Below are 121,463 nucleotides of genomic sequence, written 5' to 3'. Positions count from 1 at the left end.
ACTGCGATATTTCATCGGACACTTACTCACACTTTTTGGGGACCAGTGACACTAATACAGTGATCAGAGCTAAAAATATGCGTTGTACTCATGACACTGGCTGGGAAGGGGTTAACATCAGGGGCGAACTGTGTGCCTAGACAATTTGTGTACTGTTTTGGAGGTGCTTTTACTAGGGAAAGGCATTGACCCATGTTCCTGCTTTCCTTACTGACAGAACAGCAGTAAACAAGCCTATATAAACAAGGCAGATTGCCGTTCTGCCTCTGTGCTAAATGATCAGGGGGTGCCGGTGGACATTGAGCCCATGGTAACCGAAGATCAGCAGCGCACTTGCACACCCCAGATACAGAAGTGTAGGATCACATACTGGGTATGTGACCCTGCACAGGAGAGCCACAAAGCCACTGTAAACGTAAGTTATGTGGTTGGCAAACGGTTAATGATATATGTTGCACTACATTATTTTACTATTGAGTTATCTGAACTAGTGGGGTGAAATCACTGTTTGAGTGTTTTAGCAGGCAACACATTGGTATACTTATTTTAAGAATTATTTTGTGTAAGTTTGTTATTGGTTAATTATTATTTGCACTGATTGTTTTTATCCCTACTGTTAACTCCTTCCTGCCTCCACCTCCAGGCTCCTGAAATGGATCTAACTGCCATGATGTGGAGGCGGGTATTTTGATCATGTAAAAAATGTGATTGGCCATCACAGCTTTCACATGACTGGAAAGCACATGATTGAAAGTTAGCATTAGTAGCTTTTAGGCACCTACTGTATTCATTACTGTGCTGGGAGTGTTTGCGGGGAGGGCACTCTCAGCACAGTAACATGTTTACCTGTTTCTGCATATATATGGCCACTTGGCATTAAAGTCCACCTCCCAAGTTGCTGCACATATGCACCATGTCAGTGGGAAGTGGTTAATCTCGCTAATATTGGGTACTAAGTGTTACTTTCAGTGACTTTCTGTGATATTGTACATTTGTACACTTAACCTGGTATTTCAGAGGGGCTGAGAAGGTTGTGGTAAAGAAAAGAGAACCCATACTATCCAGCAGTTCCTACATGGATAGCACTACACAGGCATAGCTGGGCAAGTGATCTGAAACCAGGTGAGAGCCCCTTCACTGTCAAAACCATTGTGCAGTCACCTGAGCAGGAGTGTAAAAGCATGAAACTTCTCCAAAGGATCCACATACTTTAGAAGGCTCCTCCCCAGTGCTGCCAGAGTGCTGCAAATCCAGTGAGGTAGCACTATCCCTTGGACCTGGATCCCTCCTTTCTTGTTAAAGAGTATCTTATGGAGACTATGTTATACAGTTACGTTGATTATAAGAGAAGTATGGCTTTAAAAAAAAAAAAAAAACATCATACTTACCTAGATGGTTGCAACACTCATCCCAGTTACAGCTGTTCCCTGTCGCCTCTAAGAACTGAGCAATAATAGACCACTGATTGTTTTGTTCCCAGTCTCCTTCTGCAGAGAGCTAGTGACTGTCAGTCACTGTCTCTCTACCCTGCCCCTCCAGCGCTCACTGGAGCGCTGGGCTGCGCAGGGGGCTCAGGTTGACAGTGGCTTGCTAAGAAACTGAGCCATGTTCCAGTCCAGGCATCTGGGTGGATCCCGACCATATGCTTAGGATCTTTTCAGAGCCTGGACTGGCTCTGTGATGTTAGCTACATCCCGCTGCTGGCTGACAATGAGTGAAAAGCGAGAAGCATAGCCACAGCTATTTTGGCTGTGGCTATGCTTGGCTATACTTCCACTGTGGCTATACTTCTCCTTTAAGCCGTCAAGACACTGTTGTGAAGAGTCCATGATTGAGCAGCTGTCATATGTGCACTTGCTTTGTGCACTGGTGCAAAGTCAAGTTGGAACGGGAGGGGGCTATCCCCAAACTCTTCTCACAAAGTTAGGATCATGAAATTGTCCAAAATGTCTTGGTATGCTGACGTCTTAAGTGTTCCCTTCACTGTAAATAAGGGGCCAAGTCCATGAAAAACAACCCCAAACCATAATCCCCCTAGACCAAATTATTTGGACCAATGCACAAGGCAAAGTCCATAAAGACATGGATGAGCTAGTCTGGGGTGGAGGAACTTGACTGGCCTGCACAGAGTCCTGACCTCAACCTGATAGAACACCTTTGGGATGAATTAGAGCGGAGACTGTGAGCCAGGCCTTATCCAACATCAGTGCCTGACCTCACAAATGTGCTTCTGGAAGAATGGTCAAACATTTCCATAGACACACTAAAACTTGTGGACAGCCTTTCCAGAAGAGTTGAAGCTGTTATAGCTGCAAAAGGTGGGCCAACTCAATCTTGAACTCTACGGACTAAGACTGGGATGCCATTAAAGTTCATGTGTGTGTAAAGGCAGGTGTCACAATACTTTTGGTAATATAGTGAATGTATATATATACAGTATATAGATCGAATGATTGATTGATTCTGAATGTTTACAGTCAGAAAAAAGTACATGCATTTTGCATTACTCTTGGATGTTTCCGATGTTCTCACTATATGACAAAGTTTAAAGGGAGAAAAAAAAAGTATTCTCCATAATTTCATATTATATTGTATAAAAAATAATACAACAATCAATCTTTTACATTATTAAAAAGCTTGGCTCGTTCATTATAACTAAACTAAACTTACATGGACTGTGTTTTTTAATTCTTTAGAATACAAAAAAGTTTACCAAAGTAGAATTAATAGGGATTGAAGGATCAGTCTGCCCAGAACTGGAGTGACATCTGCATTATTCACATACTCTTGTCACTGCGAGAGGTCTTGCTCTTCATTCAGATTTTTGATTTACAGTAAACACAATGCAGTAGTAGAAGTGAGACTTCAATGTATCAGAACTAGGAAATCCAGTGTGAAGACCTTTCCATTGTGGTCCCCAAAAGGTACAAATATATATAATAAACACAGCACTGCTCTTAGCAATAAGCACTAATAAGCACTAAAACTTCATCCAAGAATATATTATATATAAAATATGTCTTAATTATTACAAGTTCATTAAGCCTTCCGAAGCATTTCTTCTTGGGACATTAATTATCTTTTGTGATTTACAGCCTCTGAAAAACAACATGTCAATAAAAAAATACATTTAATATATAATATTAATGTGAACAGTATCTTTCTTTTTCCATTTGTATATTTAAAATTATAAACATTATTACTTACTACTAGCACATAACACCAGCAAAAAGTAACACACATTCAGTATGCAGTATAACACATATGTAACATAAATATTATATATAAAATCGATGCATCATTTTCTGTCTAACAATTGTTACTAGGACAAATAGAGGGATGAATTCCCCCGTGTAGACACAAACATTAAGATTTTGACAAAGGCTTTGCCCTTTCCCACTCATTCCAAAACTATTGTTTTTGTATTGTATTGTATTGGAGATTGTTTTTAATGAATATAATTAACAGAACACTGCTTCTATGATTAAGCGCCCTTTCAGACGTGCGGACCGTATGTCCGCATTTTCATCCATCCATTGCAGATGAAAACGGGACATACATTGGTCCCTATGTGATTGCGGGTGTCAGCGGATGACCATCCGCTGACACCCGTAATCGTCTGCCTCCGCAAAGATCTGATTTTAGGAAAAAAAATTATGCCAGTGTGTCCAGGAGCAGCAGAGTATGGGCAGAAAAAATGCATGATGCTACTAAAAGCTGCTAGAAACTGCTAAACGCACACAAATGCACCTACAAACCAGTGCTTGAGCACTAATTCATTTCAATATGTAGAATAAAATATTTATTCTGGTCAATAAAATTAATTAACTCCCAAGAGCTTGATGCCTGTAAAAGCTCCTAAAAGCTTTTACAAGCGTCAGGCATTTTTTATGCAAAAAGGATGCTGACATCTAGGAGGGTTAAAACGAAAACGTCCCGTGTGCATGAGGTCTTAGTTGGAGTTTGGCTTTAATTTGTTTAGTGTGGCTAAATGTACTAGTACATCTAACACTCCCCTGCCCCCAGACAGTCAATACTGCTGTCCAAAAGTTTCTCTGTTGCTTCTTCATCCAGAGGAGGGCAGTCTAATACAATAGGTGTGTTACTGGCCAGATTACCAGGTGAAAACAAAGGTAAAACATCCTAAAAAAAAGTAAAACTAATGCAAACATTACGTCTAATGATTCTCACTTTTTATGCCATATTTAGCTTGAGTATGCCCTATCTTGTATTTTTACCTTGTCTGTAGTAAAGTCAAAAGAATAATTCCAAAAATTAAAACGATTCCAGTAGTGTAGGCAATAATATATATTGTCGGGTCTGGAAGAAACAACAAATATTGATTAAGTGTAAGTATAACTGAACCGTAAATTAATAATATTTAGGCTGGCAATACATGATTAGGGGGCTGATATAAATAAACTGAAAGGATATCCCCATCCACACAAGCGAGGTGGATGAAGAAATCCTCCCCGCTGCAGTATTGTATTCGGACTGTGGGGACTCCTTCACTGTTGGAATACAATACTGCAGCAGTATTGTACTCTGGTACACTGATACATTGATTATAGCAATGTATTCATACAAGCTGGTTTGAGAGTAATCAATCATAAGGCCCCTAGGTGAATCAAAATCCATCTGGTTCCTGCTGAACTAGACACATTTTGATATATCTATGGCCAGCTTTAGTTTGCCAAAGCAGTGTACATTAACAACTGCCATGGATTTTGTTTATATAAAATGCAATTTTTTTTTTTACCTAAAGCCAAAGTGTTTTTTTTTTCTTTTTGGGTAGAATAGGGAATGGTATGGAGTGGCTACGAGTGGACTGAACCTGTGCAATATCTGTGTTAGCATGTCCTATTATAGTTTCAAACAAGGGTGCATTTGACATGGTGACCAAACAGGAGAGAGTATTGTCAGCTTATAACAGGAAGTGACTTCACAAGAACTTTCATGGCAGGATCCCCAGGTATTATTGTAATGAAAGCTTCCATATTGAAGACCACATTTGAAATATCATTTACAAGTGAGATGTATGTGATTGGGTTTAGATCAAATTTAGTAAAACAATATTTGGAAAATAAAATTTAAAGCTGTAGTAAAACATACACAAAAAAAATAAAAGAATTAGGCCCCTGCAAGATAGTGTCATAGGGTCAGATTCACTGTTTTCGAACGGCGCATGCGCCGTCCATGGACGTATCCCAGTGCGCATGCTCGAAATCACGTCGCAAATAGTCAATGCTTTCAACGTGAACGTAACTTACGTACAGCCCCATTCACGGACGACTTACGCAAACAACGTAAAATACGACGTTGTTCGTACGTTTCCGACGTCCATACCTAACATGACTTACCCCTGCTTTATGAAGGGTAACTTTACACCGGGAAAAGTAAACAACGTAAAAAAAATGCGCCGGGCGTACGTACGTTTGTGAATCGGCGTATCTACCTAATTTGCATATTCCTTGCGTAAATCTACAGAAGCGCCACGTAGCGGCCAGCGTAAATATGCAACTAAGATACGACGACGTAAGAGGCTTACGTCAGTCGGATCTTAGCAAAATACTGGCGTATATTGTTTTCTGAATACAGAAAAAAGATACGCCGGCACATCCTAGAAGTTACGCGGCGTATCAATAGATACGCCAGCGTAACTTCTTTCTGAATCTGGGCCATAATGTCCAAGTATGTATTGCATTATGACAGACTTAACTTAAAACAAAGCCCTCCAGCAGCACACTGTCACTGCTGACCGGGCTTTCATTTTCGCCTGTTCTTATGTCTAGATTTGTGGGCTTTGACCATTTGAGCGGCTAAGCCACAGTGGCGGCACTCCCACACATGCACACAGAAGTCCTGGCTATGGCACAGATCACATGTGCCAGTGACATCAACGGCTGCTACCAAAGTAAATATCTCCTAAGCGGTGCACGTTTAGGAGATATTTACTGTACCTATAGGTAAGCCTTTTTATAGACTCACGTGTATGTATAAATTAGTAAGCAGAATTTACTGCCGCCTTAAGTTAAAGTCTTTTCAGAAGGAAATAAATGTATAACTAGTAACATTTTGACACGTGTTAGGTATTTGTAATCAAAGTCCACAAACAGTATCTCACAAAATGTGAGTACACCCCTCACATTTTTGTAAATATTTTATTATATCTTTTCATGTGACAACACTAAAGAAATTACACTTTGCTACAATGTAAAGTAGTGAGTGTACAGCTTGTATAACAGTGTAAATTTGTTGTCCCCTCAAAATCACTCAACACACAGCCATTAATGTCTAAACCGCTGGTAACAAAAGCGAGTACACCCCTAAGTGAAAATGTCCAAATTGGGGAAAAAGTGTCAATAATGTGTGTGGCCACCATTATTTTCCAGCACTGCCTTAACCCTCTTGGGCATGGAGTTCACCAGAGCTTCACAGGTTGCCACTGGAGTCCATTTCCACTCCTCCATGACGACAACTGGAGCTGGTGGATGTTAGAGACCTTGCGCTCCTCCACCTTCCATTTGAGGACTCCCTAGAGATGCTCAATAGGGTTTAGGTCTGGAGACATGCTTGGCCAGTCCATCACCTTTACCCTCAACTTCTTTAGCAAGGCAAGTGGTCATCTTGTAGGTGTGTTTGTGGCCCAGCCTCCAAAGGGAGGGGATCATGCTCTGCTTCAGTATGCCACAGTACATGTTGGCGTTCATGGTTCTCTCAATGAACTGTTTCTCCCCAGTGCCGGCAGCACTCATACCGCCCCAAACCATGACACTCCCTCCACCATGCTTGACTATAGGCAAGACACACTTGTCTTTGTACACCTCACCTGGTTGCCGCCACACACGCTTGACATCATCTGAACCAAATAAGTTTATCTTGGTCTCACAATAATCCATGTCCTTAGTTTGCAGGATTTCTTGTGCATCATCTTTAGAAGAGTTTTCCTTCTGGGGGGACAGCCATGCACACAATTTGATGCAGTGTGCGGCATATGGTCTGAGCGCTGACAGGCTGACTCCCCACCCCTTTAACCTCTGAAGCAATGCTGGCAGCACTCACATGTCTATTTCCCAAAAACAACCTCTGCATATGACGCTGAGCATGTGCACTCAACTTCTTTGGTCGACCATGGTGAGGCATTTTCTGAGTGGGCCTGTCCTTTCAAACCGCTGTATGGTCTTTGCCACCCTGCTGCAGCTCAGTTTCAGGGTCTAGGCCATCTTTATGTGGAGCAACAATTCTCTTTTTCAGATCTTCAGAGAGCTAGACTTGATGGGTAAATGTAATTTACAGTTTGGTAAATATAGTTTAAAATAGAATCAAATTAAACCAAAAAGTATTCTCGTTAAGTATGTATTTTTAGTATGACACCACTGTCAATGTAGTTGCAAACCCAATCACTAAAATCCCATATAATCTTTTAAGTGTTAATTATTATTTTTTTTCAATCATTTAAATTACCAGCTTTCATTAAAATAATACATGTTAACCTTCCAATGAAAGTCCTTAGAGTGACAATTGTCTATCCCTATCTCCTGAGTGCTCATCCTCTACTGTGTTATCACCCTGTTATATGTGCTTTCAGTGGCGATTATAAGCAGCCATGCTGATTCTCATTGCACAGGCATGTCTTCCATTGTCATCATCAGAAAACAAATGACATGCAGTTGATACTGGAGTGCATGCATATAGACGGGGGCTTCTAAGAGTAAATCAACATCATGGAGAGGCAAACAGGGGAGAAAAAAAAGATGAAAACAGTATTTTCTGATGGAAATAGTGTGGTAATAATTTTTGTTACACAGTGCTTTAGCAAACAAATAGTCTGTCATAGTACTGGAGGCTTCCTCCCGCAGCTAATCTCCAGGAACCCTCGCTGGGGTTCTCGCATGTAATCAGTGTCGGGTGCATTCGCTGGTGTGAATGCACACTTAGACAAGAAGGAACTGACATGCATCCAACTTTCTCTCTGATCCTATTCTGCTAGAAGGGAATGTTGTTATGTCATTTAATAGAGAGACAGACATAAAAGGGAGCAAATGGGCACTTTACCACTGAATACAAGATAGTGGCTGCACACCAAGCACAAAGCAGAACATTTTGTTTATCACATTAGCTTCTTAGACATGTGCAGAATTAAAAAAAATTGTTTAGTTTAGTTTAGTTTAAATTCATTATTTAAATAAATTAGTTTGGTTAAATTTACTTAACCCGTGTAATTTGTTTTCGGAATTTGTTTTGAATTTGTTTTGTTTACACAATTCAAATCAATTTTAATTTTTGGAATTCAAATTCAAATCAATTTGAATAGTTTTTGAATTATTTTCGAATAGTATTTGAATTCGAAAAGTTATAGAATAGTTTTCAAATTTGAAAAGTTTTTAAATTCAAATAGTTTTTTAATTTCAAAAGTTTTCAAATTCAAAACGTTTTCAAATCGTTTTTGAATAGTTTTTCAGTTTCCAAAGAAAATAAAATAGAATAGAAAATAAAATAAAGGAATGGAATAGATTTTTTTTTAATAAAATAGAAAATAATATAACAGAAAATAAAATAATATAATAGAGTAAAACAGAACAAAATAGAATAGTAATTAAAATAACAGAATGGAATGGAATAGAATAGAAACAAATATAATATAATAGAATTATATATATATATATATATATATATATATATATATATATATATATATATATATATATATATATATATATATATATATATATATATAAAATAAAAAAGAAAGAATAAAACCATCTTCTGAAATTTGAATAGAAAAGAATAGAATAGAAAATAATATAATTAAAAAAACAATAGAATAGAATAGAAATTCTAATTTGACTAGAATAATAAATAATAGATTAAAATAGAAAAAAGAATAGTATAGAAAAAACAACTGTCAGGTCACCTGTGGCCAGGTGACAAGTGCACCCCGTTGGGGTCAGGGATGCACCACAGGGTAGTGAACCCTATGGCCGACTGCTGCGATCAGAGAGGAAGCGTGAACCTAAGATCGCCCAGGGCGCGGAGTCTAAGACCCAGCTTTGTGTTCACCAGAGCCTCTAGTGGTGAGGATGGCCTTCCCTGCAGCTGGATCCAGGTCGCGACCCCTGGGATCCCTTAGGTCACGGTCCGCAGGGAGAGAGGGGAAGCAGCAAGCAGGACAAGCAATAGTGATGGGTAAGCCAAGGTCAGGGCAACAGGCAGACAAGGGTAACCGAGGGACAGGCAAAAGGTCAGGATCACAGGCAAACAGGAGAAGTCAGGGACGAGCCAAAAACGGTACACAGGAAGATAATCGTAGCACACTGCAGACAGGAACTAAAGCAAACAACACGGTTGAACAGCAAAGCAGACTAGCAGTGCAGTGGTTAATATAGGCTTCCTGGGATGGCCTGGGGTGGAGCCATACAGGGAGGAAGGTGATAAAAGTCAGTCAGAAGGAGGGTCAGGCCTCTAATGAACACATGGAGATCAGGTAAGCTGCCAGACTTTATTGCATATCCATGACAACAACATAATAGAATAGAAAGAATATAACCATCTTCCTATTCTAATCTATTATTTTCCATTCTATTCAAAACAAATTGATTATATTTGAATTTTGGGAAATAAGGATATTCTTTCTATTCTATTCTATTGTTTTTTTAATTCTATTATTTTTCTATTTGTTTATTCTTTTCTATTCTTTTCTATTCTATTTTTTTATTTTCTATTATATTATATCCTTTTCTATTCTATTCAAATTCAAATTTTTATTATATTAGAAATTCGAATTTCGGAAGATGGTTATACGCTATTATATTATATTATATTCTTTCATTTTCTGTCATATTATTTTCTACTCTATTCTATTTTTTCTATTCTATTCCTTTATTTTCTATTCTATTTTATTCTCTTTAAAAATTGGAAAACTATTCTAATTTGAAACGTATCCAAATTCAAATTGGAAAACTATTCAAATTCAAAATCTATTCAATTCTATTTGAATTCGAATTCAGATTTGTTGAAGTTCAGTACTATTGTAATTCAGAAATTTGAATACATTCGAATTTCTGAAAAACAAAAATGTGTCCAAATTTTAATTCGGAACAAAATGAACTGCACATGTTTCGCCAAATCACGTACATGTACATGATTGACTGATTGACAGAGTGATGCTCTGTAAAGTAAAAGTAATCCTAGAGGCTAATTAGCTACTGGATTGCTTTTACAGGCAGAAGAAGGGGCATCCCACCTCACCGCCCTAATAAATGCATTTTTTTTCCCCTGCAAAAATATGTATTATTTTTTCCAAAATGTGAACTTATCATTTAAAGGCTTTGGGCTAATCAAGCAATCAATATACACACTAAACAGATATAATAGTTTCTTAGACCTTCGCCCCTTTAAAAAGAAACCCTTAGTCAATGCCCCTGTAATAAACTGAAAGGACACAATTTTAAATCAAGAAACTTATAGTACATCTACTGTATCTTTAAAGAGGAAGTAAATCTTTGTTATTTTACTAGCTCATTATGATCGACTTACCTGAGAACAAAGCCCCCGAAGTTCTCCTCCGTGCCCTCCGCGGCCGACATGTCTCCGGCGATCTTCTTCCTGTAATCGCCGCTCCGGCGCTGTGATTGGCCGGAGCGGCGATGACATCATGACGTAATGCGCGTGGGAGCTGTCAAACATGGCATTGCCGTGCTAAGGACGGCTATTGTTAGTGCGCCTGCGCGCCATTGTCTACGGCGCATACGCCGTATACAGCGGTCCTGTCAATCGGCGAATATCTCCTAAACTGTGCAGGTTTAGGAGATATTGCTAACACCTACAGGTAAGCCTTAATCTAGGCTAACCTGTAGGTGTAACTTGTAAAAGTGGGTTCACATCCACTTTAAGCATGCATGATTCACTCACCACTTTGATAGGTGTGCGGTTTTGGTAACTGTTCATCTTGTGTGTCACTGTATGATGCATGAATGTTTCTTGCAGTAATTCTTTCTACAAAAGAGACCATAAAAAAAATCATATTCTGAATAAAATGAACTCTGAATAATATACATTCAAATAACTGCTAACATTACAATTGTAAATTTGGGGGAAACAGAGTACAGTAGCTTATTTCTTCCAAATACCTATAAGAAAAAAAAAATATTTTGCCTTATCACCTTTAATACTGGACATTTGGAGCAAAATAATACCCCCCATGTGAATGAGTGTGAATGAGTATTGGGTACATTGCACCCCTACCCTTTTACCAAAAGAGTGTCAAAAAGTAATAAACACAAGCTTTTGACAATTCCTTAAAAAAAAAAAATAGGGTTCCTCGATGTAAATCTATTGTCAATCACACCGCCCGCAGACCTAAAAAAAATATGCTCCTACCTTCTGGGAGGCCTCCCGCCAAATGGCTCCTCTGCACTTTGACATTTCTTATATAGATAAGGGACGGGGCCACCTGCCCACGTCACCCAGTGGCACCGCCCCCTTCTGACATCATGGACTGGTGCATGTTGGGCACGTGACTTCAGAAGAGGGAGATGCCACCGGGTGGCATTGCCAGGAGGCCCCTCCACTTACCTAAATAAGCATATGTGAAAGCACAGAGTGGACATTCGGCGGGAGGCCTCCCAAGAGGCAGGAACATATTTTTTTATTTTTCGGGGTCGGTTGGCAGCATGATTGACGATGGATTTTCATCGAGGGGCACTATTTTTTTTTTTTTTTTTTTTTAATAAAGGAATTGTCAAAAACTTCTCTCTTGTGTTTATTACTTTTTGACACTTTTTTGATGAATAGGTAGGGTTACTACATATCTGATACTCATTTACATGGGGGGGATCTGGGGCCCCCAGATTCCCCCCTTGTTAAAGGGGCTTCCATATTCCGATCAGCTTCCCACCCGTAGACCCTGACAACCATAGCTCAGGGTTGTCTGAAAGAAGCTCTTGTCCCCATCAACATGGGACAAGGGGCTTTGGGGTGGGGGGCACTTTTGTTATAATTATTCAGATTTCAACAGGTAAACACATTGACAGCTGATGACTGGTTGTTAAGAATGCCGTTGCCGGCTTACCTGCACCACTAGTTAACAACCAACTTACACAATGTATATTGATGTGATGTGACAGTTATGCCATTCCCTAAATACCATCAGTAAAGTGCAGCAACTCTATTCATGTGTGGACATTCCTTCTTTGACATATAAAGGTCAATGGATGGGAATGTCACGTGGAGGCCTCTGGCATGGAGTGGGCACAATATGGAAGAGAGTTTGACCTCAGCAGAAGGGATAGTGTTCTGGAAAATCAGGAGTGGGCAGGGACTTGTGCTCTTGGCATCAATTCTAGCCAATCACAAATCCCCTCTTACAGGTGGAAGGCAGTGAATTTGAGCTAAAGAAAATGGTCGGTACCATCAACAGAATACAATGCTTCAGAGATCCATAAGTTCTCTCTTAACCTTTGAATCTGTGGACATATCTGGCATGTTCCTCCCATGCTTATCTCCAGAGCCTCTTCTATCTTCTGGAACACTCTACTTCAATCTGTCCAGCTATCTCCTACTCTGGCTGCCTTTAAACGATCCCAGAAAACTCTTCTCCTCAGGAAAGCCTATCAAGCCTCCAATTAATCTTGTATTACTTCCATCAGCTCACCCCCCACAGTTATAACCTCTTGTACCACTTGCCCCACCCTCTTAGATTGTAAGCTCTTATGAGCAGGGCCCTCCTATTTTATTGTATTGTAACTGTACTGTGTCCCTTTTATATTGTAAAGCACTGCATAAACTGTTGACACTGTATAAATCCTGTATAATAATATTAACAATGTCGAGAGTGTTGTAGAGTTTAAACAAGTTCTTGTTTGACTTTTGCTCAGCTGGCACTTGGCTTTTATGTAAAAATGATATGGATTTCTGTACTGCCGCCCGATCACTTTCACATGATTTGCAGGGTACCATCCTCCATGCAATATATGAATTGTCACATTTGGTATCTATTCAATCAACATAACCCCATTTTTAATTTGAACACAAAAAATGGTGTTTCAATTGAGTTTGTGTGCACTAACATTGATTGTAGTATATTTTTTCTGAAACTATGGATGTGATAAACAGTAGTGCAAATATTGGGGGTTATTTACTTGGAAATGCAGTCGCTGTAAATCCGAGGGGGTAGATCTGAAATGAGGGGAAGTTCTGATGCCTTTATTATCCAATCATGTGCGAGCTAAAATGCTGTTTTTTTATTTTTCTTGCATGTTCCCCTCATATCTACAGTGACTGCACTTCCAAGTACACTTTCAAGTGCATTTGCAGTGCACTTGTAGTGCAAAGTGGATTTTCCTTTAGTAAATCACCCCAATGTGTCATAAAAATTTAAACTACCATCGTTTTTTTTTCTACATTGTCTCTGCTTTTAGAGAATATATAATGTTGCTTGGGTTTCAGTAATTTTCCAGACAAAAAATGCAGATTTTAACACATGTTTGACATTTTTTTAATTAAATAAATCAAATTAAATAAAGGTCCAAAGAAGAAAGTGTTAAGCTATTATTATCAGTTTTTTATTCAAACATGGGTTCTGTCAGCGTTAAAGAAAGATTAAAGATCAACGTAGAGTATTCATGGATAAAAATATTTTGAAATATCAAATGGTGTGAAGGTTACTAAACAAGCGTGCCATTGTTGTCTATTAAAACTTAGATGAGGATTAGGTAACTTTTTAGAAGTCATTATGTGGAAATTCAGAACATTTCTAATAGTTCAAAAATACTTATTCATAAATGTAATAAAGTAACTTACTCACGCACGATCTGCCATTCAGTATGTGGTAATACAAGTCACACAAATGCTTTTCCTCATAACCATATTCAGCGTCACAAGTGCATGGAGTTTGCAGCTTTGTTCCAAAAGTTCCAATGTATGCAGCTCGACATTCTTCACTAGCAGAACAAGTCAGATCCTCTCTGGTTATGCCTAGCAAACAGTTCCTTTCATTCTGACATCTGCTAGTGTGTTCCCAACATTTTGACTGATAGACTTCATATCTTTCTCTGCAGAAATTTTATTGTGTAAATTAAGGCATTCCAATTTTACAAACAAAATATTTAAGGCAATGTGTGTTTTAATATATATAACACCTAAGATCTTAGATATGATACTACTGTATGCCCAATGTCAAGAATACATTAGTCTAACCTAAGCCTAGTCTGTTTGCTGTTTCTCTACGACTAAGCCCCACTGTGGGTAAAACTCCTTAGAGGGCATCTCCAAGTGGAAGGCTGCAGTGCGTGTTGTCTGTTCAATACAGGCTTACCCCTCTTTTAAGTACACAATTGGGTTTATTTACTGAAGCTGGAAAGCGCAAAATCTGTCTCACTTCTGCATAGAATCTAATGAGCTTCTAACCCCAGCTTGTTAATTAAGCTTTCGGAATAAAACCTGGAAGCTCATTGGTTTCTATGCAGAAGTGAGCCTAATTTTGCACTTTCCAGCTTTAGAAAATAAACCCCATTATGTACTTAAAAGTGGGGTATGCCTGTAAATTCAATTCGATCATAAAGATGTTATTGGTGTGGCGCCCATTGTGTTTGTGTTTAAAGATAGGCAACTTGCAGGTTTTCTTGTAAATTTAGCATCAATCATGTCTGCCAGCAATATATATAGATCTAATGTCAATCCAGATGACCTGGTACAATGATTTACCAGCTAATAATTTTGCTACACAGCCACACAGTCACAAAAAAACAGCAGGCCAGGATCCCAGGTGACTTCATGATTCCCGGTTAGTTTTCAAACAGCAGCCAGCCAGGATCAGTCATGGCAGCTTCCCATTGTCACTGGTTCCTAAAGACGTCATGAGTGCTTGCACCCGGTACATCGTTAGGAACCACTCTTAACGTCATCAGGAATCCTGACCACTTAAGCAAAGGCATAGCAGTGACACCACTGCCCAAATATGGCCACTGGTTATATTTGAGCAAAGACGTTATTACCATCTATGCCTCTTCCATCATATAGCTAATGACTGATTGGGGAGCTGTCATTTACCTATGAATACCACTGGGATTGGTCATGTGTGCCACATCGTCATTTTTTTTTTTTTTTTGGTGAGTCTGTGAATGGCAGTATTGTTATTATCTATGGATTTACAAGGGATTTGTATTTGTTTAATAAGGGACAAATGTTTGGGTGTTTTTTTTATTCTGGAATACATTTTTTTTTTGAGTAGAGCTACTATGGGGTACTCAGTGGTCATCACAGTGATCACACAGTGTTATTTACAGTGGTTATCCCTCCTCTTCCCCCTACTACAGGGGAAGGAGAGAGACCAGCTCTTCTCAATAGGGACAGGATGAATGGATTGGCGGCTGCAGCTGCTGATTCATTAATTTTGTAAAATTAACCCCTCACCTCCCTTATCCTGCCCGTGTGAACATTAACCCCTTCATCTCCATCCTCCTATTGTATGCTACCAGTACATTAAAGTGATTGTAAAGTCTCATTTTGTTCTACATAACAAACATTTTATACTTACCTCCTCTGTGCTATTGGTTTTGCACAGGGCAGCCCAGATACTCTTCTTCTCAGGTCCCTCTTCGCTGTTCCTGGCCCCTCCCTCCTGTTGAAGTGCCCTCACAGCAAGCAGCTTGCTTTGGGGCACCTGAGTCTATTCAGAAATGGGGATGCCATTTGGCCCCGCCCCTCTCTCTCCTGACTGTGATTGACAGCCGTTGGAGCGAAAGGAGCCGCTGCTGTTTTTCAGCCAATCAGGAGGGAGAGTCCTGGATGACGGAGGGACTGGTGGACATCGTTGGACAAAGATGGTGCTCAGGTAAGTATTAGGGTGTGCTGGGGAGGCTGCTACACACAGGAGTCTTTTTATCTTAATGCATAGATTTCTCTAAATTAGATTACCTTGAGCTAACTACTTTCAAAAAAAGTGTTATTTGGGGATTTTCATACATTTCTGGCATTTTTATTTTAACAAAAAAGTGAAACGATTTTTTCTTTAATTTGGGCCTTTTTATAGTAAAGAGAAAAGAACAAAAAAACAACAGTTATTAAATACCACCAAAATAAATCTCTTTTTAATACATTGTTAAATCACAGAGTAATTGTCAGTCAAACTATTATACCACTGAGAACTGGAAAACTATCTGGTAATTAAGGGGTATTACAGGATGATACAGAAGTGGGTAATTTAGAGGTTCTGATTTGACTAACCTGCACAGGTCATTCTCAAGACAGCTATTGACCACACGGACACAAGAAACGAGTATATCTGTGGTGGCTGTGCAGGATCTGCTGTGGAGCACCTCTCCAGCACTTTGACAGTCCTCATTAGATTGGTCACAATAACAAAATGCCAGCATTTGGGAAACATTAAAAGGCATAGTTTCGTAGAATGAGCGCATTGTCTTATCACAGTCCTTTACAATACATGTATTTCCATTAACAGGGCAAGATTTCATAAGTACGGCCAAGTGCTTATTGCATACAGAGTCCCCAATGCAAAGTGCTGCAACTTTAAAGCAAGACATTGGACCTTCATATTCTGAAAACGGAAATTTAAAATATTAGAATTATTTGTAAAAACATAAAAATTCACTGACACATAGGTGGCGTTTTTCATATTTGTTATAAGAATCAGCACTTCAGGTCACATTGCTGCAGTGCACACTTTAGCAAATCAAATCTAAAATGTTGTCAATTGTTAACTTTACATAACACATAGTTAATTATGAGCAACTATCTACACCTCACCTTTACACCTCAATTAATAGTAAACATTTTACATTTTAAGTTATAATATAAAAGTGAAATTGTCAACTAAGAAATGCAGAAGCACCATTGCTGACTATTCTTAAAAGCTGTATACTCTGTCCTTGTTATAGTGAACCAAGGATGTGTGTGAGATGCTCAGGCTGTAGGGGAATAAAGGCATCTGCCTGTCACTGTGAGTGCTGTCCAGGAAGGGAGCTTCCAGTCAGGATAGGTATTGATTAAGCATAATCCAGTAAACTCTTTCAAGCTCAGATCAGGAAGAAAGCAACTGTAATCTAGTACATAGTCCAAAGGTAAAGGCAGGTAACAAGCAAGTGTAATCCAGTAAACAGCTCCAAGGTCAAGTTGACAGCAATCCAAAAAGTAGTCAGGGTATTAGGCAGAGGTAAAAAATAAGGAGTGCATCTACAGGTAACACCACAGGTAGGGCAGGTAGGAAATGGGCTAGGTAGCAGACACAATCACAAGCCCATTACCATGGGCTTCTCATATTTGAATAGGGCACTGCAGCCAATCAGGCTACATGGACAGGAACAGATAATGTGATAGCGGTGCCTGTAACTGGGATGGCCTGGGTGAGTGGCACTGCTGGTAAATGGGGAGGGCACTAGCTGGGGAGCAGATTGTGGCTGCCTCTAGCAAATATAAAGAAAGGAGTCATTGGAGAGTAAGGACCGACCCCCCCTCCCATTCAGTTCGCACCAGAACCTTAGAGAATTGCAAAAGTTCGGAACCGAATAACAAGCCCCATTGAATTCTATGGGACCCGAACTGGAAAAATCGAAAGTGCCCATTTTGAAGGCTTATATGCAAGTAATTGGGCACAAAAAGGTTATGGGGGTCTGGATACTGCCCTGGGGGACATGTATCAATGAGAACAAGTTTGTATAAATAAGTCAATTTTAAATAAGCAGTGATTTAAATTAAAAATTAAAAATTCCCAGTGCCTGGGGGATCCCTTTAGTCTACCTGTCAAGTGGCACATCTGTACTGTGTATAGTAGCTGCTGCAGCAATAATTGCATTTACAAAGCCAACATTTTTAATTTTCCCTGCAAGCTTTCTTTATTTTGTAAGCAACAGCTGTATGATCAGGCCACAATATAGTGCACTGGGAACAAGATTAGAGATTTTTGGGATATATTCTCTACCACAGACTTTGGATAGAAGTAACAAGTGAACAAAAAAAAAAGAAATTGGCCTTGCTGTCAAAAATTGCATTTATATGCAGCTGTCAAACAGGTGTGGAAAAATTGGTCTTTGGGTGTTGGTGGCACCTTCACACAGTAACTCTATTGAGGTATTCTTGATGAAAGCAAGAATTGGACTTACTGTCAAAAATGTAAATGATATGCAACTGTCAAACAGGTGTGGAAAAATTGGTCTTTGGGTGTTATTGTGCCTATGAAACCTACACCAAAAACATTACTCCAGATAAAACCAACAACGACAATGTAAGGCAGCCTAGAAGTCCTGCAGAAATTCCACATCCCAAAAACACTTAATCAGCAACATCAGCATCATGTTGATAAAAGTCAGACGGTCCACGGAGTCTGTGGACAGACATGTTCTATTATCAGTAACAAAACCTCCAGCAGCACTGAGTGCTCTTTCAGAAAGCATTCTGGATGCAGGGCAGTCCAGCAGCTCAATTGCATACTGGGCAAGTTCTGGTCAGTGGTCTAATCTCATGAACCAGTAAGCCAGTGGATCGTCGACTGGAAAGCTTTCCATCTCTGTTTTCACCCCTAGATAATCTTTGACCATGTGATGCAGATGCTGCCATTGGGATGTGGAAGCTGACAGCCTTGGACAGTGGGGACTAAAAAAATTGTGAAATGCATAACTTAAGCGGCCGCCTTCTCCACCGCTTCTCTCTTGACCAACAGAAGCCTCAAAAGTGTTAGATAAGCTCCTTTTTAAGGTGTCCTTAAGATATATCTGCAATCCCTGTGGGGACGGGATGAGTTCTGAGACTTTCCCCTTGAAACGGTGTTCAAGGAAGGTTGCCAACCAATAGTGATCCTTCTCCTTTATGCCACGTATTCTTGGGTCCTTTCACAGGCATGAGGGAGCCCTTGCACCACAAATTTGTGGAAGGCATGAGAAGCAGACTCCTTGGGGTCACTGAGGGGTCACTGAGGATTATAGTATCTGGAATTCCCTTCTCCCAGCCACATAATACTCCCAAGGGTTCTGGAGGTGGAAAACCATCTATTATGCCCTGTACACACGATCGGAATTTCCGATGGATAAAATCCGATGGAATTTTCCGTCGGAATTCCATTCAAGCTGTCTTGCATACACACTGTCAGACCAAATTCCGACCGTCCAAAACGCGGTGACATAAAACACTACGACGAGCCGAGAAAAATTAAGTTTAAGGCTTCTGAGCATGCGTCGACTTGATTCTGAGCATGCGTGGTTTTTGCCACGTCGGCGTTCCACACAGACGATCGTAATTTCTGAAAAATAAAACATGTTCTATTTTTAAACTCTGATGGAAAAAAAGTCAGATGGGGCCCACAAACGGTCGGAAAATCAGATGAAAAAATTCCGTCTGACTTTTTTCATCTGAAATTCCGATCGTGTGTACAAGGCATTACTGTTTGACGTATGTCTTCCTCTGCTTCAATGCCTCCAAAATTGCCAGAATCCTCCTCCTCCCTCTCCTCTTGTGTATTCTGTAGCGTTGGAACAATGTTTTTTTAGGGAGCAGTAATTTTAATAATGCTTAAAGCAAAACAATAAAATTAAATATTCCTTTAAATTTCGTGCCTTTGGAGTGTCTATTGTATGCCTGTAAAGTGGCACATTTTTCCTGTATTTAGAACAGTCCCACAGCAAAATGAAATTTATAAAGGAAAAAAGTCATTTAAAACTGATCACAGCTGTAAATGAATTGTCGGGTCTTGGCAATATACATAAAACTCATGGAAAAAATGGCATGGGTTCCCCCCAGTCCATTACCAGGCCCTTTGGGTCTGGTATGAATATTAAGGGGAACCCCGAACCAAAAAATGTAAATAAAATTGCATGGGGTACCCACAAAATCCATACCAGGCCCTTCAGGTCTGGTATGGATGTTAAGGGGAACCAGGTGCCAAATTAAAAAAAATGGTGCAGGAGTCCCCCCAAAATCCATACCAGACCCTTATCCTAGCACGCAGCCTGGCAGGCCGCAGGAAAAGAGGGGGACAAGAGAGCGCCCCCCCTCCTAAACTGTACCAGGCCACATGCCCTCAACATGGGGGAATGGGTGCTTTGGGGCAGGGGGGTTCTGTGTCCCCCACCCAAAGCACCTTGCCCCCATGTTGATGGGGACAAGGGCCTCATTCCCACAACCCTTGCCCGGTGGTTGTGAGGGTCTGTGGGTGGGGGCTTATGCAGAATCTGGAAGCTCCCCAGATCCCAGCCCCCTTATGTAAATTGGTAACGGGATACTTTGTGCCACTACCATTTAACAAAAGAAAGTGTCAAAAATTGTAAAAAAAGACAAGAGACAGGTTGGTACAAGTCCTTTATTAAAAAAATAAAAATAAAAATGTCCCGCGATGCAAATCCAGGCTGCCCGGAAAACCGAAAAAGAAAAAAAAAGCTCCATAGGAGGCTCCCGCAGAATGACGCTTCTTCTCGATGACAGCTGTTATATAGCTGAGGGCAGGCCACCCGGTGATGTAAACGGGTGACCCGCCCCCCTCTGACGCCACGGGGAAGCGTGGGGAATATCCATATTTTATAGTTAGCATCACATTCAAAGTCCCAACCTACTTTTTTCCTCATTCAAAATAGGGATGGAGGCACTAAGCCTTAAAGGCTATGTGCTTCATTTAAAGTGCCACAAATCTCCTTTTCAAGCGTAGTCAGTAAACAAGCTAAAGGTTGGTAAAAAAAGTAAGCCAGTGGATCGTCGACTGGAAAGCTTTCCATCTCTGTTTTCACCCCTAGATAATCTTTGACCATGTGATGCAGATGCTGCCATTGGGATGTGGAAGCTGACAGCCTTGGACAGTGGGGACTAAAAAAATTGTGAAATGCATAACTTAAGCGGCCGCCTTCTCCACCGCTTCTCTCTTGACCAACAGAAGCCTCAAAAGTGTTAGATAAGCTCCTTTTTAAGGTGTCCTTAAGATATATCTGCAATCCCTGTGGGGACGGGATGAGTTCTGAGACTTTCCCCTTGAAACGGTGTTCAAGGAAGGTTGCCAACCAATAGTGATCCTTCTCCTTTATGCCACGTATTCTTGGGTCCTTTCACAGGCATGAGGGAGCCCTTGCACCACAAATTTGTGGAAGGCATGAGAAGCAGACTCCTTGGGGTCACTGAGGGGTCACTGAGGATTATAGTATCTGGAATTCCCTTCTCCCAGCCACATAATACTCCCAAGGGTTCTGGAGGTGGAAAACCATCTATTATGCCCTGTACACACGATCGGAATTTCCGATGGATAAAATCCGATGGAATTTTCCGTCGGAATTCCATTCAAGCTGTCTTGCATACACACTGTCAGACCAAATTCCGACCGTCCAAAACGCGGTGACATAAAACACTACGACGAGCCGAGAAAAATTAAGTTTAAGGCTTCTGAGCATGCGTCGACTTGATTCTGAGCATGCGTGGTTTTTGCCACGTCGGCGTTCCACACAGACGATCGTAATTTCTGAAAAATAAAACATGTTCTATTTTTAAACTCTGATGGAAAAAAAGTCAGATGGGGCCCACAAACGGTCGGAAAATCAGATGAAAAAATTCCGTCTGACTTTTTTCATCTGAAATTCCGATCGTGTGTACAAGGCATTACTGTTTGACGTATGTCTTCCTCTGCTTCAATGCCTCCAAAATTGCCAGAATCCTCCTCCTCCCTCTCCTCTTGTGTATTCTGTAGCGTTGGAACAATGTTTTTTTAGGGAGCAGTAATTTTAATAATGCTTAAAGCAAAACAATAAAATTAAATATTCCTTTAAATTTCGTGCCTTTGGAGTGTCTATTGTATGCCTGTAAAGTGGCACATTTTTCCTGTATTTAGAACAGTCCCACAGCAAAATGAAATTTATAAAGGAAAAAAGTCATTTAAAACTGATCACAGCTGTAAATGAATTGTCGGGTCTTGGCAATATACATAAAACTCATGGAAAAAATGGCATGGGTTCCCCCCAGTCCATTACCAGGCCCTTTGGGTCTGGTATGAATATTAAGGGGAACCCCGAACCAAAAAATGTAAATAAAATTGCATGGGGTACCCACAAAATCCATACCAGGCCCTTCAGGTCTGGTATGGATGTTAAGGGGAACCAGGTGCCAAATTAAAAAAAATGGTGCAGGAGTCCCCCCAAAATCCATACCAGACCCTTATCCTAGCACGCAGCCTGGCAGGCCGCAGGAAAAGAGGGGGACAAGAGAGCGCCCCCCCTCCTAAACTGTACCAGGCCACATGCCCTCAACATGGGGGAATGGGTGCTTTGGGGCAGGGGGGTTCTGTGTCCCCCACCCAAAGCACCTTGCCCCCATGTTGATGGGGACAAGGGCCTCATTCCCACAACCCTTGCCCGGTGGTTGTGAGGGTCTGTGGGTGGGGGCTTATGCAGAATCTGGAAGCTCCCCAGATCCCAGCCCCCTTATGTAAATTGGTAACGGGATACTTTGTGCCACTACCATTTAACAAAAGAAAGTGTCAAAAATTGTAAAAAAAGACAAGAGACAGGTTGGTACAAGTCCTTTATTAAAAAAATAAAAATAAAAATGTCCCGCGATGCAAATCCAGGCTGCCCGGAAAACCGAAAAAGAAAAAAAAAGCTCCATAGGAGGCTCCCGCAGAATGACGCTTCTTCTCGATGACAGCTGTTATATAGCTGAGGGCAGGCCACCCGGTGATGTAAACGGGTGACCCGCCCCCCTCTGACGCCACGGGGAAGCGTGGGGAATATCCATATTTTATAGTTAGCATCACATTCAAAGTCCCAACCTACTTTTTTCCTCATTCAAAATAGGGATGGAGGCACTAAGCCTTAAAGGCTATGTGCTTCATTTAAAGTGCCACAAATCTCCTTTTCAAGCGTAGTCAGTAAACAAGCTAAAGGTTGGTAAAAAAAGTAATTGCAGCATAGTTGAGGAACAGGTGGATAATGAATGGTAATGGATATAAGGACAGCTGCAGGTATGCAAAAGAACACAATATTAGCTGAAGAGAGCACAATAACCTGGCAAACCGGTAGTGCTGAGACATCACTTAAATCAGGAAGTTCATGGGAGGAGCAAAGAGTTTAAGGTTAATCAGAAACAAGAGACACAGCAAGAGTATCCTAAGAGATCAGACAGGGAGCTGTGCAGCATCTCAGGTGGCACAATAGGAAGAACCTCAGCCAGATGCCTCAGAGGTTGCAGATTCAGATCTAGACCGTGACAATTTTGAAAGCACAACTTAAAGGGGAGGTTCACCCTAAAAACGACTTTCTATTATTACATTGGCCCCCCACATTACAATACAATTATGCCTATTATGTTTTTTTTTGTGCTGTACATACCTTGGTACAGCTAATTCACCCGTGGCTTCCGGGTTGCAAGTCCCGCGGGAGTGGGCGTTCCTAACATGCTGTTGATTGACGTGATGACAAAAAACGAGCTCCCCCATCGCGTAAGCTGCGTCACGATTGGCGAAAGGAGCCGAACGGCGAGTCGGCGCTATACTGCGCCTGCACACGGCGGTTCAGCTCCTTTCGGCAATCGTGACGCAGCTTACGCGACGGGGGGAGCTCGTTTTTGGTCATCACGTCAATCAACAGCATGTTAGGAACGCCCACTCCCGCGGGACTCGCAACCCGGAAGCCACGGGTGAATTAGCTGTACCAAGGTATGTACAGCACAAAAAAAAAACATAATAGGCATAATTGTATTGTAATGTGGGGGGCCAATGTAATAATAGAAAGTCGTTTTTAGGGTGAACCTCCCCTTTAAACAAAGATGTAATTTTCCCTGTGGACCAGTTGATGTATGTGTTGTGTAGCCTTAACCAGGGATAGCCTAAGATGATATGTAACACTAAACCTCTCTATAACCCTAAAACCAACCCTATCTAATGTCAATCTTTTTTAGTATATTTACCTCTCCTGTCTCAGGATCTTCTGCACCAAAGACCAGCTCTTAGACCCCTTTCATATTCACAGCACAGCTGCATTATCGGTAAAGTGCTGATCGATTTAGGGGCGCTTTACCATAGTTTTAGTGGTGATTTTCCACCGCAGTTTTAGCCCCCACTAGTGACCAAATAAAGGGTTAAATGTGCCTAAAAAGCACCGCTGTCTAAGCACTTTACAGGCGATTCGGCAGAGGTGCCCATTCATTTCAATGGGCAGCGGCAGTAGAGAAGCGGTGTATACTCTGCTCCAAAGATGCTGCTTGCAGGACTTTTTATAACATCCTGCAAGCGCAGCGACCCAGTGTGAAAACACTCAGATTTTCACACTGGGGCTGCAGGGGAGGCATTTTTCAGGCACTTTACAGGTGCTATTTTTAACCGTTTAGCACCTGAAAAACGTCTCCGATGTAAAATGGGTCTTACTGTAACAAAAGATACTGGTGCCAGAATCTAGTGGTTTTTGTTTACTAGCACCAATGCTTTGCACAAAAAAATACTACATACACATACCAATACATTGGTGCTTGAGTCACAAGAAAATGGAGAGGTGAAACTTTAAGCACACTTAGAAAAGCACACTTAGAAAATAATGGTCAGCTTGCTACAAATGCTGCCTGCATGCACTTACAGTAGCTCCCCAAAATTTCTACCTCTATTCAGTAGGGCTGGGGAAATTAAAGATTGATTCCTCGATTAATCTTTAATTTTTTTGATCGATCAAAATTCTTGACGTCACCGGTCAGCCTGGACAGTGAGACTTACCCTGCTGGATGCGAGCAAACTGCACCCATTGGATTGAGGTACCTTTGCATCTGTGGAGCAGGAGGATGCATCAGGTTCCATCAGGGGAAGGAGGCAAAAATAACCATCGTTTTCCTGTCCTAAGCAGTTTTGTGCAGACAATTCTTTGTGTATCAGCAACATCTGTTCCGAGCGAAAGACTGTTCAGTTCTTCAGGGTATATTGTCAATAAAATGCGATCATGTCTGTCTAAAGTCATGCCTACTTGCCTACTATAAAGTGACTGACAGTGAATATACTAGATACATTTTATAATTAAAGTTAAACTAACTTTCTACGTTTTTCTTAAAGTTTAATAAGAAAAAATTACTTGCGTCAGTGCTACAGTTTGAATTTAAAACGTATTTGTGTGAACTGGGAAGTTAAGTCATGGATTGTGGAAACTAACTAGTGTCGGGTGATTGTATACCACATTTACCACTGACTAATGCAGAGTTGCAAGGAGATCAGCCAAAAATAGTTGGATCTGTATGTGCGTTATAATTAATCGAAATTAGTCGATTAATCGATTTTAAAAAAAATCGATTAATCGAACACGAAAATTTTAATCAGTAACTGCCCTACTATTCAGTGATACATTGGTAGTTGTAAAATAAAATGAAAAAAGCTTCACTTTATTTACTAAGTTCAGTTAAAATTCACTCAAGAAGTAATAAATACAAAGAACTGGTATGAAGACATACATTCACTGTGCTAAACTGTGCAGCATAAACATTTTAATAGAACTTTACCAATATCCTTTAATGAACTTGTATCCCATTCTAAATTTATAGTCACTTGAGAAGAATCTGAAAAAAAGACAAATAAAAGGGTAAATGATGAGTAACATATGTGTAAAGCTGTGTTTTTTTAAGGTAAATTAAATATATAAGTAAAAGATGCAGTATTATATTTTATAATAATGTCCATATGACTTAAACACTGCACTGTCCTTAGAGAGAAAATTAATTAATGCATTAAACCTAATGCTGGCCAATGACGGCTCACACTTTTTATCCCTGTACTGTATATACTGGTACCGCCTACATGTTATGATTTGTATACACAAAATTCCTGTTAGCTCTACAGACTTTTAGTCTTGAACGTAACATATGTGACCTAAAAAAATACAAGGAGACTAATAACCAGTGCAGCTGCCAACCACTGGAAGAATGGATAACAAAGCACAAAAAACACAAAAAGCAGCGTTCAATGGAATTAGTGTTGAGACGGCTTGTCTCATTACCTGCCGTGCCTCCCCTACGGAGGCTCCTGCATGGTGCGGTGACACCTAGTGTCTCCTGCACGGCTTGGGTCCTTGAGCGGTCTTCCACAGTACTGTTTGCCGCATCCATCTCTGGGACCACACAACTGTGCCCATACATCTGTTGACCGGTGGATTTCCATCATCAGCGGCACACCTGAACAGTTTCCCCCCTTCCCCCAATCCATCCAGGCTCCAATAGCCACCTGGAGTTGTGACAGTTCCATTCTTGGGACTCCTGCTTACCAATGGTCTGATTTTAACCCCTCCTATCTTGGACTCTACAGTGGTATTGTTTTAAACTTTTTATCATATTATCTATTAGCTACATGCTTCTATGATTATATGTATTTTAACCTTCATGTAGCTATATCATTTTATGACTCAGTGCAATACTTTATTTATTATTTATTTTTTAATTTCAAGACTATACATTTTCAACACTAATTCTATTAAGTGCGGCTTTTTGTGTTTTTTTATGTTATGATGTGTGACTGTTTTTTTTGTGGATTTTTTTTTTCTTAAAGAGAAAATGGTGCTTCATACTCTTCTCTCCAGTGGACTAAAGTTGGCCATAGATGGGTCGAAAATCAACTAGTGTAGTGGCCAAATTTCAATCCATCTATGACCATTCCGTTTGAGAGAAGTCAATCTAACGATCGGCTTCTCTCAAACAGGAATGTTGGAAAAATTGTATGCAGTCAGTGCATGATCAGCGCATTCTGACAGCGAGGGAGCCCTCACAGTTAGAATATAATAACACAGTGGGGAGGATTTCTATATCCCCTTATCTAGTGTGGATGGAGTCACATTCTGTAGATGAGAGAATCTGTTATTTTTTTTGATCAGCCTGCTGGCCCATTCCCCCATTGGAGAATTGACTCTCATCTCTTGTTCTGGTGACAATGGTAACATTTTGTCTCAATGATCACCAGAACCATAGGTGTGCGCACAGGGTGTGCCGGGTGTGCCTGGGCACACCCTAATCACCCTGTATGGTGCCAATTCCCCCTACTTCCTGTTTCCCCTCTGCAGTGTTGCCAGCTTCCCTCCTCTCCTTTTAGGAGCAGGGAAGGGGCTGGTAAATATTTAAATAACCAGCCCCTTCCTTTTTTGAATAAACATAGTGAGTGATCTGTACTGATTGCTCCTGTCTTCATTCTTAACTGAAGAATAGTAAACTATGTTTACTGCAGGTGTCAGGAAAGGAGTTTCAGTAGTCTGCCTACCAACAGCAGTATCAGAAGAATTCCAGTGTGTGGAAGAGCCGTTTGGCGCATGCGCATACGCAATGGCGCGCACTGGCGCATGCGAGTGCGCAATGGCACTGTGACAGCACTAGGTGCCAAAATAGGCTATTTAAAGAGACCAGACACCTTGCTTCCTTGCTGTCTGGTCTACAGCGTTTCCCTGCTACCTGTGATTCTGATTGCTGACTTTGTTACCTGATCCAGCTCTCCCTTGACTACTCCTGCTGTCTCTCATATCGGCTTGTCCTAACTTCACTTCTGCTTCTCCTTCTAACCTGATTGCTGCCCGCCTGATGAACTGACCCGGCCTGGATTTTGACTATTCTCTGGATTCTGCTCCTGTACCTGATCTGTCCGCCTGTATTTGACCAGGCCTGTCCTTACCTGCCAATCTCCTGTTCCACAAGTGCCGTGCCACTGTCTACAGTTCCTCAGCCTGCTGCCTGCATCCTGCTTTGGACTACAGTAAACCTCCCTGCTGCTGCTTACAGCCCTCTACACCAGCTTACCTGCCAGGCACTTGTGCCCCTTTGCACTCTCGAACTCCTGTCTACTCTACCAGGGGTTCTCGAGCCAGAGGTTTACGAGAGGCTGCTCCCTGCACGTTGGGCTCTACTACCAGGTACGTGAAAGCAGGCTGCAGAGAAAGAGACTGGGGAATCTCTGTCTTCAGTTTGTTTCTCTGTCTCAAAAGGGAGACAGTGGTCTGTTTAGAGCCTTGATACTTCACCAAAGCCCCATAACGGGGCTCCTATTTTTTTTTTTTTAAATACATAAAAAATAATAATAATAATTTGCAAAAATAATAAAAAAAATAATTGTAAAAAAAATATAATAAAAAAATACCCTCCACTGCCCTACTGCCACCATTCTTTGCTGTACTGGCACCATCTTCTGCTCTGCTGATATACATGCATGAGTGTTTGTGCTTTGGGGTGCACACCCTAATGCAATAGGCTGCACACACCAATGACCAGAACAATTAAAGAGGGTGGATCTCCACAGCAGAGACATAGACAGCAAAAAACTCTACTCTTCACTGATAAAAATGATTCTGTTGGCTTGTAATTTTAACATACAAATGTTATAATTTTTAACATAAAAATATATGTTAATTAATTTACTTTGATGTTTTAAGTACCTTACTTAATTTTCAATAGTTCTTAAAATACATCTTTTACATTTACGGAAATAATGTATAATATTGAGTAATCTAGACAAAACTTTTAAGGTATTTGTATTTCCATATTCTAATTGAGTTACATGTACTTAAATAATCTTTTAATTTGACTGAAATTATTGGATGTATGTTTGCCAAACGTGTAACCGCACACGTTTTGATGCTGTATATTTTAAAGGGTTTGAAAGTCTCTTGGAATTTTGAAAATCTGCACAAGGCAGTTCCCATATGTTTGAGGCCCATCAGGACAAAAGAGCACCACCATTGACAAGTCACTACAAAGCCATGCAATGCCATTTGAAGGTAAGAATGAACAATGAACAAATTATCGTTCACATGCTTTAAATGTTGCTTAACATACCATCCAAAATGTTTATTTTATCTGAAGATTAATATATTTATAATAAATGGACATATGTCCATTGTATACAACTATTGGGACAACTCACTTGTGCGCACGCAAAGTTTGTGCTTACTGAATGCAACCAAGATGCAGGGTGAGGGATCGCCAGATGTTAAGCTTAAAAACCATTTTGTGCCACAAAAATGAATGTTTCGGTTTTGGAGCTATTGGAATTCAAATTCAGATTATGTAACATCAAGCCCTGCCCACTTTGCACCCAATGTTATTAAAATTTAAAAACAAAGATAGCATTCCTTCACACTGAATCTGTGGCAATTTGTGCTGCAAAAACAAACATATGTGCTGGTTTGGTTTCAGAGATATTGCACATTATAGTTGATCAAACCTCTACCACTTTGCATCACATGTTATTACTTTTTAAAAACAATTATACAATTTGTTTGTGCTGCATTTGTGCTGATTTGTACCACAAAAACACAATTTCTGTTTGTTCAGTTTTTGAGATATTGGACATTCAATGTTAGATTATGTAACCTAAAGCCCCGCCCACTTATTACATTTCAAATACAAATATACCATATTTATGTTGCATTGGCATGAAAAACAAACATATTGGTATAGTGTATTTTTTTTTCATACAGCACTCTCATTTTGTATCAGAAAGAATGATTATTGGACTAATTTATGCTTTTAGCCTGAGCTACCCTGAAAACCTAAAATATACCTTTGAAGTTTTCCAGAAGATCTTTTTAGAGCTAAATGTGGGGAATCTATCTTCAAAAGTTCACACTAACCGCTTGCTGACCAGCCATCGTCATTATATGCGGTAGGTCGGCTCTCCTGCGCAAACCGTCGTAGGTGTACGTTGGTCTTTGCACAGGAGATGACAGGCACACACTTGCCGTGGGAGCGGGCCCATGGGTCCATCGTACTTGAGGTCCGCCGACGACCCATGATCATGGCATACAGAGGCAGTACGGTGTTTTGTAAACAAGGCGATTCCTGTTTTGAAAGGTGACATGTCAGAGATCTTCTGTTCCCAGTGATCAGAAACAGCTATCTCTGTCATGTCCCTGGTAGCCCATCCCCCCTAAAATTAGAACACACCCAGGGAACGCACTTAACCCCTTGATCGCCCTCTAGTGTTAACCCCTTCCCCGCCAGTGTCATTTATACATTGATCAGTGCATTTTTATAGCATCGATCAATGTAATAATGTCACTGGTCCCCAAAAAGTGTCATTTGGGGGCAGATTTGTTCGCCGCAATGTTGCAGCCCCATTAAAAATTTGCAGATTGCCGCCATTAAAAGTAAAAACAATAAAAAAAAAATAAAAGTCTTTAAATCTATCCCATAGTTTGTAGACGTGATAACTTTTGCGCAAACCAGTCAATATGTGCCTATTGTGATTTTTTTACCAAAAATATGTAGAAGAATACAGTATATATGGGCCTAAACTGATGAATATTTTTTTTTATATATATTTTTTGGGGATATGCATTATAGCAGAAAGTAAAAAAATTGTCAGTATTTTTTTGTTTAATAGCGCTAAAAAAATAAAAACCACAGAGGTGATCAAACATCACCAAAAGAAAGCTCTATTTGTGGGAAAAAAAGGAAGGTCAATTTTGTTTGGGTACAACTTCGCACAACCATCAGTCAGTTAAAGCGACACAGTGCCATATTGCAAAAGATGGCCTGGTCGTTAAGGGGTCAAATCCTTCCGGGGATGAAGTGGTTAAAGAACAAATTACTTTCCTAAAAGGCTTAACAAAAATAATTAATACATTCTGTATTCTATGTTCTTTACAGATATATTGTATATACATGTTTCAGTTTGATTTGTTAGCTGAGAAAGAGGCATTGTTTCTTTAAATGTTTACATTTACATTTGATGCTGCTTTAATAATATTAAATTTGTAACACTTTATAAATAATAAATGTTAATTTGTTTTGAAAGCCTGTTTCATGAGACTATTCCTTTTTTTAAACACCATATTATTGTATTATTTTCAAATAAAAACCTTCAAACCTATATCAAATACATTTGGAAAATAAGTTTTACCAACTTAAAAAATTGAATAAGTTACATTATTATCACTTAGAACTAAGTAACTAAGTAATAGGGCAGCACAGAGGCGATTCAGTTCGCATGTGTTGCGCTATATAAGTTTTTCACTCACTCACCCACAGTGGTGTAGTGGTTAGCACTTTCATCTAGCAGCAAAAGGGTCACTGGTTCAAAACCTGACCACGACGCTCCCTGCCTGCCATTTTTATGTTCTACCCTGTGTCTGCATAGGTTTCCTCCCAAACTCCAAAGACATGCTGGTAGGGTAACTGGCTCCTGTGTAAATGGAACCAAGTATGTGTATGAATGAATGTGAGTAAGGGGTCTTAGATTGAAAGCTCTTTGCGGGCAGGGACTGATGTGAATGTACAATGTATATGTAAAGCCCTCTGTAAATTGACAGTGCTATATAAGTACTTGAAATAAATAAGTTAATGTATGTGTTCCTAACTTAACCTTTTCTGTAAACTGGATTATTGAGTTGGCTTTACTTAAACCTATAGTCTATAAACTGGAAAGTTGAGTTGACTTTACTTAAACCTATGGTCTATAAACTGGAAAAATTTTGTTGGCTTTACTTAAAAATATAGGGCCAGATCCACAGCCAGCGCCGCGAATTAAGTTACTCAAAACTTATGTCATTTAAGTTACGGCGCCCTAATTTGGTGTCGTAAGTGCCGTATCCACAGCGCGTTTGCGCACAAAATTGCGCAAGCGTAACTTAAATCCCGAGGCGTAAGGCGGGGTTATTGCAAGTGGGAAGGAAGTGGGCGTGCTTCATTGTAATGAGCCGTGACCCCATGCAAATGAAGGTCCGGCCGTACTGCGCATGCGCGCACGAATCTGCTGCTCACTGGGCATGTGCAGAACTTTGCTCGGCGCAATCAGTGAGATAGGTAAAAGGCCAAGCGTACTTAGTTTGAGGATCGCCCTGTGTATAAATAGCCCCAGACAAACACACTTCCCTTGCAAAAGTATTTCCCTGTGTTACCCTTCCTAGAGAAAGTTGCTTCTGCTTTGAACGTTTGTCGGTGTTTGTTGGTGAGTTGTGTGTGTTAGAGAAGTTTTGGAGGAGTATTAGATTGTAGTTGGTGTTTGTTTCTGCTAAGCGTATTTTCTGTTTGTTTTTGTCTGAATATTTTTTTTTTTCTGAGTGTATTTTGTGTTTGTTTTTTTCTGATTGTATTTTTTTTTTTTTTGCGTGTTTGTTTTTGAATTTGTAGTAGCTGTCTGCTTGTGTGTTTTGCTTTTTGTGTGTTTCTTCTGTGAGTGTTTTTGTTTGTTTGTTGTGTGTGTATTTTTGTTTGTTAGTCCTGTAAGTTTATTCTTGTTGCTGAGTGGTGTCTGTGATGGCACCCAAGCGCAGGAAGCTCAATTTTAATCAGGTTGAGAAGCAAATCCTTGCTCGGGCCATCGTCCTATATGGGCGATATTTGCATGGCCCTGATAGCCGGAACACCTCCCCGGCCCAAAGGAAGGCGATTCTAAAAAAGATAACGGATCAGATCAATGCGGCGGGGGGGAGACGAGGACCCTCGCTGGCATCCAAAAAAAGATCAACGATCTAAAGAGCGTGGTCCGCAACAAGGTGGCAAAGATCAATGCCCATACCACGGGCACTGGAGGAGGCCCAGCCTGCCCCATCCGGCTCAGTGAGGAGGAATGGGCAGTGGCCCGGTGTTTCCAGCCAGAGCAGGTGGTGGGCCTGCGTGGATATCAGTCAGGTGTTCCTGTGAGGCCAGGTAAGTTTTTTGTTTTTCTATCTGGTGATTAGCATGTGTGGGTGGGGGAAGGGAAGATGTGCCAAGTGTGTGGATCCTCAAACCTGTGATTGTTTTGTGTCCTCCACTGATGACCAGGAGATTGCAGGCCCATCAGGCCAGGAGGTTGCTGGCCCATCAGGCCAGGCTGCTGCACCACCCCAAGGACAAGATGCTGCTGATGAGTCCCAAGAAGGGCAGGATTCCCCAGGGGAGGGGCCAAACCTCCCCTCATGAGGAGGTTGGGGGGGAGGAGAATGAGGGGGAGGAGGATGAGGGGGTGGAGGAAGAAGATCTTCAAATTGGCAGAGAAGTCCTTTTGGCCTCGGATATGATTACCTTTGAGGATACCCTTGAGGCTACCCTTGAGGCTACCCCTGAGGCTACCCCTGAGGCTACCCCTGAGGCTACCCCTGAGGCTGGCAGCAGTCTGGCCACCATCAGGGGTGGCCCCTCCCACTCCTCCCCCAACAGGCCGCAACCCACAAGGGTCACTCTCCCCCCTCCTCCCAGGCCACAAGCCTCAGGGGCAGGCAGGATGGCGACCCAGGAGACCAGGGGGGTGGCCGAGCGTCTGCCGGCCAGTCTGCAGAAGGACAATGCCCGGCAGACCCGCCAACTGGGTCAGATAAAAGAGACTCTGACCCAGATGGAGCACAGCCTGGGTGCAATGAAGGAGTCACTCAGTGATGGGGCCACAAACTCATTGGCGGTCATCACATGTTTGTAGGACCTGAAGACCGCCACAACAGGCGTGGCCCAGGAGGTGACTACCCTGACCCAGGCTGTGCAGGACAATACCAGGGCTGTGCAGGACAATACCCGGGCTGGCCAGGCCAATACGGCTGCCGTCACTGTCTGTCTCACAAGGATAGCAGTGGCCTTGGAGGGCAGGCCAGCAGGAGGACAGACACCAGGGGAGGCTCCTCCTTCCCGTGCTCACCCACCCCCCCCATGAAGATACTCCCTCCCCTGCTCACACCCCCCCATGAAGATACTCCCTCCCCTGCTCACACCCCCCCATGAAGATACTCCGGTTGGCCGTGGCCGTGCCCGTGTCCATGCCCGTGGGCAGCCCAGGCGTAGCAATCGCCGCCGCAATTAATTTGCAGGGGTACTTTTGTTTTTTATTTTTATGATTTTTTTTATATTTTTATAATTTTGTTTATTATACTGTACTTATGATTTGGTTTATGTGTGTGAATGATGTGTGAATGTGGGGGGGTGGCTTTCCTGATTAAATAAGGGTGTCACCCTCAGTTTTGGTGGAGAAGGGATCCCCAGGACCAGGGAGAAGTCATCCCAGGTCCCTGAATGGTGTATGAATGCACAGTAACAGAATTGGAGCCGTGGCGGGGCGTTACTGCTCCCAAGTACCGGGGGGGGTCCTTGGATCTAATCCAATTAGATGTGCATGTGATATGTCTGTGCTAGGGACCACAGTGGTGTGCATTCATGCATTCTCATTGTGACATAATTAATGTGTGTGTTTACTGTGCAAAGATGCATTCTGCGAGGCGTCTCCTGACTGCTGTTCCCTCAGAAGAGGGGGTACCCTGGGTTACTAAAGTCACTAGTCTAGCTATGCGTATGGATGCCCCTGGCATGTTGGCATACAGATTGTTGTCCTGCAAGTGTGTGTGCTCAGCTCTTCCTTAATGGTGTTGCTTTAGCTGACCTTTACACGGCATGTGTAAAATTAGGGCTGCTTTTATAAAGTGTAACTTTACACATTGAAACTAACAGAAGCGCACAGGGCGTAATTTACGGCGCACACACTTAATTGTGTGGATCGCCCTATCTCCCTCATTTGCATCTTTGCCTATCAAAACAGCGGCGTGTCTAGCGTAATTTGCGCACGAAAATGCGCCGGTGTAATTATTTTAGGTAGGACGGAAAAACCTGATTTTAAGGAGTATCTCGTTTTGAGGATCAGGCGCAAAGATACGTGCCGTGTAAATTTTAATTACGCCGCGTATCTCGAGTTAAGTCGGCGCATCTGCTTTGTGGATCTGGCCCCTAGTTCCAGACAAGTTAAAGTATGCACTCCTAACTTAAAACACTATGGTCTATAAACGGAAAAAAATTTAGTTGGCTTTAATTAAAGTGGATGTAAACCCACTCTCATCCTTTCTAAACTATTGCCATAGTGCTGAACTATAAGGATATACATGCCTTCTGCATGTATCCTTACCTGTCAAATGTCTCCCCTCTGTCTGTTATAAGAACTGAAAAACTGCAGATTCTGTGGGTGGGTCTGTTGTCTGGAGCTTGGTGGGTGGAGTCGTGATGTCAGTAGACTCCCCGCCCACCTCTACACCCCCCCTTACACTAAATTCTGCTATGATCACTAACATCCAGTCAAAATCCAGAAAAGTAACCACATGACTTCAAAAAAGGAGTGGGGGTGGGAATTAAAAAAATAATGCTAGTGCATGAGATATATAAATAACCTGTCATTCACAGCAAGGGGGAAGAACGGACAACAGTTTTCTCCTGTTTGTTAATTTATCTCTCTGAAAAAAGAAAAGAGGATTGCTCAGAGCTGGATTAACTCTTTGTGGCAAGACTGGGCACAGATGATAGGAAATCTTATACGTTGTGACAGTAAAAAAAAAAAAAAAAAAAAAAATCGGGTTTACATCACACTTTAAAACAACTAAGTTGAAAACATGAAAAGTCTAATGAGTTAAGCAAAAATAAGTTTAGTTAACAGTACTTAAAAAGCTGATGCAAATAGTTGCCTCCATTTTTTTGAGTAGACCCAGCACACTATTTTTTACAGTGTTCTAACACTTTCCTATTCCATCTAAAACTAAAGAAAATGGCTATAGAAGCACTTTAAAGTTTCCTTTTTAGCCCAATATTTTAACCCTTCACTACTCTGAGCAGTGTGTAGTCCTCCCCCATATATTGTATTGTACATTAAATAAATGTATTTCAATAATACGAAGACCTCGTTATAATAACAGCTATTTTTACAAAAAGACATATCGCATGGCATTCAGTACTTACATGAATCTATGTCCAAAGTGTTAAAATCATTTTTACTCTCTGATTGTTTAAAAATGTGTCTTTCTTTTGCATGTTTCAAGCACGTATTATTATAAATACTGTTCCAAACTTTGATACACTTTCTTTTTGTTGAGTTTAGGCATACACAGTTTCCCATTACAGTCTCTCTCAGTTCATTCCAAGCTGTCAGACAACTTTGTACGGCATCATTCAGGGTGCATTCTTGTGGATGAATGCATTGACTTTTGAAGTTTTCATATAAAGAAAAGCAATTATGGTTTTCTTTGCATAATTGTTTCGCTAAAATGCAATCATTTGCCTTTCCCGGCAAAGTGGTATCAATTTTTCTTGGATGATGCATAGAGCTTTTTTGTATAATAGAAATTTGCTGCTTTATAGGTCCCAAAGGAACATTCTGTACTGCACACAAAAAGAAATGAATTAATTCAATATTGTATAACTATACTTCATTTTCCAGTTATTATGGCTCTAATGTGATCATAACGTGTATCGTTCATTGTAAGGCAGAACCTTTACATTTTTGTAACAAAAAATCATGGTATTGTAGAAAAATAAGAGGATTTGATTGTAGTTTTTACAGTGTTCGGAAGATGTCACCTTAATAAAATTGCATTATACAAGTATGATTCAGCTTACAGGCAATAAAACAGCCTTGGTTATTTGCCTGGTTGGTCTAGTATCACTGGCTGGATCAGCAGTATTTCTTCAGACAAGGCAGTGTTTTTACCTGTTACCAATTTTACCTGGACTATTTTCCAGATCGATAGTATAATTAGAAAATGGACATTATTGCTGGTTCAGAACAGTAATATAAATGCGTAGGGTAGGCCAATATGATTAAGGCAACACAAATTGCATTTTCTTCACCATCATAAAGGTGAGCAATAGGGCATGCAGTGGGGAAAATAATTATTTGATCCCCTGCAGATTTTGTAAATGTGCCCACTTACAAAAAAATGAAGGATCTGTCATTTTTATCATAGGTGTCTTTTAAATGATAGGGAATATAAACCAAAAATCGAGAAAAAACTCATGAATGCTATAAATTAAGTTGCAGTTCAGTCTTAAAAAAAAAAAGTATTTGATCCCCAAGGAAAACTTAGTACTTGGTGGAGAAACCCTTGTTGGCAAGCACAGAGGTAAGTTGTTTCTGGTGTAGTTGGTGACCAGGTTTGCACACATCTCAGTAGGGATTTTGGTTCACTCTTCTTTACAGATCTTCTCTAAATCCTTAAAAGGGTTGCAAAGGTTTGTTTTTTATTTTCAAAATAGGTTCCTTAAAGCTAGTGCATTGTTGGTTCACTTACCTTTTCCTTTGATTTCTCTTCTAAATGTCTTATTTCTTTGTCTGAATTTCTCACTTCCTGTTTCTCCTCAGTAAGCTTGCCCCCATCATCCGAGCTGTTCTGGCTGGGACTACATGCCTGTGGGGAGACGCTTTGAACACAGTGGGCCAGATTCACAAAGAATTGCCCTGGCGCAGTGTATCAGAGATACGCTACGCCGCTGTATCTTACCTGGCGGAATTTCAAATCCAGGAAGATTTTGCGCCATAAGTTATGGCGGCGTAGTGTATTTCTCGGCGCGTATTTCAAATTGGGCGGGTAGGGGGCGTGATTCATTTAAATGAAGCGCGTCCCCACGGCGATTGAAATGCGCATGCTCCGTTTCGAAATTTCCCGCCGTGCTTTGCGCGAAATGATGTCGCACCGACGTCATTTTTTGAACGTAGGCGTGAGTTACGTCCTTTCCTATTCACGGACGACTTACGCAAAAAAAATAATCAAAATTCGACGCGGGAACGACGGCCATACTTTAACATGGCAAGTCTATCTATACACCACGAAATAGCAGCTTTAACTATATGCCGGGAAAAGCCGACTAGCGACGACATAAGAGAATGCGACGGCCGCGCGTACCTTCGTGGATCGACGGAAAAAGCTAATTAGCATACCCGACGTGGAAAACGACGCAAACTCCACCCAGCAGGCGCCGAAGTATTGCACCTACGATCCGAAGGCGTACGAAGCCGTACGCCTGTCGGATCGAAGCCAGAAGCCGTCGTATCTTGGTTTGAGGATTCAAACTAAAGATACGATGTGGCACATTTGAAAGTACGCCGGTGTATCAGTAGATACGCCGGTATACTCTCACTGTGAATCTGAGCTAGTGTCTCCCCGCAGGGATGTAGTCCCAAGGCTATACAAAATAAGCAGCATGATACACTAGATATGGAAAACACAGATCTCCAACCAATAGTAGAAGTTCACTTTATTACAGCACTTAGTAAAACAGACATGTCCACTCACAGCCAGAACCAACTAGGGGAGAATCACCAGCAGCCACTGAAGTCAACCTAGATGCCCCTGTACCTTAAGTTTGGTTCACAACAAAATAAGGTCTGACAGCATCCAGGCTGTCTTCAATGGCTGCTGGTGGCTCTCCCTAGCTGGTTCTCCAGCGCTCGAGGCAGTTACACTTGCTTTCCCTCTCCCTGACCAGGAGATAATGTTGAGCCATCCGTTGGGAATCCCCTCCCTACACACATGAGCTGACATGTGAGTGGACACAATGCCATATTTATAAGGGGGTAAAACTGTCATGGGCTCCCCTGCCAAAGAGGGACCCAGACTTCCTTTATAAAACAAAAACGTATTTTCCCTTAATACTTTATTAGTGTGTCCTTTGAGAAAATTGTCCAGTCTGCAGGTCATTTCTCACTCCATCTCAACAGGCAGCTGAATTAAATGATTAAGGGCTTGCTTATACCTTTCCAATTTATAGGGCCAAATTCCCAAAAAAGCTGCCTAACTTAACTTTCAGCAGTTAAGTTACACTGACTTAAAATTTCTACCTAAGTGCCTGATCCACAAAGCACTTACCTAGAAATTACACGCCGTGTAACTTAAGTGCCTCCGTCGCAAGGCGGTCCTCCTCTCCGGGGGGCATTTAAAATTTAAATGAGGCGCGCTCCCGCGCCGGCCGTACTGCGCATGCGTGTGACGTAATTTTCCCGACGTGCAGCGCGCGAACGTAATTTACAGCGGGCTTTGTGGATTGCGACGGGACACTAAAGTTGCGACGGGTGAAAAAAAAAAAAAGCGCCGGGAAAACAAAAACAAAAAATAAAAATTGTCAACGTCGCTCGGCATGCATTCCTGAGAGGGAGAACTCCATGCCAATTTTCAAAGAAAAAACCGGCATGGGTTCCCCCCCAGGAGCATACCAGGCCCTTAGGTCTGGTATGGGTTGTAAGGAGACCCCCCTACGCCGAAAAATCGACGTAGGGGATCCCCCTACAATCCATACCAGACCCGTATCCAAAGCACGCTACCCGGCCGGTCAGGAAAGGGAGTGGGGACGAGCGAGCGCCCCCCCCCCTCCTGAGCCGTGCCAGGCTGCATGCCCTCAACATGGGGGGGTTGGGTGCTCTGGGGCAGGGGGGCGCACTGCGGGCCCCCCCACCCCAGAGCACCCTGTCCCCATGTTGATGAGGACAGGACCTCTTCCCGACAACCCTTGCCGTTGGTTGTCGGGGTATGCGGGCGGGGCTTATCGGAATCTGGGAGTCCCCTTTAATAAGGGGGCCCCCAGATACCGGCCCCCCACCCTAAGTGAATGGATATGGGGTACATCGTACCCCTACCCATTCACCTGGAGGCAAAAAGTTAAAGTTATTAAACACACAACACAAGGGTTTTTAAAATAATTTATTAGTCTGCTCCGGAGGCCCCCCCTGTCTTCTTTATTAGCTCTAATACCAGGGGGGGCTTCTTCTTCCACTCTCCGGGGGTCTTCTCCGCTCTCTGGGGGGGGTTTCTTCTTCCGCTCTCTGGGGGGGGTCTTCTCCGCTCTCCGGGGGTCTTCTTCTATCTTCACCGCTCTCCGCTGTTGACTCGGTGCACCCCGGTTCTTCTCCAGCTGTCCGGTGCCTTCTCCTTCAGCGCTGGCTGCCTGCTATCTTCATGTGTTAGCTCAATTACTAACAGGCAGCCAGCGCGGTCTTCTGTGACGTCACCTTCTTCTCTTCTGTTCTTCTCCCCTCTTCCGATGTTGACACATCGCCTATTGTCACTGCAATGATGGAAGCGCGCCTTGCATCCCATTTATATAGGCATCACCGTCCCATCATGCTCCGGCAGGTACCCACGTGGTGGGTGCCTACCCGCGTGCACCCACCACGTGGGTACCTGCCGGAGCATGATGGGACGGTGATGCCTATATAAATGGGATGCAAGGCACGCTTCCATCATTGCAGTGACAAGAGGCGACGTGTCAACATCGGAAGAGGGGAGAAGAACAGAAGAGAAGAAGGTGACGTCACAGAAGACCGCGCTGGCTGCCTGTTAGTAATTGAGCTAACACACGAAGATAGCAGGCAGCCAGCGCTGAAGGAGAAGGCACCGGACAGCTGGAGAAGAACCGGGGTGCGCCGAGTCAACAGCGGAGAGCGGCGAAGATAGAAGAAGACCCCCGGAGAGCGGAGAAGACCCCCCCCCCCCCGGAGAGCGGAAGAAGAAACCCCCCCCGGAGAGCAGAGAAGACCCCCCCCGGAGAGCGGAAGAAGAAACCCCCCCGGAGAGCGGAGAAGACCCCCGGAGAGTGGAAGAAGAAGCCCCCCCTGGTATTAGAGCTAATAAAGAAGACAGGGGGGCCTCCGGAGCAGACTAATAAATTATTTTAAAAACCCTTGTGTTGTGTGTTTAATAACTTTAACTTTTTGCCTCCAGGTGAATGGGTAGGGGTACGATGTACCCCATATCCATTCACTTAGGGTGGGGGGCCGGTATCTGGGGCCCCCTTATTAAAGGGGACTCCCAGATTCCGATAAGCCCCGCCCGCATACCCCGACAACCAACGGCAAGGGTTGTCGGGAAGAGGTCCTGTCCTCATCAACATGGGGACAGGGTGCTCTGGGGTGGGGGGGCCCGCAGTGCGCCCCTCTGCCCCTGAGCACCCAACCCCCCCATGTTGAGGGCATGCGGCCTGGCACGGCTCAGGAGGGGGGGGGGGCGCTCGCTCGTCCCCACTCCCTTTCCTGACCGGCCGGGTAGCGTGCTTTGGATACGGGTCTGGTATGGATTGTAGGGGGACCCCCTACGTCGAATTTTCGGCGTAGGGGGGGTCTCCTTACAACCCATACCAGACCTAAGGGCCTGGTATGCTCCTGGGGGGGGACCCATGCCGGTTTTGAATTTACAAATTGCCGTGGAGTTCTCCCTCAGGAATGCATACCAAATGCCGTCGCTTGAATGGGCCTTTACAAGGTGTGACTAATTTTCCACATTGTAAAACCAGCCCTAGTTTTGCGCAAGCAAATCGGAACTTACGCAGAAATCACAATGATGAAAAGCGTTGTGGATCTGCTTAAGTCCTCATTTGCATACTCAACGCTGCATTTCAATGAGAAATGCCCCCAGCGGCGGATGCGGTACTGCATCCTAAGATCTGACCGTGTAAGTATCTTACACATGTCAGATTTTCTGCCTAACTTTGGAAAAAGCCTTTTGAGGATCGTTTCCAAAGTTAGGCACAGACTGAACAGCAGTTCCGCCTGCGTATCTCTTTTGGGAATCAGGACCATAGTTCTTAGAACATATTTGAACATGATGGTCACTAGTTGTTTGGGAGAAAGGTTGTTTAGCAAACTGGCACTGATAAATAATTATTTTAGAACCATGAAGACCCATGAAAGACTAAGCGCTCTGTGCCTACTGGCTGTCAAGAGCAGTGTCTTCAAGATGGTACAGTTTGATGAGTTTGTTAAAGATTTTACAGATGCTAAGTGCAGGAAGAAAGACTTTTTGTAAATATTTTAGAGTGATGCATAAATGTAATGTTGACTTGTCATTTATAATTGCCCGGGTCATGTGTATTCTCACAGTCAATATAATTGAGAAAAACATTAGACAGTCTTCTTCGAAACCTAACTTATTTTTTTATTTTTTTAGAACAAGTGAGTTTTTATATTTATTTCAGTTCACTTTTTCATTTGTCATATTATTTCATTTCTATGCTGAGGGGCCCCAAAATGTAAAGTGCCCCGGGTCCACCAAGGTCTATATCTGGCACTGAGTAATGAAATAAAGTGAACTTCCACTATTTTTTGGAGCTCAGTGTCATCCCTATCTCATGTATCCTGTGGCTCTTGTGTGACTTACACCAGTGATGTGTTTTATACACAGTAGCAATTGGGCTTCCTACATTTAAAGACTGTTTTGTATTCCTACATAGGACTTTGTGCAATAAGGACTTTGGTGTTCATTTGCTAAACCTATAGAGTGCAAAATCTGGTGCAGATGTGCAAAGAAACCAATCAGATTCCAGGTCTTTTGTCAAAGCTTAATTAAATAAAGAGTGAGGGCCCCTCAGACAAAGTCACAGGAAGTGATGAAACGCGTCAGACGGTGATCTTGGTGGCCCCAGAAGTGACACGTGCGCTCCACGCACTGCAGGGGAATCAGGAAACAACAGTAAGCGGCTGATGTACACAGATGTCTTTTCCTTATTTACTGCAGAACCCGGGTGACTACGCTCATACTTTTACTTGAGATATATGGTCTTTATTTTGGTACGCTTAATTTGTAAGGGTATTTTTTTATAGATTTCATTAAACTTTTTAAGCAATATTATACTATGTGGTCAATTTATTTTTCCACATACCATTGCTGAACCCTTGCGAAAGTGTGCTTACCAACTGGGTGAAAAATACAGCGGTGGATCATCAGTGGTTTTAAGGCGTATGTTGTCTTGAATTGCAGTGAGTGCATCCCCAAAAGGGGGTGATCCTCCCACGCGGTGAAGTTTTGGTGGAAGGTGCACAAATTGAGATTGATTACCCTACTTAAACACTACTGCACTCCTCTACATCACCCTTTTTTCCTGTATGAACAACATATGGAAGATATGTCAAATCAGAGGTTTGACTAAAGCGCTGCTACAGTATTATTGAGGACTCTGAATTTTTGAGTGTTTTATATTGCTGTTTAACATTTCATATTATCTTATTTTTAAGTAGCTGCTATTTATCATTTTACAAATTAATATTGTATATGATCATTTTTGTCTGACACCAATTTTTGCTTATCATCCTACATTGCTTTCTTCCTAAAGTGCTGAGCGGTGCTTGTTTAGTTAGGACGGTTTAAGCATCCTTGTTTGAGTAGATTAAATGGGTTAGCGATAAAGAGGTCACGGAGAAAGGTGAGTTTGTTACAGACAGAGCGGGAATTCCAAAGGGCACAAGAGAAAGGGAATCTGGTCTTGGGAGGAAGAGAAATGGGAACTAAATTGTGTTGATTGTGGCTGCTGCCAGAGCGTACAGGGTGATGGTTGCATTGGATACAATTAAATGATGGAGGACCAGGGTTTGGGGATATATCTCCAGAGGTTAAGAGAAGCAGAAGGGTAAGGGAGGTAATATGGGGGGTGGGATTTATATGAAGGGACATGCCCCAGGGTCCTGGAGGTTTTGGGTGTGTGGATTTAGAATTAGCAGGAGTTGCTGATTGCAGTATAGGGTTGCCTTATCATCCCTTTAATCCAGGACACATATTATTTACACAGGTTCTGAGGCTGATTTAATGCAGATAAGGCCCCAAATGAGTTTAATTACCACCTTAATCAGCCACAGAACCCGTGTCCTGGATTAAAGGGATAATGTGGCAAACCTAGTGCAGTAATAAGGAGAGGGCAGAAGTGAGGGTGATATATATGCTGTGTGGGGGAGAAGAGGAGTGAAGGAAAGATAAGTTAAGGATAGAGGACAGAGCTGTCAAATGAGTGGTATGGAGTGCATGAAGGGTTAAAGCTGAAGGGGTAAACAAGGTCACCTGTCTGTGTAGTTTTTGTTCAAAGTATTTTCTTGTGTTCATTTGATTTTTGCATTCGTGAAGTGCAGAGTCAGAAGTGATCCCACTTTAAGAAAGAGCCCCAGTTGCAAATGTGCCCCCTGCAAATGCCTCCTCCAAAAGATACTTATATTTATACTGATAGGGATGGGTGCATTTCAATTATCAATCAGGAGGTAATAAAGGTTTGCTGGTAACAGGGCAAAATTCTCACTTCAGAAACAGACTAGCAAAAGGGCACTAAAGTTAACGGGCCACAAATTTGAGTAAGACAAGTGAGATAATAAAGCATTGTAATGTTGACAGGTCTACAGATAGGTTAGGCAAAAATAACATACCAATATTGTTAAATAGACATACGCAAAAGCAGATAGCAGTGTTTCAGTTTTTGGGTGGAGATGTTATTAAAGATTAGGAGTGGGTTCCAGTGTTTTGAATCTGTCACATGTTGTGAACCCCTGTGTGGAGAATAATTTTTAATGTTGTGTAATAGATTTTAAATGGTTCATAATAAAAAATATGTTTTTGTGGTAATCAGTTTCTCTTCTATATGTCCACACAAAGTCCATGACTACATATTCTGTTCAAAGTTGTACATTTAGAGACTGTTTCTTATACCTACATAGGAATTTGTGCAATAAAGACTTTGTGCAATAAGGAATTTATGTGTTGTATCACTAGTCACTATTTATCATTCATCAATATCATATTTAATAATTTTATTTATTTTTTCTTATTATTATTATTCTCTTTTTATTTTGTGTTTTGGTTTTCGTTTCTAGTTTTCTTTCTAATTCTTTTTATTTGTATTATTATGTATTGTTTTTTCATTATCTTTTCAGTCTCTAATATTTTTTTTTTATTGTGTATTACTTTACAGATAGATTACTAGGGTTTCTGCGCTTTTTTTTTTTTGTTTTTGTCTATGAGAAAGCCATCTCTCACACGACAGTTTTGGTGTTTATGGTAACTTTTGGCTTGGGAAACACCTTTATAGATGTAAAGGGATAAATTAATCTGCCTGGGTTATATTTATGTACAGATTTGCAAACTTTGTTATTTATTGTGACCATTTGTAGGGCAAATAAAAATGCATGGGAAGCCCAGAACTGCAATGGGGTTACTAATGTCAAAATGAAATAAATAAATAATTGAAACAGTGTTTCTCCCTACACAGAATTGTTGATTTCCCCCAACAGCTTCAGTGCACACTGAAAAATGGCTGCTATGGGCTCCTTTCACACTTGTGCGACTTTTTCTAGTGACTTTGGACATCAGTGTTGCATTACAATTTGTACCCCATGATTCCCAATGATAACCAGTCATATATGTACTTCAGGTCGCACCTACTTCAAAGTAGTCCCTGTACTATTTTGGTCTGACTTTGATGCGAGTTGAGGTTCATAGACCTCAAGTTTACACAGACATTCCCTGAAATTGCAGCAAAATCATGTCAAAATTGCGTCCAGAAAATTGCGTGACTTTCAAGTCGCGACATTGTGAAAGGGGCCTTAGAAAGATGGCTGGGTTATCTATTCCTTCAAATTATTATTCAATGCATTGTAATGCAAATGACAAGGGCAAAGGCTATGCACAGAATTACATAAGATTGCTATTTTTCAGGTGGAAAATCAGAAACGTTTTTTTTTCTCAAAAGTTTGCAAATTGTAAGCTTTGCAAATCCCATCAATTCATGATATCAACAATCCAGTGTCACATTCATATACATTATATGTGTATAGCTCTAGCAGGCATTGCAATCAATAAGTTACAAATTTATCTTTTTAAATGGAATTTTCCAAGCAATTGCTATTGCTTACCAAAAATATGGTTAGCATCAGGGATGTCTGCTAAGTCTGCTAAGTATTTAAATATGCAAATGTAGCAGTTCCTGCATGTTTATGGAAACATTGTTTGTAAGAAAGTTCTTGGATCTTCTGACCACTACATAGACCTTTTCAAAAGGCCTTTATATTAGAATGCCCTTATTATAAACCACTTGGTAACAAAATAATTTTAAGCAGCATAATAACAAATCATATCACAAAAAAGTATTACCTTGTTCTGGAATACATTCCATTTCTAGTAACTTTTTGACGCTGCAGTAAATATCTTCTGAGCAAGTGCAAGCTTTAAACTCAGGATATGTCTCCGTGAAATAGGATATGGTTGATCTACAGTTCATTAAATTTCTAAGTTGGCAATCAATGCCTAAGATAAAAGAATTTGGCAGCATTAAGCACAAAGTAGTAGCATAAAACATACAAACATTGAAGTGATATAAAAGGCATTTACAAATAAAATAACAAATGCGATACTTACCTGCTCTGTGCAGAAGTTTTGCACAGAGCAGCCATGTCCTTCCCTTCTCGGGTCCTCCTCTGGTGCTTCTGGCTCTTCCCTCCTGCCTAGTGCCCCCAGAGCAAGCAGCTCACTCCCAAGCTTCTGCTCTGTGTGTCCATTCACACATTCTCCTTATTGGCTTAGTTGCTGTGATTGACAGCAGTGGCCATTGACAGCAGTGGCATTGACAGCAATGGCCCCTGCTGCTGTCACAGCCAAAGAAAAGGGTGGGTCAGGTAAGTATTAGGGGGACTGGGGGATAGCTGAACAGAGACATTTTTTACCTTCATGCATAGACTGCATGGAGGATAAAAAAAACTTTCCTCCTTTAGAACCACTTCAAATCATAAGAATATACATTTTTGGTACCCAGGCTCATGTTCTGTTTTCCCAAATAATAAATACAAATAAAATACAAATAAAATCTAGCATTTTTCAATGCCAAATTTCCTCTTAAATGAAGGGCAGGGCTGTAGGGCTAGTATATATTTAGCAGAACGTTACCATAAAGATAAGCCTCAAACTTACTTGGCAATGGAGGTATAATGTTTTGTTGGGCACTTAAAATAGATACGATAAAGAGTAACCCCTTATGTGTTTTGAATGTAAAGCCATCTGGTTTGACATTAGCAACATGCATTCTATGTCAAATCAAAGTATGACACTTTTCCCATTTACTGAAATATCTTCAGACAAGTAATAATAAAGCTGGCATACTTTAACTCCCAAATGGACTAAGAGATGGCAAGGTTGTCAATTTTGAATTATACACACTACAATTGCTGGAATGTGATAAGAAGAACATAATTTAAAAAAAGAAGAACTATCAGTAATGTAGTCTCTATCGGCATATAGTGATTACTATAATGTTAGTTAAGGTGGCACGGATATTTCAGAAACACTGATATCTTTCAAGTAAGTCATTACTTTAAGACCCACCAGTCCTTCATGCAAATTTTAGAATTGCTACAATCAGGTGTGAAGCTGGCTAAATATCACTTATTACACAAGAAGGAATATGGCAGGCAAAAGTGTAGGAAGACCTTATGACCAACTTAATTACCAACTGAGTTTTGATTCAGTCTAACTTAATAGTACTGATCTACTCATCTGTAGCACCCTCCTACTTAGAATGCTAGAATGTTAGGTAAATCTCGTTCTTTTTGGCTCCTCTGTAATCAGTGGAGCAGTTGTTGATTGCTTTGGGCTGTTCTGGTTCTCATGGGCTGCAGGTTTAATTGTTTCCCCCCTGTATTCTAGAGGATTCTAGTTTTATAGTGGGCTGGAAAGTCAAATGAGCATGAATATTTATGGTACTTCAGCTAATCCCTGGGGAGGTGTGCCTAGTAGGGGGCAGTTGAAGATTCAAACACTGCAAGATTTAGTTGCACAAAATCCAAATGTGCCTCGTTTCCCCCTGAACTTAAGGTCAATCCACCTGCGCCTTTTACTGGTGATCGAAAGACCTACAGAGAATTCATTAATGCATGTAAATTAATATTTGAATTATGCCCTCACACCTTCCCCAATGACCGGATCAAGGTGCTTACCCTATTTACGTGGAGAACCATGTTCTTGGGCAAATACCTACCTAGAAAAAGAGGATCCAAACCTAAATTCATATCCACAATTTTTGGTAACTATGTCCTTGCTTTATATTATTGTTAGCCATAGCTTGGCAATGCTACAACCAATGGTGCCATCGTTCCCCCATGCTGCAACTCTGGCCAGTGTGCAACTCCTGCATTAATGCTGCTACATTTGCTGCAACAGACTGCCTTTGCGGGGAACAACCCTAAGACCTTCCTTGCTGACACCCTACACTACGGAATCCCTTGTTGCTACACTGGAGCCCTGCAAACGGATAAGTAGCAATTGTTTCACTTGTAGTACTATAGAAAGATCTGCTGCATATATTCCACCAAAAAACAATTGCTGTTATTTATTAAGGCTTCTAGCTATTAACATACTTATTGGGATAGACTGTTGTGCCTATGATTTTATTACCGGAGCTATATTTGCCTCTCATATACAACTATTAGTTGTCTTTACAACTACTATTTACTACATGCTTGACATAAGTGTTATTTGTTTATGGGCGTTGCCCTAACTTGCTGAACAAGTTTGCTCTAACTTTTCTATGCTAAGGGTTGATGGTATTTTCATACCAACTCTCTTAGTGGTCTAATGCATTTCTATATGTTTAAGTGGTATGATGTAGAGAACCCCCAAACTCCTGTTTGTGTAGAGTGATGCCTGGGGTCCCATACTGATAATCACTTGCATATAGAAGTGCATTGGAATCTTCAAGTGTATGCTATAATTTTAAACACTAAGCTCTGGTCGCATGTTATAATGCGTCCAACCTTAGTAGCTCAACGCCTTTCTTTATGTGAGAGAGAGATGATGTAGAGAACTCCCAAACTCCTGTTTGCGTGTGGAGTTACGCCTGGGGTCCAATACTGAATTCTCACATAGAGAAGTGCATTGAAATCCTTGCTAACCGCAATTGTGGTTCACTCCCGTTCACCAGAGCCATTACACCTGGGTATAATCTTGCAGGGGGAGTTTCCAGCCTGAGGGGTTCTGCCCTGAGAAAAGTGTGTGGGCCACTCAGGCTCAATAGGGAGGGGGTATGTGAACAGTGTATCAACAACTTTTACTAGAGTGCTCACAGGGGGTGGCGCCCATCCTGGCTCCTGCAAAAGTTCAAGAAAGGAAGGGTGGCCCCTTGAAGTCTCACATCTATGGTGTCCTGCTGCAATAAAAGAAGTAGCAACCTCAACCTGGACTCTGACAAGGCCACGCTCCCAACTTGTTTCACTCTGCCCCTGAAGCTTCGTCATGGGGAGGAAGCTACAGAAAGCTGGAGTTTGCTGCATTGTCTTTGAGGTCCCAGCTGTGTTAGGGTGGACCTCAGGAGCAGGGAAGGGAGTGTTGAGAGTGATGGGCATGTTTCGGTTTGGTAAAAAAAAACACAGGCTGTAGTAGTACCACAGCCTGGGGACATAGATATCAACAGTTGATGCTCAAGATCTCTGGAAGTCCAGGACCTTCTGGTGCTCCCTATTATATGTACTTCAAAGGCTACCAATTTTAGTCTTCAAATAATTGATGTCTGCCCTGGGGTACAGAGGCTTCACCAATTCCAAAAATGTCTCCATCGCTGCCTTCCTCTTGATTTTATCAGAGTAATCTTCACCTTCCACAGACAGGGCAGCTCCCAATACTGCTCTATAAATTGAGGCATAAAGTCTAGCGCAGTGAATTTTATCCACCATGATAAATTAGCAGATGCCTGCCAGACAGAACACAAGACAAACCATAAAACAAATATACAAAATAGGGGATATATTTATGTCATTTTTATTATTATTATTTCTTAACTAGTAATGGTGGTGATCTGCAATTTTTATCGGGACTGCGATATTGCGGCGCACAGATTGGGCACTTTTGACACATTTTTGGGACCATTGACAATTATACAGTGATTAGGGCTATACAAATGCATTGATTACTGTATAAATGTCACTGGCAGGGAAGGGGTTAACACTAAGGGCAATCAAGTGGTTAACTGTGTTCCCTAGGTGTGTTCTAACTGTGGATGGGATGTGACTGACTAGGGGAGTCAGTCACACAAATATGAACACATAATCTGTCTCCTCTCCCCTGAGAGAACCGGGATCTGTGTGTTTAAAACTGCGGCGGCCGATCGGAAACCGGTTAATGACTGTGTTTCAGCCTACATATGAAATTGGTATTAGCACCTGCTTGCTATAATTGGTTAATCATTCACCTGACTCTAATCCCACAAAATCTCTAATGCCATGTACACACGATCGGTTCGTCTGATGAAAACGGTCCGATGGACCGTTTTCATTAGACGAACTGATCGTGTGTGGGCCCCATCGTTTTTTTCCCATCTGTGAAAAAAAATAGAACCTGTTTTAAAATGTTCTGGTGATTAAAACAACGATAGGAAAAAACGATCGTCTGTGGGGAAATCCATCCGTCAGAAATCCATGCATGCTCAGAATCAAGCCGACGCATGCTTGGAAGCATTGAACTTAATTTTTCTCTGCACGTCGTTGTGTTTTACGTCACTGCGTTGGACACGATCGGATTTTTAACTGATGGTGTGTAGGCAAGACTGATGAAAGTCAGCTTCATCAGATATCTGATGAAAAAATCCATCAGTCAGTTTTCATCAGATGAACAGATCATGTGTACGTGGCATAGCTTTGTGCAAGTGTATTTGATGCTACTTTTAAAAGGTAGTCACACCAAATATTGATTTGATTTAGAATTTTTCTTCTGATCGCTTAATTTGCATTTTGTAATCAGATGAAAATAAACATTCAGTACATATATTTTTGAAGGCATTCTAACTTTATAGCATTTCTTCATACCTGCCTAAAACTTTTGCTCATTACTGTACATAAAGGGTTTCCTTACCCATTTCCCACCTGCCATATAGCAATATGATGTGCGCAAAGTGGGTTTGTTGTCCTGACCAGACGTGATTAGGATATCAAGCCAGCGCGCGCCCCAGGGGGGGGGGGGGTGGTTTCGACTCGGTGGTGCTGTGTGTCAGTCTGACACACCGCAACACTGATCTCAGTAAAGAGCCTCTGGAGGCTCTTTACCATATGATCAGCTGTGTCCAATCACAGCTGATCATGATGTAAACAGGAAAAGCCGTGTATGGACAGACACAAGTAGAGGAGAGCCAATCGGCGGCTCTCCTGACAGGGGAGGTCTGTGCTGATTATCTGTGGTGCCTATCAGTACCCATTAGTGCCCCCTATGGGTGCCCATCAGTGCTGCATATCAGTGCCACCTATGAGTGCCCATCAGTGCTGCCTATCATGGCCCATAAGTGCCCAGCATCAGTGCCACATCATCGGTGCCACCTCATCAGTGCCCGTCAGTGCAGCCATATCAGTGCCCATTAGTGAAGGAGAAAACGTACTTATATACAACATTTTATAACAGAAACAAAGAAAAACGTAAAAAAAAAATTGGTCTATTTTTATTTGTTTAACAAAAAATAAAAACCTCAGAGATGATCAAATACCACCAAAATAAAGCTCTATTTGTAGGAACAAAAAGGTAAAAAAAAAATTAGGTACAGTGTAGCATGACTGCGTAATTGTCATTTAAAAATCGACAGCTGAATATTTTCTTGGGCAGGAAGGGGGGAAGTGCCTGGTATTGAAGTGGTTAAAATGCCTATTATCTAGGTGCACATGCATTTCATTGTATAGTGGGCCAGTCAATTTCAGCCATTTTATTCATTCAAATAGACATCATATTGAAACAGAAGTCATAACAGCAACATGCATTCGTTTTCAATGACAAAAAAAGTAGATAGTGTCAGTAAACAGTGACATAGAGGTGTTAGTATAGACATGTCTCATCTAGGCCTTGATGTCCAAATGTACTTTTGCATAGCGATTTCTTCGGGTCATTGTTTGAAAATATGTATCAAGTCATTCCAGTTTCCCAGGGTTCAAATGTGGTGCTTTAATGGAATTGATATTAGTGAAATCTGCTCAGTAATGTGAAATAGTTGGAGGGATGTTCCAAAGATTTTACAGACTACTCACCAGTTGCTCATCGTTGCTCATAAAGATGACCATTGATGTTTTTTTTTCAGCAAACAGGCTTAAAGAAATGAAAAAAACAAACAAACAAACAAACTGATTAAACCGTTCATTTAATTTGTGTGGATTGAGGAATCTGTTTGTTTTTCATTTCTTTAATCCCCCGCTGGGACATTGTGGCTCTCACTGCTGTCAGAATACTCTACCAATCAATCAAATGCTTCTGTGAAACAGGGACAGTCACGCACTGATCAGAATATATGATCAGTCTGTGGCCAGCTTTACTGTGACAACATTTATAAATATCCTACATTGTATATTTCTGCATCACCTTTTGGTGTACATTAACATTTTAACCTTTAAAAACACTGCCACAATAAATATTATAGGTTATGCTAGAACTTTTTTTCAGAACTTTATAAAACATTTATTTATTTAATCATAAACTGATTTATATGCTTGTATTAAGCTGTAGCAGTATGTCTCTGTATACATCAAGAACGTAAATACTTTTATTATTAAGAGATTTGAAGATAATGATAATTTTGCTATTAATACCTGGGCAAAGCACCATTTCTGTTAACTTCACATTTATATTTTCAAATATTCATATGTTACTGATCCTATTACCTTTAATATCATAATAAATAATACTTTTGGCTAAACACCAATAGTATTTCCCCATGACAAACAGCTGAATAAATATTAAAAGCAAACACTAAATAGTGATAAAAAAGGACTGATGTTTGTGTTGGAGAATAAAACCAACAAAGACTCTCTGTACAATGTACATTTACAATGCAACTTGCACGTTTTTTTTTGTTTTTTTTGTTATGCATTTGAAATAAAAACAAAAATACCAGATCTACAACTGACGCTAGGCTCATCTAACAAATTAAATAAACTTCTAGATTAATGGTCAAGGTTGATTATTACATATATTAACAATTTAATGTTTGAAATTAAAATAGTTTATGGCTTGGATGTAAACAGCTAAAAGTCTTTACATTGAAAGTATATAACAATTGCTTAAACTTCCATTAAAAGGTAACTTCAGAACAATGTGCATCAAAAAATATATATATATATATATATATATATATATATATATATATATATATATATACTGTATTTATTGGCGTATAACACTCACTTTTTTACCCTGAAAATAGAGGGTAAACTGTACCTGCGTGTTATACGCAGGGGGCTGTGGAAGGTTTTTTTCCTGAAACTTCCCTCTTAAAGTTAGGGTGCGTGTTATACGCCTGTGCGTGTTATACGCCGATAAATACGGTATATATATATATATATATATATATATATATATATATATATATATATATATAGTAAAACGCAATACCAGGTTAATTTATATTTAAATGGTCAAGTATAATAAAGTTGGTTCATGTATTTGGTAATTGTAAATATATACTAAAAGGGTGGCTGTTTTTAACAGAATATAATTTGCTTTCCTAATTTGTTTTCCAGTTTACAGATTGCAGTGGTTCAGAGTATGTATACTACACAGCATACAGCATGCAGCAGTCCAGTTTGTGCACTGTTAAATAAAAGATACAGATCATGGGTCTACTGTATGTAATAAAAAGTGTGCATCAGGGTTGCCAACTTTCAGTAAATTTATGAACAGTTTGTAAAATTCATAATTGTTGCATCTGTCCATGAATGTCAGTTACGGACATGCAGCATAGATGTCCGTAATGGACATTCAAGGACAGATGCAAAAAATACAGATTTTACAAACCGTTTACTGAAAGTTGCCAACCCTGGTGTGCATCAGTCACCAGTATGTAATGTAAAACATGGTGTAGAAGACAGTGGTCCAGAGTAAAAAAAAAAAAAGAAAAAAAAAAAGACTCATGTATGGGTTTACATGAGTCTTTTTTTTTTTTTTTAACCCAGTGGGTTGAATGAAGAATATAAAAACACCCAATTTGAATCATTCCCATTAAGTTATTGTATTCTGACAGCAGGAAGGCTTCCTCACCAACAGAATACACAGGTGATCAGTGCAGAGACATTAATTGATGTAAACAAACAGGCAACAAGCGGATACATTGATAACAAAGACGAACAATTACGAGACAATTGCCACCCACAGTAGAGGGTCCATGAACAAGTACCTTCATGATATAATCACCAGGTAATATTTTGATTAAAACTGTAGTTTTAAAATAAATCCAAACAGCTTTTGAGATTACATTAAAAGTTTAGATGAGATTTTAGTGAACAGATCTAGACCTGCTTTAAAACACCTTAAAGACGTTGTAAAGGCTCATGTTTTTTTACATTCAGGCATTCTGTGATGAGTGGCCTCCTATCCCAGAGGATGCCTATTATGGAGAAAACACATTGGGTGGAGCTAGAGTGTGATGTCATCACGTATGGTTGGTCCCACAGTGTCAGGGCTCCATTCCCGGCTCCATTGAGCTCCCGCGCATGCGCGGTACGGCAGCGCGCCGTGTGCGTGGAAGCGCGCACGTGCAGGTATGCGGCAACCCTGGGGCCAATCAGAGGCCGGACACTCCTATTTAAACCAGCAGCCTTCCCTGAACAGGTTGCTGGTTTGTCTTCAGCTCCTATGTGTTTACCTGTTGCCGTACCTGCCTGTTTTGACCCGGAATTCCTGACGACTCTCCTCTCACCTGGAACCTCTGACCCTTTGGCTAATGTTACCTGGATTGCTGTTGTCTCCTGCCCCTTGACCTTGGCTTGCTCTCATGGACTCCCTCTGAACTCTCCTGCCCTTGACCCTCGGCCTGTGACTCGGATTTGCCTTCATCTCCTGTGGACCCTACCAGACTTACCTACCAGTTCCTGCCTGACCAACGCTTGTCTCCAGACTTCTGCACCTGCCCTGCTTCTGTCAGCTGCACCAAGTCTGCCTGCCAGCTCCCGGCACCGGTGCCTCCTTGTGCCGTCCCTCCTCTGTCCCAACTCCAGGGAGTGGTCTGCACAGGGTCGCAAAGGTGAGCCGCCCTCAGCATCTCGGTCTCGGTGAGTACAGGTTCTGACAGTACAAACCAGCCAGATGTCTGAGACCGACAGGGCGCGCTCACCCTTTGAGACGCTGTGCCAACAGGTCTCCGCCTTAACAGAGGCAGTCCAGAAGCTTCAGGAAGGCTACCTCCAGATTGATGGCCGCCTCCAACAACTGGCCGGTTCCCCAGGTCCATCCGCTGCAGCCCTAGCCTCTTCACCCGGACCTTCTGCTGCCCAAGCTCCTGCAAGCCCTGCCATGATGGGGAGTAATCCCGAACCCCGGGTCTCCATGCCCGAGCGATTCTCGGGCGACCGCCGGAAATACCGGGCTTTCAAGAATGCCTGTTCCCTTTACCTGGCCTTGCAACCTAGAACTTTTGCGACCGAAGCTGTTAAGGTTGGATTCGTAATCTCTCTCCTTTCTGAGGAGCCTCAAGCATGGGCACACTCCTTAATGGAACAACGCAGTCCAATACTTGACTCTATGGACACCTTCTTCACCCACATGGGGAAATTATACGTCGATCCTCTACGTGCAGCCACAGCGGAGGGTACTCTGCACAGCTTAAATCAAGGGAGACGGCCGGTGGAAGACTACACCGCCGAATTTAGAAAGTGGTCTGCTGACACAGGCTGGAATGAGCTGGCCCTCAGGTACCAATACCGCCAGGGCCTCTCTGAGAACCTAAAGGATGAGCTTGCAAGGTCGGCACCCCCTGCCTCTCTGGAGGATTTAATCCAAACCGCCACTCAGCTGGATAGGCGCCTTCGAGAACGTCGTTCGGAGAGGTTCCAGTCCAACCGGCCTAACTGGGTTCCACCAAGATATGCTCCAGTACCTCCGCCTCACCCAGCTCCACCAAACACCTCATTACCCGACCCAGAGCCGATGCAGCTTGGTATAGTACGGGCCCCTCTGACTCCAGAAGAGAGACTCCGGAGGCGTCAATCTAACCTCTGTCTGTACTGCGGAGCCGCCGGACACTTTTTGCGCACTTGCCCAGTAAGGCCTTGTAAGTCGAAACCTCCATCTGCTATCAATTTCCCTGTTACCAGTTTGCCTCAGACTTATGTTATCCTCTTTCTTTCCCTACAGCTCCCGGAAGGGGCAACACGCCTGCCGGCGATAATTGATTCCGGGGCCTGCAGCTGCTTCTTGGACTCATCCTTGGCCCAAAAGCTGCGTATCCCCTGCCGTACCAAGGATTTTCAACTGCAAGTTCATCTGGCTGACGGCTCTCTTCCCCGTTCCGGATTGATTACCCAGGAAACCCTTCCTCTTTGTGCCATCTCAGATTCTGGGCACCGGGAGTTCCTCTGTTTGGACTTGATCCCGTCCCCCATGTTCCCTATCATTCTGGGTCTCCCTTGGCTACAAGTTCATCTGCCCTGCATTGATTGGCTCAAGAAAGAAGTCAGCTTCCCTTCCACCTACTGTTCCCAGCACTGTCTCGCACCCGTTCCAGTCTCCTGCTCCACGTTAGCTACTCCACCTGAAGACCTACAGCATGTTCCTCCAGCCTACCTAGACTTCAAGGATGTCTTTGACAAAAAACAAGCCGATTGTCTCCCACCACATTGGTCATATGACTGCCGCATTGACCTCTTGCCCGGATCTGAAATTCCCTTTGGGCGCATATTCCCCTTGTCAGAGACTGAGTTGAAGACCCTCAAGGCCTATATTGAAGAAAATTTAAGTAAGAAGTTCATCCGTCCCTCCTCCTCGCCAGCGGGGGCGGGGATCTTCTTTGTCGAGAAAAAAGATGGATCGCTTAGACCCTGCATTGATTATAGGGAGTTAAACAAAATTACCATCAAGAATCGGTACCCGCTGCCTCTAATCCCCGAGCTCTTTCAAAGGTTCCGATCAGCTCAGGTTTTTTCTAAATTGGACCTCCGGGGCGCCTACAATTTGGTCCGAATAAGGGCAGGAGATGAGTGGAAGACTGCGTTCAGGTCCAGATTCGGGCACTTCGAGTATCTGGTCATGCCCTTTGGGCTTTGTAATGCGCCCGCCACTTTCCAGCATCTAGTCAATGACATTTTTCGACAATTTTTAGATGACTTCCTCGTAGTCTACTTGGACGATATTCTCATCTTTTCGACCACAAAAGAATTACATCGGCAACATGTCAGGCAGGTTCTCACCATCTTGAGACAACACCGGCTTTATCTCAAATCAGAAAAATGCGAGTTCGAAAAGACATCAGTGCAATTTTTAGGATTCATCATTTCTGTGAATGGGGTAGCCATGGATCCCCAGAAAATCAGTGCTATCCAGGAGTGGGCACCTCCAACAGACAAGAAGGGCGTTCAGCGCTTCATTGGCTTCGCCAATTTTTATAGACGATTCATCATCGGTTTTTCATCAATTGTTTCTCCCATCACCAAGTTGACCCGCCAGGGGCACCGCTTCCAGTGGCCACAAGAGGCTCAGGAGGCCTTTATCAAACTCAAAGCGGCCTTTACCTCGGCACCTGTACTTTGTCATCCGGATTCTACGTTACCTTTTGTTCTAGAAGTGGACGCCTCGGAATCTGCTACAGGCGCTATTCTTTCCCAGAGACAGGGACCGAAGTCGCTTCTTCACCCAGTAGCCTACGCCTCTCGGAAACTAAGTCCTCCTGAGCGCAATTACGATGTAGGCGATAGAGAACTACTGGCCATAAAATTTGCACTGGAGGAGTGGAGGTACCTGCTGGAGGGGGCAGCGCATCCCATTATCATTTTCACTGACCACAGGAACCTGGAATACTTACGGTCTGCAAAACGCCTTAGGCCCAGACAAGCCCGTTGGGCTCTTTTTTTTGCTCGCTTCAATTTCCATATTACCTATCGTCCTGGCGCAAAAAATGGAAAAGCTGATGCCCTCTCCAGGATGTTTCCAGAGACGCCCGATACTTCCGAGCCCAGCACGATCCTGTCACCTCAAAATTTTTTGCTTCTCCCTCAAACAGATTTGTTGACTGCTCTAAAGACCGCATGCCAACGGTGCCCTGATCATGAGGTTTCCTCCTTGGAGAAAAAGGACGACCTGCTGTGGTCTCGTGGGAAGATTTTTGTTCCAACAGAGGCAAGACAGTTAATCCTCAGCACCTTCCATGATCGTAAATTGGCTGGCCATTTTGGTGCTCGTAAAACTTCCGAACTGATCTCTCGCTCCTTCTGGTGGCCTAAATGGAGGTCCGACTGCAAGGATTATGTCTCTTCCTGCATTCGCTGCCAGCGGAGTAAGGGGCCAAACACGAAGACCTGGGGGCTGCTGAAACCCCTTCCTATCCCAGAACGGCCCTGGATTGACATCTCCATGGACTTTATTGTCGATTTGCCTCCTTCAGCCGGGTTTACCACGATCCTAGTCGTGGTGGACCGTCTGTCCAAGATGGCGCATTTCTTGCCCATGGTGGGTACGCCCTCCGCGGCAGACACAGCCAAAATCTTTTTTAAAGAGATTATCAAGCTCCATGGAGTGCCCAAAAGCATAGTATCTGACAGAGGTACTCAATTCACATCCAAATTTTGGAAGGAACTTTGCAGAGCTTTGGAAGTGAAGATCTGTCTGTCCTCGGCCTATCACCCTCAAAGTAATGGCCAGACAGAGCGCACTAATCAAACGCTAGAACAGTATCTACGATGCTTTTGCTCAGTCTCCCAAGACGATTGGTCCTCCTTGTTATCTACAGCCGAGTTCGCTTACAATAATTCCATACATTCTTCCACAAACCAAACCCCGTTCTGGGCTAACTTCGGTTTCCACCCTTCCTTTTTGCCGGACTCCATCCCGGAAACATCTGTGCCAGCGGTCCAGGAACGTGTGACCTGCATCCAGCAAAACTTTCAGAAGTTACAGGAAAGCATGCAGCAAGCTCAGCAGGACTATAAGAGGTTCCATGACAAGGGGAGGAAGGATTGCCCTGTCTTCAAAGTGGGTGAGAAGGTCTGGCTATCCGCCACCAACCTCAAGTTACCTATTCCCTCTCGGAAGCTGGGTCTAAGGTTCATCGGGCCATTTGAGATCAGGCGAGAAATCAACCCAGTAGCTTTTGAGTTGGCTTTACCCAGGTCCTACAAGATCCACCCTGTGTTTCACGCCTCCCTGCTTAAGCCCGTTGTGTCTGACCCCTTCAACGGTAGAGAAGAACTGCCGCCACCACCAGTGGAGATTGAGGGGGAAAAGGAATTTGAGGTGGAGGCCATCTTGAATTGTAGGAAGAGAGGAAGACAATTACAATACCTCATCAAATGGAAGGGGTATCCCCCTGAAGACAACTCCTGGGAGCCTTCCCGAAATCTCCATGCCCCTCGTCTGATTCGGGCCTTTCATGCGGAGCACCCTGAGGTGATGGACAGTTTGGGCGTCCGGAGTCCGCCCCTTGGGAGGGGGCACTGTCAGGGCTCTATTCCCGGCTCCATTGAGCTCCCGCGCATGCGCGGTACGGCAGCGCGCCGTGTGCGTGGAAGCGCGCACGTGCAGGTATGCGGCAACCCTGGGGCCAATCAGAGGCCGGACACTCCTATTTAAACCAGCAGCCTTCCCTGAACAGGTTGCTGGTTTGTCTTCAGCTCCTATGTGTTTACCTGTTGCCGTACCTGCCTGTTTTGACCCGGAATTCCTGACGACTCTCCTCTCACCTGGAACCTCTGACCCTTTGGCTAATGTTACCTGGATTGCTGTTGTCTCCTGCCCCTTGACCTTGGCTTGCTCTCATGGACTCCCTCTGAACTCTCCTGCCCTTGACCCTCGGCCTGTGACTCGGATTTGCCTTCATCTCCTGTGGACCCTACCAGACTTACCTACCAGTTCCTGCCTGACCAACGCTTGTCTCCAGTCTTCTGCACCTGCCCTGCTTCTGTCAGCTGCACCAAGTCTGCCTGCCAGCTCCCGGCACCGGTGCCTCCTTGTGCCGTCCCTCCTCTGTCCCAACTCCAGGGAGTGGTCTGCACAGGGTCGCAAAGGTGAGCCGCCCTCAGCATCTCGGTCTCGGTGAGTACAGGTTCTGACACACAGCCATGCTTCTGGTCTTTTACACCACATTTCTGTAGAAGAGCTCTTGGTGGTTGTCAAAAATGTACACGTCCCCTAGCCCAGACATACTCTTACTAAAAAGCATTTTTACAAATTCTGGCTCCTTTTTTGATTGGTCTCTTCTTAAAGGGGGCATCCCTCATTCCCAATTTATGCATTATTGTATCACAGTAATCCAGAAACCTGGAAATAAAACAGCACCCTTGACAATTATAGGCTCATAGTCTTGTTTAAAGTTTTACTAAGCCCACAACAGTAAAATCTGTAAAGTCTGTATATACTGCATAGCATGCTTGTTATACTCCCTGTGGAACTTAAGGGGTTAATCCTCTGCATTGTGTAAAAAGGCTGTTTTATCCTGTATGCATAGATCCTTCCCTCCTGCACTGTCTATCTTCGGAAAGCCAGCTAACACTGGCAAAGTAGCCGACCTGCACATGCTCAGTTGAGTCTGGCAATATTTTAATGTAACAAGAAGATTTATAAGCTGTGGGCACTGTGGAGGAGGGGGCGGGGTGGCAGATGAACTATTTTCATACTACTGGGTTTAGTAACACTTTAAATCTGATTATAAAATCTATACAAATGTATTGGCCAATAGGTTATCACAACTGCTCCCTTAACCCATACATAAGGACCAAGTAGCTTTATTTCCTACAAGACAGGCAGGTGATAACACTAGACAGAAAACAGACTTAGTTGAGGTGCTCAATAGAACTGAGACTCCTGCTTTGTTATTGAGATTTGATGCTCAAAAGACCTTTGATATATTGGGATGGCCTTACAGTATATGTTCTTAACTCGCTTTGTCTTTAGAGATCCTTTTTTTTAAAGCCAAAAGGCCTTATACTCTTCCCCTTCATCCCAGGTTAAGTTGTCTTCTGATTTACCACACATTTTCCAGTAACGGTACTCAGCAAGGATGTTCATTATAACCCTTATTATTTATCTTATGCTTAGAATCTTTTGCTGAGGTCATACAATTGACCATAGATATCCATGTTGTCTACTTTTAGTTCTCTGTCAATTAACACGACAGAAGCATTGCCCAAACATATACCTCATGCACTAATTATCTCTCTAAAGTCGAACTATCCTTATTATTGGTGCACTCAGTCATTTAAATACTTATATTACTTACTAAATTACTTATATTACAGCCACCTATTTGGCTATATATGGTGTCAACTAACCCCGTTTGTTCCTAGATATTGAAAGAGTGGGATTCCTATAACATTTCCTTATTAGGTAGAATAAATGTGCTTAAGATGTCAATATTACCCAAACTTTTATATCTCTTTGAGACTCTCCCAGTCTTATTCCCTATTTTGCAGCGTAAAGCTATATAGAGGTCATTTGTTAACTTTACCTGGCACAATGAAGCCCATTGGATCATACTGAACCCTTATTTCTTTGAGATCTAGGAGTGAGCTAAAAGAACCAAACTTTATTAAATATTATTTTGCTGCGCCTTTACGCTCTATTACTCTTGGTCCAGTATGCATCCAATCAATGGACAGAAATAGAAATTGGGCAAATCTAACTCATGCATCCCTGTTCATTAATTTGGAACGATACCACTGATATGCATACTATGGCCCAGATTCACAGAGTGTGGGCACACATTACGCTACCGTAGCGCAAACGCCGTACGCCATGCCGGCGTAGTGCGGAGAGGCAAGCATTGCATTCAGCAAGTGAGTGCTCCCAACGCTGCGCCAGCATGGCGTGGGATTCAAAGGCGTACGCTGGCGCAGGTGGAAGTGGGCGTGACCCATGCAAATGAGGCGTGACCCCATGCCAATGATGGGCCAAGCCCCAGACAGATACGTATCACGAACTGCGCATGCACCGTGACGTGGACGATTCCCCCTGCGCCTGCTCACAACCATGTCAGAACAACTGCCTAAACTACGCCGGATCACTGTGTATGGCGTGAATGTAACCTAAGTCCAGCCAGACACACGTCCAACGTAAAATACGCCGGCTTGTGTTCCCTGGTGCAGACCTTTGCATGTCTGCTGCTGGGTTCACCTCCTTTATGGGGAATAACTTTACGCCGGACGTACAACTTACGCGCACCTCGCGTAGCCTGCGTCAGGCGCATGCAGGTTCGTGAATCGCCGTATTTCCCTCATTTGCATGTTTAAATGGCTAATTAATGGGAGCGGCACCATGCACCCAGCCTAAATGTGCGCCCACCCTACGCCGGCGTAAGCAAGCTACGTCCGTGGGGTGTAGCCTGGTTTTAGGCGCATATCTGTTTGTGGGTCTGGCGCACAGATGTTATACGTCGGCGTAAGTGCTTTGTGAATCTGGGCCTTTATTTATGTCTTGCTCTCATGTTGTTTTCATTGTCGATTTGGAAAACATGTTCAGTGGTGTATTCTCCCTCTTCATGATGCTCATGCTTAATTAACATTCTATACAACCCAGCAACCCCTGACAGTCTGTCCCATAGATGCCCTGGGCCTGAGCAGCAATTTTCCAAATATTTAATTTCATCTAGTCTTCTGTAAGTTTTGTCATTTTGAAGAGCTGCAAACAAAGATACATGTACCTAAATATATATTTTTAATCATATCTTCAATTTAAGCATTTTTCTCCACTATGTCACCATCTATAGTTGTAGACTGACCAAGTAAATTTGAATATATTTGTGCCCATGGTCCACATCAATTGCATTTATTATTTTCTATTTGCAAAATCGTCCATGAGGACCTCTCACTTTTTGATGATTGTTACTTGCATATGCATTCATGGGTACTTTAAGCTCTTCTTCCTTTTAAATGATGGGAAAAAATTGAGAATCTGCTTCCAAGACTCCTTGCTACATTGTGCATAGGGAGAATACTTACAAAGTTGTGATGTGTTGGTACAAATGGCCTGAGCTTTTACATGCTCATAACCCATTGTTATTAGAGATGTGCTAGGGGAAGGGTTGCCTGTATTGTATATTTTGGAGCTGTCCTTGCATCCAACCCTTTTAGTGTGATGTAAATTTTCCGAAATTTTCTTTACGTATCTCTACCTCTAGACCGTATTCATTATCTCCTAGGTTAAACCTTCTTTGGCATCTCCAAATATTCTAATATTGAACCATATTTTAACACCTAACAGGGGAGCTATCTCTACATTGGCTGTCTACAGAGACCCCATCTCAGATTCTGGATATTATTACGGATGTTAGAAGAATGGAACATCTCATTGTAGGAATTGGTGAAACCTTGAAACAATTTTATACACTTGCACAGCCAAAATTAAATAAACAGCATAAATAAAGTGAACGTTGTGCATCTGTGTGTTGCTGCTAGATTAATAATGTGTCCACATCACACTTTAAAGTAAAAATAAATAGTGAATTCTGCACTGCACCAAATTAAACATACTGAATATCTGTACATAAAATTGTCACATACAATTATTTGTTGTCCATACAAAAAATGTAAATTGTACATCATGTGCAAAGGTGATCCTTACTCTACTTTTTAGCTTCTTCAATAACTACTTCCATGTGCCACCACCACCCCTGGTGACTCTTATTCCACCAACACTAGCAGCTCACCTCATGGAATTGACCTACTTAATATTTGATCATATTATGCCTGTCCCTTTAAAGGAAAATGAGAGGTCTGCTGTGTCGTATAGAATATGTCATCTCCTATTACTTCCTGATGAAGCCAAGTGGGTTAGTGGCTTTACATGTGGATGCGGAGCCAGGTGACATCAGGTGACATCAGTCCTGGACCCAGTGTTATTGGAACATTTTTTGCACCTGTCTGTACTTTTTAAAGAGTGGCTGAGTAATATGTTATTGTTCGAACATACTACACTATATGCGGGGTGTTTTCTTTATATTTGTACGGTGGCTTGTATGGAGATATACATCTAGGAGCCATACTTTGTGGATACAACCAGATGATCGTCATACCTATAGAAAGTTGTCCTAAAACCCATTTGATCTGCATTAATTTACAGATCCACTTGCAAGGTGAGCGAGCATTTTAGCTGGTGGTGGAGCGCCTGTGTGGCGGTGGAGCACATAAGGATGTAAAGCTGTCAACACTTGCCTCTTTTGTCTTCATGCATTTGGATATAAACTGCAGACTATTTGAAAGCTTCTTTCAGTGAAGCACATCGTTTTTAAAGGTGAAGGGCCCTAAACACTGACACTAGTTTGAACTGTAGCACATCGTTTATGAGGGAGTGCTACTTTAATTTTTTTTCATGTTTTGGATTTTTGATTGATGTCATATGAATATGTTTTTGATATGAGAGATTTTCTATAATATGTATAAGCATCTATGAATATGTTCACTTAATATGAGAAGTTGGTCATATAATTAGGCAATCTTTTTTAGGCTGGATTCACACCTATGCATTTTTTGTGCATTTTGCAATTTTCAGATTTGCACTACAGTCCATTTAACATGGTTTCCTATGGAACATGTTCTGTAGAGCAAATCTGCAAAATGCAAAAAGCACTAAAAATGTATAGGTGTGAATCCAGCCTTAAGCAGCGCAAATACACACCTTTTTTCAAAGGTCTCATATTACCATCCACTCTCGGAGACTCATACCTGTGTGAGTCTGGGAGCTCATGTCAGGCCAAGAGGATTATACAAGAAATTGCAACCAGATCCATCAGCCAGAAAATCTGCTAAGCAAAAGGACACAAAAGAACTACGTTGTGGCAAAGGTAATCCAATATTGCCAACATGAAGCCACTGAGAAGGACTTCTAAACATTCAGACCAGTTAGGAGTGAATAAGAGACTTAATAGCAGGATGGCAAAGCCAGGACCTGCAGCTGTCATTACTCAGATGCGTACTTATCAGCTGTATGGCTTCCCCCAAAGGATCACCTTTGCATGTGGTGCACAGTTTACATGTATTTGTTGTAAATCATTGTTGTATGGCACACTTTTATGTATGGTATTGATTCAGTATTTTTAATCTAGTGTAGCGCAGGATTCACCATTTGTATTTACTGGACCAATTTATCTATGGTATGTCATCTTCTCCTACAAACTCTTAAAATATCATATTGACTTTTAAACTGTACAGACTAATACGGTTGCACATCTTTGGTGTGTGCTATTTACCTTTTTTACATTTTTCCACACCAATGTATGCTCTTTAATAGAGTGTCTTGGGGTTAGGGCTGGACCCACCCTAATACAGGTACCTATTGCTTACCTGATAATGTTTTGTTTTGCTATATCATCAGTATTAGTTTCATAGGCTCTATCATGAGTCAAGATGTACCTTCACAATATGTGATACTTGATTCTTATTTGGCTAATATCTGTATGATTATCTGTGCTTCATGTCTCAGACATCTACAGTGTTTGCACTTTACTCTTTGCTATACTTTGAAAACTCAATAAAAAAATAAAATAATAAAGTACAAAATGTATATTAAAAATACAAAAAATATCAAAAAAGATAAAAATGTCAAGGTCTCAATTTTACAATGAAGGGAATAAGCTCTTTGTTTGAATCCAGGGATGTGGTACCTCGACCTCGATCAAACGTACACTGTAATTCATAGGATTAAAAATAAAAATAAATACATTTTCATGTGCCAGGTCACTCTGTGCAGGAAACGTATTTCAGCTGCACATAATATAACAAAAAATAACTATAAAATGCAATTTTACAATAATAATGTTACAATGTATTTGCCCTGCTTATGCTATTGTCAGTGCTCCTACAACAAAGACCAGAACTCTGCTATTGTGCTGACTGTGCTCCTTTGTAATCAAGCCTGTGCCTTTGTTTACACTTATATAGGAGTGCTGATAAGGGTTCCACTAGTAGGTGTTATAAGCACTCATGTGTAAGTTTAAACAAAGCCACATGCCTGTTGATACAAGAGCACTGTCAGCAAATTCTGTCAGCAGACTGGATTTCAGCTGTCAAAATGACAGCTTGTTCTGGCACATTTAGTTGGCCTTCAGGCAAAATCCTAGTTTCTAAAACTGGCCCTGATTAAAATGGATAATGGACCCCAAAGGGGCTATAATGCTGTAAATAGACACATGCTTGTTCTACAGTTTAAGGAAAGGAAATGTCCCCATCCTTGTCAATACCTTTGTGAACCACCTTTGATTGCCATAACAGTAAGCAAAATATGTCCTATATCAATTTAGGGAATTTTGACTGGATTTATATTAGTACTCTATGCAGGCCTATATCTTTCAGTTGTACCTTTGGCTTGATTGAATGATTGAGATTATCTTGCTGTATGACTAAACTGAGATTAAGTCTAAATTTACAAAATGATGATCTTTTGTAAGTGTAGTTAAGGATTGCTTCAATAACAGTCATACACTATGCAACAATACTTCTTGACTAATTGTACTGTTTGTCCAAAAATCACTGCTGAAGCTTATAAACAATACAAAAATAAATTCTGCACCTTGACCATCTTTCTGTATTTTTCCAGATTATTGAAGAGGTATGAAACCTAATATTGGAAGAGTGTAAGAAAGCCTAAAATTGTCATTCATTTCAGAACTGTCTATTTCAGCTCTGTCTGTTTCAGCTATATTGCATGAGGTACCGAAAATCCTGCCATTCTTGGATGCATCAGAAGTGAGGTCGCCTCAGACAGAAAAGTAACACTTTGTAGGATTGAGTCCATCTCTTTTAGGCTACATTCACACTGGCAATTAAGGCTGTGCGAATTGCAGTAGCAGAAATCTTTTGTTTATAGCTGCAGATGAGAGCGCCTAGGTACGGCTGGCTATTCATGGCTCTCTGCACAGCCAGTGATTTCGAAGCTGTGAACAAAAGATTTCTGTCAGTAAAAATCACTCTCGCCTTTATCGCCGGTGGAAATGTAGCCTTATGCCGTGTACACACGATCGGTCAAACCGATGAGAACGGTGTGTGGGCCACATCGGTTATTTATCCATAGGTTAAAAAAAAACAATCTTGTTTTAAATTTAACCGATGGATACCTTAAAAATCCACGCATGCTCAATCAAGCCGACACATGCTTGGAAGCATTGAACTTCGTTTTTTCAGCACGTCGTTGTGTTTTACATCACCGCGTTATGACACGATCAGCTTTTTAACCGATGGTGTGTAGGCACGTCTGACCATCCGTCAGCTTCATCGGTTAACCGATGAAAACGGTCCATCAAACCGTTCTAATCGGATGGACCGATCATGTGTATTCTACTGTAGGTTGCAGGATAGACATTGACCTCAAGAGAGTCTACTGGGCCATCAGGGGAGCATGTAAACCCACTTACATTTAGAGCTACGTTATCACCCCGTGCACATACATGATTGCAAACACACATGTAAGTGTACACAATTTCACCATACATGCTGGATATCACTATGAATTGATAACCTGTAAAGGTTTTTTTTTGTTTACCAACGATTTTCATTGTGGCAAAAGAAATTAATAAAACAGATACAGAGAATACATAATGACTATCATTACATATCAAACATCAGTTAGACATGAACATATCTCAGAAAACACCAACATTTGTTAATCATGACCAAATCCCTACGGGAGTAAGGCAATCAAAGGCACATAGACAAACTTTGAACTGGTTGGCCATATACTGTATGCCAGTAAATACATCATAGTGCAATTTAAGAAAGAGAAAAAGAAAATAGGAAATTACAAATAAAAAAAAAGATAAAAAAAAGAGAACAAAACAAAGGTTATATACTTTCATGGTCCTATTAAGGTTTTAAAGCATCCCCTTTGGATAATTTTGGATACTGTAGTTTCATGGGTCTAAGGCCCCAATACACACTAATAGATTTTCTGCAGATTTTTGTCTTTAGATTTACCAAAACCATGTAGTGCGAGGGCCTGCCTGATTGCATACAAATTGAAACTCCTAAGGTTTGACCTCATATTATATGGTTTTGGTAAATTTGAAGACAAAAGTCTTCTAGAAAATCTAATAGTTTGTGGGTCTAAAAGTCTAAAATATATGTGCATTGTTAGGCATAAACATGAATTGAACTTGTTCATTAAACATGATTTTGCAGGTTGTAAGCAGTAGGGCTCTGTCTGCACTGCACATATTAACTGCATGTTTTGTTCTGGGGTAGATGACAGTGGAGATATACTTACCTGCCCCGCCTATCCTCCCTGCACAGTGCAGCCTCATACACACGACCCTGCATTGTGTGATGGCAGGCTGTTGTCGGAAAATATGACTGTTTGTACGCTCCATTGGACAATTGTTGTTGGATTTTCCGACAACAAATGTGGGATAGCATGCCTTAAAATTTTCCGACAACACATGTGTGATGTTGGATTTTCGAAACGTGTGTACACATGTCTGTTGGAAAAAAATCCAAAGTACAAACACGCATGCTCAGAAGCAATGTTCACCATAAAACAACAGTAGCAGAAGTTGTCCAAAGGGTGGCGCTAAAGAGCCGAAAAAACACATTGTTTTGTGTTTGTTGGCCAACAATTATTTGTCGTTTGTATGCAATACAAGTTCACGGCCAAAGCCCTTCGGACAAAAGTCAGAGGCTTGGTCTGATCGTGTGTACAAGGCTTATTGGTCCCTGTGGCTCCTGCCCCCTGCATCCCAGCGGTCATCAAAATGTTCTGTTCCTGACATCAGCATGCTCATAACATGCTCCATAGACAGGAACAATACACTGCTGAACCACGAGAGGGGGGACCCTTTTCTGGAGGATTGTCATATCAGGGGAGTATAAACTTTCTGCTTACCCCTAGAAAAAATGATCAGTTGACCCGTGCAATGTGGGATCAGCCCCACTGCATGGGGAAAAATGTGTTTGAGTTAGGCTTCAAAGAAAGAGAGGAAAGAATCATAAATGACAATGAGCTCTACATTAATGACATGTTTTTAGGTTTATTGTAATATTTTCATAAGGAAAAAAATACTGAACTACATTTATATGACTCCAATAGTATATTTTTGTGCCATGGCCAGGATGTCAGCATTTAAATAAAATATGTTAACGCTTAAAGCGTAACTACACTTTTGTTAAGAAAAACATATTTCCCTCTAGGTGTTCGATGTACTATACTAGTATTATAACAACCTTTGTTGCAGATTCCTACCTTTTGTTATTCTGAAGAAGTCCATGTGTGTTTGTCTATGCCTCAGTGGGTCTAATGGGAGTGCTTTCATAAATAAGGGCACTAATGAGGTAATCTGCTGGGCCTGCGTCCCTATAGAAGAGCTCCTATTGAAAGTATCTCTCCAAAAATGAAATTTTTGCTGTAGGGGATGCCTAAAATCTGACTTATATCTTAGAAAGACTTCTGGAGAAAGAAAGCCAATAAAACAAGCAGGAAATTATGCTTCTGGGGAGTGGTTACTACACATTCTCCAGGTAGCCACATTGCATTGCATTCTCAGAAAATTACAGTGGCTGCAGATTGAAAAGGAAAGGTAATTTTTAATAACATTCAATTACAATATGATTAGTGTCGCAATTATATGCGCTATATTATTTTTTCTTTATTTGCCATTTTTTTCCCCATGAAAGAAGAGTTACCCTTTAAATAGTACTAAACAAAATTACAAATAATTGCAATTCTTTTTTATTTTGAGAATTGTTGTAAAGAACAGTAAAACAAATACTGTATTTGCCGGCGTATAAGGCGACCACCTAACTTTCCAGCTAAAATGTTGGTTTTGGGATATACTCGCCGTATAAGACGAACTCCTTCCCCCCTCACTGTGCCATTGCATACCTCACTGTGACATTGCATGCCTCACTTCGACGATCTCCATACCTTATCCCTGGCAGAGTCAGTCAGACTGCGGGTATCCATTGTTCAAAAGCCGCGCCTCCTCCTCGTCCTGTTCCCTGATAGGCAGAACACTCAGTTTCCCAGCAGAGACTGTGTTCAGTGTTCCACCTATCACGGTCGTTGTCTCGTCCTCAGCCTCGGACAGGCTCTGCTGGGAAACTGAGTGTTCCGCTTATCACGGAACAGCACGAGGAGGAGGCGTGGCTTTTGAACAATGGACGCCTGCAGTCTGACTGACTCTGCATGCGGTGTATAAGACGACCCCCAATTTTTGAGGCATATTTTTAACTATAAAGGGCCAGATCCACAGACGAAGTACGCCGGTGTATCTACTGATACGCCGGCGTACTTTCAAATTTCCCGAGTCGTATCTTTAGTTTGAATCCTCAAACCAAGATATGACGGCATTTGGGTAAGATCCGACAGGCGTACGGCTTCGTACGCCTTCGGATCTTAGATGCAATACTTCGGCGCCCGCTGGGTGGAGTTCGCATTGTTTTCCGCGTCGGGTATGCAAATTAGCGAATTACGACGATCCACGAACGTATGCGTGGCCGTCGCATTTTCTAACGTCGTCTGTAGTCGGCTTTTTCCGGCGTATAGTTAAAGCTGGTATTTTGCGGCGTATAGATAGACTTGCCATGTTAAGTATGGCCGTCGTTCCCGCGTCGAAATTTGAATTTTTTTTTTTTTGCGTAAGTCGTCCGTGAATAGGGATGGACGTAACTCACGTCTAAGGTCAAAAAATTACGTCATTGCGGCGTCATTTCACGCAAATCACGGCAGGAAATTTTTGGACGACGCATGCGCAGTTCTTTCGGCGCGGGGACGCGCTTCATTTAAATGAAACCCGCCCCCAACCCACCCAATTTGAAATCCGCTGGTAGAAATACACTATGCCACCGTAACTTACGGCACAAACTCGCTGAGGATTCAAATATACGGCAGGTAAGGTACGGCGACGTAGTGTATCTCTGATACGCTGCGCCGATCCAAATGTATGTGGATCTGTCCCAAAAGGTCATCTTATACGCCGGAAAATACCGTACATTTATGACACTTATTATTTTGTATCCCTCTGACACATTATTAACTACTTGACGGCTACAGCGCGGATCCCAAAATCCAAGTGGACGTCAATTGACGTCCGCCCCTTTGGGCGGTCCCCGCGCACGCTCCAGAGCGCGCAGCTGGGAAAATCTGTGTTGGCCGTGTCCCTTGGACACAGCCAATTACAGATCGCCGCGAACGGCCAATCTGTGCGCCCAATGAGAGATGATCTCATATGTAAACATATGAGATCATCTCTCATTGCCGTTTTACACAGAGACAGCGGTGCTGTCTCTGGAGAGGAGACCGATCTGTGTCTCTTGTACATAGAGACACAGATCGGTCACCCCCCCCCAGTCACCCCCCCTCCACCTACAGTTAGAACACTTTATAAGAAACATATTTAACCCCTTCCTCACCCCCTAGTGTTAACCCCTTCAATGCCAGTCACATTTATACTGTAATTAGTGCATATTTATAGCACTGATCGCAGTATAAATGTGAATGGCGCCAAAAATGTGTCCGATGTGTCCGCCATAATCGCAGATCGCCGCCATTTCTAGTAATGCTGAAGCTTTACACTTTAACCAATTAGGATCGGAAGATTTTACCCCCTTAATGACCAGGATATTTTTGCGATATGGCACTGCATCGCTTTAACTGACCATTGCATGGTCGTGCGACATTGTACCCAAACAAAATTGATGTCCTTTTTTTCCACAAATAGAGCTTTCTTTTGGTGGTATTTGATCACCTATGTGTTTTTTTTTTGAGCAATAAACAAAAAATGAAAAAGACTATTGCAATAATAAATATAAAAAAAAAGATAAAAAATAACAAATTTCTTCATCAGTTTAGGCCAATGTGTATTCTACATATTTTTGGGGATAAAATTGCAATAAATGTATATTGAGTGGTTTGCGCAAAAATTATAGCTTCTACAAAATAGGAGTTTGATTTATGGCATTTTTATTATTTATTTATTTTTACTAGTAATGGCAGTGATCAGTGATTTTTAGCGGGACTACGACATTGCGGCAGACAGATCGGACACTTTTGACACTTTTTCGGGACCAGTGACATTATTACAGCGAACAGAGCTGAAAATAGCCACTGATCACTGTATAAATGACACAGGCAGGGAAGGGGTTAACACTAGGGGACGATGAAGGGGTTAAGTGTGTCCTAGGGAGGTGTTTCTAACTGTTGGGGGAGTGGACTGACGTACATTTTTTTACCTTGATAAAAACCCAAATGGTTATTAACCACTTCCCACCCGGCCACTGCCTATGTATGGCCGGGTGGGCGCTCTCTCCTTCTGAGTGGATGTTCAGGAACGTCCCTCCGAAGGAGGGGGATCACGTGTGTGCGTGCGTGCCTGCACGTGCCCGCAGCGGCGCAATCCCGATGCGCTTGTGTCACCCGGACACGGAGCATCTCAGATCATGATCACATGACAGTCGTATCCAATCACAGCTCTCATGTGATGTAAACAGAGAGTCGTTTGCTAGTTGACCGGCTCTCCTCACACATTAGTTGTCGGTGAGGAGAGAAGAGCTGATCGCTGCTGATGATCAGTGTGCATGAGCTGTTTTTTTTACGTTGAACATATGGTAACTGAAACAGTAAAGTCATACATTAGGTAGGCAAGGTACATTGTCATTGCCAAGTGAGCACGCTTTATAAGAATACATTGTACCCCCGAAGACTACCCAAAGAAACATGTGTCTGAGTATTCATTCCTGACTGATATAGTTCTGTTATGCACAGGTATAAGACTCTTAAAGCCAGCTGTCCCATATCTTGTTATATTTGTTAGGGCAACCTCTGTTGATATATATACATTTCTTATATGTCAGGGTATTATTCACTTCTATTTTCCATTCTACTATTTTGGGAGGTGTTTTCTCATCTATTTTTTAGCAATAGTTTTTCTGGCTGAGAACAGCGTCTCATGGATTGTCTGGGGTCTAATGCTAAGGGTGAGCCCATGTTGTCATGTAGAAATGTACAGATTTGTTTTGACGGCCCCTGTATCCTAGTGCATGCCCAGATTAGGTGAAAAAAGGTACCCGTCTCCTGCCCACACATCAAACATGTTGTAGACTGGGTACATTTGTATCTTGCTACTCTGAGGGGTGTGAGGTACGCCCTATGTAGAATATAGAGTTGCGAAAGTCGATCGGATAGCTTGGGAGACACTGCTTTACAGGACTCCTGTGCCTCGCCCCACCCCTCATCCTCTATTGGCCCCACCTCCCTCTCCCATCTGGGTTTCAGATCGTACGCTATTTTAGTAGAGATGGGGATGGAAAGCATATTGTAAAATTCTGAGATCAGCTTATGGGGGACAGACATCGCAAGGGGTTCTGCATGAGCTGTTTTTTACAGATTTTTACACACTGATCACCAGCCTAGTAACACAATAAAAAACACACATGTCCCCACACATGTCCCAACACACATGTCCCCACATAGTAAAAACACCTGTCCCCCACATATGTAACAGTAAAATGATATGTCCCAATGATTATCTGCACACATATGTCCGTGATCACCTGCGCACATCTGTACATGATCTTCTGCGTTCATATGTCTGTGATAACACAAACCAATTATTATACACTTAACAGGATTTTTTACAAAAAACATGTAGCAGAATACATTTTGGCTTAAATGTATGTCAAAATTCGATTTTATTGCATTTCTTTTAAAATAGAATAAAGAAAATATAGTTTTTCTTTCCAAATTTACGCTCTTTTTTGCTTATATCGGAAAAAAATGTAAATCATGAATAAATACCACCAAAAGAAAGCTCTATTTGTGCAAACAGAATGATAAAAGTGATACAAATGTAATTTGGGTACAGCGTAGCATGACCACGCAATTGTCATTGAAAATGCGAGAGCACTTAAAGCTGAAAATTGGCCTGGGAAGGAAGGCGGTGAAAGTGCCCAGTATTGATGTGGTTAAATGCCACTAAAAGAAAGATCAATGCATCTGCATCTTGCATGTTGGAGTAATTGTGAGTTAAACTATCCAAGCGATGAAAACTGAAAATTGGCCTGAACGGACAAGGGGTGAAATATGCTGGTCCTGAAGTGGTTAAACAAAGATTTTGACCACATATTGAAAATATTAAGGGATATGAAATCAACATCTTTTTATAAAACTTACAGAAAGCTTAAAGTGTATGTGTATTTTCCCTTTTTATTACATATTCATAACTAGCAACTTTATCTAAGGACACTTTAATATAAATAAATGAATGAATGAATATGAATAAATATGCAGTGCAACTTAGAAGTCAATGTTGTATGTCATTATTGGTCAGTAGATCTTTGAGTTTTAGGGCACTCTTGGCTTTATAGTGCTATAAAAGGTTACCAAGGAGATGTGCAAGCACCACTAATTACATGCTCATGCCATTGTAAAAGATTCAGCGTAACTACCGATTCACTTTAAAATACACACATGTCTTTTGTAAAAATATGAAGAAGATATTATTAGGCTCTGAATTAATCTAGAACAGGCCATCTAAAATTTTGTATGATAATAAAAAAATGCGACCATATTTAAGAATCTTAAAATAGAAATATTTTTAGGGCACTGAAGTACCTGAAAATTCACAAATTCTTTGTGTTGCATTCCAGAGTCCTTCACAATCGTCCTTGGAATTTCTACATTTCTCTTTTAGGCTCTTACAACGTGAAGCTTGAAGTACAGACAGGTTTAAAAGAATTAACCAAAAGGCTAAAAAAAAAAGACCACAGAATCATTAATATATTTTACTTTTACAGTTATACTCATAGTATAACAATACAAGAGTAAATAATATTCCTATTTGATCATCGAGAAAGAGTAATACTTACGACTCTATATTGTTAACCAAAACAAAAAACCTGGACCAAACCCATGTTCAATCTGAATTTTACGTCCGGAGTTCAGTGAATAGTCATGCTAAAATGATTTTGGTGTTGGGCCTGAGATGAACCTCCAACTGCAGCAGTAATTGATACAATCAACAGCAGTATTACTACCGTTGCTGAATGTGACAACTTCCCTCTGAGGCTGGTTGTTAGAGAACCGGCAGTCCGACTGACAGCTGAAAGTAAAAAAAGGGGAATGCATGGTGGCGGACTCCCCCATTCTTGTAAAAAACAAAAAAGGTCTGGTATAAATATTAAAGGAAGACCTCACAGAAAAATAATTGTGGGATCCCTCATATTCCATAACAAATCCATAACAAAAGGGTCTGGAATGGTTTGTAAGAGGGAATCCCATGCGAAAAACTAGAGAAGAGGCACCCCCCAAAGATACACACAGACCCTCATCTGTGCCAAAAGCTGGCCAGCAAAGGAGGGGATGAGTCACAGCAGGCCACATGCTCTCAAATGGGGAAGATGTGGGGATCTGCAGGCAGGAGACATTTTTTTGGAAGCTGGAAGCCCCTTTTAAAATAAGGGGACCCCCACATATATCTACCAACATGTGAATAAGAAAGCAGTGCATATCCCTGCTCATTTAAATAAAAAAAGTAAATACTATGTAAAGACACCACACACATTTGACAAGTCCTTTATAAAAAAAAAAACAACAACAATGTAAATCTATTATTAATGACATTGTCCTGTGAGACAGATTATTGTCAATTATAATGAACAGTGTCCACAAATCCTCTGAAGGAAAAAACACACCGACCTGTAAACATGTCCTATCCTGATAAATGCTCACAATAATTGGCAGCTCCTGGGCCCTGCAGTGAAATACGGCGTTTCCCATGTGATGTCATTAATCATATATTGCCAGTCATGTCACGGGGATCCCAGGTGATATAATTTACCAAATAAGATCATGTCCATATTTTGTCAATTACATCACTGGGTATACCCCGCTTCTTAGTTTACAGCTATGGAGCTGTCATTCCTGGTGAGCAGTCATCGGGAGCTGATTGTATTGATAGTTACATGCCTTTTTCTGCGGCTCGACGGGCACCATCCATCATGACTGACATGATGCAGTGTAGATATTATATATACAGTACTGATATTTATACCATAGTGAAATACAAATAAAATGCTTACACATGAATGCGTTAATAAAAAAAAAAAAGGTGTTAAGGTTTTGTATGCAAACTTAAAGCTTGTAAACATCGCAATAAAATTGTCTAAACTTTTAGTATTCCCTGTTATTGTAAGTCTGTATCATAACAAGTGAATGTATCGTTTATGTGAACTTAATTGGTGAAATACATATAAAACAGAAAAACTACTAATAAAAACATAATTGTAAAAAGAAATATGGATTTTCTAAGCTTTATTTATCTATGTCAAAAATAGTATATTTATGAACATCTGTATTTAATGACTGGACTATAAATATGAACATTTTAAAAATACTCAGCATTATCAACCCTAAAAAAAATGTATTCACTTCAAGTAAACAGTTTTATGTGAAATGACTGTCATTGGTTGTTTAAATTTGCTTTAGCTGTCTTTTAAAAATGTAATTACAAACATTTGCAATCACTGGTATATTTTCTTATATTTAGCTGAGAAAAAAAAAGCTTTGTTTCTGACCTTTATTTACAAAGCTCAAAATATCAGTGTAAGATGTTCCAAATATACATTTTAATTACTGTATTCTATTATCAGGTGGAGAAAAATACTAGGCACTATGCAGTGCAAAGTGTACCTGTACTCTTAATTCAGAACAGTTCAAAAGATGAATAATACCGATATTATGTATCTATTTGCATGCTTTAACTCAAAAATTAGAAGTAAGATTGTGTCATAGTTCCTAAAACTGAACAGCCCGAGCAGATCAAACGAGGCACACATATACAAGTTAGATAAGACTGGTTACCTGTGCAGCTGATGTGCCTCATTGCAGTCCAGAGTGCAGCCGGTGTCACTGGTGAAGTGTATGTGTCTAATGATTTTGAGCAAATAAAGAGGAGATAGGATTTCAGCACTGCTCTCACAGAACAGCTCCAGCCCACAGCACCTTTAACTATTTGCCTGTCATTAGTCATTATCATTGTGTAACCAGTCTCATCTAAATTCTACACAGGGCATTGTATTTTTATATATTTAGTCTGATAGCCTTGTCATAGTGTGGAATCAGGAGTCTTTTTATTTCAACTCGACATTTCCCAAAGTTAATCAGACTTTTCCAGAAAAGCAATTGAATACTGATGATGTGCAAAGTACTTGGATCTATAGGTACTAGTAAGCTTTCAATTAAAAATGATAAAGCTTCAGTTTTTTTGTCTAAATTAAAATAATAAACATGTTATACTCACATGCTCTGTGCAATAGTATTACATAGAGCAGCCCCAAATGTCCTCTCCTCAGGTTCCATGCCACTCTGTCTTCTCCTCCCCATCTGCAAGTGCTCCCATAGCAAACCCCCTCCTATTGGGGCCCTGTGCAGGCACACTCTCAGGGGGGGCTGTGTGCATCCATAGACACACACAGTGCAGATTGACTCTGCCCCCGCTCTGGATTTGAACAGGTTTTGACTGACAGCAGCAGGAGCCAAGCTCTTAGTAAAGCCCATGAATACAGGAAGAGAGGAAAGCCTGGCTACCAGTGGGGACAGTGCTTAAATGAGGGCGTTGTCAGGTAATTGTTTAGGGAGGGTGGGGGAGGCACAGAGATTGAGCATTTTTTTTTAACCTAAAGTTGTTTTAACTTGTGACTGTGTGTCTTAAGGGCTTGCTATGGGGGCACTCAAAGGAGAAGAGGAGCCATTATCCGGGGCGGACTTGAGAATCGAAGAACCAGGGCTGCCCTGTGCAAAACCATTGCATAAAGCAGGTAATTATAAGATGTTTGACTCCAGATGATGTCTTATGAGACGAAACATGTTGGGTTGATGTTCATCTAACCACTGCGTTTGACTACTATGTTTTATTGGATTTCATGATGACATGCCTGTTTTTTTTTTTCTGTTGGATGTAAGCACAATATTATTTTAATAAATTTGATATAAAATGCTTTACACATGTGGAGATTTTCTTTGCTTCTATGACGATTTACCTACTGAGTAAGAAGTTTACCTTGACTGACGTGGAAACAGATGGTGGATCTGCCATACAGTTTAAAGTCTGTGAGAGTTTAGCCTCCTGATGCCCATCTGACTCAATGTTAATAGCATTTAAGTCCACACAATCTGGTAAGCGCATTTAAACCTCTGTACTGGTGGCAGCTTACACACCAAGGTGATCTTTGGAATAACAAGGCTTTCTTCTATCATTACTGAAGTTTGATACACTTTGGGCTTTCATACCTATGAACATTTTTCTTTTGATGTCACATATGGACTTTCATTTATATACATTGTATAGGAGTGGATCGTTCAATCTGGACAGGATTGTATAATGCACTAGTTGATTGGATATTTCATTAACATTTTCATTATTCTTTAATGTTATTTATTTTTTAAAGTCACTTTATTTGTGCACAAGGCTTTGTCAAATTGTGGTACCTGCAGCTGTTTCTTTTATTGGTCTATAGTGCAGTATATTATTAGAACTCGCTAAGTATAAGCTGTTTGTTATTAAAAAAAAAAACTTGCAAAGAATGCATTAAAGAGGTTGTAAACCTCGATTTTCAAGTTTTACCTATAGGTAAACCTATAATAAGGCTTACCTATAGGTACAGTAAATATCTCCTAAACGTGCGCCATTTAGCAGATATTTACTTTGTACTACAGCGAGTGCTGTGACTGGCGACTCCTGTGTAAGTGTGTGTGGGTGACGTTACGCGACTCCGGCCAGTCACAGAGCCAGAGTCCATGGCCCAGGAAGGAAGAGGGACGAACATGGATGCGGCCTCCAGCGGGGACAGTGCGGGCTTCGTTTGCAGGTTAGTGTCACATAATGTGCTAGTATGCAATGCATACTAGCACATTATACTTTTACTTTGCAAGGAACAAAAAAGGAAGTAAAACACATCAGGGTTTACTTCCTCTTTAACCACTTAAGCCCCGGACCATTTTGTTGCTAAATGACCGGGCCACTTTTTGCGATTCGGAACTGCGTGGTTTTTAACTGACAATTGCACGGTCATAGGACGTGGCTCCCAAACAAAATTAATGTACTTTTTCCCCACAAATAGAGCTTTCTTTTGGTGGTATTTGATCACCGCTGCGGTTTTTATTTTTTTGCGCTATAAACAAAAATAGAGCTACAATTCAGAAAAAAAATCAATATTTTTTGCTGAAATAAATATCCCCCAAAAATATATAAAAAAAACATTATTTTTTTCCCTCAGTTTAGGCCAATACGTATTCTTCTACATATTTTTGGTAAATAGATCCCAATAAGCGTTTATTGATCAAAAGTTATAGCGTCTACAAAATAGGGGATAGTTTTATGGCATTTTTATTAATAATTTTATTAATATTTTTTTTTTTTACTAGTAATGCCGGTGATTAGCAATTTTTATCGTGACTGCGACATTATGGCGGACACTTCGGACACTTTTGACACCTTTTTGGGACCATTGTCATTTTTACAGGCATCAGTGCTATAAAAATGCTCTGATTACTGTGAAAATTAAACTGGTAGTGAAGGGGTTAACCACTAGGTGGCACTCTAGGGGTTAAATGTGCCCTAGTGAGTGATTCTTACTGTAGGGGGGATGGGCTTCATGTGACAAGACAGTGTTTACTGTTTTCGATTACAGGAAACGGTGATCACTGTCATTGTCACTAGGCAGAGCAGGGACATGCTTGTTTACATCAGCATCTCCCCGTTCTTCCTTACCGTGAGACGATTACGGCCGCAGGACCCGCGGTCGAGCTCATGAAGCTTGCGGCAGGCGGGTGCGCGTGTCCACAATGCCGCGATCTTAAAGGGGACATATATATATGTCCTTCTGCCTGTCCATGCCATGCTGCCGACGTATATAGTCAGCCGCTGGTCGGCAAGCAGTTAAGGTAAAGAAAAAAAAACTTTTACCTTCAGAAGCACTTTAACCCAGACAGAAAGTAAGCATACTTCTGAATCTTGTATCCGTGTATTGCTGTCATTTACAAAACAGACTTTAGATTGATTATGATGATATATACAGTAAGTATATATAACAAAAAATATGTATGTTATATAAAGACATGAGAATGCATTATGTAAGCTGCCTTAATGACACAAGTTAATCTATTCTATACACAACCATTTGTACACTTTAATCCAAACATTTCTTGAGGGATAACAACTTCAAGTAAAACATGTGATGTGCTTATATTTTCCATGCATCTTACCCTCTAGATTCTAAAAATAGAAGCTGTGTTTATTACTTATCAAAATCTTTTTAATGCATATTGTTATTGTTAATATTTCCCATCCGCATTCCAATAGTAATGGCTGCACAATATTTGGAAGTTGTCCTTCACTAAAATGTTCTCTTCATTCCCATCTTCTGGTTTATTTCTCTTGGTTGGTACAATTCAGATGGGATGGGGGGGATGCAAATAAATAAGTAAATAACAAATTTTAAAGTGTAATCACTAAAATTTCCATTTTAGAACCTTGTGGGTAAGATGCAAGGGACATAGTTTACATTCATCAATGTCCACATTTTTTGTAACTTATGTTTTGATTTACTAAAACTGGAAAGTGTAACATATGGTGCAGCTGTGCATGGTAGCCAATCAGCTTCTAATGTAAGCTTGCTCAATTAAGCTTTGGCAAAAAAAAAATGGAAGCTGATTGGTTTCCATGCAAAGCTGCACCAGATTTTGTACCCTCCAGTTTTAGTAAATCAACCCCTTAATGACATGAGATTGCAGTCTTTTACTGTATTAAAACTGATAATATTCAGTGTCCCCCAGCCCCCCACCCTACACTTCATCATCTTCCAGTCTGCAAAGATTCTGTGTTCATAAAAAACATACAGTAAAATTCATAAACCTGTCTCACAGTAGTGTGATAAATAGCGCAGCTTGCAGCAAATTCATGTACACGTTGGTCGACTATTGCAGAATTGTCTCAGGAGAATTTTGTCTGTGATAAAATACTTACACAACCATGACAATTTACTTCAACATGGAAAATGTCTTATTTACTCGCCGTCTCCTTATCACTAATTTGTTGACACTTTCTTATGAATTTGCTAAAAAAAAAATAGTGGCAGTTAAAGTGTTGCAAATAAGAACTGCATGAATTTTCCACCCACATGGGTAATAACAACAAAAAGGGCACACAGGTTTTGTGAATTTGGTGCAAGGCTTCAGACTACATTCCGAAACGTGTTGTACTGCCTTACTGAATTGCCTGAACAGTGCCTGTCTTGTGAATATTGAAAATTAATTACTTTGCAATGTTTATGTAAATAATAGATGAGCGACAGATTGTTTTAAAGTGCTTTTTATTGCCTGTTCAGAACATGTAAACACTCTAGGGCCAGATTCGCAAAGGGCTTACGACGGCGCAACGCCATTTGCGCCGTCGTAAGTCCTAATCTGGCCCGGCGTATCTATGTGACTGATTCTTAGAATTAGTTACGCATAGGTATCCATTAGATCTGACAGGCGTAAGGCTCTTACGCTGTCAGATCTTAGATGCAATTTTTTTCCCGCCGCTAGGTGTCGCCGACGTAGTTTTCCCCGTCATTTATGAAAATTAGCTATTTACGCAAGATTCCCAAACGTACGCGGGGTCGACGCAGCGAATTTACGATGTTTCCGTAGCATTTGCGATGCGTAAAGTTGCCCTGCTATATGAGGGGCAACCAATGTTAAGTATGGCCGTCGTTCCCGCGTCAAAATTTTAAAATGTACGTCGTTTGTGTAAGTCGTCCGTGAATGACGCTGGACTCCATTTACGTTAACGTCTAAACCAATGACATCCTTGTGACGTCATTTAGCGCAATGCACGTCGGGAAATTTTAGGGACGGCGCATGCGCAGTACGATCGGCGCGGGAACGCGCCTAATTTAAATGATCCACGCCCCCTACCTGGATCATTTGAATTAGGCGGGCTTGCGCCGGAGGATTTACGCTACGCCGCCGCAACTTTACAGGCAAGTGCTTTGTGAATCAAGCACTTGCCCATAAAACTTGCGGCCGCGTAGCGTAAGCGAGATACTTTACGCCCGCATAGTTTTACGCCAGGATAAGAGAATCTGGCCCTCTAGTGTGCGTTCACTGGACTAAGCAAAACATAACCCCTAAAATTAGACATTAATTATACCCCATACCCCCACCCTAATGTAATCATTAAAATCAGTCCTCAAAATGTATTGAAACCCAAAAGCGAAAACTGATAGCATTGAAGCTTATCTGTCCTTAGACATGGTGGCAAGATAACCTTTATTTTTCCTAAAGTTTTCCCTTTTATTTAAACCTGAAATCTTGCCATTAACACATTTTCTGTCCTAGGGCTACAACCATGCTAAGCAGCATTGTCAGACCTCGTACACACGACCGAGTTTCCCGGCAAAAGCCAGCAAGAAACTTTCTGGGATTTTTTTTTTGACGAGGAAACCGGCCGTGTGTAAATTTTTCGACGAGGAAACTGTCGAGGATCCCATCGAGCCAAAAAGAGATCATGTCTTCTTTTTCCTCGATGGGAATGGAGAAACTTGCCTTGACGAGTTCCTCGACAGCCTAACAAGGAACTCGACGAGGAAAACAATGTCGAGTTCCTCGGTCGTGTGTATGAGGCTTCACACTAGGAATGGAAGTGTGTTAGGACTACATAGGACTATAACGTGACTATATAATGCCCTCTCTTCTCCATAGCAGGGGAGATATTTTGTAGTCTATAGAGAGAGCAGGGAACAGTGCTAACTGTTAACAGTCCTGAGGCGGAGAGCACAGGAAGATATTAGTCCACAAGATTTTTGGCTTGTATGAAAATTTTGCATCTGTTACACAAATATAATAAAACACATCCAATGGTATATTTAACAGACCAAAAAGGAGAACATAAGAGAAATTTATTGTTAGAGTTTAGATACACTTTAATATTTAACCCCTAACCATAACACTTAATCTAACCTCAAAAGAAGAAAAGCATGCCATATAGCAGTGAGATTCCTGTGTCAGAACAACCCGATCTGATTTTTTTCACTGCAGTTATTGGCATCATTAAAACATTTGCACGTCTACATGACAACTATTGGTTTCCATCGAATGGGCTAAAACTATGATTCTGTAGCGTAAGCCTTAAAGTGGTTGTAAACCCTTTACAACCACTTTAGCCTACAGGTAAGCCTAGATTAAGGCTTACATGTAGGTGCTTGAAATATCTCTCAGACCTGCACGGTCTAGGAGATGTTTGCAAATCGTTGAATGTCGATTTCTCCTGTGCATTTGCCGGAGTTAGAAAGGGCACGCTGTGCCGTTTCTATCTCGGGTCATGCCGTAAAAGGTGGCTCCAGCACGCATGCATGGGAGTGACGTCACACGACGTCACGTGACTCCGCCAATCATAGTGCTGGAGTTCACGGCTCCGGAAGAAGAGGGGTGAAGAATGCCCGCTCGCTACAAATGAGGAAGACAGGGACATTTCGGGCTCCGTCTGCAGGTAAGTGTCACATAATGGGCTACTATGTGATGCATAGTAGTCCATTATGCTTTACCTTTACAGGGAAAGAAAGAGGAAGTAACACCCATCAGGGTTTACTTCCTCTTTAATGAAAGGGCAAGAGACCTAATACAATGGCATTTTCACAACAGGATACAATAGTAGAAGTAAGTTGTATTGTCAGGAAATTACACTTAAAGGATAAATGCTCAGGTGGGCTCAATTTATTTGGAAACACTTGAATGGGCTGCCCAGCTCACACCACATATGGTTAATTATGGCATTATAGTATGAATGTAACCTGCTTTCATTTTTGTGCACTGTCTATTTAAAATTTTCCCCACACCTTGCTGTGCAGGCAAAGGCGTCTAACCAGGAAGAGTGGTTCTTTCCAAAAAGTGTTCATTATATAAGGGGCAGCAGCGTAGGTTCTATTGCCTGCTACTCATAATTTTAAAAGGAGTTAGCCACCCTCTCACCCGTCGTAAGCACTTATTTGTGGTATATCACCCGCGGATTCAGGGGTGACTTGTTTTCTGTTAAAATGTGTTGTTTGCTTGAGTTTTTATAATTAAGCAACGTGATATTGTTAATTTACCTTATTTATTGGGGGGGGGGGCTTGTTTTCTGTTAAAAGGGGTTGTTTGTTTGAGCTTTTATAACTAAGCAATGTGATATTTTTGAATTTAAATATGGTTATTATTCTGTTTTTAAATCAAAATAAAGTGTCACGGCCATGTTTTACTACAAAAAATTTCTGGTGTGTGTATTATTTATCTGGTTGTCTTTGGGGAATGAGTTTGGATAAAGGAAGGTGTAAAGGTGCAGCCTGTATTCCCATGAATTTTCAAACAAAGGGCACATATTCTTTTTGCCCATCCATGACCTAAAGTACTCTAACTTGCACTTACCCAAATGTATACTTGCTTGCACCCTGTGGCTATATCCTCCAATAATATTTATGTCCTTTCATGAAAACATTACCTGTGTTAGCCATGAAAACATTACCTGTGTGATCCTCGTAGACTTCCCTGTGACTGTCTCCTGAATTTTTCTTAACCTTAGGAGGTAATCCTAAAAGTCTATGGTGTTAATCTACTAAAGGAAAAACAAGTTGCTCCAGAGCTTAGTAAATGAGCAGAAGCTCTGATGACTTACATCATCCAATCATGTGCAAACAAAAATGCTGTTTTTTTTTTAAAGTTTCCTTGCATGTGATTGGGTACTCTTTGCAAAGTGAAGCTTTACCTCATTTACTAAGCTTTGGAGCAACTGCATTTTCAGTTAATTTGCCTTTAGTAAATCAACCCCTATGTGGGGTAACAACATAGATGCAGCCAGTGCAGAAAAGATATTCTCTAAAGAGTGGAATCATTACATGAGACTGCTGCCACAGGTTACAGATAAGAATGCATCTGGGGAGAGGGAGGTTTTAGTTTATTTGATCTAAATCAGGGATATGCAATTAGCGGACCTCCAGCTGTTGAAGAACTACAATTCCCATGAGGCATAGCAGGACTCTGACAGCCACAAGCATGACACCCAGAGGCAAAAGCATGATGGGACTTGTAGTTTTGCAACAGCTGGAGGTCCGCTAATTGCATATCCCTGATCTAAATGGAAATATACCGGTAAGTACACTTATCTTATCCTTTAATGACTATTTAAAAAACGTTAGCAGTCATGTGTTTTTATTTTTTAATAATATAAAATAATGATATATACACAATGTATATAGAGTGGCATTGAATGTCCAGCATTTTTCTAAATATCAGTCATTATGTCTAGACATGCTGTCCTGACTGCAGTCCTTCTTTGTATTGTGTCTAATTGAATACAAGCAAATAAATTACTTTTTGATTAATCAAATTATTTGCAAAGGCCACAAAGAAGTTTATGCTAGAGGCACCAATGGACATTTTCAGTGCCACTGTTAACAGATTCTAGGAGTGGTAATTGACTTATGTGTGCAATGTTCACAAACCACAGTACAATTCTGCAATATGATGGATGTTTCATACAATGTGATTTTAATAGGGGCTTTGTTTGAGTGATGTTTTCAGCTTGGAGTCTTTTATTTCTTTAAAGCTGAATTCCAGGCAAATTGTTGAATTCAAAAAGTTGTATATATATATATATATATATATATATATATATATATATATATATATATATATATATAAACACAGTTCTGTGAAAATGTTTTAGGCAGGTGTGAAGAAATGCTGTAAAGAAAGAATATTTTCCAAAAAATAAAAACATATGTATTTTACATGTTTATTTTTATAAATTTACAAAATGCAAACTGAGTAAACAGAAGAAAAATCCGAATCAAATCAATATTTGGTGTATCTTACCCTTTGGCTTCAAACCAGCATCAATTACACTTGCTCACTTTGTGCACTTGCTCACTTTGTACACTTGCACAACGTCAGGGGTTTTGTAGGATTAGAGTCAGGTGTATTATGTAAAAATATAAATGTAGTGTACCTAAAAGCGGAAAGTGTTAGTCAGTAGGGCAGTGGATGGTGTCGGTCAGCGGAGCAATGAATGGTGTCAGTAAGGCAGTGGATGGTCAGTAGTCAGTAGAGCAGTGGATAGTGTCAGTAGAGCAGAAGATAGTGTTAATAGACCATTGGTCGATATCAGTAGAGCAATGGGGGGTGTCAGTAGAAAAGTGGATGGTGTCAGTTGAGCAGTAGACGATGTCAGTAGGGTAGTGGATAGGATTGAGCGAACCAGACTTTTGGATTTTTGGTACCCGAACCCGAACAATTTACTGTAAGTTTGGGTTCGGTGTTCGGCAATGTAATGGTGCGCTGCAGGGCAGCCAATCAACATTTGTTTAACTTGTGTGACCTAGAAGCCATCACAGCCATGCCTACTAATGGCATGGCTGTAAGTGGCCAGTGCAGCATGTGACCCAGCCTCTATATAAGCACAGGCACATAGCACAGCACGTCACTCTGCTTTAGATAGGGTAGGGAAAGGCTGGCGCTGCTGCTGCTCTGAGGGAGAGAATTAGATAGGAGTCAGACTCAGTCATGCTTCAGAAATCAAATTACTCAGCGATCTACATAGCACAGCAAGTCACTCTGCTTTAGATACTTTAGGGAAAGGTTCCTGGTTTTGCTCTTAGGGAGAGAAATAGATAGGAGTCAGTCCTGCTTCAGAAATCAAATTACTCAGCAATCTACATAGCACAGCAAGTCACTCTGCTTTAGATACTTTAGGGAAAGGTTCCTGCCTGGTCTTGCTTTTAGGGAGAGAAATAGATAGGAGCCAGTCCTGCTTCAGAAATAAAATTACACCAGCATTGCATATGATACTGTGAGATACACCCTTTAGATACTTTTCTTCTATTGTGCTATTCAAAAAACATCCATTTAGGGCAAAAAAAAAATTTGCAGTGTTTCCACCATATTTGTATGTGTGAGATACACTCTTTAGATACTTTTCTTCTATTGTGCTATTCAAAAAACATCCATTTAGGAAAAAAAATGTGCAGTGTTTCCTCCAGTGTTTGCAGTGTTTCCTCTATATCTGTATGTGTGAGATAAACACTTTAGATACTGTTCTTCTATTTTGCTATTCAAAAAACACCCATTTAGGGCAAAAAAATATATTTTGCAGTGTTTCCTCTAGTGTTTGCAGTGTTTCCTCCAGTGTTTGCAGTGGTTCCTCCATATCTGTACATGTGAGATAAACACTTTAGATACTGTTCTTCTATTGTGCTATTCAAAAAACACCCATTTTTTTTGGTGTGTTTCCTGCATATCTGTACGTGTGAGATACACACTTTAGATACTGTTCTTCTATTGTGCTATTCAAAAAAAAATTATTTAGGGCAAATAAAAAAAAAATTGGTGTGTTTCCTGCATATCTGTACGTGTGAGATACACCCTTTAGATACTGTTCTTCTATTGTGCTATTCCAGAAACACCCATTTAGGGCAAGATCCTACATTTGAGAAATATGAGGAGAACGTCAAATAAGGGACATGGCCCCGGTCGTGGTGCTGCTGGTGGAGCTCCTGTTGCAGGGAGAGGACATGGTCGATCTGTGCCAGCTACATGCACAAGTGAAACACCTTCCTCAGGTGCGAGTAGGCGACAGAGCCTGTAGCGGTATTTGGTCGGGCCTAATCCGGCTCTACGAATGTTGAGGCCAGGAGCAGAACAGGCGATAGTAGATTGGGTTGCTGACAGTGCCTCCAGTTCCTTCACATTGTCTCCCAACCAGTCTTGTGCTGAAAGATCAGAGTTGGCACCTGCAGCCGATGTCCATCAGTCTTTCACCTCACCCCCTTGCAAATCAGCCAAGCAGTCTGAGCCCCAAATCATGCAGCAGTCTCTTCTGCTTTTTGATGACTCTGTTAGCATTGTTATCCAGGGCCATCCACCTAGCCCTGCCCCAGAAGTGGAAGAGATTGAGTGCACCGATGCCCAACCACTTATGTTTCAAGATGAGTACATGGGGGGACCATCACAGCATGTCTCGGATGATGAAGAAACACAGTTGCCAACTGCTGCTGCTTTCGCAATTGTGCAGACCGACAAGGAGGGCAGTGGTGAAGACTGGGTGGAAGATAATGTGGAGGACGATGAGGTCCTCGACCCCACATGGAATTAACTTCATGCAGGTGACCTGTGTAGTTCGGAGGAAGAGGCGGTGGTCGCACAGAGCCACCAGCACAGCAGAAGAGAGAGCAGGGTGCAAAATCAGAGCGTCCGTCCCCTACACAGTACGCCTGCTACTGCCCAACGCAGCAAGGGACTGAGCACACCAAAGCCAGGTCCAAGGAGTTCCCTAGCGTGGCAGTTCTTCACACAATGTGCTGATGACAAGACACAAGTAGTTTGCACACTGTGCAATCAGAGCCTGAAGCGAGGCATAAACGTTCTCAACCTGAGCACAACCTGCATGACCAGGCATCTAAGTGCAAAGCACGAGCTGCAGTGGAGTAGACACCTCAAAAACCAAGAAAGGTCTCTGGCTCCTCCTGCTTCCTCTTCTGCTTCAGTCTCGGCCTCTTCATCCACCTCTGTAGTGACAGTGGCACCTGCCACCCCACAAACAGAGGATCTGCAAGCAACACTACCACCTGGGTCACCAAACATCTCCTCAATGTCCCATGGAAGCATTCAGCTCTCTATCTCCCAAACACTGGAGCGGAAGAGGAAGTACCCCCCTACCCACACGCGATCCCTGGCCCTGAATGCCAGCATTTCAAAATTCCTGGCCTTTGAAATGCTATCATTCCGTCTGGTGGAGACGCAGAGTTTTAAAAGCCTGATGGCATTGGCTATCCCACAGTACGTCATGCCCAGCCCCACTACTTTTCCATGCGAGCCATCCCTTCCCTGCACAACCAAGTGGGGGACAAAATCAGGTGTGCACTGCGCAACGACATCTGTGGCAAGGTCCACCTAACTACGGATACGTGGACCAGTAAGCATGGTCAGGGACGTTATATCTCCCTAACAGCACACTGGGTAAATGCAGTGGCGACTGGGCCTGAGGCAGATAGCAGTTTGGCGCATGTCCTTCCACCACCAAGGATTGCAGGGCGCTTCAGTTTGCCTCCTGTTGCTAACTCCTCCTACTCCGCTTTGTCAGCACGCCACAACAACCAGCACCACCAGCTGATATGGAACGTCTTAGCAGGAGGCAGCATTTAACCAACATGGTGGAGCAGTATGTGTGCACACACCTACACGTACTGAATGATGGGTCTGCCCCCTTAAACTTCTCGGTCTCCAAATTGGGCACATGGCCTGAGCTTGCCCTTGACGCCTTGGAGGTGCTGGCCTGCCCTGCAGCCAGTGTATTATCTGAATGTGTATTTAGCACGGCAGGGGGCGTTATCACAGACAAGCGCAGCCGCCTGTCCAGAGCCAATGTGGACAAGCTCACGTTCATTAAAATGAACCAGGCATGAATCCCACAGGACTTGTCCGTACCTTGTGCAGAATAGACACTGTGACAGGAAGTCAGGTAAATCTGTGGGTGTTGTCACAGACGGTAGATACATTTCTGCCTTGTTTAGACAATACACCAATTATTATCGGGTGTCGGCTGCAGAAGTAGCCAGAAAGGTTTAAGGGTGTTGGAAAACTTCAGCTGTTCAGAATGTGGCAATTAAGGCCTCTATAAGTAATCCAGAGGATTACTACTGATTGCTGCATCCTGAGGCTTTCTGAGTGAGGGCGAGCAGTGATCAGAAATACTTCTGAAGAGGTGAGGTGCTGTTGATTTTTCTGTGTGATAAAAATCAAAAAGAGACTATTGTTTTCTTCTGTAGGACCAGCAGTGTCTGCCCAGCACTAGGCTGTGCCAGACTCCATAGATAGGTTCCTGTGTGGTGAAGGTAGATGCCCCAAGTGGCCAGGGTTTATTTTATGTTTGATTTTGTTCATGCTGTTTGGATGCTTGCACTTGTTTCCAGCAAGATGGAAGAATAAACCTAAATCTTTGCTTTCAACCGTCTTTGGCTGTTTCTCTGTATAAATTAGTGTGTAGTGAACCCATCCTGGGGGTCTCACACCCCGCTACCGAGCTAATCCCTTACAACATGTATACCGGCCTTACCCAACCATTCTTGTATTTCTGCTCCTTCTCACTCTTTTGGGGTGTACCCTAATTTAAAAAATAAATAAATGAAAAACAAAAACCTGTGTTGGCTACCTCGTCCTCCTCCAATGCTGCTCCCACCTACACCGCCACATCCACCGCCATCTCAGCCTCCTACTCCATATGGACCTCCTCCTCCTAGGTCAAGATTATTATTTTTTTTATGTATTTTATGTTATTTTAAGTTATTTCCCTATCTACATTTGTTTGCAGAGAACTTGTCGTGCTCTTACCAACATTTTGCTGCCATTTTTAGCCCTCTAGCCCATTCCATTACTTTTTTAGAGACATTTTAGTACTCAAAAGTTTGGGTCCCCATTGACTTCAATGGGGTTCGGGGTCAAGTTCGGGTCAAGTTCGGGTCCCGAACCCGGACTTTTTTCCGAAGTTCGGCTGAACCCGTTGAACCCGAACATCCAGGTGTCTGCTCAACTCTAGTAGTGGATTGTGTCAGTCAGTAGAGCAGAGGACGGTGTCAGTAGAGCAGTGGACTGTGTCAGTAGAGCAGAGGATGGTGTCTGTAGAGCAGTGGATGATGTCAATAGAGCAGTGGACCATATTTTTAGAGCACAGGATAAGGTCATTAGAGCAGTGGACGGTGTCAGTAGAGCAGTGGATGGTGTCAAAAGAGCAGTGGATGGTGTCAGTCATTAGAGCAGTGGATGGTGTTAGTAGCAGTGGATGGTGTCAGTCATTAGAGTAGTGGATGGTGTCAGTAGAGCAGTGGATGATGTCAGTAGAGTAGTGGATGGTGTCAGTCAGTAGAGCAGTGGAGAATGTCAGTAGAACAATGGATGGTGTCAGTAGAGTAGTGGACAGTGTCAGTAGAGCAGTGGACAGTGTCAGTAAAGCAATGGACAGTGTTAGTAGAGCAGTGGACGGTGTCAGTAGAGCAGTGGACAGTGTCAGCAGGGCCAATCTGCCCTATAGGCTCACTATGCAAGCCACTTAGGGCCCCGCAAAGCTGCAGAGGGCCCCCCAAATTACTAGAGGCCCTGCTTGGTGAGAAGTAATTTTCAGCCCCTCACCCTGCTTCTCAACTTGCTGGCTGCATGGGAGAAGAGGTAAGAAGTCAGCACCCCCCCCCTTCTCAGTTTAATGTAAGATGTCATTTCCGACAGCAGAACACCCCCGTCGGCAGTGATATGTCATTTTTGGCAGCCCCCCCCCACTTATCAACTTTAATGTGACATGTCAATTTGCTTAGGGCCCCAGGGAGGTCAGGATCGGCACTGACCAATAAAACACATTAAAATTTTTGGTTGTGACGTGACAAAATGAGGACATTTTCCTTGTCAAAATATTTTAGTTAATAGTACAGAAGTAGTGTACAAAATGCATAAAGTAAATACAATATCATACAGTCAGGGGTAAGAAGCTCAGTGTTAATCAATTAGGAAAGTAATAATAACTATTAAATAATATTGAAACAAGATCGATTAAAACTTTAGAAGGTATTTACAGTTCTTCATAAGGTGTCAAGCCTAGAGATATTGTAAGAGTAAAAAATTAGGAAATTTTCAAGGGGCATGAATACTTTTTCAAGGCACTGTAGTTGCTAATACAGATTCCTCTAGATGAATATTGCAGCAAAGTCCAGTTGCAGGGGTCCCTGAGGGTGCTGCAGCATCTGTCTTGTGTCAGAGACCTGAAGACAAGATCTGAAGTCATGAGAAGATCCTCCATCCAGCCTGGATTGAAGCTTCTTGCCGGCAGGAACTATGATGTGGCACTGGAACTGTCAGCCTATCTACTCTACACTTTAGTCCCTCCCCAATAGTTTCTATTCTAAGATGCAACCACAGCTCTAAGGATATAATCCTGACGTGGCCCCCCAGATGTCTAACCTGGCTCTAGCCTGTGCAGGTTATCGTACACTAAGCTAAAACTAGCAAGACAATCCCAGATGGGAAGGAACATGGTTAACTAGCATATAAACAATATAACAATAAACAGGTTCACCTACCAATATACTGGAAGGTGACCACATGACATACAGTAGCTCAGCCCTAGCTATCTGGCACTATTCATGTGAAATAATAATAATGACAGAGCTGAGATATTCTGTCTTATGGATTTAGATATACACTCAGCAGCATAATAGTCTCTTCTGGCTTGGGGTTTACCAGGGGTTTTGGCTGAGACTTTTCTCTCTCCACTTCCTTCTTCCAAGGCTTCAAATCGAACAGCTCAGGGATTGGAAATGTATACATCATTTATTTACAGGCATTTACAAATTCAGACAAGAGTGGGCAACAGATGCCTACATGTGCTAATATACTCTGCAATACTGCAGAAAAGTGTGCTTTGGTGCTCAAAGCGGAACTTCACCCAAAAAGGGAAGTTCTACTTTTCCTCCTTTCCCACCATTTTTAGATTTTTTTTTTCTTTTTTAGGGAACAAGTGCCTAGTTTTGACTGGTACCTAGTCCCAGTTCTGGTTGCCTTACCTAGGCTAACCAAACAAAAGTTCTCCCCCGCCTCTTCCAGCAACCTCCTGGAACACATACTGTGGGTCCATTCAGAAAGCACAGCACAGCACGCATATGTGCAGTGGAAAGCCAGCTGTGAAGCCGCAGGAAGTCATAGCTGGCTTCCCACACTCAAGATGGCAGTGCTGGGGACCCGAAGACCAGTGAACAATCAGCCTGGGTAAGGATATCACTGAATAACTGGACTGCTAAGTTCATGTTTATTTTAAAGTCAGCAACAACAGTATTTACAATATAGATGCTGACTTCTTTTTTTTCCTCACTGAAGATCCTTCTTAAGTATTGCAGTTCACAGAACAATTCAATACAAAATTACCTAGCACACTTGCCAGGTAGCCAGCACAATAACACAAGTCTAAACTGTTTCAACAATTTGTATTAGGTTTGCATTGTATGCATATTTGCAAATATATGTGAAGCTGCACTGCCACGTCAAGGCCCCTCTGCAAAGTGCAGTCCCTAACTCTACTCTAACGTAATTTCCAAATTGAGACATTTATGGCAATAAATACATTTAGCAGCTAAACAAGTGCAAAAATGTTGATAAAACAGAGGTTTTTGTTGCATATATTTGCAAACATATGTGAAGATCCACAGCACTCCCACAGCATAGCGCGTGGATCTACTTTATAGCTTGCACTTGATCACAGTGACACATTGCATAATCTATTCTGAATCTTGGGTGCTCGTGGTGATACTACGGATGGTGTTAATGAAGTTTGGAAAGTTATTAGCACTTCATTATTTTTACCATTTATTGTGAGAGTAAAGTCATATTATTCCAGTCAATATATTATTGCTGGTTTGTACACAACTAGTGGCAAAAGGAAAAAAAGAAAAAAAAATACTGGCCTCCAACCTCCCCTTATAGCCAGTCCAACACATGTCTAAAAAAATAAGCCTCCAACCTCCCTGAGACAGTGCCTGAGACGGTGTCTGGGATGGTGTCTGAGACGGTGCCTAAGACGGTGCATGGGAACAGGGTAACAGGCTTGACGGTTTCCATCAAATGTCTCTGGAGAACAGGGTAATGGGCTTGGCGATTTCCATCAAAAGTCTCTGTAGAACAGGGTAACAGGCTTGGTGGTTTCCATCAAAAGTCTCTGTAGAACAGGGTAACGGGCTTGGCGATTTCCATCAAAAGTCTCTGTAGAACAGGGTAACGGGCTTGGCGGTTTCCATCAAAAGTCTATGTAGAACAGGGTAACAGGCTTGGCGGTTTCCATCAAAAGTCTCTGTAGAACAGGGTAACGGGCTTGGCGATTTCCATCAAAAGTCTCTGTAGAACAGGGTAACAGGCTTGGCGGTTTCCATCAAAAGTCTCTGTAGAACAGGGTAACGGGCTTGGTGGTTTCCATCAAAAGTCTCTGTAGAACAGGGTAACGGGCTTGGTGGTTTCCATCAAAAGTCTCTGTAGAACAGGGTAACGGGCTTGGCGGTTTCCATCAAAAGTTTCTGTAGAACAGGGTAAGAAGCTTGACTGCTCCTTTGGTACTAAGGAATGAAGGCATCTGCTGGAATGTCCTGGTGTGCCTAAAAAATATATAAAAAAGCATGTGAGTTATGGTTGTTACTGTGCACGCTCTCATGTGTTTTTAAGTTAAACTGTAATGCATTTTTTTCAGGTGTTCCAGTGCATTTTATTATACCTTTATCTTTTTTGAAAACCTATGTGTTTTCTATGAAGTTTCCATTAGACTATAAAGAGATGAAAATCGCATCGCACTGGACCAAACACACATGACTGTTTTAAAAAAATGCTTTGCATTCGGAGTGCATATATGTGAATGGCTATCATAGAAAGTCATGTTATTTCACTTGTAATGTGATTCTATGCGTTTTGGAATGCATACAAAATCACATCAGTGTGAACCAGGGCTTACTGGGTGATAAAGTATTGTGGAAAAATCTAATCTAGTTCTAGTGGATTACTCTTACCTTTATATATGCAAAGTCACGTGTTGCCTGAATGTAATTCCACTGGGCATCCTCCAAGATTCTGAAAGATAAAGAAGTAAAACATATAAATATAATGAACTAAAACTGACAATAGACTTAATAGGATGTTCAGAACAGGCAGCGGCATCCATTTACAGCTGATGTGATTGTGAACCGCACAGAAAAGAAACAGAATAGAAAGAGAAGTAATAATGGAAACATACTTTCTGGCCCAATCCTCCGTAAGTCCAGATCCGATTGAGAACTTTTTAATAAAGTCGGCAGCTGCATTTGGTCTGTCCAAGTCATAATTGCCGTTGGTGCTGTAGAAGAAGTCCTCCGGAATCTGGTTTTCTATCTGCAAAACATCAAAATGAAATACAATAAAACTGAAGAAGAAGCTATTGTGGAAAGAAGTTAATTTAAGGGCATATTTATAACAGAAGGTAGATGTTGCTATCTGCTCTCCATTATACTCCATAGGGCAATGCACACCATGACCCACATTTTGCACCTAAACGCAGTTGCTGTTACTGCAACCGTTCTGTTCATTTGCACATAAACGCAGTTGCTGTTACTGCAACCGTTCTGTTCATTTGCACCTAAACGCAGTTGCTATTACTGCAACCGTGCTGTTCATTTGCACCTAAACGCAGTTGCTGTTACTGCAACCGTGCTGTTCATTTGCACCTAAAAACGCAGTTGCTGTTACTGCAACCGTGCTGTTCATTTGCACCTAAACGCAGTTGCTGTTACTGCAACCGTGCTGTTCATTTGCACCTAAACGCAGTTGCTGTTACTGCAACCATGCTGTTCATTTGCACCTAAACGCAGTTGCTGTTAGTGCAAGTGTGCTGTTCATTTGCACCTAAACGCAGTTGCTGTTACTGCAACTGTGCTGTTCATTTGCACCTAAACGCAGTTGCTGTTACTACAACCGTGCTGTTCATTTGCACCTAAACGCAGTTGCTGTTAGTGCAAGTGTGCTGTTCATTTTCACCTAAACGCAGTTACTGTTACTGCAAGTGTGCTGTTCATTTGCACCTAAACGCAGTTGCTGTTACTGCAAGTGTGCTGTTCATTTGCACCTAAACGCAGTTGCTGCTACTGCAAGTGTGCTGTTCTTTTGCACCTAAACGCAGTTGCTGTTACTGCAAGTGTCCTGTTTATTTGCACCTAAACGCAGTTGCTGTTACTGCAACTGTGCTGTTCATTTGCACCTAAATGCAGTTGCTGTTACTGCAACCGTGCTGTTCATTTGGACCTAAACGCAGTTGCTGTTACTGCAAGTGTGCTGTTCATTTGCACCTAAACGCAGTTGCTGTTACTGCAACCGTGCTGTTCATTTGCACCTAAACGCAGTTGCTGTTACTGCAAGTGTGCTGTTCATTTGCACCTAAAAACGCAGTTGCTGTTCCTGCAACCGTGCTGTTCATTTGCACCTAAACGCAGTTGCTGTTACTGCAACCGTGCTGTTCATTTGCACCTAAACGCAGTTGCTGTTACTGCAACCGTGCTGTTCATTTGCACCTAAACACAGTTGCTGTTACTGTAACCGTGCTGTTCATTTGCACCTAAACGCAGTTACTGTTACTGCAAGTGTGCTGTTCATTTGCACCTAAACGCAGTTGCTGTTACTGCAACTGTGCTGTTCATTTGCACCTAAACGCAGTTGCTGTTACTACAACCGTGCTGTTCATTTGCACCTAAACGCAGTTGCTGTTACTGCAAGTGTGCTGTTCATTTGCACCTAAACGCAGTTGCTGCTACTGCAAGTGTGCTGTTCTTTTGCACCTAAACGCAGTTGCTGTTACTGCAAGTGTCCTGTTTATTTGCACCTAAACGCAGTTGCTGTTACTGCAACCGTGCTGTTCATTTGCACCTAAACGCAGTTGCTGTTACTGCAACCGTGCTGTTCATTTGGACCTAAACGCAGTTGCTGTTACTGCAAGTTTGCTGTTCATTTGCACCTAAACGCAGTTGCTGTTACTACAACTGTGCTGTTCATTTGCACCTAAACGCAGTTGCTGTTACTGCAAGTGTGCTGTTCATTTGCACCTAAACGCAGTTGCTGCTACTGCAAGTGTGCTGTTTATTTGCACCTAAACGCAGTTGCTGTTACTGCAACCGTGCTGTTCATTTGCACCTAAATGCAGTTGCTGTTACTGCAACCGTGCTGTTCATTTGGACCTAAACGCAGTTGCTTTTACTGCAAGTGTGCTGTTCATTTGCACCTAAACGCAGTTGCTGTTACTGCAACCATGCTGTTCATTTGCACCTAAACGCAGTTGCTGTTACTGCAACTGTGCTGTTCATTTGCACCTAAACGCAGTTGCTGTTACTGCAAGTGTGCTGTTCTTTTGCACTTAAACGCAGTTGCTGTTACTGCACTTGTCCTCTCCAGTTTGTACCTAAAGGTACGAGGTGTGTGTACTGATTTTGTTCTGTGCAGACCATTTCAATGTCTGGAAGGACAACAAAGAGAGGCAGAGAGTCACGAGGGCAAGCAGGCTCTGCATCTAGAGGCAACACTGGTGGTGGACACGGTGCATCCTCTTCAGCACGTGGCCGTTTGACACGCTCGTCCTTCTTTTCAGGAGCTGGCCGTGTTGAGCCTGAACATGCAGAGCAATTAGTAGAGTGGATGACCAAGCCGTCCTCATCCTCCTCATCCTCTCTCACCCTGGCTGAGCTTAGTTTGTCTCGAAAAGCAGCTGCCAAGGCATCCTCTTCCCTCTGCACAATGGCATCACACAATCCTTCCCTAGTCCTACCATGTCCTCCTGAGGAGTCCCCCGAACTGTTTCAACACAGTGTTGGGTACATGCTACATGAAGATGCGCAGCGTTTTGAAGGCTCTGATGATGGAACACAGATAGAGGAAGGCATTGATGTGAGCCCAGAGAGAGCGGGTGCCTGAGAGGGACAGCAATCTGGCAGTCATGTTCCCCCAGCTGCAGCATACTGCCAGGTTTTCGACAGTGATGAGGAGGGATGGGATGATGAGGTCACTGACTCTACGTGGGTGCCTGATAGGAGAGAGGAGGAGGAGGAAGAGGAGGAGGAGGAGGAGGTGGAGGAAGAGGCACAGGCACATCTCCAAAGAGGCAGGATGCCCTCCAGGGGACAGCTTAAGGGCAGCACACCAACTGCATTACATTGCAGAGCTACGCCTGTGCAGGGCGCTGCTGTGTCTCAACGGTACTGCAAAAGTTCTTTGGTGTGGGCCTTTTTTGAGACATGTGCATCAGATCACACCGTTGCTATTTGCAACATATATCTCAAGCGTATCTCGCGTGGCCAAAACATCACCTGCTTGGGCACCACATGCTTGACCAGACATATGTCGACCTGCCCTGCAGTTCGTTGGCAAGCATACCAGAAAGACCCACACCAAAGAACAAAGCGGACCTCCCCTTGCCCCTTATCAGCTGGGACCTCCAACCCCACTAGACCCTCAGTCCTCTATGAAGCCTGCACTGATAGGACTAAAGGTGTAGAAATAGGTGTGTCACAACCTGGTAGTACATGCGGGCAATCTACGGATAGTACCAGACAAATTTTCATGCCCCAGCTGCTGCAGCGCCAAAAAAAGTACTCTCCCAGCCATCCACATGCCCAGCGGTTGAATGCTAGCTTAGCAAAATTGCTAGCACTTCAACTGCTGCCTTTTCAGTTGGTAGATTCTGTCCCCTTCCGTGAGTTTGTGCAATGTGTGGTACCTCAGTGGCAAGTACCCAAACGCCACTTTTTCTCACGGAAGGCGATTCCGGCTCTCTACTGCCATGTGGAAGGCAAAGTCCATGCCTCGTTGGACAGGGCGGTCAGTGGTAAGGTGCATATCACCGCTGACTCATGGTCCAGCAGGCATGGACAGGGACATTACCTCTCTTTCACGGCACATTGGGTGACTTTGCTGGCAGCTGGGAAGGATGCAGGGCAAGGTACAGTAGTGTTGGAGGATGTTCGACCACCACGCCTCCAAAAAACTACTACTGGTTGTGACACACCTCAACCTGCCCAAGAACCGCCTAATCTGAGACATGCCTCCAGATGGAACTCTCCATTGGCCATGCTGCAGCGGCTGCACACGCAGCAGAGGGCCATCAATCAGTACCTGTGCCAACATGGCAGCAGAACTGGGTCAGGGGAGCTTGGTTTTTTTCCCCACGCCAGTGGGCCTTGATCAGGGATGCATGCACTGTCCTATCACAATTTGAGGAGGCTACGAGGATGGTGAGCAGTGACAGTGCATGCATCAGTGAGACTGTCCCTCTTATTCACATATTGGAGCACACGCTATGTGGAATAATGGACAGGGCCCTTGCGGCAGAACAGATGGAGGAAGAGGAGGACTTCCTTACTTCTCAAGGGCCCCTTTATCCAGACAGTGGTCCTGCATGCCCGCCTAGCACACAGGAAGAGGACGAGGAGGACGAGGTGGAGGAGGAGGAGGATGATTGTATCAGCAGCATGGAGGTGGAGCCTAGCACTCAGCATCTGCAGCAGCAGTCTTCAAGGGATCACTTACAGTCCCAAGGAACATGTGGACTTTTACGTGGCTGGGATGAGGTGGCTGCGGATCCTGTCGTCCTCAGTGACCCAGAGGACTGTGCCCCGAATGCCTCAGCAAACCTACACTGCATGGCCTCCCTGATCCTGTAAAGCCTGCATAAGGATCCTCGTGTTCGTGGTATCAAGGAGAGGGATCATTACTGGCTGGCAACTCTCCTTGATCCACGTTACAAGAGTAAGGTTGCGGAGCTTATCTTGCCGTCGCAGAGGGAGCAGAAGATGAAACATCTTCGGGAGGCCTTGCAGAAGGGTCTGTGCAACGCGTTCCCAGAACCTGGGGGATTACCAAATCCTGGTCCTGAACAACGTGTTGCTGAGGCTTCGGTGAGTCACAGAAGGAGCGGTGGAGAAGGTGGCCATCTGACCGATGCGTTCAGACAATTTTTTAGTGCGCAGCCCCAAGGTATGACCGGTTACAGCAACCATCGCCAGCGTCTGGTTTACATGGTGCTGAATACCTAGGGGCAAGATCAGACTTGGACACCTTCCCCTCCGAAAATCCTCTGGCTTACTGGGTCTTGAGGATGGATCACTGGCCAGAGCTTGCACAGTACGCAATTGAGCTACTGGCTTGTCCTGCATCCAGCGTTCATTCAGAAGGCACATTTAGTGCTGCTGGAGGCTTTGTGACCGATCACAGGGTGCGCCTCTCCACCGACTCCGTCGATCGACTGACCTTCATAAAAATGAATCAGGCTTGGATCAACAACAGCTATCAAGCACCTGATGCTAATGTATCTGAATACTTTTTTTGAAAAGTCAGATCCCTTGGAGGCTACCTATGCTGATGCTGAGTGACTGTGCTGTTATGCTGCTGACTCAATATCCTTTTCCTCCTCAATGATCTTGCTGATAGCTAGTAAGAACATTGTTAGTTCTGTCCTCCGCCACCAGTACCTAAGGCCCATTTTTTTTGCCCCTGTTTAACAGGGGCATATAATAACAATTTTGGATGCAGTACTTTGCATGTGGCTTTTTGCTGCACTCCAATGACATTATCTGTGAGGGGTTGCAGTGTTGTGGCACCGCCAGCAGTGCCTAAGGCCCAATTTTTCTGCCCCTGTTCTAGTATTTTTCTTTGATTCTTTTCAAATTTGAGTTCATTCTAGCTTTCTCCTACGTTATCATAGTGTCATGTTTATTTTCCTGTACTAAATGCTCATCATTGTCAATGTAAACACCACAAATCTAGATTTGTTCTTTTAGGCAGCATTAATATAATAATAAGCCACACATTGAGTATCCAAAAATATTTATTGGTTCACACTTAAAATGTGTCATTTTTATTTTTTCAAAAATATCTTAATAGGAATTCTTTATTTTTATTTTTTTTTGTCAAGAAATATATTTTTGGTTTGAAAAACTTTTTTTTAAACCCTCTCCAGCACATCCATCAGATTCTTCAGTTTTTGGTCCACCGCTTGGGTTTTCTTTTTAAGCTGCCCTAAGGCGATGTTTATGTCCTCTATTTCTTCCCTGCAGGACAAGATCTCCCCAATTAAGGCCTGGGCACTATTGGTGTCTAATCCGCCCCCAACAGCTCGAACACCTCCTGAAATTTGGAAAAAAAACATGTATTACAATTATTACCTGAAGCTGTGCTGTATGGCACTGACCTGATGTGGGGGCATTTTCCACTTCCTGCACATCCGGCGAGGGTGGGGCTTGGCTCTGTGTGGGGTTGGTCAGCTCCACTGCTGCAGATTTATTGCACCCTATGAGATTAAAAAAAAGATGAATCAAAAAGATTAGAGGTCTGAAAGAGGAATATAAATCATTCTTTTTATAAAGTGTAGTACAATTGTCTGTTTTTACAATCCTTCAAAGCTTAACACAGGATTTTATCCATTACCAAAGCTGCTGCATTTCTCTATCTTTTGCCAAGTTTCCTACATGGAAAAACAACAAGTATCCACTGGATCACCTCTGTGTGACACCCTAACTAGGTTGTTCTTGTGGCCAACACAAGACCCTTTGGCCCTATATACTTTGAACAGCAGTATACAGGCGGTGCAAACAATATAAGGACTGTAGGTTTGTTAAGTAGAATCTGAACCATGTTAGACTTTGCTGCTGCATATTGCACAATTTCCTAAATAGACCCTCAACAAACTACATGACATTTGTGCCTGATGAGGCCACTGATGTTCCAGTGGTGGTGGCCTGTGAGACTGTCCATGCAGGCTTGGCCCCCAAAGATCACCCTAACAAGTAGCCAGGCTAGTTACCACCTAGCAGACAAAATGTATGAGCAGCTCTGTTTAAGATCAGGGTGCTACATTTATATCTGCCCAAGCTCCAGGCTGTGTGTGGTCACATCAAGGCACCCTGGTGTACTGCAGTCCTAACGCTACAATTTTGGAAGTCTTCCAAATTGGGGCACATAGTGATAGGATAGGATAGATGAAGGGCAGGTATGCCAGAAGGGAACCCACCCCTCTCTAAAGGTATAGGGACTAGTGTTGAGCGGAATACGCCATATTCGATTTCGCGATATATCACGAATATATAGCCGAATATTCGTGAAATATTCGCTAAAATCGAATATTCTTGATATTTAAAAAAAAAAAAAATTGCGAAATTTCGCTAATGTGAATTTATTGCGAACATTTTGCGATTTTTTTTTTTTTTCTGATTGGCTCTGATGCAAAAGAAGGGCGGAGAAAGTATTCTCGAATATTCGGAAATCGAATATTCGGAATATTTTATCAAAAAAAAAAATGTTGTGAAATATTTTGACAACTGTGGTAGGAGAACTCTGATTGGCTCTGATGCAAAAGAAGGGTGGAGAAAGTATTTGCGAATATTCGGAAATCGAATATTCGCGAATACTTTCTCCACCCTTTTTTTGCATCAGAGCCAATCAGAGTTGTCAAAATCTCGCAATCAATTTCGCATTCGCATTAGCGAAATTTCGATAAAATATCACCAATATTCGATTTCCGAATATTCGCGAATACTTTCTCCGCCCTTCTTTTGCATCAGAGCCAATCAGAGTTCTCCTACCACAGTTGTCAAAATATTTCACAACATTTTTTTTTGATAAAATATTCCGAATATTCGATTTCCGAATATTCGAGAATACTTTCTCCGCCCTTCTTTTGCATCAGAGCCAATCAGAAAAAAAAAAAAAAAATTCGCAAAATGTTCGCAATAAATTCGCATTAGCGAAATTTCGCAATTTTTTTTTTATATTCGGAATAGCGAATATTGGCCGCGAAATTCGAGATATTCGCGAATACTCGAATATGCCATATTCGAGCCGAATATTCGCAATACGAATATTCGTGAGCAACACTAATAGGGACATACATGATACTCAGCTAAGGGAAATAAAGGCAGCTGAAGGTTAGTGATGTCACGAACCTAAAATTTTCGGTTCACGAACGGCGAACGCGAACTTCCGCAAATGTTCGCGAACGGGCGAACCGGGAGAACCGCCATAGACTTCAATGGGCAGGCAAATTTTAAAACCCACAGGGACTCTTTCTGGCCACAACAGTGATGGAAAAGTTGTTTCAAGGGGACTAACACCTGGACTGTGGAATGCCGGAGGGAGATCCATGGCAAAACTCCCATGGAAAATTACGTAGTTGTGTGTGTGTGTTTTTAATCCATAAAGGGCATAAATCACCTAACATTCATAAATTGTTTGGAATAACGTGCTTTAAAACATCAGGTATGATGTTGTATCGATTAAGTAGTGTAGGGGTTAGGGTTAGGGTTACAGATAGGGTTAGGGTTAGGGTTACATTCAGGGTTAGGGTTAGGGTAACAGATAGGGTTAAAGTTAGGGTTAGGGTTACAGACAGGGTTAGGGTTACAGATAGGGTTAGGGTTACAGTCTGTAACCCTAACCCTATCTGTAACCCTAACCCTGTCTGTAATAGGGTTAGGGTTCACAGTGACAGACCAAACTCTGACAGACCAAACTCCCCGTTTAACGCATCGCAAACACCTGCAAACAGTCCATTTGCACAACCGCAAACTCTCCATTTACACAAGGTTGGATACCAAGCTAGCCATGTCCCGTTCCTTGTCCTCACTGACGTCAATGAACGTTTTGGAGATTGCAGGCGATGGGGGTTTTTCAAAGCCTATGGTCGTGCTGAGGTAGTTCAGTGACAGTTAAGTGACCCAGAAAACAATGATTCTGCAGTGTGGGCCCATTGTTGGCCTAGTAGGCTTTCATGATCACCTTAGATGATCACAAAGAAAATTAATGTTTTTTCTATGCAAAATTATCCAGCCGATCGCTTTTGGTCTGATCACAATCAAGCAACGACCTTATCATCTGGGGTGTGCCAACATTGCCATTGCCAACACACTCATAGAGGTGGTCGCTTCATTGTGATACGCAAGCCCCTTCACCACAACAAGGTAACGATCACGAAGGGGAATTGACACATGTATGTGCCTTTTTTTTTTGTTTTGTTTTTGCAGCCACAGTGCAGCACCAGAGGCCAGAAAAATTAGGCATGTACACATGCCTGAAAAAGTAGGTATTGTTGCAGCTGCTGCTGTAGCAGCGGCCAGAAAAATGTATGTTTTCCAGGCAGAAAGTGCACTAAAACATTGCGGCTTGAACCCTATGTGGTGGCGGATAAGTCACGCAAGTCATCCGGCATGCAGAGATAAAATACAGCAGCGTGTGGACCATTTGTAGCCCAAGGAAGCTCATCTCATCAGGCCTTTAGTCAAATGTATCGCCCACTGTCAGTCCCTTCGGAAAACATGCCTCATTCATCTTAATAAAGGTGAGGCAATCTAGACTTTTTTGACCTAGGCAACTTCTCTTCTCAGTGACAATACCTCCTGCTGCACTGAAGGTCCTTTCTGAAAGGATACTTGAAGCGGGGCAGGCCAGAAGTTCTATCGCAAATTGGGATAGCTCAGGCCACAGGTCAAGCCTGCACACCCAGTAGTCAAGGGGTTCATCGCTCCTCAGAGTGTCGATATCTGCAGTTAAGGCGAGGTAGTCTGCTACCTGTCGGTACTGCTGCATCCTTTCCGACTTCCGGTAATTTGGTAACATTTCAGGCACTTTCTGCTTATACCGGGGGTCTAGTAGTGTGGCTACCCAGTACAGGTCGTTCTCCTTCAGCCTTTTTATACGAGGGTCCCTCAACAGGCACGACAGCATGAAAGACCCCATTTGCACAAGGTTGGATGCCGAGCTACTCATGTCCCATTCCTCGTCCTCACTGATCTCACTGAAGGTCTGTTCTTCCTCCCAGCCATGTACAACACCACGGGTACCAGATAGGTGACAACGAGCACCCTGGGATGCCTGCTGTGGTTGGTCTTCCTCCTCCTCAAAGCCACATTCCTCCTCTGACTCCTCTTCCTCACACTCCTCTTCCAGCGTCTCTGCAGGTCCAGCAAGTGAAGCTGATAAGGCTGTTTCTGGTGGTGATGGTGACCACAACTCTTCCTTTTTCACCGTCATCTATGGCCTGATCCAGCACTCTTCGCAGGGCACGTTCCAGGAAGAAAACAAATGGGATGATGTCGCTGATGCTGCCTTTAGTGCGACTGACTAGGTTTGTCACCTCCTCAAAAGGACGCATGAGCCTACAGGCATTGCGCATGAGCATCCAGTAACGTGGCAAAAAAATTCCCAGCTGCGCAGAGGCTGTCCTAGCACCCCGGTCATACAAATACTTGTTGACGGCTATTTCTTGTTGGAGCAGGCGGTCGAACATTAGAGGTGTTGAATTCCAACGTGTCGGGCTGTCGCAAATCAAGCGCCTCACTGGCATTTTGTTTCGCCGCTGGATATCTGAAAAGTGTGCCATGGCCGTGTAGGAACACCATGCAAGGGACATGTGTCAACTTGCCCAAATTCAATGCCGCCAACAAATTGCTTCCATTGTCACACACCACTTTGCCGATCTCCAGTTGGTGCGGAGTCAGCCACTGATCCACCTGTGCGTTCAGGGCGGACAGGAGTGCTGGTCCGGTGTGACTCTCTGCTTTCAGGCAATTCAAACGCAAGACGGCGTGACAATGTCGTATCTGTGATGTTGAATAGCCCCTGGGGGGTGCAGTTGATGTGGAGCAAGACGCAGCAGCAGAAGAGGACTCAGCCGAGGAGGTTATCGAAGAGGATGGAGTAGGAGGAGTAGAGGAGGTGGTAGCAGACCTGCCTGCAAGTCGTGGCGGTGTCACCAACTCCTCTGCAGAGCCACGCATTACATGCTTGGCAGCCGTCAGCAGGTTTACCCAATGCGCAGTGTAGGTGATATACCTGCCCTGACCGTGCTTTGCAGACCAGGTATCAGTGGTCAGATGGACCCTTGCCCCAACACTGTGTGCCAGGGATGCCATGACTTCCTTTTGCACAATAGAGTACAGGTTGGGGATTGCCTTTTGTGAAAATAAATTTCGGCCGGGTACCTTCCACTGCGGTGTCCCAATAGCTACAAATTTTTTGAAGGCCTCAGACTCCACCAGCTTGTATGGTAAAAGCTGGGGTGCTAAGAGTTCCACCAAGCCAGCTGTCAGACGCCGGGCAAGGGGGTGACTCTGTGACATTGGCTTCTTATGCTCAAACATGTCCTTGACAGACACCTGACTGTGGGCAGATGAGCAGGAACTGCTCAAAGTGAGAGACGGAGTGGCGGATGGTTGAAAGGGGGCAAGGAGGACAACAGTGGTTGATGTGACTGAAGATGCTGCACCAGGAGGAGGATGGTGGCTTTGAGCTTGTGTGCTGCTTGTACTCATCATCATGTGTTGATCCCATAGGCGTTTGTGATGTGCGATCATGTTCCTTCGCAAAGCAGTTGTACCTAGGTGGGTGTTGGATTTCCCACGACTCAGTTTCTTTTGGCACAGGTTGCAAATGGCATCACTGTTATCAGAGGCAGACACACACAAAAAATCCCACACTGCTGAGCTTTGCAATGACGGCGTTCTGGTGGTGGCAACAGCATACGTTGATTGGCGTGCTGTCTGGCTGACCCCGGGTGCCAATACATGCTGTCTGACTGTGCCACTAGCTCCTTGTGACGACCTCCCCCTGCTCCTCCTTCTCTCTGTCTCCCCATCTGAACTTTCCCCCTGTTCTTCTTCTCTTCTCTTCGAGCGGGCACCCACGTGACATCCCCGGACACATCGTCATCATCAACCACTTCACTTGTATCTGACAACTCAGCAAAGGAAGCAGCAGCGGGTACATCATCATCACACCATACGTCCATGTGTGTAATGCTGCCTGACTGAGTCATATCCCTTTTATCTACAACCTCTGGCAATAATGGTTGCGCATCACTCATTTCTTCCAACTCATGTGTAAATAACTCCTCTGACATATCAAGTGAAGCAGCTGTGATGCTAGTGTTGGTGGTGGCGGCAGGCGGGCGAGTGGTAACTTGAGAGGTGCCCGAAGCTGAGTGGGAGGAGGATGGTGCGTCAAGGTTTCGAGCGGAAGCTGTAGAAGATTGGGTGTCCTGTGTTAGCCAGTCAACTATGTCCACATAGGGAATCACAGCACCACAACCACGACGGCCCCTGCGGGGTGGCCTGCCTCTGCCAGTCATTTTTTTTTATTTGTTTAGTTGTACAATGCGTGCAAGCTACTGTGAAACCAGATATGAGTGGCACTGTGCACTGGCAGAAGTTGGCAGAGTAGACGCTGTAGGCCTGACACACGCCTGCAGACAACTAACTACTATTCTATTGCAGTCAAAATTGTGTTTTTTTTTTATTTAATCTACTATGCCACCAGATATATGAGTGGTGGCACTGGGCAATTGGGCACAGTATACGCTATGAGCCTGACACACGCTGGCAGCCAGGCAACTGACTACTATTCTATTGCAGTCATTTTTTTTATGTTATCTACTGTGCCACCAAGATAGATGAGTGGTGGGTGGCACTGGGCACAGTGTATGCTGTACCCCTGACACACGCTGGCAGCCAGGCAACTGACTACTATTCTATTGCAGTCAAATATATATTTTTTTAAATGTTATCTACTGTGCCACCAATATAGATGAGTGGTGGGTGGCACTGGGCACAGTGTACGCTGTGCCCCTGACACATGCTGGCAGCCAGGCAACTGACTACTATTCTATTGCAGCCAAATATTTTTTTTAAAATGTTATCTACTGTGCCACCAAGATAGATGAGTGGTGGGTGGCACTGGGCACAGTGTACGCTGTGATCCTGACACACACACACACACACTGCCTAGCAGGCAACTGCAATTAGAAAAAAAAGCAGACTGATATACTAGCCCTAAAAAGGTTTTTTTGGGGTGCTGTTCTTACAGCCGAGATCAGATGAGTCTTTCAGGACTGGAGTGGACACTGAAAACACTAGCCTAGCTATAGATTTCCCTATTCAAACAGCAGCAGCTACACTGTCCCTCTTCTCACTAAGACTGCAGGTTCCGAATGATTCTAAAATGGATGCTGTCCAGGAGGTGGGAGGTGGGAGGGTCAGGGAGGGAGGGTATGCTGCTGATTGGCTGGAATGTGTCTGCTGACTGTGAGGTAGAGGGTCAAAGTTTGCTCAATGTTAATTAATAGGAGGCGCATATGTTCGCCCACGGCGGCGAACGCGAACAAGCGAACAGTTCTGTACATCACTACTGAAGGTATTCAGTGTGTCCCTGCACCAATTCATCAACTATACAGACAAATATCAACCACCCCAACCTACAAATAGCCCTTGCAGCAAGGAGCACATAGAAGGGCAATGCTTATCAAACACAAACAAAAATTCCCAGTTTACTTACAAGCCAGCCTGCAACAAAACCAAATTGACCCAGCTTACATTAAAAACAAGGGATTTATTTGCACACATTTGCAAATATATGTGTAAGCCACAATGGCCACATCAAGGCTCCCGAGTGCATTGCAGTCCTATCTCTACAATTTTGAGAGTCTCCCAAGTGTGAGCATATAGTAATGGATTACACATACTGTATATATACAAATGTGTGCAACTAAGCCTATTGGTTTTAGTGTATATACATTGCAAAAAACACAGTATGCTATGGCCCAGTACATGCCAACAGCAGTACAAATATTTGTGAACACCGCTCTGGGTCAGTCTCCCATCTTCACCCCCACTAACACACAGACCAGGTGCTGGCCCCATCCATCATGGATTCCAATGAGAAAAAACTATTCTGATTGGACGCACGGCTAGTAAAATCACCTTTCTTTTAGCAAGTCCATAAAAACATATCCAAAACACATATCTATTTCATGTTCCCTTAGCACTTAGTCATAGCTCAGTACAAAGTATGAATCTGAGAGCCGCCACTGGTAGCTGCAGTTGTTCCCATAGCAGCATTTACAACTTCTAACCGCCCATGGCCATTACTGAATTACCATGTGAATGTAGTCTTTAGAAGAAATTAATCCTTAGGGAGTATCTCACCAAAAATAAATTGCTATTGCAGGGGATGCCTAACATTGGATTTATATCTTAGCTCAGATGTCTGAGAAAATCACAGAAACAGAAAATTACATTTCTGGGTACACCAACTACATACAGAATGCCTCTAGGTTGCCACATTGCATTGAATTTGTTGACAGTTTTAAGAAATTACGGCAACTACAGATTGAAATGGAAAGGTAATTTTTAATAATATTTTTTTTTATTCTAAAATGCCTTTTGTGGCAATTTTGTATGCTAAATAATTGTTTATTTTACTGAAAGTGGAATTTACTTTTAAACCCATCTATCTTCTTGAGATTATAAATACATGTATGCCTAATATCCCAGTCGCCATTTTCAATTGTCTACTGTCTTTAACCACTTGCCGTCGCCGCACCGTCATATTACGTTCACAAGGTGGCTCTCCTAGGCGAGACCACGTAAATGGACGTCCTGCCTTTTAGCCGCCACTAGGGGCGCACGCGCGCCGCCCGCTCGCCCCCGACTCCCGTGCGTGTGCCCGGCGGGCGCGATCGCCGCCGGGCACACGCGATCGCTCGGTACAGAGCGGGGAACGGGAGCTGTGTGTGTAAACACACAGCTCTCGTTCCTGTCAGCAGGGGAAATGCTGATTTTCTGTTCATACACTGTATGAACAGAAGATCAGTGTTTCCCCTAGTGAGGCCACCCCCCCCCCACAGTAAGAACACACCCAGGCATACTTAACCCCTTCCCCGCCCCCTAGTGTTAACCCCTTCACTGCCAGTGGCATTTTTATAGTAATCTAATGCATTTTTATAGCACTGATCGCTATAAAAATGCCAATGGTCCCAAAAATGTGTCAAAAATGTCCGAAGTGTCCGCCATAATGTCTCAATACCGAAAAAAAAATCGCTGATCGCCGCCATTACTAGTAAAAAAAAATATTAATAAAAATGCCATAAAAATACCCCCTATTTTGTAAACGCTATAACTTTTGCGCAAACCAATCAATAAACGCTTATTGCGATTTTTTTTTACGAAAAATATGTAGAAGAATACGTATCGGCCTAAACTGAGGAAAAAAAATGTTTTTTTATATATTTTTGGGGGGTATTTATTACAGCAAAAAGTAAAAAATATTCATTTTTTTCAAAATTGTCGTTCTATTTTTGTTTATAGCGCAAAAAATAAAAAACGCAGAGGTGATCAAAGAAAGCTCTATTTGTGGGGAAAAAAGGACGCCAATTTTGTTTGGGAGCCACGTCGCACGACCGCGCAATTGTCTGTTAAAGCGACGCAGTCCCGAATCGCAAAAAGTACTCTGGTTTTTGGGCAGCAATATGGTCCGGGGGGTAAGTGGTTAAATATGTTTGTGTGTTTTAGGATCAATAGTATTACGCAGGAAAATTCCAGCTCTCTTTTGTATGATGGAAAAATTCCATTAATATCCAGGGCATAACTATTAAAGGAAATGTCTCTTTCTATAAGTAATAGACAGGAAGTTATAGTGTTTTATTGTTTAAAACCATTTAAAACAAATACATAGAGCAAATTCAACAGTTTGAAATAAATAAATAAATAAAAATATCTGACATTCTGCAGCATGTTTTTTTCTATTTTCTATTTTAAGTCAGAGCCAGTCTCTTATTTAAAAAAGTTTTAGGAAAAAGTTAGCTAAAATAGATATATAATATACTAATATATATAATAGATATATAATAAACAGATATATATCTATACTGTATATGTATTATATATATATATATATATATATATATATATATATATATATATATATATATATATATATATAATTTCCAAATTGTGCCAGTAGATGGCACAAAGATATTGTTATAAAATGTATGCTGAATCACGTTTAACAAGAGAAGCAATAATAAGATGTAGGGCATGCATATTAAATCTAAATGATACTTTAATAATGAATAGAAATAACATATCTTGCATCTAAAGATGAATGAAGCATTAGACGATTGTTCTCAGTTATTTTCAGAACTCAGTCTTAAAACTTACTCTGTCTGTAAAATGGATCATGATATGGCATTGCTGGAAAATTAGTCAAAGCAGTGGAAACTGAAATTTTATGTTTCTAAATGTAAAATAATGCACCTAGAGAAAAAAATAGAGTACAATATTGGAGGAACAGTTTTGACCAGAACTACAGAGGAAAAAAGATTTGGGGTGCTTACTTTGATTATTGCAAAATTAGTAAACAGTGTGGCCAAACAGTGACAAACAGTGAGAAATGTGAATGGAATGCTAGGATGTATGGTATAAAAAAATTGTAGCGCTAAAGTGAAAATTGAAAATAACACAAGACACTGAAAGTCTATATCAACACTGAATCACAGTGTAATCAAATGCAAATGCAAATATGTGACCGGTAGGATACCCTGAAGACATCACTTGAACCAGGACAGGGGGAGGTATCAACAACTTGGAGATGACTCTCAGAAGATCAAACCATGCCCAGAGTGCATAAAGGAAATGAAAGGCACATAGTGTAATTCCGTAAAAACATGATGATGCAAATTATTGCGAAACGCGTCGGGACTCTACTGCTGCCATGCACATTTCTATATTGATGTCCTTTTTTATTCATTTAACTGTAAGTGTTTTTAACTGTCATTAAACCTTCCATGTTTTTACGGATATGGGCCCAGATTCAGGTAGAATTGCGCGATATTGCCCTGCGCCCCTGCAAATATTTTGCGCTGCCCTCGATTCACAGAGCAGTAACTCCGTGAATTGCGAGGGCGCGCCGGCGTAAGCGCGCGCAAGTTAAATGATCCCGCCGGGGGCGGGAATCATTTAAATTAGGCGCGCTCCCGCGCCGAGCGTACAGCGCATGCTCCGTCAGAAAACTTTCCCGACGTGCATTGCGGCAAATGACGTCGCAAGGACGTCATTTGCTTCAAAGTGAACGTGAATGGCGTCCAGCGCCATTCACAAAGCACTTACGCAAACGACGTGAAATTCAAATTTCACGTCGCGGGAGCGGCAGCTATACTTTAGCATTGGCTGCCCCTACTATTAGAAGGGGCAGCCTTGCGCTAAAGTTGCCGTACGGAAACTCCGTACCTGGCTTGCGCGGGGCCCGCGCAAGTTTGTGAATCAGTTGGTAGTATGCAATTTGCATACGACACGCTGATCACAGTGGGAGCGCCCCCTAGCGGCAAGCACAAGAATGCAGCCTAAAATCTGCGAGGCATAAGTGCCTTATGCCGTGCAGATTTTCGGCTGCAGTCGGTGTAACAAGGTTCCTGAATCAGGAGCACTCGTTACACCGGAGAAAGTAAGCAATTGCGCCGTGTAACTTATGGTTACACGGGCGCAATTGCTTCTTGAATCTGGGCCATTGTATATATACAAATGTGTGCAACTAAGCCTATTGGTTTTAGTGTATATACATTGCAAAAAACACAGTATGCTATGGCCCAGTACATGCCAACAGCAGTACAAATATGTGTGAACATCGCTCTGGGTCAGTCTCCCATCTTCACCCCCACTAACACACAGACCAGGTGCTGGCCCCATCCATCATGGATTCCAATGAGAAAAAAACTATTCTGATTGGACGCACGGCTAGTAAAATCACCTTTCTTTTAGCAAGTCCATAAAAACATATCCAAAACACATATCCATTTCATGTTCCCTTAGCACTTAGGCCCCATACACACGAGAGGATTTATCCGCAGATACGGTCCAGCGGACCGTATCCGCGGATAAATCCTCTCGAGGATTTCAGAAGATTTCTATGCGATGGCGTGTACACACCATCGCATTGAAATCCGCGCTGAAATCCTCTGGCGATGACGTGTCGCGCCGTCGACGCTATTATGACGCAGCGACGGGCGCGACGCTGTCATATAAGGAATTCCACGCATGCGTCAAATCATTACGACGCGTGCGGGGAATCCCTTTGGACGGATGGATCCGGTAAGTCTGTGCAGACGAGCGGATCCATCCGTTGGAATGGATTCCAGCAGATGGATTTGTTGTGCATGTCAGCAAATATCCGATCTGCTGGAATCCATCCCAGAGGAGATTTCTCCGCGGAAACAGATCCGCTGGCGTGTACACACCATAGGATCTATCCGCAGAAACCCATTTGCTGGGATTTATCTGCGGATGGATTCTATCGTGTGTACGGGCCTTAGTCATAGCTCAGTACAAAGTATGAATCTGAGAACCGCCACTGGTAGCTGCAGTTGTTCCCATAGCAGCATTTACAACTTCTAACCAGATGATGCAAATTATTGCGAAATGCGTCAGGCTCTACTGCTGCCATGCACATTTCTATATTGATGTCCTTTTTTATTCCTCTAACTGTAAGTGTTTTTAACCGTCATTAAACCTTCCATGTTTTTACGGAATTACACTATGTGCCTTTCATTTCCTTTATGCACTCTGGGCATGGTTTGATCTTCTGAGAGTCATCTCCAAGTTGTTGATACCTCCCCCTGTCCCGGTTCAAGTGATGTCTTCAGGGTATCATGCCGATCACATATTTGGTTCCTGCTGATGTGTCTTCCATCCATTTACATTCAGCCTTATTGGCCCTTTGAGCGTACGCTCATTTGGGTTCAATAGATCTGGTAAGCCTCCCCTTTGGTGGTGGGTGTTGTTTTCACACGTTAAGCTTACCGTCAATCACTGTGGTGTTTGGAATTATTTATTGCATACGGTTCATCCAGCTATCAAGTTTACACACTCATATGGACTTGCATTTGATTACACTGTGATTCAGTGTTGATATAGACTTTCAGTGTCTTGTGCTATTTTCAATTTTCACTTTAGTGCTACAATTTTTGTATACCATATATTGCTTTCTTGTTTCACTAGATTGTTTGTGGCTGCTCACTACTACGATAGCGCAGATTTTGTTTTGTTTTTGAATGCTAGGATGTATCACTGGAGGGTTCACCGGCAGGAGGTCTTGATTTCCCTATATTATCTTGATTTCATTTAGAATACCGCATCCAGTTCTGGAGATCTCACTTACAAAAAGATATTGATAAGAGAACCAGTCCAGAGATGAGCAAAATTTTTTTGAAAAGTCTGAGGGACAAAACATATCAGGAGAGACTTCAGGAACTTAATATATAGTACAGTCTGGAGGAAAGAAAGGAAAAGGGGGGGCATGATTCATTAAAGACATGAATAAGGTTCAGGAGGGCAGTATTTTCAATATAAAGCTAAGATCAAGAACACAGGGACATAACCGAAATTAGCAGGAGGAAGGTTTTAAAGCTAATCTTGGAAACTAGAGTAGTCAATGTTTGGAAAAGACTTCCAGCAGAGGTAGTGAGGTAGTCAGTCAACAGTAAGGCCGCGTACACACGATCAGTCTTAACCGATGAAAACGGACTGAAGGACCGTTTCATCGGCCCAAACCGACCGTGTGTGGGCCCCATCGGTCAGTTATCCTTCGGTCCAAAAATGTTGAACTTGCTTTAAAATTCAACCGATGGATGCCTAACCGATAGGTCAAAACCGATGGTTAGTACGCAAAAGCATTGGTTAAAAAAACGCGCATGCTCAGAATCAAGTTGACGCATGCTTGGAAGCATTGAACTTCATTTTTCTCTGCACGTCGTTGTGTTTTACGTCACCGCGTTGGACTCGATTGGTTTTTTAACTGATGGTGTGTAGGCACATCAGACCATCAGTCAGCTTCATCGGTTAACCGATGAGAACGGTCCGATCGTGTGTACAGGGCTTAAGGTGATACGAGCATAGATCCTTACTCAGACAAAAAGTACATTAAATATATATATATATATATATATATATATATATATATATATATATATATATATATATATATATATAAATCTTTAATTAAAAAATGGGACAGACTTAATCACTCTTTTTTCTGCCACCATGGTTCCTTTAAAGCGGGGTTCCTTTTTTTTCTTCTTTTTTTTGCAAGCTAAAATGAATCACATTAACCACTTAAGCCCCGGACCTTTAGGCAGCTAAATGCCCAGGCCAGGTTTTGCGATTCGGCACTGCGTCGCTTTAACAGACAATTGCGCGGTCGTGCGACGTGGCTCCCAAACAAAATTGGCGTCCTTTTTTCCCCACAAATAGAGCTTTCTTTTGGCGGTATTTGATCACCTCTGCGGTTTTTATTTTTTGCGCTATAAACAAAAATAGAGCGACAATTTTGGAAAAAATTCAATATTTTTTACTTTTTGCTATAATAAATATCCCCCAAAAACATATATAAAAATGTTTTTTTTCCTCAGTTTAGGCCGATACGTATTCTTCTACCTATTCTTGGTAAAAAAAATCGCAATAGGCGTTTATCGATTGGTTTGCGCAAAATTTATAGCGTTTACAAAATAGGGGATAGTTTTATTGCATTTTTATTATTTTTTTTTTTACTACTAATGGCGGCGATCAGCGATTTTTTTCGTGACTGCGACATTATGGCGGACACTTCGGACAATTTTGACACATTTTTGGGACCATTGTCATCTTCACAGCAAAAAATGCATTTAAATTGCATTGTTTATTGTGAAAATGACAGTTGCAGTTTGGGAGTTAACCACAGGGGGCGCTGTAGGAGTTAGTGTTCACTTAGTGTGTGTTTACAACTGTAGGGGGGTGTGGCTGTAGGACTGATGTCATCGATCGAGTCTCCCTACATAAGGGATCACTCGATCGATGCAGCGCCATAGTAAAGCACGGGGAAGCCGTGTTTACATACGGCTCTCCCCGTTCTTCAGCTCCAGGTAGCGATCGCCGGGGAGCGACCGCCGCATGTAGCGGGGGGGTCCCGATCAGACCCCCCACCCGCTAGAAGGCAAGGACGTACATGTACGCCCATTTGCCTGTACGTGCCATTCTGTGGACGTACATTTACATGCGGCGGTCGGGAAGTGGTTAAATAGTTCCTAAAACATATCAATGGCTCCCCAATCGTTCCAGAAATCATTGCAAACACTTGCCTTATATCCTCCAGCTCATGTTGTGGCCGTATCCATCATATGTGTGGGCATGTGAAGCCCAGTTCCTTTTCCCTCCTGGTTTTCAGGGAGAGGTGCATGCTGGGCAATTTTTAGGCACAGTAATGCCCATAGACTCCTGGGAAATGAGTGTCATCATTTCCCAGGAGGCAATGGGGTCTTAGGAGAGGAAGTTGAACCACCTAGAACCAGCAACTAGGCAGATTACAAATACTGCCTAATAACAGCCAGATAGAAGTGAGTCATTTTTTTGGTTTTACATTAAAGGTAAGCTGTTAATAGAAAGTACATTTTTAGGGTGGAACTCCGCTTTAAGCTAGTGCATTGTTGGTTCACTTACCTTTTCCTTCGATTTCCCTTCCAAATGTTTTTTTTTTCTTTGTTTTCTTTGTCTGAATTTCTCACTTCCTGTTCCTCCTCAGTAAGCGGTTCTGGCTGACTAACCCCCAGCCAGATGATGGGGGCAAGCTTACTGAGAAGAAACTGAGAAATTCAGACAAAGAAAACATTTTTTTAGAAGGGAAATCGAAAGAGGTAAGTGAACCAACAATGCACTAGCTTAAAGGAACCTATTTAGAAAATAAAAAACAAACCTTTATAACCCCTTTAAAGCTGTGTATGATGGACTTGCTTTCTTTCTCAGCCATCACAAGCAATGTTGTGGAAACTTTTCCTGACAATAGTGGTGTCTGTTGTGTATTACTTCTGAACATTATAGATGGTTGTCAAAAGGTCTCCGCTTATCTATAAATAAAGGAAGAATACTGCGAATGTGTAAAAACATAAAAATAAATAATGTCAATCACCACCATTACAGTGTAAATTGTCCAGCGGCACCACAAAAGTGAGATATATTCACAATCACAATAATGTAGAAAAAAATGATGCACTAAACAAAAATCTCATATTGGGTTATTAAATCCAACTGTAGAAAACTCAAATCCATGATAAGTAGTTGAATCCTGGAGTAAGTAATGAAACCGGTCGGGTTAGGAGTTGTTTTCTGCTATCGCGTTTGTTTGCACAATACCTGGCTATCTAAGGCGCCTTTCACACTGGGGCGGGAGATGCAGTGGCGATATAGTGCTGAATTTTTAGCGGCACTATACCGTCAGAATCGCTGTGATATTCAGCCGCTAGCGGTGCAGTTTTAACCCCCGCTAATGGCCGAAAAATGGTTAATACCGCCCGCAATGCGCCTCTCCACAGGCACATTGCGGGCGGTATAGCCGCAGTTTCCCATTTCTTTTAATGGGAAGGAGCAGTGGAAGAGCAGTAAACACACCTCTCCTCACACCGCTCCAAAGATGCTGCTAGCAGGACTTTTGGAGCAGTCCTGCTAGCGCACCACTCCAGTGTAAAAGCCCTCATGGGTTTCACACTGGAAAAACAGCAGCTGCTATTTAGGGTCAGTTTGCAGGCACTATTTTTAGCGCAATTGCGCCTGCAAACCGCCTTAGTGTGAAAGCCCTCAGGGGTTTCACACTGGAAAAACAGCAGCCGCTGTTTAGGGTCGGTTCGTAGGCGCTATTTTTAGCGCAATAGCGCCTGCAAACCGCCCCAGTGTGAAAGGGCCTTAAGGTGGCCGCGTATATTGTACTGAACGCTGGCTTTACCTGTACCAATGTAAAAGCAATGCTTTATACTAAACAAACCTTTTGGGATTTTACACTATCTGGCGTCTCTTTCATTTTATGATCAATCTGATTGTGGGGTGGATTGGGCATGGTTTGAATATCCTGCTTATGCACTGTTTGATCTAAGGACACATCTCCAGCTGATGACCCCTGCAAAGATTTTTACATCAAGCCTGTTTGACCCTTCATAATAAAGGGTCCAGGCTCTCTGGTAAGAGTCTATATTGCCTGTGGTGACCATGCACATATGAGGTGGAGGTTATTTTTTGGACTCAACTACTTATCACAGATTTGTGTTTTCTACAGTTGGATTTAATAACCCAATATGAGATTTTTGTTTAGCGCATCATTTTTTTCTACACTCCGCTTATCTATACCTTCTTTATTTTGGTAGCCATAAACCTTCTAATGCTGGTGCACTTTTACACATGGTGTAAAAAAAAAAACGATAATTACATGCAGGATGAGCAAAGTAACCTGTGTTCCAAACTGGGTTTATTTCTGGTCACTGGTTCCAGTGTCCAGTAGACATGTGCGGTTCGCTTCATACAAATCGAAAATTCATACGAATTTCAGAAAATTCGTACATTCGGAAGCATCCGAAATACAAATTTTTATGCTTCTAAATTTTACGAAATACGAAATGTCGTTGACAAATTTTGGTTCCGAATTTCTTACTCCCACCATCCCTGTGCTGTGCTGACTTTCTCCTGGGGCTGTAACCCTGCTGTGCTCATTGTGAGGGGCTCCCACCATCTCTGTGCTGTGCTGACTTCCTCCTGGGGCTGTACCCCTTGCTTTGCTCATTATGAGGGGCTCCCACCATCCCTGTGCTGTACTCATTATGAGGGGCTCCCACCATCCCTGTCCTGTGCTGACTTCCTCCTGGGGCTGTGCCCCTGCTGTGCTCATTATGAGGGGCTCCCACCATCCCTGTGATGTGCTAATTAAGAGGGGCTCCCACCATCCCTGTGCTGTGCTGACTTCCTCCTGGGGCCATGCCCCTGCTGTGCTCAATATGAGGGGCTCCCACAATCCCTGTGCTGTGCTAATTATGAGGGGCTCCCACAATCCATGTGCTGTGCTGACTTCCTCCTGGGGCTGTGCCCCTGCTGTGCATATCCCTGTGCTGTGCTGACTTCCTCCTGGGGCTGTGCCCCTGCTGTGCTCATTATGAGGGGCTACCACCATCCCTGTGCTGTGCTGACTTCCTCCTGGGGTTGTGCCCCTGTATTTCTCTGAACATAAGGCTGCTAATTGGCGTGGATGCCTGTGAATGAGACAGTTAGTCAGGCTTTACTTACTTCTGAGGGCCCAACCATGGGATAGAAGCATATACAAGTAACCTAATGGTAACATTATGGCTGCTACCAAAATGGCAGCTGTAGGAGGCAGTCAAATTGTACATCACTAAGGAAGCTCCTATGCATACAGTCCTAAGATCACACTGTGATTGGACACAGCAGACCACAAGCAAAATATACACAGACAATGCCAATGGGAGTGTTTCTATACCAGGTGATGGTTGTGGACAATCACAACATCACAGAATTCAAACATTGGATGCAGCTACCAGTTGTAACATATACTGGCCGGTATTTTGAAAGCACACTTGTCACACACTGATTGAAGTATGAAAGGAAAAAAAGCATCCTGACCCCCCTAATATCATTCACCCCTTTTGCAGTCTAAATCAGCCTCATTCTATCTCTAAATTGATCTGTACATCAACACCTCACTGTCCCTATCCTGGAACATCTGTACATTTTCCCCTCCTGATCCCTTTGTGTATGACCTTGCACAATGAATGTATCTATTAAAACATTACCAAGCGCCATATTTTAAACCTATCATTGCTGTCTTTATTTCCCCAAAAATCTGGCAAAAAAACTGACATCACTTTACGGTGTCTACTTTGAAAAATAGGGAGGTGTTGTTCTATCCTATCATTTTACTTTGTATGTTTTATAACAGAAAGTAGGGGTATTTGTTTATATAACAAAAACTAAAGAAAAAGAGTGGTTAATAAATAACACAAAAAAAACGCTCTACCTGTCTCAAAAAAAAAAATTGTATAAAATTAATTTGGGTACAGTGTAGCATAACTGAGTATTTTTAAGTCAAAGTATTGCAGTTTTGAAAGCTGAAAAATGGCCTGGTAATGAAGTGAGTGAAATTGGTGCTGAAGTGGGTAAATAAATATCACTATAGGGGTCCAGGGACCCCACTACTGATTAACATAATTGTTTATTTAAACTTGGGGTGCAGTGATCAAAGATAGCTGGCCTGGCTGCCACCATGGTGGTTATCTAAACTCTAATATTGCAGCTAGGCCCTGGGTTAGAATTTTAACTAATCAAAAGGATTCTTTTAACAGAAAACGGGGCAGGAAGGGGACTGAGGACAGCCATCCTGTTGTTTTAGAAATCTCCCTCCCTCAACTTGATTTATGGATGCGTCACTGATTCTGTGATTGATGTTGTATTTACTTCTAGAGATATTCGTACATTTTTATATTAAAAGCAGGTAAGTATGTGTTTGTGTGTTATGTATTTATACATTTTTTGTGTTTTTTAATGATATTGGTGAGCTCTTATTTTGCGTTTGTGTGTTAATTTGAACTCTTTCTGGGAATGGGTGAGGGGTAGTACAGCACCTCTGTACTCATTTTCCTCTAGTGGGGCAGATATCTGTTCACCCCTAATGAAAAAGGCTTCCACCACAAATCTCCCCTTTTAATATTATTATTTAGGGCACATAGAGGCTCTTGTCCCTCAACCCTAATGCCGCGTACACACCATCACCAGCGAGCTTCAATGGAAAAAAGTGGTGAACGTAACCTCGCTTTGCTAGAGCATTGTGAAAAAACAATGGTGTGTAGGCAACTTCGTCTTTGAAAATTGCAGTTTCAAAAAAGTCGTTTTTTACTTCACAGAAAATGTCGTTTTTTTTCATCACATAAAGTGATGGTGTGTATGCGGCATTAGGCAAGAATACTTTGTAAAGTATCTCCCCTCCCCCCAGGCAAAACAGCTCCCAAATGCTGAAAGATATATGGCCTATTGGCCTTATATTGTACAGTAAAAATAGTAAGGGGAACCCCCACATCATTTATTTGTAATTACTATATATCCCTCACAAATTAAATTTTGGTCACAATACTTTTCCAAATTTTAAACCAACATTGGTTTATTATTCAACAATGTAACTAGACCCCCACAAAATGATATGCTCATAATTAGTGCTGTACATATACCTGTATAATTGTGCTTTTTGCAGCAAATTCAACACATTCATACATTGCAGATGCTTAGATCTAGCTTTTCAATAGTGTTATTATAGCATTTTCCCTAACATGAACAGCAACTGTAGAAATTACATCCTACTGTGATAGATCACCCCACAAATAATGTTACCTATGTAGATTTTACATACGTAACATAATACAACATACTGCCCATTAGGAATCAATGGGGAGATGGTGAAACAAGCAGCTGCTTCTTCAGACCAGAAGAGATGTAAAAGGACACTTTGCCTTCCCAGGCCAACCCGGTCAGTTTTCCAGACAATCAGTGGAAATCTCTTTATCGCTTTGTGTTTGGATGAATAGATCCAGCACTGATTTTCACGTCCGACCCCCATCATTAAGGTTCAGGTTTCCCATTGATGAACATGGACAACGAGGAGGGAACACAGGACAGAGAGCTGACTCCAGAGGCTTTTCACACCTGCAGGGGTAATCTTTTCGGTAAGCGCGGACCTGAGAGGGGAGCATGTATGTGTCAGGGGTGGGCTTAGCCCTTCTTTCTCTGTGCTGTCAGCTAATTGTCAGCTCCCATCTCTCCACAGTGATCCACCTGTTGATGATCCTGCTCATCAGCTCTGCCTACTTAAAGCCTTCCAGTTCATTTTCTCTTTGCCTTCGCCTGTGTTTACATCACAAGAGACCTTCTCCTGCATTCCTGTTGAAGACCTGCTTGACTAAAATTCCCTCTGGCTACAGATCCTGCTTGTTGTACTACTACCTTTATCACTGGCTCTTGGACATTGGCTTGGCCGACTACCCAATCCAGTTACTTAACTCAGACTATGTTTGACTGCGCTTACTCTGTTTACCTTATTATTAAACACGTGTGATTTAACTGTACTTTTGTCTCGGTCTGATTCATGGTTTCTGACAGTATGAATAATACTTCATATTCCCATCGCACACTTTCCTGGTTCCGCTTTTGGGTTTGGGTGCTCGTAGCTGGATACTGGTACACTTTACAGTAGAGATATTTGCCAGCACACCATGGAACAACATAAATAGCGTCCAAACGGATGTTTAATTGCATGTGGTGATCATCACATGCCTGACGAAGGGGCCCTGCACAGCTACGAAATGTTGCACTCTCTTTGTGTTGTGATCATGCAATAAAACATCTGTTTGGACGCTATTTATGTTGTTCCATGGTGTGCTGGCAAATATCTCTACTCTAAAAGTATGAAGACTCACCAAGTTTTATATATCACAGTATTAATTCAAGCACCAGTCACTTTTTTGAAGATGATCACCTATGTGGAATTATGAACTGAAACTTTTTACTGATATATCCGTTTGTTTATATAATGAACACTGTTTCAATGAATGGACATTATTTTGCTTTTTATTGCTTTGCACTATTAGCACTTTATTTGTTTACAGTCAGTAACTAATGCCAATAGACAGCATAGTTGTTCCTGCACATTTCACACACTTACACATTAGTGTGTTTTTTCCATTTAAAATGATATCACACGATTTAATTATTCAATAATTTGTTTGCATTATATTACTATCACCTAGCAGCGCCACTCCCCCCCCCCCCCTTATTCTCTTATAATAATACAACATACTATTTGCTCCCCAAATAATTATTTTCTATTGCTGTTTCATGTACATTAAAGGAAAGTTGTACACTGCCAATGCTTATCTCATTCTGAAAATATTAGTTGCTTGCCCGCCCTGGCTTTAAAACC

At 42.2% G+C, this 121,463-nt stretch overlaps 1 protein-coding gene across 1 annotated transcript; it reads right to left on the bottom strand.

Moving 5' to 3' along the window:
• Positions 1-2,388: 2,388 nt before the first annotated feature.
• On the bottom strand, positions 2,389-76,227 carry GFRAL (GDNF family receptor alpha like). Its single transcript, XM_040349848.1, has 10 exons — positions 76,146-76,227; positions 73,899-74,033; positions 45,531-45,683; positions 35,602-36,021; positions 25,450-25,506; positions 16,225-16,555; positions 13,801-14,051; positions 10,912-10,995; positions 4,239-4,320; positions 2,389-3,098 (listed from the first exon to the last, which is right to left on the bottom strand). The coding sequence occupies exons 1-10, from the start codon at positions 76,165-76,167 to the stop codon at positions 3,029-3,031; spliced, it is 1,605 nt and encodes a 534-aa protein (XP_040205782.1). The 5' UTR covers positions 76,168-76,227; the 3' UTR covers positions 2,389-3,028.
• Between the last annotated feature and the right edge of the window lie 45,236 nt (positions 76,228-121,463).

This window comes from Rana temporaria, chromosome 4 (assembly GCF_905171775.1).
Source record: "Rana temporaria chromosome 4, aRanTem1.1, whole genome shotgun sequence".
Classification (NCBI taxonomy): Eukaryota; Metazoa; Chordata; class Amphibia; order Anura; family Ranidae; genus Rana; species Rana temporaria.
Note: the sequence above shows the minus strand (reverse complement) of the source record. Positions and strands in the feature narration are given on the sequence as shown.

Excerpts from the sequence above, each read along its gene's own strand:
- GFRAL (XM_040349848.1), bottom strand. The coding sequence starts at position 76,167 with ATGAGGCACATCAGCTGCACAG. Across the intron at positions 25,507-35,601 it reads CACTTTGGACATAGATTCAT|ATTCTTCTCAAGTGACTATA; the intron begins GTAAGTACTGAA and ends TCTTTTTTTCAG. Across the intron at positions 3,099-4,238 it reads TTGACTTTACTACAGACAAG|AGGCTGTAAATCACAAAAGA; the intron begins GTAAAAATACAA and ends GTTGTTTTTCAG.